Raw genomic sequence first — 133,700 nt, forward strand, 5'->3', positions numbered from 1 at the left:
AACTAGGTATTTGATAGCTATATTGTATCGAACAGTAACTCCAAGAATTTTCGCTCTTTCTTAATTTCTTTTACTGTAACCGTGGTCATGCATGAAATTTCATTTCCAACTGGAGAACTGAAATTTATAAGTAGCGCAGCTTAAATATTGAAGATGAAGGTAAATCTGTTAAAGGGTTGCAATTAAGAGATATAAACTATGCTACACCGAAACATTAGGTATTTTTTGTATTTTACTGAGTAAGTTTCCTCGGATGCTCCCAAACTTTTGATACTTGTTGTCTTAGAAATAAGGGTTCGATTTTAGATTGTTTACTTTTGGAAAATTTGTAATGGGCGTGACAACTGGAAGTTTTCTCCGAAATTGTGCGCAGCGCTAGGTTTCCAAATAACATATCCGAAACAGTGTAGTTGTGTTTCTTGCTTGGTGGACGCATTTTTATCATTTGAAACATTTGTTGACATTATTGTAAGTTTAAATTTGTATAATACTATAACGATTAATACAGTGACAAATATTATGATCTTTAGTTTTTATCATGGGTGATAATAAAAAACAAGAAAAGAAAGCAACCAGAAAAAGCATTTCACTGGAAACTCAAATGCAAGTGATTAGAAGATTAGATTCTGGTGAACGTCAATCTCAAATTAGTGCTGCATTGATTTTGGCAACTTCAACAATAAGGACAATTCTTAAGAATAAAGAAAAAATACTGTCATCGGCAACTGCAACTACGTCAAGCTCTGCAACTAGAATTACCCGTTCTAGAAATAACATTATAGAGGAAATGGAAAAACGACTGTCTATATGGATTGACGACGAAATTGAACGCAATATGCCATTAAGCCAATCTATCATAATGCCTTCTTAACAAAACAGAAAATTGGAAACTAAGAATAGACTGAATGAACTGACTGAGAATTTTATTTGTTTTTAAAAGTATATGCGTTTATATTGTTTTTATTTTTGTAAGAAATAAATGTTTGATTTTATTTTTATTAAAAAAACATTATTAAATTTAATGCCTAACCATTTTTTATCCGTCTTCCCCTAACCCCTTAACTTTACATGTTAAGATAGCCTCGCTTAGCGCTGTTTCGCATTACGTTCTACTTCGATGGAACGTATTCCCCGCGTTAAGCGGGGTCTTACTGAATTTTAAAACTTGGAAATAAATAAATAAATAAAATTCTATCAATTACACTGCTTTAAATAATATCCGAAATCTCAAAAGATTGATTTATTCAAAGAATTGTTTTCTCGAGCAGAGAGCTTGACAAATCCGTATATTAAGGTGTAAGGATCTTAAGTTTTACTAACGTTTATTTTATTTTAAATCTTTACTATCACTTCTTATTTTCTACTTCCGGCCAGAATTAAAAGCTTTAACTTATTTATGCAAATTTGTCTGGCGAACGCCGAGTACTTAAGTTGTGGCTTTTTGCCAAGCGAGAGAGAGGAAGGAGTTAGTAGAAGCAGGTCGCTTGCCTTAGCAGTTTTTACTCGGTTGCTGGTTGCCTTCCAGGCCAGAGGTTTAATCCTCTTAATAATTTTAAGGTAAGCAAGTAAGGCGGAACACTGAACCTGATAGTGGCGCCCGACGAAGAAGAATAACCATGGCCGAGTTTCAAGAAGAACCTGTGCTGCCTGCAGAAGCGGCTCAGAATCCAGAAATGCCAGCTGCCGCCCTGGAAGGATTTGGTTACATCGTCCAGACCATGAGCGCAGCGATGAAACCAGAAGCAACATTTAATGGAAACTCACCGGTAAGCAGTTTTTTGGAAAAACTAGATGACCACTTCATGATGTATCCCGTACATGAGTTCCAAAAAGTCACCTTAGCTACCAGCGCTTTGAGGGGCCAAGCGCTTAATTGGTTCAAACGCATAGGCAGAAGTCTCTTGGGTCAAGCGGGAAATCCCACCTATACTTACGAAAATTTCAAGACTGCCTTAGTAAAAGCCTTCCCTGTCGTAAGGGATCGTGCGAAATTAGAAGCGGAACTTTTCAGCATATACCAGAAACCAATTGAAAACCTCTCAAGCTTTATTTTAAGAAAAATTCACGTCTTCAAACTCTTGTATGGAAACCGTCCGGATCCTGAGATAATTCAAGTGATTTTGCCGAGGTTACTTCCCCAAGTACAAGACTTTATTGAATTAAGGAATCCGACTACACTGAAAAAGTTATTTGAGCTAGCAATCCAGTTTGAAAGTCGAAGAACGGCGGACATTGAAAGAAGACGCCAATATCAACAACGAAACCAATTTGGTGAGCCAAGACCACAGCAAAGTCAAGCACACGGCTACGGAAGCAAAGCGAATCAGTGGGCAAGGAAACCCGAGCATCCAAAAACAGCCGGCGAACGTCGACAGTTCAATAGCAATCCAGGAAAAAAGTCTCAAGACCAGTGGAAAAAGAAGAAAAGCATGGAAATGAAAAATGATTTAAACTAAAACGGATTTCTGCTGACGGGAGGGTGCGGAAATCCGAAGGCCAAGAAAACCCCTCTTCCTTCAAGTTAAATACAGTAATGGTGAAAAATTTGACTCTTCCGAAGATTGAAGTGTTGGTGAATAACATCCCAGCCACCGCACTCCTGGATACAGGCGCGCAGTGTTCCTGTGTGGCAGGAGATTTTTTTAGGAAGTATTTTCGGAAATACCGCATATATAATTCGGATAATACGACAGTGTTAGCTGCGCAAGGAGAAAGATGTAAGTGCATAGGTAAATTACCGCTATACGGTCGTATCAAGGACGAACAAGTAAAGGTTATGTTTTTTATAGTAAAGAATCTGCAAGCACATATAATTTTAGGAATAGATTTTCTTTCAGAGGCAGAAGCAACGCTGGATTTTAATGAAGCGTCCCTTAAGCTGACGGTGAAACCACTTCGAGAAGAAAAAACGGAACCGCCAATGTTAAACCTTGACCATCTGCCTAAGGAAGAGCAACAAAGAATCCGACAAGTGGTAAGTGAATTTGCTTCGTTATTTAGTGATATTCCAGGATTTACTCAAGTTACTAACCATAGTATCGACACCGGAGATTCAATGCCAGTTCGCCACAAAGCATACCGGTATGATAAGAATAAAGAAAAAATTATAGAATGGCACATTAGCGATATGCTACGTAAAAAGATCATAACGCCCATCTCAAGTAGTTATGCTAGCCCGGTTGTTTTATGTAAGAAAAGCAATGACTATCCCTTAACACATCCAAAAAGGTGGCGTTTCGCGATTGACTACCGTAAATTAAACTCCATAACTAAATATCCGGTATATCCGTTACCTATTATTGAAGAAATTCTAAGGAACATAACGTCTACTAAATATATGACGACTTTAGACTTAACGACTGGTTATTTTCAAATAGGGGTTAGACCGGAGGACGTGCCTAAGACTGCTTTTATAACCAAGTCTGGCACTTATGCATTCCTGCGTATGCCGTTTGGCCTTTCAGGGGCACCGGCAACATTTCAGCGATGTAGGGACATTGTGCTAAGGCCTGTTCTTGGAAAGACCACATTTATCTTTTTAGACGATATCATTATTACTAGTGATAATCTGGACCAACATGTACAGGATTTAAGACAGGTGTTTTCATTATTAAATGAGGCCTGTCTAAAAGTTAATGTCGAAAAGTGCAAATTTGCAGCCACTGAATTAAAATACTTAGGTTACAAAATATCTCAGAAAGGAATCGAGACAGACGAATCAAAAATAATCGCTGTGCAAAAGTATCTGCCGCCAAATACGGCGAAGAAGCTCTCTTCTTTTCTAGGACTTTGTTCATATTATAGGTCCTTTATAAAAGAATTTGCAGCTATTGCTGAACCATTGTTAAAACTAAAAAGGAAAAAGGCAAGATTCTCGTGGACGGCCGAAGCCAATAGTGCTTTCGAAAAATTAAAGCAAGCATTAACGCAAGCCCCTGTTTTGAAATTTCCTGAAAATGATGAGAATTTAGAAATTTCAGCGGATGCTTCGGATTATGTGGTGGGAGCGGTACTTACGCAAAATCAGCAGCCCGTGGCATTTTTTAGTTGAACTTTAAATCGAACACAAAGAAATTATTCCGCGACTGAGAGAGAGGCACTTGCAGTTCTGTTAGCAGTGCAAAAGTTCCGAGTCTATTTTGGAAGAGCGCCAATAACAGTGTATTCTGATCATGCGGCGGTAACTAGATTGTACTCAGGGAAAAACTTATCCCCAAGGTTAATAAGATGGGCACTCAAGCTACAAGAATATAATCTGGTAATCAAGCATACCCCCCGTAAAGGAAAATATCGTAGCAGATGCCCTATCCAGAATAAAAATAGATGAAGAAGGTAATACTGTAAAGGTGGCAATGCTCACAGCATGTACAATAAATTCCCGAGAAACTGTAATAACCGAACTGGGTAAGGATCCTGAGTTTGGAAACATTTATGAGTATTTATAGGATCCTGAAAATTTTAGCCACCAAGATATTGTGGCGATAAGAAATAGGGCGGCCCATTACGAACTAATAGATGTGTATTGTTTTATACAAAAACTACAAATTCCAACAACAAATTTCGACCTGTTATCCCAGCTAGTCTTAGATTAAATATCCTGCAGGAGTTACATGACAGCCCTTTAGCTTCTCATGCTGGTATTGGAAAAACTATCCAACGCGTACGCGAGGCAGTCTATTTTCCTGAACTGCAGAACTGAAGTTAACAAGGGCGTATGTCCAGTCCTGCCCAACATGTCAAGCAGTTAATTATATTAATTTCCGCCCGGCCGGGTTTCTAAATAGTATTAAATCCGATTTTCCACATGAAATAATTGGCCCTTTCCCAAAAAGTCAGTTAAATAAAAGTCGGTATCTCCTTGTTATGGTTAATCATTTTAGTAAGTGGACCGAAATTGTTCCCTTAAAACGAGCCTCCGCGAAATTAGTTACTGATTCTATTTTAAATAAATATATTTTAAAATACGGGGCGCCCCTAAAAGTTATATAGGATAATGGTCCTCAATTTGTAAGTAATATATTTGAAGACATGTGCCAAAAACTGGGCATACGTCATTTAAAAATGGTCCCGTATCGGCCGCAATCAAATATAGCGGAACGGGTCAATAGAAATATAGTGAAAATTATCCGTAGTTATGTTAAAAATTTTCATAAAAGCTGGGATAACTATGTCAATGAATTTGCTTTCGGCCTTAGGACCGCAAAACATGATAAAACGGGCAAAACTCCTGCTGAGTTATTTTTAGGCAGAAAATTATAACGCCGTTAGATAAATTATTTTATGTTCAACAAAGAGCCCCAGAATTTAAAATGGGTGATATAGAAAAATTAATTAAAGAAGCAAAAAAGAACACTGAAGTAGCACAAGGTAAACAGAAGCTCTATTATGATATGAAATGATGGGGAGTAACTTATAAAGTAGGAGATGAAGTATTAAAAATTAAGCATTCACTTTCTTCAGCACCAGAAGATAAAACCGCCAAATCTTTTCCACGATTTGAAGGACCATATGTCATAGAAAAAATAACTCACGCTGTAGTGGTGTTAAAAGCCAGAAATGGTGAAACATGCTCCGCAAACATTGACCAAATAAAACCCTACTATGACCGTAATAAAATGCAAATATTTAAAGATCTTTTGCAGGATCCGGCACGGCAGGCACAAGCTCCAGAGGTGGAACAACGACAAGCACAAGGACAAGCCATTAGGAGGCAGGAGCAATCGAAAAGAAAGTTTCCCCGTTGGAAAATTGAAGGTAACAAGAAAAAGAAGCCGTTCCACCGACCACAAAAGAGAGCGCACGACAACCCCCAGAATGAAGAAGGGAGAGGTACGACGAATGCAAAGAGAGCCAGGAGAAATAACGGCAACTATAACCCGGCTCCCAAACGGAAGATCTACTCATCGGACAGGACTCTACGCAGCAAATGTCGCCGAACTGCGGAAGGACCACCAGCGGCGGAGGAAAAGATACAAGGAAAATTTGAACGGCCAGCAACGAGATCCAAGCAGGAACGAGAGAGAAGTGTCCCGGTTCCGCCAAGACCAGTGGCCATCAAACGGCCAAGACCACAGGCAGGGGCGAAAAAGAAGGTATTCAAGGGTGACCGAACTGGAGGGAAAAGAAAGCTCCTAGAGGTAGGCACTGAAGGGCGAGCCCGCACAAGAAGGAGGATAAATCAAACACGAATCTTTGCTACCTTCCAGGACTGGGCAGAGAAAAGAATGTCCGAATATCACAAAGATAAGTAAAATTTTATGTTACTTTGCAAACTTAAGTTAATCTTTCATTCTTACTGCAAGTGGCAGATTTCGAGACGTTTTACCTCATGTGAGGTCTACCTTTATCGCCAAAAAGGCGAGAAATGAGTTGTTACCTATTTTGGTATTATGTTTTTCAATTACTCGCGAGTAAAACTAAAGTTGATGTATAATAGGAATGTGTAAATACTTGAATATTGTAAAAGTTATTGTATAAATTTTATTTAAAACATTCTGGCAAGAAAGAAGTTTTAGTCTGAAAGACTTTTGAAATGTAGTATTTCAATGTAGAAGAATTGGCACTTGCTTGGAAAAGAATAGAAGTTAACAATGTAGTACTAATGTATGTTTTAAATTGCGTAAAATTAACGGCATGTTAATATATCCTTATATACAATGTGAACTGTTATTTTAAATGTTAAGAAATACTGTGATATGGTAAAAGTGAAAGTAATGCCAAAAATTTTAAACTTATTCGTGTGACTGAAAAAAAAAAAAAAGAAAAAAAAAAAAAAAAAAAAAAAAAAAGAGATAAGTATTGTGAATATGTGTTAAAGGTTGAATAAATGCAGTTAGGCTCTCTGACGCTACACTTCAGAGTTAGCCACTTTCAGAATAGTACATCAGGATTTAGAGATGAAGATAGGGTGTGTTACGAGGTCTTGTTATGTTGAATTTTAACACGTTAGTGTTTTGATTGTAGGCGGCAGTGTTGAACACTGGTACAGAAACACATTCGTGTTCGGTGTTTTCTTTTACAACACATGTCAGAGAGCACGGGGAGAGATAATTAAATAAAAGTCATGAATGAAATAAGAATGTTAGGAGAAATATAAATATTCATGTTACTTGCCATTTAATTGTATAACATTTCATTAAACTAGTTTTCCTTCTAGATCTCTGGAACGAACCAGATTTCAACTAAGAAACTCCTGTTTATAGATGCAGTACAGATGAAAAGTAATTGTCCATGGAGCTGATAATGTAAAAACAAATTTTGTTTTTAAATTTCTAGTTTCTAGTGAGAAATGTTTGTAAAAGAATGGCCTCGCGTTAGATTCTAGAGCTAAAAGTTTTCAACAAGGTCGTTTTAGACCTCAGTTTCAAACTAATTAACTCTGGCGGGAAGTATGTAAGGATCTTAAGTTTTACTAACGTTTATTTTATTTTAAATCTTTACTGTCACTTCTTATTTTCTACTTCCGGCCAGAATTAAAAGCTTTAACTTATTTATGCAAATTTGTCTGGCGAACGCCGAGTACTTAAGTTGTGGCTTTTTGCCAAGCGAGAGAGAGGAAGGAGTTAGTAGAAGCAGGCCGCTTGCCTTAGCAGTTCTTATTCGGTTGCTGGTTGCCTTCCAGGCCAGAGGTTTAATCCTCTTAATAATTTTAAACGTATTGTAGTGTTAACAGTTCTCTGTACTACATACGGCTTCCTGTTAATATACGGCCAATCTTCCACGTAGGCCCTTGTTTATTATTCCAAAGTTAAGTTAGAGTTTAGTTAATATTTTTATATTCTTACGTTCATACCACAAGTGGTTGGTCTCTGTATTCCGAAGTCCGGAAACCATTGTAAAGAGTGAAAAATAAAGGGTTTCGTATAGCCTTCCTGTGTATCTTGTCTACTTCCCACATTTATTGAACATAGTTTTAGTAAGCTCCCTGTTTCCGAGTCAGGTTCTTGAATGTTCCCAAAGCAAGTAAGGCGGAACACTGAACCTGATAAAGGTACTTGTTTCTTGAGAATGCTCATTTGATGCCACTTGGATTTCCTTACTAATTTCTAAGTCAAACAACAAAAATCAGCGTTCTATTTGCAAATTTTTAAAGTTTACTGTAGAAAGGGCTCTTAATTTCGTCAATGGGCTGTTAATTTCGTCAGAAGGGCTGTTAATTTCGTTTTGGCATTTTGCCTTGATTCACTTTTCAAACTGTTGCCACCAAATATTATTTTTAAAGAAAGTAAATAATGAAAAATCTGCATAAATGTGTGTATGTTTCCCATATTGTGATAAAACAACGGTACCTAGAGCCATTCATATTTGAATCCACGAATAAGGACATCGAATGAGGACGAATGGAACCACGAATGAGGGCATCTGAAAGCCCAAATTTGAAATTTGGAATTCGTTTTATTATCAATTTTATATTTTGTAAAACTTTAACGAATTTTTTGGTAAGAAACTCAACGATTTCAAAGCGAGTAATGGCAAACACTTTTCAAATCGTTGCCACAACAGCGAGCAATGGTATCACTTTTTAAATTGTTGCCAGCAAATACTATCGTCCTGTATTATATTTAAAAAAAATTAAATAATGAAGAATCTGCATAAAGGTATGTATGTTTCTCGCATTGTGATAAAATAACGGTACTTAGGGCCATCAAATTTTGAATAACGTAATCCTCTAAAGAATATGGGCATCTGGAAGTCCTAATTTGGAAGTTGGAATTTATTTTATTATATATTTCATATTTTGAAAGATATGAATTTTTGATTAACAAACTCAACGATTTCAAAGCGAGGAATGGCAACACTGTACAGAAAAAAAAATATTTATCTCCAGTGCGCGAGTCTGTATATCGGAAATTATAAAAATATGCTCATTTTAAAATTATATTGCGATATTGCTGTTGAATTGAATTTTATGATTTAAGTGCGGAGAACATGATATTTAGTAAATAAAGTTAACACACAAAACGTTAAAAAAAACGGCCCTTTGATCGTAATATTTTGACTTCTAAATTAGTATTTGTTTGACGTGTTATTTTACTTTAATTATCGGATTTTTCTTGTTTGACGATTTTAAGTCGCAGGATTTCAATCAGCATTGAAAAAAAGAACACATCTATACATAAGCAATTTACAGTACACCAGTTCTTATTGTTCTTATCGAGGTTCACTAGAGCATTTATAAGCGTTCAAAACCTCATCCAGATATCCTCAATTCCAAACAAAAACAGTGCTGGCTATTAAAACTGCAACACCATGAAAGGAAGCAAATACAGAAATAGATATTTATTGTGCGTAAACAGTATGGCAGGAAGACAAAATGGTCAAATTTGTAAGCAATCTGCGGGTTTACAGGGGTGCGAAATTAGTAGAAACAACTACCAGAGCTGGCAGCTAAAACGGCCCTTACCTGGTTAGGCATGGCTGCCCAAACCATCACTCCATTTGCAGGTTTCCTATGCTGATATCGAATGGAGTCGAACTGGGCTTGGATAACAGAAACGGGCAACTCATTCCATACTGTTTCAGGTCTATACCAAACTTCATCAACAGTATTAGCTGGTGAGAGGTGGCGGACCAGTCTCTCAGTAACCCATGACCAGATGTGTTCAAAGGGTTCCAGATCTGGAGACCGTGAAAGCCAGGGTAGCAATCGAATACCCTTTGTATTCCTCATACAGACTTATATGTTTAATCCCAGAATTGCAGAAGTTGCTGGTACGTATAATTTTTGGACGCTTGCAATTTTATTTATCTTCTCATAATATCTTAAATGTCACAATTTGAATTCCGTAGAGGAAAATCAACAGAGCATGCCATGTGTCGCATACAAACAATCTTGCAGAATAACAGAAACAATCAACAGCACTCTTTAATCATTAGCATAAACATTCAAGGAGCTTTTGACTCCCTATGGTGGCCGGACGTAATAAATGCTCTGGTCATTATGGGATGTCCATCTGATCTTATTGATATAATCAGGAGCTATCTACAGGACAGAACAGTACAGATTACAATACAGTCAGAGACTGTAAAAAAGCTTCAAAGAGAATGCCCTCAGGGCTCTCACTTAGGACCGATACTTTGGACCATCGTCTCCAATTCGATTTTTGAAGAATTCAAACACTTTCAAGAATGTGAAATAATTGCCTACGCAGATGACTTCCTAATGGGAAGTCAAAACACAACACATGGAAAGTCAAAACTACAACTGATAGCTCAGTTTCTTTTGGATATATTTAGTAATTAGGCCCGTAATCACAAAATCACAATATCTCCTTCAAAAACTTCGGCTATGATAATAGGTGCAGCAAGACCCTTAAAAAGAAACCCATCTCTGAAATTATAGAGGACAATCAATTAAATTCAGTAACCAAATTAAGTATCTAGGTCTTGTTTTAGATTCACAACTATCTTGGATTGCATACCTAAAACAAATAAAAAGTAGAATTATTATCATAAATAATCATATGAAAAGAACCGCGGGGAAGTCTTGCGGAGCCTCATCTCACCTATTAAAATTGTGGTATAAAACGGTCATTGAAAAAATTGTTCTCTACTGTGCTGGAATATGAGCAGTTAAACTAACTAAACTTGCTCGTCGGCTATTAAATTCTATACAGAGGATGTCTCGTCTTCACATAAGCAGAAGATATCGCATATCACCAACAGCGGCATTGGAAGTACTTACAGGTTTACCTCCAATTGACCTAGTAGCAGAATGAGAGGCCACTCTCTCTCTCTCTCGAGTCCTTCATTTAAAAGTAAACAGTATATTATGGAATCACTCTTACTATCCTACTGATTATGAATCAAAGTGTTAGAATTCCTTTCTCATCCAGCTCTGAGTGACTTACAGGCAAGCATCAATATTAAGTTCATTAGTTATCTTCCTAAAGATCTTAAAATTTACACGGATGGTTCTAGACTAGATGCTGGATGGTTCTAGACTAGATGCTGGATGGTTCTAGACTAGATGCTAGGATGCGAATTATACATTTTACACGATAATGAGTCTCTCCACACATGGAGAAGAAGACTCAATTCAAATAATTCAATTTTCCAGGCAGAGTTAACCGCAATTATAAAAGCAGTCCTAATTTCGAATCGATTTTCAACTAGAGTTAATTTGTACCGACTCACAATCAAGTCTTCAAGCCATTGCTGGAACACAATCAAGGAGCTCTTTAGTATTTGAAATTCAAAAACTCCTGCTCAGATCTCCATTAGAACTAAGACCGACCTTTTGTTGGGTACCAGCACACACAGGAATAGTAGGGAAAGAGGAAGCAGACAAATTAGCCAAAAATGCGGCTATGGCCATACATCTACCAGAATATGCATTACCATTTCCAGGATCTTTCCTTCAAAAAGTGACATTCGTTAGTATGTTACAAGAATGGCAGTTTCGCTGGAATAACGGTACAACGGGTCGCAGAACATATAAGATCATCCCCAAAGTATCTACTGATTTATCTACGTTATCTAATACAATCATGAATTATACAACTGGTCATGGATCTTTTATGACTTACTTGAATAGATTTGGCCTATCAGAGAAAGACTTATGCAGTTGCGGTCATCAGGGATCGCCTAATCACTATGCCTTTAATTGCGTACATACCAAAACGTTTCATCTACGACAACCTTCAAAACAATACTGAGAAAATTGGCTTAGCCAATTATTGAAATCAAAAGGAACATTAAATAAACTTATTAACTGTATAAAAATTTGTTACAACTTAAATACATTTTCTTCCCCTGAATCGAATTTAAATTAGTAAGTTTTGTTGATTTTCTCTTTCTTGTTGTTTATAACATAATTTTATTTTTCATCATTATACTTTTTATAAACTATCTTGTATATATTTAAACTGCACTGACGATTTTTGTAGCTAATTAATATAAGTTTATATGAAAAACTCATAGTTTAGCCCTTTAATGATATCAAAACGTGTACTTCTTTAATTAGAAGCAATGTTAACTCTTCTTCTTACTCAGTTTTTTTCCCCCAGTTTGCAGTTTCTTTGTTTATACTTTCATGTATGCTTCTTCTTTTCTTTTTTTCAAAATTAAATGCGCATCCCTTTCGCCCCTTTTTTTTACTACTTTGCAATACTTGGAATAGAGGAAGTATTAATGTATTCTTGAATGAATTCAAACTACCTTATTAGCGTATTTAGACCAGTGCACCACTGAGAAATGAAAATTTAGACGTGCTTCCTATGTATTTGTATTGTTTAGTTATTTTATGTAACGCTTTATTTGCTGTAATGTTTTTAAGGTATGTGTAAATTAAGTGGGGCACTGTTTTAAAACAACTAATGTAATCACCCAACTCAATGTATTATCGTATTTTGGTTCACTCATATATCACCTATATACATCATAAATCATGTGTTATAAAATGCTTTGCATTACTACAGTTATTATGTCAAATAACATAAATTTAATGTGTCACTTGTAGTACTGCATTAAGGCAACATTTCAAAAACAATATTTCACATTTAGTCATATTTAACTTATAGTATTATTCATACTCATCATAGCTCTATCTCATAATATTAAAGCATTATACTATGGAATACCATTAAATTATGTATTCATGTATCTTATTACTAAATGCACTATATTATTGTACTATAATATTATTCACTAACGTTTTGCTTATTGTCATATGTAGCAACTTATGCAAGATGTCCTGTAATCATTTTTGTAAAGTACTTTTCTGTGACATTCCTGAAACCCTTCGAACGTTACGAGTTTAGCCCTGGAATTTCAAAGTTCCTCAAAGTAGTATTTTCTTGATTTTAATTAAAAATTGAATCTCTCATTTTGTACCTTGATTCCTATTCTTCCAAAATACATCCAAATCGAAATCAAATACATTAAAAGCTAGCAGAAATTTTCATTTGTAATGAATATAGAAGGCAGCCTACTATGCGGAATTTTCCGGCCGTAACGCTGAGAGAGTAAGAGCAATTAATGGCACTTGATCTTTCAGCCATTGCCTTGTTGTGGTGGCTGCTTGTTGTTTTTTTCCACTGATCAGACATCATTTCGTTCGGTTTTACCTTAGGTCGGAAGCCTGGTCAGTGGCGCATAACCATAACCCTTTGTATCGAGGAATGTCAGAACACGACGTGCAACATGTGGTGTTGCACTATCTTGTTGGAAGATGGCGTTTGGCAAGCCTTTAAGAAAGGGCACGATTACTGGACGTAAAATCTCAGATATGTACCGATGCGTTCAAATTACCGTTGATCCGAATTAGAGATATGCGTGTCGTGTACCCAATGGCTGCCCAAACTATCGCTGCAGGTCCAGGGCCCTTATGCTGATATCGAATGCAAGCAGCGACGTGCGGTCTCCTCGGAGACTCCAGACACGTATACGGACATCAGAATACTGCACGCAAATCTGGGAGTCGTATGACCCTCAGAAACACATTGATTCCATATTCGCATGACAGTGTTTGCATGTCAACCAGTGCGAAGGGCGATATCATGGAACTATAATCCACACTCTCGATAGGCAACGATTCTGCCTCTATCGAATTCTGACACTTGCAAGTAACCACTTCTTCATCTTATTCGAGGCATAGCACGATGTTCTGAACTAACCTCCGACCTTATACAGCGCTTTCGGAATGAGACCACTACACAATAAATCTACTTCGCAACTTTTCTTTTATGCAGTATTTCACACGTCGCCTCTCCCTCCTGCGTCGTCTAAATGCGTTAAACTTCTAACCATTTGCATATCCCAACCTCTTCTTCCTTTTCATGTGATTTTGATGTTCGACAGATAATTCCTTCCTGGTGTTGCAATTTTTATGGCTATCAGCGTTAACACATATACATATATAAAATAAAAATAATGCGAAAATATTCGGATAATGTAAAATACGCATAGTTAGAATGGTTTTATTTTTAAATTTATCCACGGTAGTTGTTATATTTGTGAAGTAAATGAATACAAACAAATACGAGTATAATTTGGACTTTTCTATAAAGTTTTCGTAAAAGAAGAAAGTGTGAGATTTTTGTGGAATTTATTGAAAATATTTCTTGGATAATTTTTAGGAAATAATACAGTATATAACAGATATAGCAGTTCTAAAATTTATAGCATAAAAAATAAACTGTTGTCCATATTCCATGGACCTGTGCAATTTTTTTTTTTTTCTGTGTTCTTTTCCATACCGAAAACAGCGCAATCATGATAAAACGTTTAGCGAAAGATATATTTTAGTGATCGTGAAACACCTCTATTATTTGGCTCGAAGCCCCTCTGCATTCAACACTTCCCCACTCCTTAAAGCCACAACTGCAGGTTAATAAGCAAGAAGATATGCCGAAAATTCGAATTTAGCGTTTTCTTAGTCATAGACTCTAAAATTCCTATGAAATTAGATGCTGTGGTGCCATCTACCGGAAAGAAGTGAAAGCAACATATATAAACCCTTGATAGAAGTCCCATCATTTTTAAATTAATCTCGCTCTGGATAACCATTAAGATACAATTTGATATGACTGCAGACTAACCCAAAAGTCATTTATTCACTTTCTCTTTTAGAGTAACAAGAAATAATTCATTTATTTATTTATGTTTCATAATTTATACTGGCGAATCTAGGGAGGAAGTGCTATGAGCCTTCTGTCCCACCCAGAGCTAAATCGGAATTCTTGATTTCTTTTTAAATCACTCCACCTGTTTGTTCTTAATCTCCTTTATTAAGAAACAAAAACCTGGTAATGTTCCTTTCTGTCTTGGCAGACTCGAAAATATCCCTGCTTTTGCAATCATTCCACTCGTAGCGTTGAAGCGGTCCCAAACATTTTTTTAGTAGTTATTTTATTAAATTATCGAAAGTATTGTAGAGTCCTTTGTGATTCTTGTCAGGTTAGTAAAGTCTACTAAGCCATAAAGTCATGAAGTTTGATGTTCGATAACTTGGTCATTGGTTATGAACGCTTTGCCAAATTTCTTATTTACATTGCAGAATATTACTGAAAATAACAGTTACTGTGAATACGATATTATGAGAATTTGAGTATGTTACTATGATTAAATTATTACGGTTACTTAAAGACCGTAATTATTAAATTTTTCGTTTTCTGATAATATTATTTCCTATATGAGTAATTTTTCCTGTTATTATTATTATTATTATTGTTATTATTCCAGATTAAAAAAAGTTAATTCCTATAGGTATTCCCATAGGTCCCATAGGTAAGAACCCATATTTAGGAAGTTTTCGGAATTAATTCAACTTTAAAACAATTTTCGGAATTAATTCAAGTTACTTTAAAAGAATTTTTGGAATTACTTAAGTATATATATATATATATATGTCATAATAAGAGCAAATCAAAAGACGGAACACTGTAGATGCGTGGTTTGATCCATATTGAAGAAGATTTTGATTGCGTAGTATGCTAATAATGCTAACTTGGTAATATCTAAAGAACTTGGCAGTTGAGGCAGTTTTAATTCCATTTTTATTTGCAACTGATATTTGTGGCCACAATCACTTGCCACTCTAGTCGTGCCTTTCCACAGAAGATTTACATTTTTGATATTGTTGAGATAGAAAGCAAGCCAGCAAAATTACGTCTTAGCACAGTAGAGAGCAAAGGCTGAAGTAGTAGTTATGAAGGATGGAAGCACGGCGAAGAGAAAAGTTTTGGTTTATAATGACAGTTTCAGTTCTTAATTATTACGACAATTAAGCCGGTAGGATAGTTTCTTGCAGCGTGAAACCTCAATGGAAAATTTAGTTCAGCTCTTCAACTCATCGTTTTGTGATCCAAGATAATGTGAAAGGAGAGAATCATCAAATTTGTTTTTTCTGTGTTTAAAAAATAACAGATCATTCTTCTGCTGTGGTGTTTTGCAAGTGCTTTAAAAAATAATTACGCGTGATGTTTACAGATTGAAAGTAATCTCTCGATAAATTGAGAAGTTCGAATGCCTAGTGAAAAGGAAATCATCAGTGAATTACCGTTTAGGAATTAAGCATTACAGCGGGTTCAAGGTCGATCTGAGTTAGTGTTTGCAAGTATGTGCGACAGAAAATTATTTGCACTTCCGCTTTTTCAACAGCTCAAAAATTATTACATTCGTGTTAATCTAGCTCAGGAACTAAATTATTTAATGTGCTGCGGATTCTATAGTTTTCATTTCAACTTTGGTTAAAATTTCTGCAATTTGTTTTGAGAAAATCTGAAATTCTTGTTCATTAATTTTTCTAATTTTTCATAATTATGTGTGAGCAAATTAAGTAACGAATTTTAAGCTATTTAAATTATTCATAGGGAAGGATATTAAGATAAGTTTTTATGTTTTTGAAATTTTGTTAAGAATTTTGAATACGAATTTTATAATTATTCTAAAAATGAAGTAGGTGCAAAAAATAAGTGAAATTATTACAGATACATAATATGAAATTATGGTAAATGCATGTTAAATTTATGGGTGATTGTATGTTAAGTATAGTGTATGTCGAGGGAGTACTGGGTTCCTAAGCAGAGGCCTGTAATTATCTCTGTACGATTGTTCCCTTCACCCTCTTCAAGTAAGATAATGTTGGAGGCTCTCATTTTATGAGTGTGTGTACTTTTTTATATTATTTTGTTATGGAATGTATTAGTGCAGTTCTCAAAGGCCAGTTACCTTTATGCAAGGAACGGAGGCCTTTTCAAGTAACTGCCTATGCACCCTGGGCCACAAGTGCAGAGAACACACTGGTTAACTCAAGAGGACAGCCCTATTGATGGATATGTTTGTTTAGAAGTATTGCGAGGCTTCCAGTTTGGTAAAATCAGAAATTGTAAATGAAAGATGATAACGGTGAAACCATAAATTCTGAAAATCTTAATCCTATTATTTATGATGTTAAATTATAATTTATCAGTATGGAAATAAGTATCATAAATATTTATATGCATTACATTTAATTATAAGTAATGATTATGTAAAAGTTTATTTTGTGATATTCTGTAATAACAAGAACCTTCCCTGAAGAACTATGTTTATGTGAACTCTCAAACAAAAAGACTTTTGGACTGAAATGCTGAAAAATAGGACTCTAAAAATTTATTTTTAAAAATTGATATTTATAAATTATACTTTAGAGAACAAAATTTTTATTATTTATGTTTTTTTTTTTTTTTTTCCCTTTTTTTACATTTGCTAGTGCTTTAGCTCTTTCTCTTTAAAAAGGTTTCTCTGTCGCTACGCCTTTTTCTTTTTGAAGGGGGGAATATGTAAGATAAAATTATATGAATCAGAATTATAATATAATTATAAACATTAATTCTTCCTCTCTATTCTAAAGTCGTAATAACTTCTCTGCATTGCGTCATTTCTAGATCACTCTATGGCCCGCGCAACTCTGATGACGTAATAATTAAGAACTGAAACTGCTATTGTAAACCAAAACTTTTCTCTTCGCCGTGCTGCCATCCTTCATAACTACGCACTTCAGCCTTTGCTCTCTACTGTGTTAAGATGTAATTTCGCTGGCTTGCTTCCTATCTCAACAATATCAAAAATGTAAATCTTCTGTGGAAAGGCACGACTAGAGTGCCAAGTGATTGTGGCCACAAATATCAGTTGCAAATAAAAATGGAATTAAAACTGCCTCAACTGCTAAGTTCTTTAGATATTACTAAGTTAGCATTATTAGCATACTACGCTTTAAAAGCGTAGATGAAAGCAGTGGGACTCTCAACAGCTTACGATACTGCGTAGATGACCGAGAAGACCGTAGTGGCTTGAAGTTGGAAGAGTGGAAAGCATGATGACGCAATTTAGCACAACATATCTTGAAAAATCACAATCTTTAATTTTTCCATGCATATCAAATAATCCTTTTTCAGACAAGATATTTCTTAATATTTGAATAGAATAACTCCAAAGTACAATCATTTTGAGTAGTACCCATTTTGAAGTATCTTAAGCAAGTAAGCGGCAGCAGCATGGATGAAAAGCGTCTTACCAGCAGGACAGCTAACGCGGAAAAAGGCAGAGTATCATAGAACTTCAGAGGAAGAAGGGTGGGAGGCGGAAAAGTTTCAGTTCACAGTTCTGGTTTACAATTAATTTGATTGGACAAGAGGTATCTGCATTAAAACGTTACGTAAGATAGAAAAGTCTGGAACCTGTGAGAAGAGATGAATTTAGGGGCAGATCATTAATTTTAGAATGTTAATTTTGAGGTCATCAATTATATTTTGAAACAGCTATCATATTTTGCTATATCTTACATATCCCCCCTTCAAAAGAAAGGTTGTGTGAGCAGAGTGGAAGAAAAAGCATTAGAGCAGCAAAATGTTACAGTTATAATTGTGAAAATACAAAACATATTTACTTTTAAACAAAAAATTGTCATAAAATTTTGACCGATATTTTGAATCAATTTTAACATTTCACTGAATGTCATAAAATTTTGAATTCAATAATAATTTTATACACTGTACTCTTTTAAAACAATTGCACATTTTAGTGTTCTGAGATAAGAATGTCCAATGAAATTTTGTAAAGTTCTTGATAGTTCCACACGGTAAAAGTTCAAATATTTTCACAAACTAAATGTTCAAATAAAATTCTTTCAAATTTTTGTTGATGAAAATATTTCTATTATATTACAAATCAAGATGCCAATTTTCATATTATTTAATTATGATTTTCAAGGAAGGCATTTTAAAATATAAAAATTTTGTAAAACATCATTCATAAACACAATTTCAAATTTTTCACTATTATTAAGACATTTAAAATTTACTTATTCTTTACAAAACTTGAAGACTCCACAACTTTATCTAAATACTAGCATTTCCATTATATTGGTTTTAAATACTAGCATTTCCATTATATTGGTTTATCAGTTGAGCAAAGTGGTGTTTAATATTCCTCACCAGTGGCCAAAAGATTTGCAAAATTAGCAGTTACTGTAGAAAAGGCCCCCGTTCCTTCTGTAGAGGCAACTGGCCTTTTTCTAACTGCTGTCATTCCATATGAATATTAAAAACACACTCCATTTTATGAAAAAATAAAAATACTTAGATTTAAAAAAATTATTTTTTCATAAGGTGAGAGCCTTCAACGTTTATCATAAAAACATTAAAGAAATTCCTACAACTCAAAAACAATACTTTCATTCTTAACATACAGTAAAAATTAAAAAATATAAATTCATAGAAATTTAAACAATAGTACAAAAATTTTATTCACATTAGGAACCTTCCCTAAGTCAAACCTTCAAATTCTTTACCTAATTTTTATCAAATTCAATAATTTTTATTTTCCAATTCAGAAATGCAAAACTACATTTTAAATAAATGATAAAATTTTTAAATTATTATCTTTGATCTCAAAATGATTTAAGCAAAATATTACCATTAATAAATCATAAAACAACGCAGTTACTTATAAATGCAAAATTACTTATAATGCAAAGTCATTCAAAATCAAAATTTCCTCCATTTGCAACTTAATACCCACTTCACTACCATATTTGATGACGTATGATAATATAGCATTCTTAGAATATGAAGAATTTTCCGAATAAAGCACTGAACATGCAAGAGAGCACAAAATATTATTTAGCATTTCACATTTCGCTGTTGATATTGCTGTGGATGTTTTAATTTTCTTTTTACGCGATGATCGGAACAGCATTACGAATATTCGAAGCAAAAAGCGAGAACCAATAACATATTTCACTACGTTGGCGTCACTGACCTTGATTCGAAACAGTTTCGATTTTGAACTTGCAGATATTCGATGATTTCAAAGCACTTTTAGAATATGCCGTTAAATCACACACCGGAAACGAATTTGATGATTCACTGGTAGTTTGAGGCAGCACAGTTCGAAATCCATTGGGGTCTACCCGCACAGGTTCGAATCCTGTCGACTTTTTATAAATATGTAATGATTTTAAAAGCGTAGATGAAAGCAGTGGAACTCTCACCAGCTTACGATACTGCGTAGATGACCGAGAAGACCGTAGTGGCTTGAAGGTGGCAGACTGGAAAGCATGATGACGCAATTTAGCACAACATATCTTGAAAAATCACAATCTTTATTTTTTCCATGCATATCAAATCATCCTTTTTCAGAGAAGATATTTCTTCATAATATTTGAATAGAATAACTCCCATTTTGAAGTACGACGTCATCTTAAGCAAGTAAGCGGCAGTAGCATGGATGAAAAGCGTCTTACCAGCAGGAGAGCTAACGCGGAAAAAGGCAGAGTATCATAGAACTTCAGAGGAAGAAGGGTGGGAGGCGGAAAAGTTTCAGTTCACAGTTCTGGTTTACAATAAATTTGATTGGACAAGAGGTATCTGCATTAAAACGTTACGTAAAATAGAAAAGTCTGGAACCTGTGAGAAGAGATGAATTTAGGGGCAGGTCATCAAATTTAGAATGTTAATTTTGAGGTCATCAATTACATTTTGAAACAGCTATCATATTTTGCTATATCTTACATATATATAATTTAAAGTAAAATAAAAAGAACAAACGATAAAAGACCTATGTGGTCAAAAACTTTGCCCATTGTGCTGCAAAATTTAGAAAAATGTTAAAAGAAAAATCCTAGTTCGTACGCTAAAACGCTGCTGAAATACTGTTCCGTTAAAACATTAACATAAGCAAAATAAGTTGCAATGAAATGTGTTACAAGAGAAAAAATACAACATTTGAATATTTACAGGTAAAAAATCAATACTACTAGTAAGCAATATGCTATTCTAATTAAGGTAAATATATATATATTGAATGATCTAAAATTCATTGAATTCGAAAATAAGTTTTTCTAATACTTGCGCAATAGCTGCAAAGTAAGATAATAATAATTTATTTACTGAAGAAATATTGATTATATTATCTCCTAATATAAATTTACTAGAATGTATCAAAAAGAGGGAACCCATATGTAGGAAGTTTAATTCAGAAAATTCTGTTTTAAAGAAACTTGAATGTAAATCATGAAAAAAAAACTTTTTAAGGGGACTTGAATTTAAATCATTAATAACAAAATTTTAAATTTTGAAAAAGAAATTTAAAAAATTAAAAAACAAGTAATTATCGCTATTGATCGGAAATTAGTTGACTTTTCATAGGGAACAAACCAACTCCCGTTCAATGAACAATAATTAATATATGCGAAGGTGTTTCGTCCTTTACTCAAGTAAGAATGATGATGCCAAACTGGCAAATTAAGTTAGGTCAAATTGTAGTTCCGTGAAGTGATGGGATTCATAGCCAAAGTAGAGGATCAAAGAACTCATTCTGAATGAAGCATTTTCGCTAGTACAAGATTCTTTAGAAATTTTGAGTGAAAAGTCAATTTATGTAGTAAAAATTACAAGATACTTGAGTAAATGTCCCCCGACACCTTCGTTTTTATGCATATTAATACAATTAATATGCATAAAAACTGTATAAGACTATTTTTTATAAAAATAAACATAATAAATAGTAGTAATCTTAACATGGAATTATGAAATAGAACTCAAAGTAATTGAAATAAACATGAGAAAAATAAGAAACATAACTATGCTATCTTTGCAAAAACAAATCAAATAAAAGTTAAAAAATTGAAATATATGTAATAAGAAATAATGAAATGTACATGAAAATGTAAAAGGCCAGAAAATGCGTTAACTTACGTTCTTTTTAGTGGGAAACGCCGGTAGCAAGATCGGAAAACCAAATAATTACAGGTGACAGGAAACTAACCACGTGTCTTCATAAACACTGTCTGTCTCAAATGAGGAGGCGAAATTCAGTTTAAAGATTTACCACTAATTTCCATTCTAGTGAGGACTATGGAAAGGAGAAATTATAGTAAAGGCTGAAATCAAATTAACTGGTTAACCTAGCATAAGATTCCCTACATTTTTCCCACCAGAAATTAAATAATCGCAATGAAGGTCTTCAACGACTTCGCTAAGATTTTAAATTCTAAAAAACTACAACATGGACCAACTTTTACAATTATGAAGTTAAGCATTTAAAACAAAATTAAAACTTTATAAGGTATTTCTCCCACTTTCCTAGCGTCCTTCGTGGTGTAGTGGTTCTGCTCGCTGGGCCGGTATTCCAGAAGTCCGTGGCTCAATTCCCGGGGAAGGCGGCTGCTATTTTTCATCTTGCCTGCTTCCAAAAATATCCTAATGTCTCTACAACTTTTACAGATGTCTAGATTTAATCGGACAAAACTTCGAGACATCACTAATTTAGTTCAATCTCAACACTTTCCTGTCGTCTCGAAAGAAAAATAGTTTATCAAGAAAACGTTTATACATTTCAACTTGCTATTTATAACCATTAAAATCTTTTAAACTTTTGTTTCCTCTTTAACTCAATTTCTCACCTCCTGCTTTCCAGCATTGTAATATATGCAAGTACATGTGAAAATGTGCAAAGTTTGCAACAAACTACCTGCTAACCGAAATCTTGCACTGTGAATTGCGTAGACATACTAGACCTCAACAAAACCATATTTCAAGACTGTATACCTAACCTTAATTTTCACTAAATTCAACTACTTGAATTTACTAAGCCAACTTTTACGTTACTTCAAATCATTGTCGATTGCTAGCTTGTACTTTAAATTTATACAAACAATTAACAAACAAACTTTATGAAAAACATTAATACAGAATTACAGAATACTTTATATTCAAAAGCTTATTCAGTTTGCACTTTACATCACAATAATATAATTTGCTAATATCTATTCTGAAATTTTGCCAAACTTTCCTGAATACAGTCTCTTGGACTAAGATCACAGTTTCATGTTTACACTAAAAATAAGTCTTTCAAGATAGATACATAATTAAATTGAAAATGCTTCTTGCCTTCCGAATATTTTTAACCGAAGGAAAATTTTTTATTTATAAAAGGTGCGTATTCCTCGATATTTGAAAATCGATGATGACAATGAAAAACATTCTTTAAATTTTTTATGTGACGCAAGCATGTATGCCTATGAGGCAGTAGCCTTTTTCCGAGTTGAAACTAGTGAATGTGTCAAAGTACAGATGTTAAGTGCTAAATCCAGAGTTTTCCCAAATGAAAATAAAAAACTACTATGGCTAGATTAGAGTTATTATCAGCCACAATCGCTTCTTGCCTTTCTTTTAACAGTTGTGTGTGAGATTCCATATGGAGAAGTTTACTTTTGGACGCATTCCACTACTGTATTTACTTGGATTAAAAGAGAAGAAGTGTGGGAAACCTTTGTTCAAAATCGAATATGTGAAATTAGAACTCATTCTAAGGAGAATGGAGATATGTGCCAGGAACATTAAACCCTGCTGATCTTCTACACAGAGGCTGTTTTGGAAGGAAAATGATACAGCCAAAATGGTGGGAGGGCCCGGATTGGTTATATTTATATGCTGAAAAATTGCCTTCTTCAGAATTTGTTCTGAATGAAGATGAAGTTTTTAAGGAACGGAAGAAAACTGTTGTTTCATTTTCAACTACCTTAGATAAAAGATAATAAATGTAGATATTGATAAAGATACAACTCAGATACCTACTCAGAAAAAAAAATGTAGATACTGATTGGTACTATCATTACATTTTCACAGTATGAAAAAATTGTACGCATGATTGGCTGGTTTTGAGATTTTTGGAAAATTGAAAAAAATCGAAAGAGTTGAGAAAACAAAGTCTGAAAGCAAGAAGCTGAGCAAAGAGTAATAAAGATCATTCAAAGAAAAGCATTCTTAGACGAGAAAGGAAGAAACTGAGAACACTAAAAGTTCATAAAGATGAAGATGATCTCATTAGATTAAGAACAAAAATTGTCTATCGAGAAGACAACCATTCTTTTACAAGGAAGTCTTTTACAATTATATTCTTTTAGAACAAGGTCCTTTAATTCTCCCTTCTTAACACCAGGTTATAAAACTTTAAATACTTTCTTTTCGTAAAAGGCATGGACATGAGAGGACTCAAATAGTACTTGATCTTCTAAGGGAAAATTTCTGGATTTTCTGGACATTATTTGAGTTTAGAAGAGTAGGAATATCGATTTATGACTGAGCTTTGAAATTGATATCTGACACATTGAGTCATTACATAGATGTGATATAAATTAATGTAAACTAGCTAATATGCAGTGAAATACTGGTATGGGATCGCCTGTTCATATAGGATGAAATATAACAGCATTCGGAGATACTTTGGTACAATTTACAGAAATTTTCGACGTAATTAATCTTACTCAAATTAGCGACTTTATTATGAAGAAAAACTAAGCTAAGTAAGCTGTATCAATATCATAAATTTGTTAATATCTTCAACGATTGTAGCTGCACGATTGCAACTTATATCTTCATTCATGGGCTATTGTGAGCACTGGATGAAATCCCTTTTCCCTCTTTGCAGCCTTACCTTCTCTCATTTTGAAACCGGACGCGTAATGGCAGGCAACACATTCGGTTAATGAATGTTGAAAATTTGGTGCAATTTTAAAAGAAGATCATACGGCATATGATTGATATTCTGTTATCTGGGCGGGCATAAACAGTTCGGTGTTTTAAAACTTGTTAGATTGTAAGTTATCAATAATTTCTTAAAAGTAATATTGTTTATCACATTGGAAAAATTAAGGAAGCTAAAACTACAGCAAAAAAATTAAAAGCAGGCTTTCAAGTAGAAATGATATTAATGCGATTCGCCGAAAGCGAGTAGTAGTTTATCACCACTCATAAACGACTTCTTTTTTTAAGTATTCGTAAAGGCAGAACTCGTAGCCCGATAGTACGGCGTACAGCAAGAGCGTGGGCTGACAGTTCGAGCCCCCATTTCACTCTTGCAAGGACTTTTTCCATCTTTTCCTGGACCAACTAATCAATTGAGTTCGGGCATGGCCTTTTTCTCGATGTCGGATGATTGGTGTACATCAATTTTTTGTTTGATGTTTCTCCTTACTACCGCAAATGGGCACGTGCATATTTTAATCAATTGGTAAAAACTCTTGGTAGTTGAGACCAAGTTACAAAGTCACGATCTACGATCTAATTTGCTTCATTAACCTGGAGTGTAATTATCGATTGTAAACTACGCAAATTTTCGTTTCAGAAGGATTACAAAACAGGAAACATTACAACATATATCAGCTGAATGTTTATTGTATATACTTCTTAGGAATAAAATCAATCGAGTATTTACTATATGTTCCATTTGTATGTACTTTAACAAATTAAGGAATAAATTCAGTTTAAATAACTGAATTAAAGTCAAAGAATTATTATAAATAATTGCTATTACATGTAATGTTTATGAACAAAATAAACCAAAATGAAATGAAACAAAAACAAGTGCAATAAGCACAAATTTCCGTAGTATTTCAATTGTAAACAGTAGATAGACGTAAATTACGAACATGTTTGTGTCGCTTGTATTTCCTCCGACGACAACGGAACACCACAGAGCATGCGCAGTAAGCGAAACTCGTTTCGCCATTACGCTAAGCGGGATATGAGCCAAAGTGAGACTCGGAGATCTAGACGTTTGTGTAGAAGATGTTCTGTTGTGTATTTTAATAACTTGGCAACATTGCAGCCTGTAAAGCTGCGATTGGTCGCGCGAAAGTTTAATGGTGTTTTCTTCGATTTTCTTTCGAGTTGACCATTAGATTTCATTTCGTTTGGAAACTCATGTAGGTACTTTATTTTTCGAAATTTTGGTAATATTATGGAGTGTGAATATTAATTTTTAATTATTTGCATGTAAAAAAATTATTTTCCACTGCTATATACATATTTTATATTTCATTATGTGTTTAATAATTTTAATGTAATTTATATACGTTTATTAGCTGCTTTATTTTTTAGTTTTTTCTGCATGTTGAATTTATTATTTTGACGATTCTTCCGTGTCTAAAATATTAGTAATTTCGCTCAGTACTTTGGGGAGTAACTCTAAATTACAAATCGAAAGTAAATGTACCATGTTCGATAGATGATATCCGAAAAGAAAAATAAATATACCTTCTTGCTGACTTTTTAATGCTTCTGATATTTTACTGAACCAAACGCATAGCCTTTGGATTTAAAGCTGCCATGCTCTTCATGTAGAATCATAATCCATTATGACTTTGACGTTTCATATTACTACATTTTAGTTCTTTTATCAGTTCATTAACTACTTATGTTCTAGTGAACTTATAACATCGAAACTGCGATTTATTTTAAATGTAACTTTTTTAAAAACCACAATTTAATACTAAAATAGCAACTAATCGTGTTAATATTTCACATATTCTAAGGTATTTAGGGTACATTACAAAAATGGATACTTTTTGTAAAATTTGAATTTTCGTTTTCTTCAGTATTTTTGTACATTCGTAGCAATTCTGAAATGCATATGGTTTATAGATTCCTGAAGAAATATTTGTATTAACATCTGTTGATAACAATGTTCTTTAAATATATCTAACAAATGGCAATTGCATTTATACTTGTTTAGTGTAAGAAATTATTATACTTTAATTTTATCTTATATAAATTTTATGCAACTTCCTGCCTCATGCAGATAGTTCTGTTGCTCGGCATGTTTCTTCAAGAGATATGTATGTCAGAACTTTTGGCAAAATTTTAGTATTAAGTCGCAGTAGGATGCCAATTATCTGAACCTATGGAGGTCTATTGTACAGTGCAATTGAAAAGTTCCTGAATTCTAATCTTCAATAGTACACCTTTATATTAGTGCTGAAAGAATATTCTTTTTGGGAAAATGTTTCAAATGACCCCTATCTTCAGTACACAAATCTGCATGACAACATATATTTCTGATTATTTTCTTCTAAATACTATACTGTAATTCTATTTTTCACTGTAATGGACATGAACTGTTCAGTGATGATCAAAACACTTACCTAATTAGTAACGCCTTACTTTAGAGAGTAATTTTCATGAATGTTTACCATCATTAGTGTAAATAATAATTATAAGCAGAATGTCAGGACTTCTGAATTACATTTTATTTTGGTTATTAAAGGATAACGTAAAATTTTTTTGAACCAGTGTAGTCAAACTTGCTATTTTGTACAGCAGTAGTAATTATTTTCTTCTTTGAATTACGTTAATTTTTTAACCTTAAAATCTTAGTGTTTTTTAATTTCGATGAAAAACTTTATTTATTGAATTTATTGAATTATTTACAATCAAATCCAACTCAAATTACAGAAACTTTACAGTCAAATCCAAAGTCACAATGGCTTTGGATTTGACTGTAAAGTTTCTGTAATTTGAGTTGAGATAATCATCGTTTTATGCATGGTATCAACATTTTTATTTTGTGTTGTGGTTTCAAACAATTATGCTTAGATTTCAAGACTAGAATGTTTTTTATCTTGATCATCCACTGAACAAAGCTGGCATTTAGAAAACTGAAATAAAATTTCTAGTTTGTTGAATTATAGTGATTAAGATGTCTAGCTTCAGTACTTGCCATAAACTGCTTGAAAACGAGTTGTAAAATAATTAATTGAATTAGATTAAATAATTTTTTCTTTTTTTTTTTAATCAAAAGAAAACTCCTCCCCCCTTCCTCTTCAGAGAATATGATGGTTAAAATAGGATTTTCTTTAGCGGTAATGTGAATGCAAACCACTTTCTTTCAGAAGATCCTCTACAAAGGCATTCGTTCTCCTAGGACGATATCTTGATGTGTTATAGTTCAATGGGATAGCCAGTTATCAAAATTAGAAAGCCTTAAAACAGAATTTGTTAAACTGTGTGATGCATTTTATAGAACAAGCGAAATTTCTTCATTCAGTGATAATCAAGCAATATATGAAATTACTGGTCTATTAAAACATAATTAAAAGTGAAAACGGTTAAAAGTTGTTTTGATATCAGTCTTTGAACTAAATGTTGGATCATATTTCTATTACAAAACTAGCATGTCATATTACTTGTCATGGTTGTAGTTTTAGTTATCTGTACTGCAAATTAATGCAAGTTTTTTTTTTTTTTTTTTTTTTTTTTTTTTTTTTTTTTTTTTTACATTTGTTTCTTTGTGTGCATATGTGTGTTTTGTGCAATGATTTCTACATCTTTATATGAAAAAGGAATATGTATTTTATAGAAAAATATGTAACACACACTGCGTACTATATAAATAAATTGTGGCTAAGTAAGATTAATTAAATTCAATGTATATCGTCGAAAACATTTTTAATCGATTGAAGGCTTGCATCGGAGCAATACAAGGCATTCTAATTTTGTGTTGGGAAGCATAATGTAAAAATATTTCTAAAGCGTAAAACACATTCCTTTAAGAACGTGCTCAATTTAGAAGGAAGAAAGCCCCACTTCTTTGGCATTCAGAAGCAGCCCTCCCTTTTTTTTGCGGGGACAGGAACAATCAATTTCATTTAAGAACACAAAAATAAAAGAAATGGTAGAACTATAATTCTTACCAGATATAGGAATGTTTGATAAAGAAGTCTATGACCTGCAAAGAACCAGGATGAAGTTTTGTGAAAAATGAAATTAAACGTTTTTTTAACCCCCTGCAGTAGCTATAAAAAGGCTCATTCATGCTGTGTATGAAATATATTCGTGTGTGCTTAGCATTTCAAGCCTGCCAATGACTGAGTGGTTAGAGTTACTGAACACTTTTAATTCATTCTGGGTTCTGTTTCAGTCAACTCTCCAGAGAAGAAAGAGCAGCAAATAAATTTATGTAAATGCAGATCATCATTCACATACAGAAAAATAAATAAGGTTTAAGACTACATTGCATTCTTTTCGTTATAAGTTACTCATATATACTATATTATACACTTCTTTGTAGTAGCATAAAGAGAAGTAAAAGTTAATATCATTTTTACGAAAAGAAAACATTTCTCGGAAATGCTGCTCTATTAGATTCAATTCCACTGTGAAATTTTATTGTGTAGTCATTGGTCAAACATACATTTCCAGTTTCAAAAATATTTTAAATGATGAAAAAATTCATATTTTGGCACTGAAAAAAAATCAGTCTTTTAAAACGTATGAAATCTTAACTTTGTTTCAACTGTTACACAGTTTTATTTAGGAAAATTTTACGGATTATAAAAAATAAAACACAGAAAGCTTCCCTCTATTAAAAAGAATCTGATGGGCACACCATATGACGTCTTTGTACAGAATATTAAATTATACGCAATTTTTCTGCATTCCATTTAAACTTATTTCCGCGAATTTCATTAGATATATTTCTCATTCAATTAATTCTGTTCTCAGTTCGCGGCAAGGCAAAAATACATAAAACCTGAAAATATCTTCATTAAAAATTGAAATATATATAAATTGTTTTTACTATTAAAATTAGAGTTTCTACCCAAAAAATGCAATTTGGCTGGCAGGCAACAAGGCAGATTTTTCAGCGCACAAAAATGAAAGTTTATTTATGATCCCACTCGGCAAAAAGATGTTGAAAGTGCAAAAACTGAATTCTTTGTTCTGGTGGTAAGTTTCAAGCAAAAACAAATATGGCTACTATGGTAAACCAAAAAAATCTTATGTGTACACCACATGACTTCCTTTTCGGAATATTAAATTATACGCAATTTTCCTGCATTTCATTTAATTTTGAATTAAATCTACTTCGTCAAGAGCACATAAAACACACTAGAATAAATGCACTCTTTAAAGTTCATTATATTTATTTATCATAGCGACACTTCGGCGCTAGATTCACTTAACAGCGTTACATCTCGTTCATTTTATAACTCAGAGAATACAAAAATTATATCACGTATATAACAAGAATTACCACATGTTCTATTCAAATACTATCATAAATCTTTAACGATGTCTAAAAGAAATTAAACAAATAAAAAATAAACAGTTTTTAACACGATTCAGCACCGCTCACCTAATGCGCATGCGCTACTAATTAATTCAATTCTCACTTCGCGGCAAAGCAAAAAAATGCATAAAATTTCAAAATATTTTTATTAAAGATTGAAAGATATAGAAAAACATAAAACACCGAGTACAGTTAAAACTATTTAAAAATTTTACGATAAAAATTACAGTTTCTACTCAAAAACGAGGTAATAACTTAAATGATAATTCCAGAATGAATTAACAAACATATAAGAATTAGTTTACAAACATATAAGAATAAAGAAATTGAGCTCATTAAGCCAAATAACAGAGTGGATATATATATATATATTCCACTCTGTTACTGTATATAAATATATGTATATATATATGTGTGTGTGTGTGTGTGTAAGAAAAAGAATATGTAAAAAATTAAATTAGCAGCGTAAATTAGTTTCCGTTCTCTCTTCTAAAAATAGCAACATCTATTCGCATTTCGTCATTTCGAGAAAACTCTATGCCATATGACTCTTAAGTAATTATGATAATGTAAGCGGTACTAAAACTCTTAACAGCCAATAATAATTTTACAGCAATATTAACCATCCAATCAAAATGCTTTGAAAACCAAAACTAACTCAGTCTGACTTAAAATTTCATCCTGTCGACTTTTTATAAATATGTGGGGGGGGGGATATGTAAGAAAAAGAATATGTAAAAAATTAATTTACGCTGCTAATTTAATTTTTTGCATATTCTTTTTCTTACACATATATATATACACTTTTGGTGGAGCCGATTACAATTAAAATGGGAGGTGCACATCTACATGTTATAGCAATCCTATATGCCAAATTTCAACGTTCTGAGGCTACTCGTTTTTGATTTATGCGAGATACATACGTGTACGTACAGACGCCACGAAAAAATCTCTTCAGAATTCTTTTTAAATCAGTTTTATCATTTTTTTTGGGGGGTGAAAGAGACCATTATTCTGTCTCACTTCTCGACAAGGCAAAAATACATGAAACCTCAAGATATCTTTATTAAAAATTGAAAAATATAGAAAATTATAAAACATAAATGTAGTTAAAACAATTTAAAGAACAATGTTTATAGTTAAAATTTTTAAAGTTAAATTTTTATAGTTAAAAAGTTTCTTCGAAAAAAAAATTCGGCCAGCGCGCAAGAAGACAGATTTTCGGTTCCCAAAACTGAAAGTTTACTTTTGGTCTCACTCAGCAAAAAGACATTGAAGGCTTAGAAGCTGACTTAATTTATTGTGTACGCTATGCTGAGTCAATATATGAGATAATTTAATAACTTAAATGAGAATTCTAGAATGGATTAAGCATGATTTAATTCGTAGTAATAAAAGAAGACGTTATCTTTGTTGATGCGAAGCTTAGTTTCTCTAGATTGCCAACAAATCCACTGTTCTGCTAAGTTTCAAATGTAAACAAATATGGCTGCTCTGGTTTAAAAAAAATAGGCTTAGTCGCACGTAAACAACTTTTAAATTGTTGGATAATTCTACAACTATATTGTGGAAATTAACTAAAGACATAAAAACCTTAACCGGAAGATAAGAACAACATTGTTCAATCATTTTTTAAAGCAAAAAATAGACAATTTACCAACATATAAGAATAAAAACTGAGCTCAATGAGCCAGGTAACAGAGTGAGTATGTATATATATATACCCACTCTCTCTATATATATATATACATAAAAACCTTTAAATGCAATAATGAATTTAAAAATATTAAAACCGAAACTTTTCAAAAAAAAGAGAATTCTATTTAAAGAATTGAAAGCGAAAGTAAAATAATAAAACACTTCAGTGAAAAATTGTATCAAAGTTTTACCTTTAAACAAAAGCATATAATCCAAAGAATTTAAAACGTAAGTGAAATTATAAAACTTTAGTGAATAGACTTAATTAAACTAAACTAAACTCAATGGCGCAACAGCCCTAGTGGGCCAAGACCAGTAGTGCCCCGAAATCTGCTTTCTTGAACGTTGGTAACGTAAGCATATTCAAATCTAGAATCATGACAATTCATAATAGTGAATAGACTTAATTAAACTAAACTAAACTCAATGGCGCAACAGCCCTAGTGGGCCAAGACCAGCAATGCCCCGAAATCTGCTTTCTTGAACGTTGGTAACGTAAGCATATTCAAATCTAGAATCATGACAATTCATAAACCTTGACAAAATCTTACTAAGCAACTTTCTGTTAAAATAAATGGCGAAAAAATCAAGCATACTAAATCAATCAAATACCTAGGAATTATAATAGATCAAAAACAAAATTTTATCGAACATCTCAAAGAACTTAAAATTCGTAAACATTCTATAAGTCAAAATCTTGGACGCATGCATGGCACAAACTGGGGTTTAAATCCCCATATCACCAAATTACTATACCGTACAGTAATAACCAAAATGATTACCTAACGGCTCTGCCATCTGGACATTCCCTATGACCACAAGAAAGAAAAAATTCTTACCTCAATACAACGACAATTTACACCTTGTATTACCAGAGGTTTTTCGAACAACCTCCAGTACTGCTTTTAATATCTTAGCTGGAATTAATTCCACTCCAACTCGAATCCATTCAAGAAGGAATTTATTCTACAGTATATCAACCTCGCCAGAATATTACTTATAATAACACCACATACATAACAGAGAATTACGAAATTAGCCCTCCTCCTTACAATAGACATCCTGCTGTATTACACACAAAAAGAAAAACAGCATTAAACTCTAAAACTAAAAGCAATTCAATTGAAGTATTTGCAGACGGCTCAAAAATTAATAATAAAGTCGGCTGCGCAGTCTTTATTCCCAAGCAAAAATTTCTACAATCAGATATTATATGGACAGGATTCTTAAGAGATGCAAACAGTGTTCATCAAGCTGAACTTTCTGCGATAAAAATGGCTATCAAATTAGCAAAAGAAAATAATATAGAATTAAATATTAATACTGACAGTCAATCTGCCCTCTATGCTATCTCTAACCCAGAAAATCAATCTTCTATTGCTTATGACATCAATAACCTCTCTAAAATAACAGATAATTTAAAAATTCATATATCATTGATAAGAGGCCATAGTGGAAATGCTGGTAACGAAACAGTCGACAAACTTGCCAAAGAAGCTGCTCTTAATCAAGAAAGCAATTTTTTATGTATAAAATTTCCCAAATCTTATCTTTGGCTCTCCATAAAAGAACAAATTATTCAAATATGGCAAGGATAATGGAATAACGCATCTACAGGACGACGTACTTACCAGTTCTACCCCAGCTGCAATACTGACACCAAGAGTACAAAATCCTTTTTAACATTATTGGTATTACTGGCCATGGACTATATCCTGTTTATTTTCATCAAAGGAACTTAATAGATACTGACTTCTGTATATGCGGTCAGAAAGGAGATTCGTACACCCAGAAATATTGATATATTCTTCAAAAGAGTGATCATCAAACTTCAACATCTTCATTCTAATTTGAAACAAATTCACCAAAAACTTAACACAATTGAGTTAAATCTATGCAGAGTAGCCCCATGTACAACAAACGAAATATAACAAAATGTTTAATTTTCAACCTTGTAGAATTTTAAAGATCAGTTTTCGATCTTTGTAACAAATACTTACTGGTACCGATTGTAACAACAAAATCCATAATAAACAAAATGAAATATAAAAATTGAGTCATGACAGTAAACTAGAACTGAAAGGTGAGTCATGATATTGATTTACTATGTCATGATAAAAATGAGCTATGAATATTGTGTGAGTCATGTAAAATATATGAACTTAAACCATGAACTTTTTATGAACTCTACAATCATGAACACTTTAATGACTCATCAACTCTGTCTAATGAATACTGAAAACTATTTGTGATCATGAACTCTAAAATACAATTTTATTCTCTTCTACATTTTATACTTCTATTTTATTAATTTTTTTATATGATACATCATGTATTATCCTATATTTTAGCACTTTATTAAAAATTCTAATTTTATTATATGATATATTATGTTCTATTCTATACTTTATGTATTATGCTATATTTTATTTTCTATATTTCAAGTATTATTCTGTATTTGTCATGATATATTCTATGTTTTAGCATTTTATTCCAAATTTGGAAAATTCAAAATTTTGTTATAATGACACATTATGTGTTATTGTATACTTGATGTATTATTCGCTATTACAAGTTAGCTTTACATTTTCTTTTTCAATTATATATATATATATTAAGATTTAAACAAATTTAAATTTAAATTTTAACAAACACGTATAAAAGTAAAAAAGCAAATTTAAAGCCTAAAAAAGAAAAAAAGCCAAAATAATTTTTTTAAAAATTTTAAAAAAATGTGCAAACATATAAAAGATTTACCCACTACACAGTAACCCTTCTAATGACCCTTTTTCTAGTTTTCTTCTTTTTCTTCTAAAAATCGTTCTCCCTTTCTTAATAATAAACTCCTCTCTTAATAATAATTAATTCTCCTCTCTTAATAATAAACTTCTAAATCTCCCTCTAAAGATCATCAGCTTTATTCTTCTTCTGTCATCTTCTTCTAACTATCATCAGCTTTTATTCTTCTTCTGTCCCTCCCCCTTGCTCTATTGTTAGTGATTGGGAGCTACACCTGTGCAATCTTTAATGAAGTTCTGGTGCTCCCAACACTTTTACCTGTACCTGTCACAGGACCCCCAATGTTAAGTCCCCAAGCGAACTTGGTACTCATTTTATCGAGCCAAGAGATGGAAATCAAGGGATGAAAGGCTGAGTCGACCTTGCCCAGCCCAGGAATCGAATCCCGGACCTGTGGTGCTGCTATGACCTGTGGTACGGACTTGTAGTGCAGTATACGCTAGCCGCTGCGTCGCCGGGCTGGTGCGGCGATTGCCACAAAAAAGGGAGGTGCACAACTACATGCTATAGCAGTCCTATATACAAAATTTCAACGTTCTGAGGCTACTTGTTAAGTTATGCGAGATACGTATATGTATCTATCTCGCATAACTCAAAAACGTACATACGCCACGAAAAAATGTCTTCTGAATCCATTTTAAATTGGTTTTATAATTCGTTTTGGGAAAAAGAGTCCTTTATTCTGTCCTTACGTACACATGTCGCGCAAAAACATCGTTAAATTGCATTCGATAGCGGTCAAAATGGATATTTTCACTGAATATTATACCAGGATTTTTCGTGGACAATACTTCTTTTATTTCGTACGAGGAAGTAAAAATTGATCTAAGGTATTTAGTTTAAGTACTTGAAATTTTTTACAACAATTTTGATTTAACTTGAAAGGTTGGTTAATTATAAATTAGAATAATTTTAGGTTGACATATATAGATATTTTCTTAAATGCCAGTCAATGATATTGTTTGGTGATTTACTGGCATGTAACATTCTTTAGCTTGTAATTTTGTTACAATTGGTACACCAAAAGAAGTTAAAAAAGAAATAAAATAGTCTAAACTGACATGCTAAAATTATGTTTAAACATAAATAAATTAGGAGTTAACAGAGTCAGTCCATCTGCTTCATCAGCTCAAGCTGCAATGAATGGCTCAATCGAGTTCCCTTTAATTCCTGCAAGGTTGCAGTACCGATGAAGCAAACAGCATGTCTGCAAAAATTTTTATTTTACTAATGTTTAAACATGGTTTTAGTATGTCAACCTAGAATATTTTATTCTGTTTTCAGCTTCATTTTAACCACATATGCCTTTTATTCATACTGAAAAAATGTTCACGCTAGTAAGTTGTAAGTTTTCAAACTCAAAAAAATTCATTGTTAATATTCTTATAAAGTTTTATCACTTTAGAATTATAATCTAATGGTCGCACAAAAAAGTAAATTAAAATATTTTTAATTTATGCAAATAATGTTGTGAGTTGCCTATGTACCAGTTTTGAAGCTTGGCATTGTTTTCTGAAACATAAAATAGGATTCTCTGAATAGGATCTCTTTTTGGAAAAGAATTATATTGAGGAATATTTTTCATGAAGATCTGCATACAAATGCTTTTTCATTTAATATAAGAAATATTTTTCTAAATTGATATTTAATTTTTAGATACATAATAAATTCAAACCTTTTGCTTTTCTGTTTGTATAGAGCCTGAATATGATTTCAGGCTTTAAATATCTTGCTCAATTTTCGTCATTTGGGACTGAAAATATTTCTGCTTTATTTTTTGGAATGAATATAACTGTAGGGACTGAACCTTTGCGAAAAGATATAGTATTTAATTTTTACAAAATTGATTTTTAAAATTAAAAAATGTCAAAATATGAATATTTGCATAATTTAAAACATTTTTGTAATAGAAAGTATATGTCTATCACCAATAGTTGCGAAAATGAAGGCTGCATACGAATTTGTGGGTATGGTCTATACGTAAATGAAGTGTGCAAATGAATTATGCATAAACTTTTTAATATCTTCATAGGTTTTATGAAGAAGATAAATTAGGATTACTGTCTGAAACAATCAGACTGCTGGTCTGATTTCTAATCTGTCTTAATGTATAATTATTTTATCAGAGGAATAATTTGCCTAAAATCATTGTACTTTCAAAATTAATCACACTTTTGGAACAAAAGTAATTCAAGAGTTGAAGCTATCATTAAAATAAATTTTTAAAATATAACTAATAGCACGAACTTTAATTTTAATGAAATTTAACGTGTAATTGTGAACATGATGTATTTATGATTTCACTTACTTTCTAAATTGACGTTACTCGTTCTCTGATAGCCTAAATTTTTTACTCTTAATTGATTAAATGATAATTAGTTATTTATATATTTTAGTTAAAATATGTTTAGTTGTCGTTAATGTGACCTATTTCCATTAAAAACTTGCTCTTTAGGTTGATATTTAGTAAAACAATATTTTTTTACACCTTCAAGTAGTTGTGAAAGTAGAAGATACATTCAAATTCTGAAAAGTATTATTTCATTAATTTAATATGTCCCGTATTAGTATCACTTAGACAAAACTGTTTGATCAATTAATGAATATCTGTAGAAATAATGACCATGTAAATATGAACTTCAGTAAAAATGAAGTTGACAGTTCCTGTAGAAATAATTTGCTTTGTACTCTTTATTTGAACTTTATATCATTTTACTAATCGTTTTGAAATGTTTTGCTTGCTTTGTATATGAATTGAACGCCAATTATAAGATAATGCAGTTACTGAAATTAGTTATGCATTAATGTATATGTATATATTATGGTTTTAACATTTTATATCCCATTCCCTGTTTCACACCATACTTCAGATTACGGTTCTCCCTCAAGGATTCTTTTATTCAAATACTGCACTCTGAATAATATGTAAAATTGAAAGTATTTTATTTAAGTGTACTATAAAGGTATAAACTTCAGATTTATTTATTTTTATTTTATTTATTATTTTTTATTAATACGTATTATTTATTTATTAAATAAAAAAATCTAAATTTTATTAGCTTACTTGGCTTACCTGAAACATGTGTTTAAATCTTTTAAGCTATTTTGTTCATGTGATTTCAGTTCTGTGTTATAGAAGTTTTTGCCATGAGCTTTTGGTTATATAATAAATAAATAAATCTGACGTTATTCAAATTCTTCGTTAATTGAGAATCCCTACTATATGTGTATCTCATAGCTGCCAAATCTCTCAGTAAAACTAGGATACTCCTGGTTTTTCAATCGCATGTCCCGGTCTCCTGGTTTTCTAAAGGGTCCACCAGCGGCGGAGCGGTAAAGCCACTGAACATTGGTAATTCGGTCCCGAGGCTCGAATCCCACGAACGGACTGGCTCGCTTTTGTGATTTTTCGCATGTGTATGAGCCACTTCCCTTAGTAAGTCCTCCACGAAGGTATCCATCCGCGTAGGCAGGTAGCCGTCAAGGGTAATTACATTAACCTAACTCTTTTTTTTTTTTTTTTTTTTTTTTTTTTTTTTTTTTTAAGTATTTACTAGGGAAAGCTAGTAAGGAAATATTTTCCAACAGCTGAATTAATAAAACTTAAGTTGTGCATATTATGCTCCCTCACACCTAGTAATTCTCAGCATAATTTTTCTCATTAAATTTTATTTTATCTGAATTTTCTTAATCTTTCATAGACAGTTCTAAGACTTTTATAACTAAACTAAGACTTTCATAGACAGTTCTAAGATTCAACCAACTTTGAATCTGTTAATAGTTATATTTAACTTATAATTTATCCTCTCTTTAGTATGTACGTTAATTACTAATTTTATTTTCTTCGTAATAAAAAGTACTTTAATAAATAAAAAATTTTTTCTACTCAGGATTTTCTCGGTATAAAAGAGTGTGAAAATGACAAAATGACATTAGCTAAAGAATATCTAACTTAGAATATTTAATTAAATATATTTTACTCCAGAATCACATTATAAATATTACATTTGCTTGAATTTTGTAAAATGTATTTCAGTCAATTTACAATTCTTTTGAAATGCCATTTCTGTGCAGTGTAAAGATCTCCTGTTTTTCTTAAAAAAACTTTCCAGTTTTTCATATTTCAATGTTGAAACCTATAATACCTTCTGCCAACAAATATGGTTATAATTTTTAGTCATATTTGAGTAGAAAAATAACTGAAAATTTCAGAATTACTAGTGTAAGTACAATTTTTCTTTTTATTGAACTTTTTAGTGTGGAAAATTTTTATTATTTGAAATTTTATTGATGATAAATAAATTTAATATGATTAAGCTTCAGTACCTTAATTTTAAGGGAATTACATTATTGTAAAATTGCATTCTTTTATGTTTTATAGTTAGATTCTTAGAGCAAGTAATTGTGCCTGCCTTGGATTAATCTATACAACCTGGAGCTGAGTTTGTGTCATGGACGAAATAAATAAAAGACTAGCAGGATGGAAGCTTGCCTTAGATAGGTAGATTATTTCATGCTATTTACTTCTGCAGTTTTAGTTACAGCTTGTCATATGTTTGAATTTTTGATAAATGGAAAATAAGATTACAGAAGATTAGCTAAACACAGATCAGTTTGTTGGTACACTAGTAGCTACTATTTATTCAACACTATGAAGTTACATATTCTATATTACAATTGCAACTACAACAACAAATACTGCACTCTGAATAATATGTAAAATTGAAAGTATTTTATTTAAGTGTACTATAAAGGTATAAACTTCAGATTTATTTATTTTTATTTTATTTTATTTATTATTTTTTATTAATACGTATTATTTATTTATTAAATAAAAAAATCTAAATTTTATTAGCTTACTTGGCTTACCTGAAACATGTGTTTAAATCTTATAAGCCATTTTGTTCATGTGATTTCAGTATATGTAAATTCAGAGTATGTAATATTCTATAACACAGAATTATGGGATATATGACATCTATATATATACAATGATGGGATATATGAAATCTCCCTTTTTAATAAAGCCCATCAGCAACTGAGTGGTAAGTTCTCTGAACCCTGCTATTTTGACCCGGATTCTAATCCAGGCAGATGGGCTAGTTGCATGGACATTTTTGTATTTTTCCCAATGTATATTTCGGATGCGAACCAGTTTCACTTCGAAAATCTTTCGCTAAGGTCCACTAAGGTAACACTTTCCTTAGCCAGAGAACCCATCTGGACGGCTGAATTTCGAATTTGTTTAAATCTATTTCATATTTTCTAAAACTTTAACGAATTTTTGATTAACAAACTCAACGAGTTCAGAGAGAGCACTGTACGGGAAATAAGATTTATCTCCAGTGCGGAAATTCTAAAGATATGCTGTTGTATGTGGTTTACGGGCGAAGAACATGATATTCAGTAAATATAGGTAACACGTTAAAAAAGGTTACTTTTGGGCGTAATATAAAATCTGAGTGCTTCTAGATTTTATTTTACCTCCATCCCCCCTTCATTACCCTCAGAAAATTTTTATGCTCCGAATTTTATAAATTACTAAAATAAATATTCCACTTTAATGTTAATAAGTAAATGATGATATAATCAAATAAATTATTCTTTTGTAATGTTATGATAGTTTTGAAAATCACTGTCTGAAAATGGTCATTAAATTTAAAAAAAAGTTATCAGATCGTGTTTAATTTTACCCTATTTATTTCAAAACATCACGTACTATCAATCTTACTTAATTTTACGTTATTTGTACGCAAAATTAAGTTCATAAATTTTGTGCCTAGAGTTTTTACCGTTTCACCAAAGTAAAGATGTTTGTACAAGAATTACGCGTGAAAAAAATGCGCGAAATGCAGTAAAAAGTGCTTTAATGAGATATATTAAATCCTATTTGGAAAAAAACTGTGGCTTTCATAATCTCATCACTATACAACGTATCACATTTAATAATTAAAAAGAGTTGTGTGATACAAACGCCATAGGTTTTAGTGTTAAAATAAACCAGATCGCCCCTACTCTTTCTTGCGAACACGTCGGTGACACGCGCCCCGCCCATGTCCATGGTTTTATGGCATTAACACTACGCGTACTTTTCTATTTTCTCTTAAAAATAACAATAATGAATTGTTTATTATTGTAAATTAATATGAAATTCTTTACTTTACTTTATTTACATTTATAACAGCTTAGGCTTTACTGAAAATAAGTATGTAATTTAATTATAAATTACATACTTATTTTTAATACATACTTTAAAAATGGATTTTCGTATCTTTATTTTTATGTTATTCATGCCATTTAATGTTGCTTCTTCCCTCTAAATTTATTTATCATTAGTAAATAATATTCCCAAATTTCAAGAAATTTTCTCTGGCATAATCCTGAAATTAATTCTAGCAGTATGATAACATCACGAAATTTAATGCACATATTTTTTCCTAATGTATGCTGCGAAATAAATATAAAATACCTCAATTTAGTAAAAAAATATCATTAAATAGATTTCTTTCTTTCATTTAGCTGCAGAATGTCTGCAAAAAAAAGCCTTATTTTATTCCAGATTGGGAAGATTCTAATCTCAATCTTCAGTGGAGAAAACAACTCCTATTATAACTATATTTGTGTTTTCAAGTGTTAAGGTGCCTTTTAAGAAGACACCTCACACAAATTAAATTTACCTAAAATCTAACCTAACTTTTAGCATTGCGTTGTGATTTATAAGAACCGGATTAGCCTCATGTTGAACTGGTGATGATCATGAGTAATAATTAAATAAAACGTAAAATTGTTATCCAATGTATATATCTTAAATTTTATTAAGTTTCTTAAATGGAAAAGTAAACAAAATTATCAAATAAAGTGTACCAAGAATAATTAAGAATAAATGTCCTCTGAGATTTATTGAATAATTAAGTGAATTTGCTACACAGTACAAGTAATACCATAATTAATTTACCTCTTAGCACAGCCAACGTACATTACGCGGATAGACTGTTATTTTCTCGAAAAATACCTGGAAAAGTCAGGGAATTTCATTCTCCTGTTTGAGTGGCAACCCTGTACGTACTGTAATTTAATTATAAATCATTTATAATTAAAATTACCATGATACAGTGAGCGAATTCTACCAATTATTAAAATGATAAACAACGCAGTCTTTCATACTTGTGTTTCATACAGCTTCAATATTTTCAAAGAGTTTTAAAAGCTTTAGCATTTATACAAATAAAAAAAAAAAGTTTTTTTAAAATTTAAATCCATATTGTGGAACATTTTAATTTTATCATTTTTACAAATTACCTTATTGCTACGAAACGACATAATTCCTTACGTACCAGTAATTAGGCAATTTTCATTATTTTCTAAAAATTTTAAACTTTACAATAATAAAAAAGAATTTATCAAAACCGAACAATTAAAAATACAATTAACACAACAATACAAATTAAAAATACGCGAACGATATGTTAAACGTTGCACATAAAAAAAGTTACATTACTCCTCGTCATCACACACAACTTCGTTTTCCTTTGTGCACAACGATTCGTATTCGCTCGAAAAACATCAAAGAATTGCACAAACTCGCTGTCCATGTGCACATCCATCTATTTTCACTTAAAAAAAATCAGAGAATTGCACAAACTCGGCATCGCGCACATCCAAATAGGATACTTATAGGTAACTCGGCATTGCGCACTACATTGGCTTTCCCCATGTACACATCGATCTATTTTCACTTAAAAAGCATCAGAGAATTGCACAAACTCGGCATTGCGCAATACATTGGCTTTGGCCATGTCCACAGCGATCTATTTTCACTTAAAAAACCATCAGAGAATTGCACAAACTCGGCATTGCACCCCACATTGGCTTTGCCCATGTACACATCGATCTATTTTCACTTAAAAAAACCTCATAGAATTGAATATACTCGGCATTACGCACTACATTGGCTTTGGCCATGAACACATCGATCTATTATCACTTAAAAAATTCAGAGAATTGCACGAACTAGACATCGGTCACTACTTTGGCTTTGCCCATGTACATAGCGATCTCTTTTCACTTAGAAAATCAGACATTGAATAAACTCTGCATTGCTCATATACTCAGAAATCTGCTTTCACTTAAAAGAAATCGGGAAATTGCAGAAATTCGCAAATAACCAACTCCATTGATTCGAGTGATAAAAAAAAAGTTTCCAGAAAAATTACACAAAACGAAAATAAAGCCACCAGAATAAAGTAACTACCGAATATCCAAATTGCCATATTTTGACAAGCACCCGATATTTTATTTAAGTCAATAATAATAATAATTGAAACTTACCTTCAGTCCTCTCCTTTTACACCTAATCACATTCTCCTTCAAGCACCCTACCCAACACCACATTCTTCTTCAAGCATAACTCTATGCACACTTCCCTACAAAAACTTTTCCAATTGATCACCGTATTTTTAGCAAGCAATTCCGATTGTATAAAATCATTCCCGCACTTATAGGTAACTCGCAAGACACCACACATGCTCAATTTACTCTTCGCAAACCACGAGTGCTTTCGAACAGACCTTGTAATTCGATGTTACATTCGCCTCCAGTAACTCTACACATCCGCTCAAAACCATCTATATAGTTCTTTCGCTCTACTAGTTTCATATCAGTTTCACAAATTGGGCATTTATACGATCTTGCAGTCAAACGTTTCTCCATAAACCACTCAATCACGCTTGTTTTAAACTCTTCGCTCCAACTGATAAAAAAAAAATTAAGATTCAGATAATCATCCATTCTGCAGTAAGCACCGAATCAGACACAGTCATCAAAAACATTCTTTCTTTTTCTGTATTTTGAGAAGTTACGGTTATAATGTTCGTTTTTAATCGTTTGGTATCTTAATTTGGTTCATTTGTGAGAGAGAACTCGTTGCGTTAAATGCTAACACTACCACACAACACACAAAAGTAGATTTATAATTAAAAAAATCTCACGGAGAACATTATAAACTTAACATTTTAATTCAGTTAAAATATAATTTTACTTCAAATAAGAAGCTATAGCATACTTATAACTTGTTTTTAAGAAGAGGCGTAAAAAATATTACGTCATAAAAAGGCGTGTCCAAGCATAAGACAAGTAAACACCGCATCGACTTATGCAGCCTATTCTGCTATTTATCCGTAATGTGTACCAGTTTTCAATATTCATTAATGTTCAGCAATATGTACCAAGGAATGAACTATTCGTAATTAAACATCCTATGAACAGGTTCACCAAAATATGTATAAAACATTATCATAAATTAGCAATTATCATAAATTAAATTACCTTCAAATCTTCAATCTCCAGCTATGAGTACCAAGTACTCTGTAATGTGTACCAAGGAATGAACTATGCTTGCATAAACATCCACCGAACAGGTTCACAAGAAGCGTGTGTAGCACTTACATAGTTAAGTACATCTTCAACCTCCAGCAATAAGCGCCAAGTACTCAAAAATATGTTCTGCAATACAGCAAGAGTACCAAGCAACTAATACCAGGTGCTTAATATATACTCTAATGTATGTTCTGTAATGCATACCAAGAGATGCAACAATGCGTATAATACACTAATATAATGTGCCAACAGGTGCAGCAATTGCATTAATACTATACAGGGATTGTTTTTTTTATAATCTCTAGTAATATGTACCAAATATTCAATAATGTGCTCAACAATGTGTACCAAAGAATGCACAAATTACCAAGCGCGCATTTTAAAATCTCCAGCGATGTGTACCTAGTATTCAATCCAGTAACGTGTACTGAGGAATGTACTATGCTTCCGTAGGCATCCAATAACCATGTGTACAACAAAGTATTTACAGGACTTTACTAAAAGCCTCGCCAAGTGTATAAATTTAAATCCACAGATAGGTGTACGCATAAAATAAGTCTCCAAACGAATAGGTGCACATATCTGCGTAAATAGCATAATTATAATTAAGGAAGTGTTCAATTTCATATCCTCAGCAAAGTGCACCAAACATTCAGCAATGCGTTCAGTAATATATAACAATTATAATAAAGCAAGTGTTTACTTTCAGTTCTAAGTAATGCGTACTAAGCATTCAATAATATTTTCAGTAATGTATAGTAATTATAATTATGCAAGTGTTTATTTTCAAATCCTCAGTAATGTGTACTAAGCATTCAGTAATGTGTGCCAAGTCATGGAGCTCATAAATAATAATGTGTATCTTAAATTATGAGTAACTAAATGTAAATGTGTACCACTGTTCTATAAATGTAAATGTGTACCAATGTTTCAATCCCAAGTAATGTGTACTAAGCATTCAGCAATGTATTCAGTAATATATAGTAATTATAATTAAACACGTTCTTACTTTCAAATCCTCAGTAATGTGTACTAAGCATTCAGCAATGTGTACCTAAATGTACCAAGGTTGCTTTAGATAAGGGTGGACGTGGCACTATACCAATTACCCAATATGGTAGAGGGGTGGTGCCCTCGTCCTCCGTCACTCACTCACTCACTCGACCTTAGTATGATTTCGGCAGCTTTCTGAGCAGGGTCTTTCAGACAAGACATCGTCTTTTCCAGGTGAGGAGCTCTTCTGAGGATGGATAGTCATGTCATAAGATGCTGAAAGCAATTTGTTGTTTCTAAAGTCTAAGGAAAAATTGTATTTCCTTAAAAAGTCCAATCCGAGTATGCATGGATCTGTAAGATCCGCCACATAAGCCGTGTGATGGTAGGCGGCACTTCCAAACGTGATGCTCACGTTTAACTTCCCAGCTATGTCGATCTTATCACCAGACGCAGTCTGAAGGGTAACACAGGATGGTGTCCAAATGAGTTTATCTTTAAATTGTTGAGCTAAATCTTTCCGAATGATGGTAACATTAGCTACTGCGTCAATGATCATATTGCAAGGAATTCCATCGATATGCCCATTGATGGAGAGTCTGTTACTGTTGCCACTCAATGTAGAAATCTTCAGCGCTTTAAAACCGGGTTTTTCATTATCTGGCAGCCTCCACTCATCGATATGGTCATTAATTTGTTTCTTGCGTTGTCGCTGAAACAAATTAATTCCCGTGTCCTGGGGTATTCTGCAGTTCTTTCGCGTGTGTCCTTGAGCACTCGAGTTCCAGCAGTATGGTTTCTTGTCGCTCCTCCTCCACCGCATAGCATTTAATTGTCTGTTTATGTCGTCTGTCTTATTTTCCGTGCTTCTGGGCATTCTGCAGTTCCTTCAAATGTAGCCTTCAACACCGCAAATCTAGCACTTTAAAATTGTTTTCTTTTCACTCCTGTTCCGTCTCAAGGCACTGACTGCTCTTGTCAAACCATCCATTTCATTTTCCGTGCCCTGGGTTGTTCTGAAATGCCGTCGTATGTGGCCTTCAATACCACATTTCCAGCACTTCACAACTAGTTTTTTCTCACTCCTACTCCGTATCAAAGGTTCCACTTGTCTGGATTAAATCATTCAGATCAACTGATCCACAGTGATCAGCCATCAACTGATCCACTGGCTCGTGAACTCGCAGAGCTCTAACTGGGTATGATCTATACTAGTTGTTTGCTGGCCTGCCTCTAATTTCAAGGCGTACCCTAGAGAGCTTTTCAGATCTTTAACATCCGCCATTCGCAGAGCTTTCTGTATTTCAGGATCCCGGATGCCGTCGATTAAGTATTGCAGGGAGAGGATTTCTCTTGCTTCTGTTAGGCACTCAAAAAGGCAAGATGAGACAGCCTTTCAACATCTTTGGCAAGCTTCTTTGGCGATTGTTTCAGTGGGCTTCTGTTGACGAGAACTGAAGTCTGTAGTCGTTTAAACATTTCTCGCCGAAGCGCAGCTCCAGTGCGCCGAAGCTTATTTCCAAACCCTACCCCACTTTTCAAATTTTTGACGTCACGGAAATATCGACTAGTTTCACCTGGCAAGACGCCTACCCCACTTTTGACTACTACGGCGCGCTTTCGAAAGAATTGTGCTGTTGAATAGTGTGTTTAGGTGCTAATTGTGAGATTTTCGCAATTTAAATTATTATGAGTGGGAATTTACGCAAAATCTTTAGTGAATGGTTATTGTTTAACGCCGTAGTGTATTTGAGGAAAGAGGAGAATAATTCACTGCTGAATGTATACATTAACAGTATGAAAAATCTGGAAGGTGATACTCGGCAATAAATGTGTTGCATTTCATCGCAAAATTCAGCGACGCCAGTAAAATAAACGAAAGTGTTCGAAAAACTTATCCACATCTGAAGCCACTATACAAAAATTGTATGTGTGCCAATATAGCAATTTAAATTTAAAAAAAAAAAAAAAAAAAAAAAATTTGCAGAAAACTTCAGATCAAGGAATAAGAATTGCAGTGCCTCTATGTGCTTAAAAACTACGAAGCATTCTGCAGACTTTCGTGCCAAAGTCAAGTTTGACAAATAGATTAATACATTTTGTTTCTTTTAGTGTATATATTTCAAAATTATTAAAATAACTTGGAACAGTTGTTTAATTGCTTAAAACAGCAAGTTCATTTATAAAGATATACAAGGAACTTCATAATTCATTGCTTTGTTGAACAACTAAAATTTACTAAATTACCTAACTTTATAATATTAAATATCTTTGTAACTGTGTTATTATGCTCTGTTTTATAAAAGCTTAACTACTTCTAAAAGCTAACTACTAACTAAAAGCTTAGCTATTTACTATTCATTTGTTATACATTAAAATATTTTCTGATTTATTTACTAAATGCGTAATCAATTATCAGGATTACTAAATGTATCCATACATGCTTGTGCAGTGTGAATGCATGTTTGTGTAATGAACTTTGATTTTCATGAACGAAAAAGAAATACAATCTCCGAATAAGTACTTTTTTGTTTTCCAGTTCCTGTGTTTAGCTGTAAAAGTAAATTCACTTCAAGTATGTGTCTGTGCAATTGTCACGATGTAAATACTGAAATGTATGTATAGTAAAAACTCAACAAAAAAAATATTTGGAAAGCTCTTGAAATTTTGGATAGCCGAGCATATAAAAAATGAAATATTGTAATAAGTGAATGGAAGAATAAACTACTAGTCTAAAATCATAAAAACAGTTCATCTTATTTGTATCAACTTGACTATATTTAATATTATGGACGATTTTGAAAAAAAATGTATGCTGCTGATCTTTGGAATATAATAATGAGTGATTTTTACAATGGTTGTTATGTGGATTAAGACTGCAAGTTGAGACTTTAAATATGAACAATAGTAATCTGAAAATTTGAAGTAGTAATTTTATATCCAACAATCTCTGCCAAATAACTTCCATGTTTTAAGTAATTAAAAAATATATTTTTAATCACTTATTATTAATTTCATAAAGTACATTCTATAAATTTTATTTACTTTCATCTATTTTTAATGTTTGCCATTATAAATTTCATACTATGTACTTTTTTAAGATTTCATAGTTGCTAATTAAACTTCCTTTACAATTTATTTAGTTATTCTATACATACATTTATATTTTATGTAAGAAAGGGATTTAATATACAGTGAAAATCATTTAACACAAAACTGAGGGGACTGAAATATTTTTTCGTGTTAAAGAATATTGAAAAGAAAAAAAAAAGCATATATTCAACAAAATTAAGCTTATTAGAGTACATTTTATTTACATAGATATGTATATATGCATGTATTTAATAAAAACCAATGAAACAAAAACATCCACAAGAACTTAATGGAATTTAATACAAAATTTTCAAGTTTTTGAAAAACAAAACATTTATTGAGTTTTGGGAAAATAATCTGATATTTTTCTTTGCATTGTCTTTTTTAGCATCAAAATGTTCAATGTCAAACATTTTGTTATTCATTTTACCATTGGAATGTGCATCTAAATAACTGTCCATACTTTTTATGATATTCCTCATTTCGGATGACATGGGAACAGGAACTGCATTCATTTTATTTTTGTCTATGCATCAATGATCTTTTTAGCTTTGAACAAACTCCAAAATAACTTTGTCTGCCATAATTGGGGCTGTACACACATTATCATAAACTAATGTAACGAATTCTTCCAATAGTACAGTAGGACAGTTCATTAATACAGAAACTTTCTCAAACATTTCATTAAGTGTCAGCTCAGTTTCAATATCCTACTTCTCCATTTCTTTCGGAGCCAAAGAATCTGATACTTTTGAGAATCGTGTGTAATGAAAATAATTTTCATTCAACCTTGGAGTCGCTGAATTCTATGCAGTGCAACATATGAGCCAAACTCACTAATTTTTACTCACACTGCCATGATCACTGAATTCCAAAGCTAACTGATGAGAGGTTTGTGTGGCGTTTGTAGACGTGGAAGGCGAAAGTCTGTAGATAAACAAAACTGGCTCGTGTCACAGGCTATTCCGAGGGTATTTCAAAGTCAAATTAGCCTCTTTTCTATGAAACATGTGAAACCACCTCACTTTCATTTCATACCCCGCTTAAATCTCGCCAGCAATGCCAGTGTTTTCTGTATTTTGTTCATTTCCAGAAAGGATATCTTTTCGTGTTAAGCGATTTTTGTTTCGTGTTAAGAGAAACAAAATGCATGAAATTACATAGTACAGTCAAAAGTCGTTAATTCGGACACCCATAATCCGTGTTAACCGATATTTCGCGTTAAACGTATTCCACTGTATACAGATGTGTTTGGACTATGTATATGAAAATAATTTTTTAAAAGGAAAATTTATAATCCTTCCAAAAATTTTTGTGCATTATGCTGCTAAAAATTGATCAGTAAATATATAAAGAAAGAAATTTAGAACCAATTTTTCAGAAAGAATAAAAATTGAAATTCAAATTAACTTGATAAAATCCTGTTTAGACTAGTAAAATCTTTTTAAATTGGAAGATATTTTTAATGATTTTACTTCCCTCCCCCCCCCCCTATTTTCCTTTGCTACTGCTGTTTGATAAGAGGTTCTAGTAAAGTTTTGTATTAAAATTATTTTGAACTTTCAAAGATTTTCCACTGCAGGATTTTAATTTTTTCTACATTTTTAAGGGCATGTTTTCTTTCTTTCTTTCTTTTTTTTAGATTAGAAAAATATTTTTAAATCGGAAGATATTTTCAATGATTTTCCTTCGCTTTGAGGAGGACTAGAATTTTTTGGTGAACTACTAAGATAAAAAATATATTGAAATGGTTCATCAGCTGATTCTGGATACAGAGAAGCAAGGATTTTGTTTTAGAAGGGGAAATGTAATTAAATTCGACATATCTCCTCTTGACGATATTATGTTAAAGTTGGTTGGATTCCTCACCTTTCTTGTTCTTTTATACTACTTTTTTGGTTTTTCTTGTGATGGTTAATTTTAACATGTTGACTGCCGTGGGGGTCACCGGTGACCTGCACTCGACTTGGCTACAGCGCCGTGGGTGCCACTGGCAATGCGACCAATAGTAAAATACATAATTATAATAAATATTGATACTGATAAATTTTTAAATAGTACCATTGTTACTATAATGGTTTGAAGAAGAATAAATCGTATGAATTTAAATTATAAATCACAAAAATGGTCTACAGATGTTTGGAGGTCGCTGGTGACCCCCAGCATGAAGCACGATTATATAACATTATGTTCTGTAGATAATATTTCGACATAATATATATCGCATAATAAAAATTTCAAGTTGGCGTCATGCGCAAATCACGTAAAATGCACGCGGCAGTCAACGTGTTAATTTTTACATTTTAAATTTTCCTTGTTCCACATTTATAGGATTTTATGAAGATCATTTGAACTTCAATTTTTTAGTCTTTGTGAAAAGTTGTTTCTAAATTTCTTTATATACTATGTATAAGAACTCCTACACTCCTAGAAAAAACTAATTTATTTATTTATTTATCCCAAATTTTCATTTTGAAACATTTTAGTACATGCTTTTCCTCAATATTTTTAAATTTGACCATCTTTACTTGAACGGTTTTCATCAATTCTTTAACGGATTCTTGGCCAGTTTCCATAACCTCTTTAACAGTTTTACCTCTTCTTTAACGGAATCTTGGATGCTTTTATCTCCTTTTTAACGGAAACTTGGCCAGCTTTCATCTCTTTAAATGCATCAAAGCTGCAATCAGCTGTTTTAACTGTTCTTCCATAGCTCTTATGATTGGCATTCAAACCTTACTCCTGACACCAAAAAGTATTGCGTGCGTACGGGTTCGTGAATGCACTCCGATGAAAAGTGAATAAAATGTATTGTTCTCACAACAAGTAGAACAAAATGCTGAAATTTCCTCAGAGATATTCGTACAATATCGCAATATCTCACAGTAATATTTTAAACTAGTAAAACGCTTTAACGAACACAATTCAGAGCGGAGAAAGCTCATCCGATCTCACCGCGAATTCACTACAGTCAAAAACAGCACTAAGTAAACAACTGAACTGAGATGTTTTGATTCGATTTTTATAAGCTTTTTAATCATGCAAGAGAACATTCCAGTATTTTCTCGATTTGTCTGGATAGCCAAAGAGTACAATTACGAGATATCTATTTATTAAATGTTAAATGTCCGTGTTCCTGTATTTTAACTTTTCGGGCGTAACTTTCTCTTCAAATAAATCATAGCTGCACTGCACAGGAATATAAAAGAATTTTAATTACAAATTCTACTAAAAGTAGCTAAATAAATACAAAATCCATAACAATATGTAATCAGTTCTAAGAAAAATTCTAATTCTTTAACCTCTCTCGCTCTCTCTCTCTTTTTTTCTTTTGTGTGTGTGCTTTTATATGTAGAATAGCTATAATTTTGTTTTCATCTGGTTTTAAACAATCTTTAGAAAATTAACCTCCCACATGTTTGACTTCATTCGGTCAATTTTACGTTGATTTAAATTAAATTTAACATTTTTTTAAATTATTAAAATTAAAAAGTTGTCTGTATATATTTTAACTCTTTCTGTATCACCAAAATTTTCAGAAAAACTTCAATGGAAATTTCTGATGTTGAACATAGTCCATACAGCAACCTTAAAAAGTAATATCTACCAAATCAAATAACCTCATAACTTAAATTTGACAGTTTTAACTTGCCAAAATGGTTTGCTTGCATCTAAAGTACTTTTGCTTTTGAAATTTGAGATGAAATTTCTTCAACCGTTGGTATGTAATAATATTCTTTTAGTTTATTTTTATTAAGGTGCTGAGGATCTAAACGCATTCATAAATTACCATCCTTTTTTCTTACAGATTAATTCATAAACTGTGTAGTCTGATTAACTGTATAATACCATCTTTATCCATTCTTGCCAAACTTTCGTTAATTCAATATCATAGGTATAAAGAGTTAAATTTCCAGTTCCCTTAAATAAGCCTTAAAGATTCTGGTAACTTTCACTGGTGTAAACTAAATTCAGGATTTACTTTACATGCCCTCTGCATTAAATTATTCTAATAAAAACAAATCTAAAATAACTGGAACATTTTTATAATATGCTACTACTTGAAATTTTGCTTCATCATCATCTTTAGATGTCTCGTATACTTTCCAACTACATAACTTTTTTAGACTTTATGTTTGTTTAAAGTGAATTCTAGTTTAATCAGATATTTATCTCTTGAATTCTTAAATCTAGGCAATGCCAATACTTTACATTGAACATAAATATCCAACTTTACATATATGTATTTAAATATGTTTACTTTTAGTTTTTTAAATCATACTGTTCCTGTTTTAGATAATGTCTTCTTATTTTGTACAGATTCTAAAAATATATTCATTACTTTTAGTAACCCATGTCAAAATTATTCTGCCCAATGTTAATGTTTTTGTTAGTGTACATTTCAGCAGAATGATTTTTCCTTTGATCTACAAATAATTTTATAAGCAGGGCAGGTATACAGCTTGTGACAAGTTCTACATTTTCTACATGGTTTTGCATTGCTGAACCTTTATGATTTGAAGGCTATTATGAGGCTTTTGTAGAATATGGTATTTTTTGTTACATGACTGCCCTTTTTCTTCTGAAAGTGAAATTTCATTCCACTGTATCACTTCTATTTTATATCCTAGAGTTAAAATTTTTCAGCTAAAATTCTGCTAATTCAACAGCTACACTTATTTTAATACATTTCCCCAATGTTAACTGAACTTCTCTTTTTAGGCCAACTTTTTTATTTAAAATGCCACTTATTATCTACTTATTGTAGTGTCTTGGATTAAACTATCTTTTAATTATGCAAATCCATAATGACTACCGAATTTCTTTAAATCTATTAGAAAACCATTGAATTTCTTTAAATCTATTGGAAAATTATTAAATGATTCATGTGTTTATTGTGCTTTTAATAAAGAAATATATGCCTGTCAACAGTTTAATTTGATTTCAAATAATTTTAGAAAGCTTCCTTTTCTTCATTTACTGTCTTTTTTATCTTCTTCGTTTAAATCAAAACTATTAAATTTGTCAAGGCTTCTCTACCTATAAAGTGCAATAAAATAACTACTTTTGTTTCTGCCAATTTAGTATTACTGCTTAAATCTACTACATAAAGCTGGAAATTCTATTTCAGTTTTTCACATTTTCACTTATATTTCCTTCAAAACTTAAAATGCTCTGTGGCTTTAATCCATCCATACTTCATTTAAGACTTTAAATAGTCTAAACATTACATATTTATTAGCCACTCTAATTAAATGCACTTAAAAGGAGGGAGAGTTTGGGTTTCATTGGACATGTTGTAAAGAACTTCCATTCATATATAATGGATTAACAACATCTTCAAGCTTAAGCAACTGTTGATTGGTTGATCCTGAAACTTTTTCACTGACTGCATCATGTCATTTATTTCAGTTATTAATAATAGGAATATAAGATCATACCAGATAAATTAAGCATAATTTATTCTATAACTGCATATCTATGTTTTTTACATCTACATATAGCACAACTGATATTTGTTGTGAAATTATATCAAATTTTCTTTACAGTGTATTATTTCCCGGCAAATTTTTTGAAATTTATAAAGTTAGTGCTTACATATTTACCACTGACTATTTTCAACAAACAAAATCTGTCACCAAATATTGTGATTTAGCTCCAATAATAACCTGCTTATAAAGTGATGTCACAACACACTCAGAAGCTTTTTTCCATACTTTCTATGCAATCCCAACCATTTTTTATATGCCACATTCATAATTTACATCTGTTGATTATCTGAATAAATAAAGTTTAGTATCTATTGGTTATCCAAATAAATCTGTTCCTTCCGGACTTCCCCTGGAATGACTGGCTCATGCTTGATTGCATATTTATTTAGTTTATTGTGTGGTATATCTGTAACCTGTATCTCTTGATCATTTAACTAAAAAAAGAGCAATCTGTTCCTTCAAACTTCCGGCTGAATGACTGGAATAATTTTGTAGAAATCTCTGCCACTCACTGTCAATAAAGTAATGCATAAGTATTATACATTTTTATGCTTTTTATTCCAATGAAAGTTAACTTATGTGTCTAAAATTAATAACTTGATTTATTGTACACATACATTTTCTAATTTATAAACATTTGATTTGTATGTATGTCCAGTACATTTCATTCTTTTTTATAAGAACTGTAGAAGAATTAGTTGCTGTAGAAGAAGAAAGAGAACAACTTGAATCTGAAGAAAAATCTGAACCTGGAGAAAAGCCTGAACCTGGAAAAAGGACTGAACCTAAAAAAAAGCTTGAAGCTGAAAAAAAACCCAGGAAAAAACCTGAACCTGAAAAAAAGTCTAGAAAAAAAACTACAGCTGAAAGAAAATCTGGGAAAGAATTAGAAGATGAAAAAAAACCTGGAAAGAAAACTGAACCTAAAAAAAAGACTGAACTTGAAAATGTGTCTGAATCCGAACTTGAAATTGAAGAACCTGAAAAAATAAAAGAAGGATCTAGTTCTTCGGATGAAACTTCCTCGGAAGAATCTTCCTTAGAAGATGTAGATAAAGATGAAAATGAATATAAAATTATTATAGGTGAAGAAGAGGAAGATGAGAATGAAAATGGATATGAAATATATCCTTTTATAGAAGGTCTTATAGAAGATGACGAATATACTGCATACTCTTATGTAGGAGATGGAGCTGTCGAAGAAGAAGCAGAGGAGGAAGAGGAAGAAAAATCTATTCCAAGATTTACACGAAATATTATTATGATTCGTCATGGCCATCATAATAATAATGCCACTTCAGAAAGTGAGAGAGTTTTAACTGCTTTAGGCAAGTATTTAACTTTTTCTCTACATAATATATATGACATGATGATCTATGATATAATGAAAATACTGCTTTTGTTATGTAAATTTCAGTTATATAATTTTTCATTTGGAGAGTTTAATGTAATTGGTAAATGTGAAACCATGCTCTAATATGTTACATTAAAATTTGTGGTTCAGCATCATAAGCCACATGAAAATCTAATACTACAGACGCTGGCTGATAGCAGCCGATTTCGAGTAGTGTCATGAATTCCAAATTTTGAATTTTAGTAGATGGTAAATAATATAGACTCAGAAGTATAAATGCACACAACAGCCTCATTTGGGCAAGAGAGAAACAAAATGCATTTGTGGAAACCCCTTGCCAGCAGTCGAAATAGGTAGTGGGATTCATGGTGTCATTCATTATAGGCCTTTTTCTTTGAGGAAGTCCACAGTGGTACATTTTGAAGTGTTTCTATCGCAGTCTTTTAAAAGCACAGCATTATGCAATGCTTTTAAGAGAGAGTGTGATTGCCTTCTTGCAGGACAGGTAAGTAACATTTATGCAAGATGGAGTGCGTTGAAGTCATGTGTGCAAGGGTTGACTGGCATTTTTGGCCATACTGAAAAAAGTTATTATTCATGATGTTTTCAAGAATTACATCTGAACCCTCATAATGATTTGCAGAATGTAGTAACAGGCCTAATGGTTTTTGCCCTGAATGATGGCCAGTACACTGAATATTTGTAATCCTAGCTGCATTGCAAAATGTGTTGCTGTACAAACTTCCGCTACAGTTGGAGCATCACCCATTGGTGAAAAATATAGCTTTATTGATAGTAAAATCTTTCGAAATTCCACTTTTCTTTACTTTAAAATTGTTAACGGAGGCAAAAGAATTATTCTCTGAGATGTAAGAAAAACATGCAAAATTAAAACTTTAAAATGTGTAAATATTATAAATAAAATAAGTTTTGAATAATATATACACTGAGGAGTCTTTAAGTCAGTGTCAATTCAAAAAAAATTCAGTCCCTATTATATTAATTAATTGAATGAAATTTGCAATTATATACTAACACATTAACAGTTTGGCAAAAGAAAATATATGCATATAGATACACTTTGGATGAATGAATTGTCGACAGTTGAAATAGGATTCATATTCACAAGGATAATTATATAGAGAGATAGAGTCATAAATTAAAATATGGTTCCCATACATAAAAAAACTGTTTAAGCATGTTAAATGATACAATATATTATAAGTTGCTAAATGATAGGAGATTAGGAAAACAAATGCAAACAAATTGTCGACAGTTGAAATAGGATTCATATTCACAAGGATAATTATATAGAGAGATAGAGTCATAAATTAAAATATGGTTCCCATACATAAAAAAACTGTTTAAGCATGTTAAATGATACAATATATTATAAGTTGCTAAATGATAGGAGATTAGGAAAACAAATGCAGTTATTCTCATTTTAATCCAAATTGTTGCATAACTTACAAACTAGTTATTGGTATATCTGGAAGATCTTGGTATATCTTTGATATCTGGAAGATCTAACAAGGGCTCACCTACGACTATCGCACATATGAGTCAATAACTGAGAAGGATGCTTCTGGTCAAGCTCAGTATTTTGCAACAGAATATGATTTTTGATGCTTTCAGAATGTATTACAATCAAACTTTGGTTTAACACGTCATATTTTCCAGTATTAGGAGGTTTTAAAATGATATCGCTAACAGAATTAAATCTATCAAAATCCACAGCAGCAACAACATGGTTAAATTTTGTTTGAATTTTCACTAGGTAGTTTTTAACATCTTGTTTATTCATGTGGATCATCATTGACTGGAAATGTTTCCTGTGGGCTTTTGCTGTGTGTACTTTTTGGTCATCCATTGACACTTTAGAAACAAATACAAAAGAGACACTCTGACAACATATTAATTAAATTTAATTATGAAACTGCTGTTCGCAGTGGTAGAAATCTGACAACAATAATATGAATATGGAATTGATTCATCTGGAAGAGACTTGACATGACTTGACGGACGGTGACATGAAGGATCAGAACAGCCCCAATGTGCGAAATCCCAAGACAACAGAGATGGTGTAAATTGTATAATCATATCACACTGGGAAGAACTGTCTGAAATATTTTACTTGTAACAACTAGCGACACCTATGGTGAGAAGTATTTTGGCAGTTTACAATGTAGCATTTCTTAACTTTAACTACATAGCAGAGGCATCTGCGGCTACAATGATGCGTTAAACAGAAGACAGCAATGGTGAATGGCATCATGTCATCTTTTCAAATGAAGTTTACTTTTGCATTCAGCACTATGGTGGTCATTTGTCACTATTTTATACATTATCGTACCAGCAGACTTGTAGTTATGGTACACAGTGCCATTGGGTAACAGTTTTGCTTGCACTTTGTATACATACTAGGTACTCTGACTTCCCTACTGAGCTGTTGGAGTCTGTGGTTCTTTTCTAATGCTATGGCTTATAGAATTTTTAGAATCTGTGGTTCTTTGGTAATGTTATGGCTTCCATCTGCTAGAAGAAAATGCATGAGTGCACATTACATCTAATGTCTAGATTTCTTCCTTACCCCCCCCCCATCCAAAAAGAAAGAAAAATATCTTCCTTTTATGCATCAGCCTGAATGTTTTGGTACTGGATTTATGTAAGGTAAGGTAATATGTAATAATACTGAATTGGATATATTTCCTGAGAAACTTTTATTAGATGTAGAATTGCATATGTTAACCCTGTTAGTGGCATGATCGCCTTTAGCTAGTCATAAGATTTCTTGTCATTTGGCATGCATTACCTTATTAATTTAGAAGTCAAACAACAAAAATCAGCGTTATTATTTTCAATTTCTCGCAGGATCGAACCATCAGCCTCAGCTGCAAAAGCGCAAATGGAGTCTTGTGAAAATTTGAAAATATAACTCTTATTTTTGTTGTTTGACTTCTAAATTAATACATCTTCGGCGTGTTATTTTATCTTATTATTTAAAATATTTTCTTTTTTTTTTCTCTAAAGCCTTAAATATTATTTTAATGAATGAAAGCTAAGATTTAAATATTATTTTACTGAAGGAGAAACTAAAATAAATAATTGTACAAATTTAACCATTAAATGCTGTATAGATAGTTCTTCATTAGCAGATTCAAAAAGCCATTCCATTGAGAGGGTAAATTGGTAACTTTAAGGTCAATTATATTAAAATAGATTTTAAGCTTGCAATTTTTAAGTTAAAGGTACTTTCAAATTTTCTGCATTGTTTATAATTCGAAGTAATAAATATGACTGTATGGCATTTCAAAGTTAAAGCACTTTTTTTAAATTTATTTTCTTAATTTTATTAGCATAGTATTGAGTATTTGAATTGAAGGTAAGTAAGTAAACGTTTTTAGAGAACTTTTTGTTTTGAAGCAGATGGCAGATTTTCTTTTGTGGGGGGTGGGGGGACTGAATGAGGTAAGTATTGCTAAACATCTTAATGTATTGTAAATTTTTTCTCTGTCTTTATAAAGAGCGTTCTGAAATTAAATTAGTTTTGATAAATTAGGCATTAAATTGTAAAATATTTCTATCAGCTGCAAAAATGAACATGTTCATAGTGTTTTTCTTATGTAAAACTTTTTCTTTGCAGAAGAGTGAATATTGTATATAATTTTCTTCATTCCAACAGATTTCACATTTAATCACTATAATTGTTGAAGTTGAACGTTTGTCATTTTAGGAGAACAGCAGGTTGCTATGACAGGTCTTTATTTGAAGAAACTACTATCTGGTGATGGTTTCAGCATACACAAACTTCCTATGATTTTACAGGATGAACTGGTTAAGAAGGGAATAATTCGGTATGAAGATCTGAAGAGGAATGTGGAAGATATAGAGGGTGCAGAAGATAGAGAAGGAGCAGAAGATTTAGAAGGGGCAGAAGGTACAGAAAAGGCTTCAGAAGATATGAAAAAGGTTTCAGAAGGTACAGAAGATATAAAAAAGGCTTTAGTAGGTACAGAAAAGGCTTCAGAAGATAAGAAAAGGTTTTTTGAAGATGCGGTAGATATGAAAAAGGCTTCAGAAGATATGAAAAACGTTTCAAGTGATACAAAAGCATCTTCAGAGGGTATGAAAGATGTGAAGAGAGCTTCAGAAGATACAAAATACAAGAAAAGGGCTTCAGAATATATGGAAGACCTGAATGAATTTTCAGAAGATATGAAAAAGACTTCAGAAAATACAAAATATGTGAAAAAGACTACAGAAGATATTGAAAGTGTTTCAGAGGATATTAAAGATATGAGCAAGGCTTCACAGTTTCTGAAAAATTTGAAAAGTGATTTAAAGAACATGAAAATGGATTCCAAAGATACGAAAGATATGAAAAAGGCTTCAGAAGATACAAAAAATATAAAAAGTGCTTCTGAAGATACGAAAAATGATTCGGAAGATACGAAAGCTATGAAAAAGGCTGCAGAATATACAAAAGAAATGAAAAATGATTCAGAATATACGCAGAAGGATTCAGAAGCTACGAAAAAGACTTTTCAAGATCTGGAAGATCTGAGCAAGGCTCCAGAAAATATGAAAATTTTAGATGAGCCTGTAGTCTTCTCAAGAATCTATCATTCTACTTCAAATGTAGCAGTACAGACTGCCATGCTTTTGAAATCATCTATAGAAGATATACCTGTTCTAGTCTTTGAATTGCTTGAAATGCATAGAGAGCCCATACCTGATGATACCTCTGAATTTTTAGAAGAAGGAATATTATCTATACCTCTTGAAGCCTGTGAATTGTTAGATGAAGGAGTACCCATTCTACCAGACCCTCCTTTACCATCATTTGAACTTGATCCAGAGGTAATATTTCTTTTTCAAAAATAGTTTGTTTTATAGCATACGGTCTAAAACTTCCATCTTGTGAACAATTCCTTGCACTTGGAGTTAATTGCCTTAGTTGTTTCCTACAGTAATTTTAATAATTTCAGAATTTTTAGCTAAAGGTTGCAAATGTGTTTAATTCAAATAATCTCATATCTTACTCTCAGAATATAACGGTTATAAGAGATTTTTGGTGTTTACTCACAACTAATAAGCCATTTCCATTAAATTTTTTAACCCCTTGCCTTGCAATTTGAATTGCGAGACTGCGTGACATAAACACTAACAAGATCAGTCATACATCGAGCTATTTTAGGGTTTGGCTGAATGAAGTGGAACAATTCCAGACACAGTTATGTCCAAATACTTCACACTTTTTTGAGAGATTTATGTAACCGGCTGTGTTATAATAAAACTGCCAAATGTTAAAGTTGTATTACTGAATTGCCAAACTGAAAGAATTGACTGCTGTTTCACTCAAAGTCATCAAATATATAGTTCTATTATTGATACTTCATCTTTCTGTTCATTTCTGAGCTAAAACATGCTAGGGAGTGTCATTGATCAAGTAAAGTTAACCTTAAAAATTGGCAGTTTTAAATTGTACTTTGAAAGTTTGAAAACTGCCTGTGAAAGACCAGACAAATTGTGCTCTTATCTTTTGGTATGTAAATGCATGTGTAAGGTAAAGCTAATTTTATGTAGCGAAATATTTGATAAATAATTACTATCATTTCACTGCCCTCATCAAAGATTAATATTCTTTTTGGAGACATTTTCAACGATATCTAATGTTCAAGGAAATGCATCTGTGCATCTGAATGTGGCCAGGAGAATAAATAAGTCTTTATCTCGTACACCCAAAGGACGTATCAAGTCTTTTACATATTGTTTTTATTTTGGGCCAAATCGATTTACCGTGTCTCTCACACAACATTGTAAGGCGAGGGGTTAAAGAAACATTAACACAACTTTTTGCTAAAACCTCCCCTATTTTTTAAGGCCCACCAGCGGCTGAGTGTTAAAGTCGCTAAACAGTGGAAGTTCAGTCCGTGTTTCGAATCGCAGCGAACGGGCTGGCTGCATGGGTGTTTTCGTTGTTTTCCCTATGTGTGACGTATGCGAACCAGTTTCTCTTAGAAAGTCCTGTACGCAGGCATCCCTTCCCTTAAGTAAACAGCTCTCATGTGTTTTGCCATAATTAAATACACCCAACACTCTTATAAGTATACACTCTAATAAAATATTTAATTGTATTACACAAAAAGTTTGAAACTATTGTTTATACGTATGATTTGTCAGTCACTAATCCTAGTACCTGCATGGGTTGGCTGTGTAAGGTTTTCATGGCTTTCGCCAAAATGCAGCATAAATATGAAAAGCTTTCCGTTATAGTGTTTCATATGTACATACTTCATTTTAGGCAGGCTCGCCAGTGGCTGAGTAAATAAAACTATACGTTAGTTCGCAAGCAGCAATAGTTGCATGTAATCCCAGATAGCCGACGTGCAAAGCTTGGGCCAAAAACATCATTTTCCCGATGAAATGCATTGGAGGAATGTTGGGATGTTGCAAACCGGTGTAAGACAATCTGCTGTTGTCAGAGAACTGAATGTGCATAATAATGTTATCAATAGGCTGTGGCATTGTTACCAAAGGGATCAAAAACTCTGTAGAAGACGTGGCTCTGGACATCGGAGGATTACCACAATGGCAGATGATTGCTTCATGTTGCTATGTGCAAGATGCCGTAGATAACTAACAACATGACAGCTGACATCACAAATCTCTGCTGCTGCATGACAGCTCATTTCCTACTAAATTGTATCGCATCGACTGCATAAAGGTAGACTGTATGCCCGACGATCTGTGGTTTGTGTTAATTTGTCCCCATCGCATGTAAGGCTTAGCTGGGCCCATGAACATCGCAGTTGGGCGCTGAAACAGTGGGGTAAAGTTTCATCTTTTAATTTTCTCAGTTAATTTTAAGTTGTTATCTTTAGTTAATTTGTTCGTATTCATTTTTAGGTTCTTCCTCACCTTAGGATTCTTAATGTTATTGAACTAATTCTTCTGAGTTGGCTGTTTATTTTTTTCTAGTTCATTATTTCTTTACTTTAGTTGTTAATAATTAACAGTTACTTTTTTAGTTCCGATTGTTGAAATTATTTAATTTCATCAAATTCTGATTACGAATAAGAAATACAATCTTTCACTGTTAAATTTGTTCATGTTTTTTTAGAAATCGAGTGTTACGTCTAAATCAATTCCAAATTAGTTTCAACGGATCTTAATTTATTCAACGGATTCAACGGATCTTAATTCAACGGATCTTAATTTCAACGGATCTTAATTAGTTTCAACGGATTTTCTTTATCATTATAATATTGTACACATAAGTATAGATACTTGCAACAAGAAGCATTTGTAGACTAATACGGTATTAGAGAAAATGATGATTTATTAATTTCAGTTTTGAGCAATTCAGATGAAATAACCAACATCATAAATGCCGTGCATTTTGCTCTATGGTAAACGTTATGATGTTGGCATATGATGAATTTGATCACCTTTTTTTTCATAAAAATTTCTTTCAAATAGTCTTGAGTCCAGTATATGAACTTTTGTCTGAAACCGGAATAGCAGGAAACTATACAAAAGAAGAGTTAAAGTACCCTTTAATTAACTCTAAAATTTACAGTGCGTCAACTCGACGCTATAAAACTTAAGCATCTGCTTGGACGGCAACTGAAAATCAAGTAACTAAACTAAAAATCTGAATATATTAGTAAACGATAGAACTAGATTACAGGGCTTAGCGAGATATCGTAACTTAAACCACCTTCGAAGCTAGTGGCCACAAATAAATGCAATTAAGCCACTTGAACCAGCAACAAGCAAACGTACCTATGGGTATTGGTTGGTAGTTGAGAATAAACTGATATCTTATTGCAATATTAAAAAGTTTTTGAAGTAATTTCATTCCATGGATATTGTGCTACTGTTTCGATATATCTTGTGTTTACATTTCTTTCTATTTATCCCTTCTTCCCTCTAACACTATATTCCTAACACTCTTTCTTCAAGACATTCTTTGGGCGTAAGGGGCTTCGCCGTAAAAATTGATGCTAAAAACGGCTTTCTGAGCTAAAAGGTTTGAGAATTGCTGCAGTATGCATTTGTTTTGGATTTTTCCCTCTGCTTGTTATGCTTTTCATGATATGATTGCTAACTTTCAAAATTTAGCTTTCGGGACACTGCGATCGGTCTCATGTGATAAAGTATACTTATGTGGTAAATAGACAAGGGTATCTAAAATACATTGGTTTCTTGATTATTTTTTATTTTTTATAACAAATTAATTTTTTTTAAAAGTTTGATTTAAAAAAAAAAGTTTAATTTAATGCTTGACTTTACTTCTTGTTTCTCAAAAGACTTCATTAGTATTTTCCTTTTAGAACTTTAATTCTTAAATGCTAATTTCTAAGGGTACCACTTTATTGGTATTTCTTTTTGGACATTCTTCACTTTTTACTTTTGGTTTTGACTTTTACCCTTGCCTGCATGAATGACGAAACACGAATTGAATGATTGGAGAGTTAGGTTTGAAGGCAACCTCCCCTTGATAAGTCTGTCTCCTGTCTACTCAACAGCCATTCACTTATGCATTTTTAAAAAAATTGTTTGGATTAATTTTAATTTGCTAAATTAGTGAATTTATTTTCATGGATAGGTTTTGCACTTGATTTGCTTATGCTTCTGAATTTAAATGATATTGTAGATTAGTTCGAGAATTAAATCTTTTATATGTTTGCACATTTTTTAAAATTTTTTTAAAAATTATTTTGGCTTTCTTTTTTTAAAAATTATTTTGGCTTTCTTTTTTTAAATTTTGGCTTTCTTTTTTTAAATTTTGGCTTTCAATTTGCTTTTTTACTTTTATACGTGTTTGTTAAAATTTAAATTTAAATTTGTTTAAATTTAAATTTCATTCCTTGCAGCAATGGCGCAAAGAATATTTAATTAAATTTGTATTTAAATTAATTTAATTAAATTTAATTTATTCTTTTGAAACAAACTCATTTTACTATAGATAGATAAAACTGTCATAGTTCTAGCTCTCGGTATTCAAAAATTCTTTCAGTATATAGGAATTTTACTATATGCAATATATTATGTGTGCTTGTATAATCCTTATTTACTTCCACATTTTACTCTTTTTTACTTCCTTGTACGACGTAAAGTAAGCGAAAATTTTAGAGTATCATATTTCAACTGAAATACACTGTTTGGCCGCTATCGAATGCAATTTAGCGATGTTTTTGCGTGACATCTGTACGTAAGGACAGAATAAAGGATTCTTTTTCCCAGACCACGTTGAAAAGGGATTTAAAATGGATTCAGGAGAGAATTTTTTCGTGACGTCTGTGCATACGTATGCACAACTCAAAAAAGAGTAGTCTCAGAACGTTGGAATTTTGTATATAGGATTGCTGTAACATGTAGTTGTGCGCCTCCCTTTTTGGTTGCAATCCGCCGGCCAAATATATATATATATATATATATATACCCACTCTGTTACTCGGCTCCGTGAGCTCAGTTCTTTTTATTCTTATATATTGGTAAATTATGATATTTTTTTTTTTGCTTTAAAAATGATTGCATATTTTGTTCTCATTTTCCAGTTAAGGATTTTATGCCTTTAATTAATCTGCATGCAATAGCTGTAAAATTATGAACAATTTAAAAGGTGTTTAAGTGCGGCTAGGTTTAATTTTTTTCCACGGAAGCCATATTTGTTTACATTTGAAACTTAGCAGACTAGTGAATTAGGTCAGTTTCTGCACCTTCAGTTTCTTTTTGCCGAGTGGGACCAAAAGTAAACTTTCAGTTTTGTGCACCGAAAAATTTACCTTTTCGCGCTCTGGCCGAATTGCTTGTTTTTGCATAGAAACTCTAATTGTAATTTTTGCATAAAAACTAAATTGTAATTTTAATTTGTAAAAATTGTTTTTAATTGTTTTAACTGTATTTGGTGTTTCAGATTTTTCAAATTTAATGAAACTATTTTGAGGTTTTATTCATTTTTGCCTTGTCGTGAAGTGAGAACTTAATTAATTTAATGAAAAATATCTCTAATGAAATTCGAGGAAATAAGTTTAAATGAAATGCAGGAAAAAGTGCGTATAATTTAATATTTCGTACTAGGAAGTCATATGAAGTACACATCAGATTTTTCCTACTAGTTTTACTGTTTGAAAATAGTGAGGGGGGAATAAACGGTGGCTTAAATGATAAATATAGCAGATTAAAATACACTGTGGCGAATTCACAAGGCAAGAGGTAGCGTAAATAAATTTATTAGGATTTTGTTCTAGGCTATATGCAAAAAATAAAACTTTTAAAACATTGTTCTCATCGAACAGTAGGGAAAAATATATGAAACACAAAACAAGTAATGAGCGAAAACTTTTTAAAGATCTATTTATAATATTTAGTTCTAGTGTTCTATTCTATTATTTTCTTTATTTCTCCTGGGGGTTTTGCTCATACGATTGCAGGGCACAAAATTCTGATGTGCTGCAGAAAACCTTGCGATTGCCTCTCTTGGCCGATGGTGGCCGTTCCGAGCAGGTTGCTCTCCAGTAAGGTAACGGCGAATCCGGCTACCATCCACTGAATCTCTTCGCAGAAAGATATGCTTGCTCTTGGCAGAGCGAACTAAAATTTACTTTTGAGAGTGCTGAAAAACACGAGGGAAGGTTTCTGCCTATATATACTGTGTAGAGTCATTAGGTTATTTCTGAAACAGGAAGAAGTGAAAAATGAGCAACGCCTTTTCCGGGAATGGAACCACGGACCTCTGGAATACGCGTCCAGCGTACAGACCGCTACACTATGAAGGCATCCTAAGAAAGCGGGAGAAATACCTTATAACTTCAACTAACTCTCACACTCTAACTAACTAAATTTGGGGGGGGAAAGGCGTGTCGGAATGATTTCCTGAATCCTCGTTTGTCTGTAATTTTTAAGAAAGTCTCTTGATTGGCGAGAGCACCTTGATTGAAAGATGGGTATAATGGTGAAAGGCCTGGGAAAACTCCGTGCGAATTTTTCGGCTCCGACTTGGGACTCAAACCGGGTGGTCTGAGACAATGCGCCTATAAACGGATGTAAGGGAACGAAACGATCCCTCTCCTTCGGACAACTAACTATAAACGGAACAAAAATTTGAGCTTGGTATGTGCCGCGGGTCACATTGAACATTCCTGAGAATTCCTAAGTGGTCGTTAAGAAATATTCTTTCTCTGAGAACTTTCGAGGTGGTCGTCAGGAAATATTCCTTTTTTTTCTTAGAACTTTTGAGATGATTGTTAGAAATATTCTTTTTCTCCGAACTTTCCAGGTGTGGTCAAATTCTATCTGAAACCATAGCAATCTTAACCCGGGAGTGCGCGCGCTCTTTTGAGTTACACGAGCGCGCTCCCTGGGTCCAAAAGACCCGGCTCCGGTTTTTTGAAGAAAAAACTGATACTTTTCAAGTAAAAGTGTTACATTTATGCCAAAATTTTATGATCAAACTTCAAAATTATGCTAACTATAAAAATTAAAATTTTAATTTCAATTTCTATAATATTCTTTATGAAATAAAATATTTTAAAGGAATAGAAAAACGTATTATATTAATATAGAATTTATTAGGAATTCATTATATTATTATTCAGGTTAGTCAGGAATATACTGCTTGAAAGAACATCTTCCTCTTAAGGCTTCAAGTTTTTCATTATTTGTTATGAACTCACCGACAGTGTAATATTTCTGGGAGTCATTCACAAAATCTTCAAAAAAACTCTCTTATAGGTGCAAGTTTATCTGATTCGTTCTTGACGACGCGAGTTCCTATGTCATCAAAATGCAAACATCTTTATAAAAAATCTGATGTCTACACCACATGACTTCCTTGTACGGAATATTAAATTATACGCATTTTGTTCTTGAATTTCATTTAAATTGATTGGATTGAATAAAATCTATTTCGTCGACAGCGCATAAACCACAATAGAATAAATGCACTCTTTAAAATTCACTATATTTGTTTATTATAACGACACTCTGAATGCACAAAATTTATATCATTTGAAGAATTATCTTATCGTTGCCAATGTTCCATTCAAATACTATAATAAAGCTAGAACGATGTATGAAAGAAATTAAGCAAACAAAACAGAAAAGAAACAGTTTTTCACAGACGATTTAGTATTTCTCATTCAATTAATTCAGTTCACACTTCGCGACAAGGCAAAAATACATAAAAAGTCAAAATATCTGTATTAAAAATTACGAAGTAAATCTTAAACACTTATTTCCTCCAAAAAATTCCAGAAAGGATTAAGCATGATTTAATTCCAATAATAAATGAAGGCGTTATTTTTGTTGTTGCGAAGCTTAGTCTCCCCAGATTGGCAACAAATCTACAATTCTGCTGTTTCAAATGTAAATAAATATGTCCGCCATGTTATTTAAAACTTAACCGCATTTAAACAGCTTTTAAATTGTTGATAAAAGTACAAATATTGCTTCCAGAATTACGAAAGGCATAAAAACCTTAACCGGCAGATAAGAACAACATAATTCAATCATTTTTAAAGCAAAAAATGTACAATTTACAAACATATAAGAGTAAAGAAACTGAGATCACTGTGCCGAGTAACAGAGTAGATATATATATAAATATATTTATATACGTTTGGTGCGGCCGATTGCAACCAAAATACGAGGTGCACATCTACATGTTATAGCAGTTCTATGTACAAAATTTCAACGTTCTGAGGCTACTCGTTTTTGAGTTATGCGAGATACGTACGTACGTACATAAGTTCGTACAGACGCCACGAAAAATTCTCTTCAGAATTCATTTTAAAGCAGTTTTATAATTTTTTTTGGAGGAAAAGAGTCTTTTATTCTGTCCTTACATACAGATATCACGCAAAAACATCGTTAAATTGCATTCGATAGCAGTCAAAATGGATATTTTAGTTGAAATATGCTGCCTGAAACTTTTCGCGATTACAATACTTCCTTTTTACTTCGTACAAGGAAGTAAAAAAGAAAATATTTGTAGAACATGGTTTTGGGGAAAATTTCCAAGCCGGTTCCGTCTCTTGCCAGCAGATATCGTACATTTACATGAAATGACTTGTGTCACAATAAAAAAGACCTATAAAAGTGCGAATTTCAGTTAGAGTTGTGCTATGAGCATCTCTCTCTCTTCGAAAGAATAGAATTCGAAAGAAATCTTCAGAAATAGATGCAATATAAATATTTGTATAACTGGACGACTTTCAGCAACATTTGTTCACTTAGTAAAAGTTACCATGGTTCATTTGGAGTCTACACATTTTTCGCTTTACCGATGTTTCCAGGCAATTTTGTAAAAATATTATGAGCAGGAGTTCTTTCTTTAGACTTTCTTTTTACTTTAGACCTAGAAAACTTTAGATTTTCTTCTTACTATTGGGTTTTTGTCTTTTCCAATAAAGCAATAAATGTCATTCTCATTTTTGTTTTCAGAATGCATCTCGATTTCTGAATCAGTGTCATGAGAACTAAAAATTTTATTATAACTTTCATCAGTTTCTTCAATGGAGTCTTTAACAGTTGATACATCAAATAATTTTTGCAAACGTAACATTTCTTCCTTATAGGATAAATTACGCGACATGTTTGCTGTTTTCTTCGCTACCACAAATGAATTACCGTACAGCAGTGCGAATAGACGCGCTGGGTCTGAAAGACCCGATCCGATTAAAACAAAACTTCAAATAAAATTTCCGGCAAAAAACTTCGGAAACATAAAGAGGATGTCCTTGGAGGAGAGACTACACTGAATTACGACCACTTGGGGAAAATAGGGGCGTTTTCAGAAAGGTTTCTTTAATCGGCCGGGTCCATTGGACCCAGCGCTCGCGCTCACGGTTTAAGAAATTCTGTTAAAAATCACAAGAAAAGTTTTCAAATTTTCATACATTGATTTCATTTTGCGTGTAAATTCAATTAACAAAGATTTTTATCTAAAGTTTAACTGCTTTGCTATTAGTGGTAAACCCACAGAATATTAAGTAGTATACTGGTGTCACACATGCACTTACTTTCCATTTTATCTTAGAAAACATGAGTAAAACCCAAAATGAGAATTAAGAGCAGTTAGTGAACTTTCCCTATACTGCAGGAAAATTTGATCTTGGAGAAAAGGGAAGAGCATTTATTTTGATTCCATAATCTTCAGTTTCATAAAAACTGTAGTCATTTTTATATTCTTTGTGTATTATTCCAGTATCTTTTCAATTTTGCGGTCTTGGAAAACAAAATTAGCATTAAGAGCCTTAGTTTGATCACTTTCCAGTTATAAAAATATTTTAGAAGGTTTAGCTCAGTTTGGTTTAATCGAAACACTAATTTTAGACTGCCAGATGAATTTTCAACCTGTCTTTATAAGATTTGTGTTTAATTAGACAGTCATGATGGTTTGACCCTTAATAGTAGCTTCTTCTTTCCGCAGTCCTCACCAGAATGCAAATTAGTCATTGTGTTTTTAAGTTGAGGGTTTGAATGTTTAGAGCTTCTGGCAGCCTTGTCATGCTATTACTTACTATCGCCAACCCTGCATTAAGTATATTTCCAGCTTCAGCCATCTTGCAAGTTGATGTTTAAAAATATACGCCAGTAATTATCTTGAGCTAACATAAGTAGTGTATTTTAAGTGTACTTTCCGACTACATTACATCGTTTGAATTTAGCATTAATTTAAATACGCACATATAGCCTACCTGACGCCCAAACAGTGCTTTATGTTCATTAAGAGTTTAATGAAAAAAAAGTTAATTTACTTTTCATAAGACTTAACTGTTTGTTTTTAACTAAATCTATAAGTTGCTTCCGGTGTCTAGTAGGGTCTTGCATGACATTAATACATGCTTCTAGATACAGGTACAGGTTGAAATGCAATATGGCGCCCAATGTTTCCTATAAGTAAATGGGTTTAGCCCTATTACACTTTCATTTTTATTAATTTAGAATGGTAATAGATATATAATAGTTTACAGTCGGTGTCTTTGCACTTACAAACTTTGGAGCCATTTCCAGAATTTTGGTAGAACAAATTACGTTTTTTTTTTTTTTTTTTTTTTTTTTTTTTTTTTTTTTTTTTTTTTGAGTGTGCGAAATTTTGTCATAGTATATAATTAGTGATATTAAGATCAGGCTTATAATAGATCATTCTTTTAATAGTTGGTCATTTGTAGCTTATGTTTGTATTATAAGGTATTTCTCCCACCTTCTTAGCGAGCTTTCGTGGTATAGTGGTCGGCACGCTTAGCGCGTAATTGAGAGGTCTGCGGTTCGATTCCCGGTGAAGGCGTTGCATATTTTTCATCTTACCTGCTTCCAAAAAATACTTATGTCTCTACAGTGGCGCCCGAACTAAAAAGGGATGTTGGATGATGATTCTCTTCACCCAAGATTCGGCGATTGGGTCCCCTAAAAAACCCTAGTCGTTCTTCAAAAGGGGGAGTATATAAGGTATTTCTCCCATCTTCTTAGCGAGCCTTCGTGATGTAGTGGTCTGCACGCTCAGCGCGTAATTGAAAGGTCCGCGGTTCTATTCCCGGCGAAGGCGTTGCATATTTTTCCTCTTGCCTGCTTCCGCTACAGTATATTCATGATTCGTAATAGTAAAATTTATTTGTAGTTCGTAATAGGAGTATTAATAGTTAATCTGTGAGGTTATAATAATTGGAGTTATTACAGCAGAACTTTACATCTTTACCTTTCCAATACCAGTACTTGCAGAAGACTAAAGTTAAGAATTCATTTGAACCTTAGCTTGAAGTTTCAGCTAAAAGCAGCTAACAAAATTAATTTCCGCTACTTGAGAGACAGTCAGATAAAAACAATCCAAATTATTTATTGGACAAAGTATATATTTAAAGCTTTTCCATTATTCCATGAATACTTAATTTCAGCACTTACTAACTTGTAGCAATAGTGCTCAAGGCAGGCAGTAACAAAAGAGTTTCCACATGACGGAAATTCTCAAGCCTTTCTCCTAAACTTATATTTAAAACTCATTTCATTTAGATATTCTAGTGAAGTATCAGTACTGCAGGCAACATTTAACATAGGAAATAGTGTCTTTATTAAAATTAAATGCAAGAGGCTTCATGTTTTGCTAAATATCTGGTCAATTAAAATTTGTAGCACTATCTCCTCCATATCTTGCTACGGTGCTTCATCATGTTGAGGGCACTGCTGGGAGAAATGAGCAAATACATCGGCAGCCTAGCTTTTGGTTGGGCCTCCCTTAGCATGAAGGCTATTTTAATATGCAGAGCTAAATCATGGGTGTCACAATTCCGGATTTCTAATGATATTTACTCTTTTGCTTTTCCCCTCACTGCAGCTATTACTTTTTTTTTTCTTTTATTTCTCCACTGGTCTCCTTTTCGGAGAATGGGGTTCAGTTTGAGATGCATTTGCAAAACTTTGTCTCTGGCTTACCATGGTTTGCGTAAATTCTGGTCTACTACATAGAGACCCGTGTGGCTGGGAAGGGGGATCCTGGTAGATGAGGGGTGAGGTTCCGTCCCTAGCACCCTACTCTGACCTCAGCTAAGAATTATCCTGTTCCAAACAGGTGGCACTTAACCTAGTTCTAGTGTCAATCAGCTGTTCTCTTGTCCTAGGATATGCTCTTCGGAAAAGGGGCTTCTATTTGCAAATAAGTATCGTAAGTGGTTTGGTATAGTAGATTAAGTATTTACAATTAACAATATTTATTCCTTCAAAAGAATGCTATTTTTCCTCTAATGTGAAATCCTTGCATGCATGAACTACTTCAACGATGTTAACTTTATAAAATGTAATAAGTGATAAATCTTTAGGTATGTTCTATGCAGAAAAAACAGCTTCGAGAAGCCTTTGAGAAATTTTTCTATGAACCTTCCTCAGAAGCTACAACTAATACCTATGAAATATTGGTTTCACATGCTACTGCCATACGATACTTCATTTGCAGGCAAGTCTAAGATAATATTCTTTCATTTTATGTCATTTATAACTATGTAACTTAAAACTCAAGTACGAGGATTGCTATTTATATTTCTGCCTTAATAATGAAAAAACAAATGTTTATGTTCGAAATGTGTTTTATTGTTTTTCGAAGTATTTTCCATGAAGATCAGTCCACTTTATCATGCGTGTGAATCAATTTTCGAAGCACGTTTTCCACTCCGATTGAGGTAACTGCAAAATATGTGTTTTGAATGCATCAACCGCTTCTTCGGGTGTCACAAATCGCTGACCACGTAATTCATTTTTGATGTGAGGGAATAAAAAAAAGTCATGAGTGCCAAATCAAGGCTGTACGACGGATGAACCACCAATTCGATGTTTTGGCCCGTCAAAAATACCTTTGTTTGAGCCGATGTGTGAGAGCTCGCATTGCTTTTTTCGAATTCCTCCGATGACGTCTGGTAAAAAAATGGTCGTGTACTGCCGAAGAAACAGGCAACCATTTGCTTCAATGGGTTTCTTCCGCGAACACACGGGTCAACTTTTGTTGGATTTGCTCGTCTTGGAAGACCCATACTGTCGGCTGCTGTTTTGTTTCGAGCTTATATGCATAGATCCATGATACATCACAGTCTAGATGTTATACACAGCCTTTGATGCAGTTTTAATGTATTTTTCCAACATTTCTTTGCACCAATCGACACGAGCCTTCTTTTGAGCGTTTGTCAGAATATGTGGGATCCAATGCGAACAAATCTTTCTTACGGACAAATTTTCATGTAATATCTTATTGATGCTTGTCATATTAATGCGCAAAGATGCCTCAGTCTCACGATATATCACATGGCGATCTTGCTTTCTCAGTTCACGTACAGCATCGATATTTTCTGGCACAACAACCGATTTTGGATGATTTTCACGGAATTCTTTTTGGAGAGAATGTTGACTGCGATTGAATTAGTTATACCAGTTTTTTGCAGTGCTGTAAGATGGTGCTTTATCGCTGTATTAATTGATCTCTTGTCTTGATAAGTTCACTGAAGCACTCTTGTCTTGATAATCTTAATTGATCTCTTGTCTTGATAAGTTATGAAAAATAATCGCACGAATGTTCAAATGTTCACGAGTCGATTCCGTTTTGTGCCCGAGATTAATTTTTAAATTTACTGTAGAGTACACAAATCAAGCTAAAATGGCAAAATGTTCTGAAGGAGTTCTGATCAAACTTTCGACTGGAATCATCTGCAGACGCCTAGCAACACTTACTGTTGTTAGGGCTAGAAATATGAATAGCAACCTTCGTATTTAGATTTGCCTTTATGAAAAGTATACTAATTTTACAAAACACGAGTTTACTCTGGGAATTCTCTCACGATATTTGGTATCTTGAGACATAACTGTTATGCTTGAAATTTAATGAGATATATTCCGCAAGAGAAGAAGAGGAAAAATGTGGTCACGTGTTTAAGAACAACAACATCCGCATGGGCTATGTTTACAATGGAGTCGATAACAGACATTCCGCTGAAATTAATTGATTTTTCGAATTTATGAATTTATGGCTATTGCGAGAAATTAAAAGATATACTTGGAAATGATTTCTCTTTTCTTGGTGTCAACAAGTAGGGTCTTTTGTTGTTATTCAAGGAAAAACACGTGATTAATATTTGTTTCAAAGTAATGCCTGATATCACGGTACTTATAACAAGTAGTGTTAAGGCCAAAATGAAGAAATCAATTAATTATGAAACAATTGTGCAAATTTCTGCAGAAAACAAGGTAAGATTTATAAATTTTTCTTATGCGGGATGCTTACCAGTATTAATAATGTTTTTATTAAGAATATTAAGTGTATATCAGTTAATTGAAAACTATTCCCAAGACCTTGAATAACGTTTTCCAAACTTTTAAATTTAAGTGTAATAATAGTATACTATTATTATAGTTCATGAATAGTTGTTCTAAATTACTGAAATAGCAGAATTCGGGAAAGATCTGTGTATCTGCAAGAATATAAATACAAAGCCAATTTTCTCTCATTAATATTACTTCGTGTCATAGAACATTTTATGCTGCTAAAATTTTATTAATTTCATCAGGCTATGTTTTAATATTTTAGCTGTTGTAATTGATTTTTAATAAATATCGGGATGTTGATTTTTTTAATACCTTTCACTGTAGATATTAAGGATACTAACAGCTGTAATATTAGAAACATCAGTAATACTGAAACATTGTAATATAAAAGGATGCTTTTATAAGAATTTATATTTAATTATAAATTTTCATGGGAGATTTCTGAGTTTTTATTTTAAATATTAAATGAGCATGTATATTTAGTCCTTGAAAATCAGTGATTGTGTCAGTCCATAACATGTGCCTTAAGTATATGCCTTAGAATATTCTATAATATTACACTAGTCTATTTCCTATGGTAGATCTTTTCAATAAATACATTTAAAAATCTTTTTAAGCTACATGATTTTATAATAAAAAATTCTGCACATAAATTATGTAACTTACAAGATTAAAAATAACTTCAAATTTATTTTTTGAATATTTAAAATGTATACAGATAGTACTTTTTTATTTTTTATTATTATAAAATGATATAAAAAATTATTAGTTTCACAGCTAGTACTGCAGTGACCTAAGTTGCGCAAATCTCTATATTTTTCTGTGTGACATTCATAGTATACAAAATGTGTTAATTTGCAGTTTATACTATCAATAGGATAATAGTCAGCTGCTAAAAATTAAATTTTAAGTTGTATAAAATCATATATTAATTTTGAACTGCGCAGAACATTGGCATCGTTATTCTTACATGATTTTAAGGGCCAACTGCATTTATAGTGCTCCGGAAATTTAACTATTACGATTTTTAGAAACCAACTATTTACACTGTTCTTAAGCTCATAAAATTATGACTTAAAGACCACTCTATGTAAACATGATTTAATGCATTAATTTTTACATTTTTTATAAATGAATTAGTTATCAGAGCAGGGAATGAATTCATAAATAAATATTAACAATCAAAACATGGTAAAGCAGCGAGCAAACGAGTATCATGAAGATAACAATAACATATGAGTAAACGTAATTATACCAACCAAAAGAATGAACAGTTAATTAATGGATGAAAGAACAATTAAAGATGAAATGGAAATTTCATAACTAATTAAAAATAAGCAAAGTTTCCGAATTTTCAACACATCTACTACAGCGCAAGCTTCTTTGTTCACATTAGAAGTTCTTATATCACGTGACCTCCGACGTCACCGGAATGTATCTCATTAAAGCTTAGTGAAAATGTATTGACAATGCTAAATGTTGTATTTTTGTTTTAACTCTTAATTTAAAATGAAATGTAAGAAATTAAAATTTCAGCAAATTTAAACTGACCATTCTGTGCATTGCTGGACCTGCTTTCAGTAAAATGATATTTTTATGTTTGTAATTTTGTACTTATTGAGTACTTTATTAAGCATTGCTAATAAGCAGTTTGTTGTGTCAATGAACCCGATAGTCTCTGGAATTTTTGTTTCATAAATATAGCATTTATATTAAACTAAGAATGCCCTGTATGTTGTTTTGAATTATGTAAGTAATGTAAATATTTGATGTGTTTTCTGTAAATATATTTGTTATTTCTATGTAATTTTGTATAATAACAGTAAAAACAGATACTGATAAAGGTGGCTGCAGGCATTTGTTTTAGGTTCCACACTCTGTAGTTGCTTTTCATATGTTACGCTAAACTATGCTTGACAATTTCAATCAGCTAAATATTAATCCCAAGTGTGTAGTTCTACATAGCTTCTCAGAATAAAATGCGGAATTCTACATTTGGTTCATTGACTGCAATAAAGCATGTGAGCCTTATCTGTCCCGCCTTTGTGAAGGTGGTTTTAAGGGTAATTATATAATATTTATATTATTTATAGAGAATATCACAGGCAGCTAATGTGTTCTTTGCAAAACAACACCCTGATAAATCATCGTTGCTTATTCACTCAGCTATCAGTAGACACAAAATTTTGTGAAAAAACTTTTGATACTGTAAGTTGGAGGGTATTCCATAAACATAAAACTAACTTTCTACCTGAACCTTGTAAAACAAAAGAATCCCAGTGTAGAGACATTAGGTTTTTTGGGGAACTGTAAAAATGAAAAATTAACAACGCCTTCGCCGGGAATCGAACCGCGAACCTCTGAAATACCGGCCCAGTGTGCAGAACCACTACACCACGAAGGCCTCTAAGAAGGCGGGAGAAATACCTTACCAGTATGTGAATATTCATAATGTTTCATGAAAGCTACATATCTTTTAGCTAATGCTACTTTACCCAGTAAATTCCTAGAACAAAACAACTTTAGAGTTTATGTTTACTCATTTTTCATAGGAGTGAAAATGTTTTTATAAAATCTCTGGCTTAGTTAAAGAAACTTTGTAATTGGAAATACGTGTCAAGATCAATATTTAAAAGAAAAAGGTGTGTAATTACTTTTTCCAAGCATCCTTAATTTGATGCTGCTGTTATTCCTATTTCTAGGAGAATGAAAGTGATTGTTTGTTGGTAAGTTCAATAATTAATAATTATTAAATAGCTTACCTTGAATTTTCATCGACTTATAGTTACCTGGAAATACTTGAATTTGACACAGTAAAGAAACTCAAAAGAATTGAATAAGATTTTGACTTTATCAGCTATTCGAATTGTTTACATGAGCTCATTCTTTCTTAGCATCAAATACTAGTCGTTTGTTTTTATTTTATCTATTGCCACAAACACACGGGGGGGGGGAGATTACGAATTAAACATTTGGCGCGAGGGCAGCGCCATCTACAGAAAAAGATAAAATGAGGCATAAATATTTTTAAAACTGAACATTTCTGCCATCCTCCGTGCTGAACACTCAAGTTCAGGAATGTCTACTTAGGAAGAGGACAGCATTTGGAAATGGGGCGTCGATAAAGTCCAGTTGACGTTTTCACTTCAACAACTCGAACGACTCCGTCTTTTCCAGAAAAAACTCCTGTAATTCTTTTATGATTCTACTTGAAAGGAGGAAGAGAATCCTCTTTGAGATAAACCAAGTCATTCACTTGAATATTGTTTGCCCGCAAAGTCTACTTTTTTTGTTATTGTAGTTGATTCAGATATTCCTTCTGCCATATTGACCAAAACTGATTACGAAGCTGTTGAATCAGATGCCATCTTGACTTTAAACAAAGAGACTTCGTTGGAGTTTTCTCGGGAAAGGAAGTTACAGGAGCACCTTTTGTTTTTTGAAGTAATCAATGAAACGTTGAATGTTCCATTTTCGAATATTGTTTTTAGATAAAACACTGCAGCATAGGCATGTTCAGACGCATCGCAAAAGCCGATTAACTTAATATTTTTAAAAACACTGTTTTTCATCCTGAATCATGAAATCTTGATTTCATCTGAAAGTTCTATTTGAGATTTAAATAGATTCCATGCTTGGGAAATATCATTAGATAATAAATCATCTCATTCAATATTTTTCTTCTATGAATGCTGCATTAAGATTTTAAATTGAACCGTTGTAGGTGATAAAAACCTAAGAGGATCTTAAATTTTCGCGATAGTTGACAGAAGTTGACGTTTTGTTAAAACACCATCCATAGGTGGGTTTATTCTAATTCTGAATACATCTTCTTTAGCATCTCAAATGATTCCTAGAATTGTATGGATTTGACTTTCTTCACTCTGCCAAAGGTCCGTTTGGCTTCTTAGTTCTTAGGTTAAATATTCGATGACTAACGGTTCATTAGATACCGTTTTTCTTATTGGAAATCCGCCTTTCTTTATTAATTCGATAATTTGTGAAACTTACTGTTTTGCTTCCTCAATATTCTTCGTCCCTGTGAGAACATCATCTACATCTTCCAGTATGACTCTCGAAGCTTCTGGAAAACTCGGAATCAGATGCTGGTTTTACAAATTTTAAATTAAATAATTTTCTACACTGAGAAAATCCTAATTCTCTTTGGTTACCATATCTGTCAAGTAAAGTATTCCAAGCATTTTTATAATTTCCAGAGGTTATTGCGAATCCCTTAATAAGTCTTGCAGCATCAGACGAGAAGATATTGCAATTTTTGAATGTCAGTTAAAGATACATTAGAATCAACAGAATTTAAAAATATGGATTTAGAAACTCAACTTGGATTCAAACTGGCCAGAAAACGTTGGAAGATCATATTTCGGAAACTTTACATTCACATAGGATGTGACAAATTTTGCCGTCTTATCATCATTGAACTGTGATTCTTTATTAAATGAATTTAGAATTTAGATATTTTAACTAATGATTCGTGTGCCAAATCAGGAGACTCAGACAAATTTTAAACTCAAATTCTTCATCAAAATCTTCAAGAATAGAACATCCATAATAATATTTCTCAAGCTTGTCACGACATCTTTGCAGATTTGATTTTAATGTCAGAATTTTCTCTAAATTTTCTGATGTTAAAACATCGTTAACAGTTCCAGCATATCATTAAATTCGCTTGATTTCAGTTCGATACATTAATGGAACTGATGATTTCCTTTTTGACATATTCTTTTTTTTTTACTTTAAAGAATAAAATTACGTACAGAATAGTTATGTACAGATATCGTGCAAACTCTAAACATATATTTAAAAAATCTGATGTGTACACCACATGACTTCCTTGTACGGAATATTAAATTATACTCATTTTTTTCTTGCATTTCGTTTAAAATTATTGGATTGAATTAAATCTACTTCGTCGACAGCGCATAAACCACAATAGAATAAATGCATTCTTTAAAATTCACTTTATTTACCATAGCGACACTCTGGCGCTAGGTTTACTTAACAGTATTATATTTCGTTCATATTATAACTCAGAATGCACAAAATTTATATCATTTAAAGAATTATCTAATCGTTGCCACATGTTCTGTTCAATAACTTTATTCTGTTAATTATAATAAAGCTAGAATGATGTAGAAGATTATGAAGAATGATGTAAAAGAAATTAAGCAAACAAAACAAAAAAGAAACAGTTTTTCACAGACGATTGAGTATTTCGCATTCAATTAATTCAGTTCTCACTTAGCGACAAGGTAAAATATCTGTATTAAAAATTACGAAGTAAATCTTAAACACTTATTTCCTCAAAAGTTCCAGAAAGGATTAAGCATGATTTAATTCGCAATGATAAATAAAGGTGTTATCTTTGTTGTTGCGAAGCTACGTTTCTCTAGATTGGCAACAAATCCATTAGTCTGCTGTTTCAAATGTAAACAAGCAATGGTCACCATCAAAAAAAAAAAAAAAAAAAAAAGCTTAGCAGCACTTAAACAACTTTAAAATTGTTGATAATTCTAAAAATATTGCATATAGATTTATAAAGGCATAAAAACCTTAACCGGAAGATAAGAACAACATAAATCAATCATTTTTAAAGCAAAAAATGTACAATTTACAAACATATAAGAGTAAACAACCTGAGATCACTGAGCCGGGTAACAGAGTGGATATATATATAAATATATTTGTATACGTTTGGCGCGGCCGATTGCAACCAAAATACGAGGTGCACATCTACATGTTATAGTAGTCCTATATACAAAATTTAAACGTTCTGAGGCTACTCGTTTTTGAGTTATGCGAGATACGTACGGACATACGTTCGTACAGACGCCACGAAAAATTCTCTTCAGAATTAATTTTAAAGCAGTTTTAGAATTTTTTTGGAGGAAAAGAGTCTTTTATTCTGTTTTACGTACAGATATCACGCAAAAACATCGTTAAATTGCATTCGATAGCGGTGAAAATGGATATTTTCGTTGAAATATGCTGCCTGAAACTTTTCGCGATTACAATACTTCCTTTTTACTTCGTACAAGGAAGTAAAAATGTATAATAGACACTAGAGTTTAAGACTGAATTTTACATGAAAATAATCGGAATACAGCTAAAACTTCCTTATAGTTTTTCATTTACAACATAAAAATGCATACTTCAATTTTTTTTTTTTTTTTTTTTTTTTTTTTGTAAACCTAACTTTATGGGAATACTAGAATTGGATTTTCGGCTTTTAATAATTATTCCTCACTGATGGCTCCAATGTTTGTTGGTAAGTTCAATAATTAATAAAAAAAACACGGCAAAATTAAAAAATACTTTACGACTTAAACATCTGGCGCGAGGGCAGCGCCATCTATAGAAAAAGATAAAATAAGGCATAAACATTTTTAAAACTGAACAGTGATCATGCAGTCTATAATTCTTTCATTCCTGTATTCATTCTGAGATTGTTTTAACCGAAACAAGTTTTATTTTAAATGCTCGTTTAAACTGTCATACAGAGTATCAAGCAAAGTCGAGGCATAATATTATTCTTTCATGGTTCCACAGTCAAGATGAGCAGTTTCACATTTCTAACTTATATCTTATATGCTACCTTACATCAGTCATTCAGGTGATTGCTCTACTTCGATAATACAGTTTGAACTAAAGGCAGTGAAAAATATTTGCAATCAAAATTTCATACATGGTTTTCTTGTTAAGTTTCATCATTAATTTTTGAATGTTAAATATTTATTTAGATTGACTGCCATATGCGCATGTCTCCATTATGTGTGTATATGTATGTATGCATGTATATGTGTACAGATTTACATGTATATTATTCATTCACATAAATTATTATTCATATATATTCACGTAAATTATTATTTCTTAAATAAAAAAGTATACTTAACTTTTTTTATTAAACATTATATTTATTATTTATTATATAGTTATTTTTCTTTTAGGCTACTGAAGATTAATCCAGCTGCATGGGTTAGATTTTCCTTGGCCCATTGCAGTATTACCTGGGTGAAAATTTTTGACAATGGCACTGTCAAGATAAGATGCATAGGAGACACTGGCCACCTTCTGCCAGATAAAATTTCTGAATGAATGAGAGATAAGCTAAAATTCTGTATTCAATAAAGTGTTTGCTTAGTTGTTTCATGATACGTCATCAGAATTTTCATAATATGTTTGTATTGCACGTTTTGTACTTATTAAACAATTATAAATTTATATTTTATTTTACTTCAAGTGCAAACCAGCATGGAAAAGGATATGTCAATTCAGAAATTTACTTATTCTTTTATACAAGAGTAATCTTTTATGCAAATTACTCTTTTATTCAAATTACTCTTTTATACAAGATGTCTTCGAAAGTGTGCAACAGTGTCACATAGCATATATGAGAGACAAAAAAAGGAACAAAATGTTGGAATAATTTCAATGCACTGCCTCATTCAAGGTATCTGAATTCAAAGTCTTGTGAGTCGCTTCTATATACGAGTAAGAAAGTGAAGGGCATACACGATATATCTTATTGACTGAACCAGTAGTGTGCTGGTAAATGTTTACACATGAGAAAAATGAAAGCAAATAGGAAAAGATAAGCAGCATCCAGGAAATGCGTTTCCTTCCGTTACTAAATATGGCAGAAATTTGGAAGCATAACCAGGTGGTGAGCAAAAAAAAGAATTCTTGTAAGTGTAAAATTTATCAGTGGTACACACGTTATTAGATCACGATACATTCTTTGTCAGTGAACAATGAAAGATACATTACACATTATTTTAAATTATTGGTTGATGCATCAAACAATACTTGAACACAGATGTTTTGTTTTCTACTTTATATTACATAACTAACTTTATAGTAAGTTTTCAAACTGTCCATCATTGACATCAATGCGAATAACGTAGCATAGCTACATTATTTACTGTCTGACTCGTGCGGATATGCCTAGTACAGGGGTTCTCAAAAGGTGGTACGCAAGAGAAAAATAGGTGGTACGCAAAGAAGCAATGTAATTTTAACTATTAAATCAAAAAATTAAAACCCCAACATCTTGATTGAGTTTTTTCCCTAACACTCGTAAATTTATGCTATCTGAGCTTTGTTCAAGAGTGGTGGTGGTAGTAGTACTTTGTAGTGGTGGTACTAAAAGTTTTCAGTTTTTCTTTAGATGGTACGCGTTAGTCAAAAGGGTAAGAACCACTGGCCTAGTGTCATATTAAGGCTGTCAAATGCTGACTGAATGTATGCAATAAGCTCCTTGGTAGCCCAAAGGCTCTTTGTACACAGCAAATTTCATATGGATCATAAGAAGAAATCACTTGGTCTTACAGTCTTACTTGGTCTTGGTCACTGCAGATGAAAATATAGTTAGTATCACTAAAAATAATTCATATGTATTCCTTCATTTGCTTCGCCTGAAGTGAGGTCACCATTTATCTCCTGAAAGAAGCATTACTATAAAACCATTTCAGCAACTTCCTGGAGGCAACATCTAACACTTTCAAGTATTTTTAAGGCATCATGTAAACCTGTCCAATTTCATCATTGTTTTTTAAAATTCTGCTTTTTAATCCCCGTGAGAAAGTATAAAAATATTTATTGAGAGTTTCATGTTTTTTATGCAAGAATACTTGCAAATTTAAAACTACACTGGTTATCATAAATTAAGGAAAAATCACGATTACTGAAAAAGTTACGTGTAGAATTTTATAAAACTAACCCACAATATACAACACATAGTAGTAAGGTGTCAAATAACATAAAATGAAATTACCATACAATTATGGTAGTACAGAAATTAGCACATGTATAAAATGAAAAAATTGAAGATGTCCGTTTGTTATAGGAAAAGTACCTTCAATATGGAATGTGATCGCCTCTAGAAGCAATACAGCTATGTGTAATGCTTTCAATTATGTGGTCTATCAGTTCCATATTGCTCTTGCAAAGCAGTTGCAAGCAAGTAATGCCACTGTCAACTTATTTATAATTTTCTTTTAAATACAGCTTCTTGACATTTCACAAGTGGAAGAAATTATAATTTTGTTTGCCTTAATAAAATTTTAAAATGATATCAAATTATTTTGGGTGAATGCTGCTAACTTTTATCCTATCAGTTTGAGCCTGTAAGTTACATTGTCAAACTTTGTACATTGGATCTCAAAGATTTCTCATAGTTTTAATCAATTTGCTTGCTGTATAATATTTTTTGGAATAATCTGATAATTTTAAGAAATTAAAATATTCCTACTACTTACTGCTCATGCAACTTTCTGTTTGGAAATAATTAAATACAAAAACATTTAAAATGATGTTACCTAGAGAAGCTAAACATTCCTTGCGTTTAGAATATTTTTGAATAGATAGATTGCAGAAAAATAAATTTGCATTTTTGCAGGATTAGAATATTGAAAATACTATCAAAAATTAGTTGAACATTTTTTGTATTCACTAACTCTAATGCTTCAAACAATGAATTTATTGACAAAACCTCCAACAAAGCGTTCACTTTCTTTCTTTGTGCATTCTGTTGTATGTCTGTAAATGATCAGAAACCAATTTAGGAAAGCTGTACGAAAACATTAATGCTTAAGAAAAAATGAGATTAAACAGTAAAAGCAATGCACCTATTTTCATATTTTTTTCCTATTACAGTTCCAAATACATTAAGAGTATAAACAGAAAGCTAAAAAATTTTGAAATGCTACAGTTTTTGTGAGAAAAATAGATATTTCAACAGTCAGAAAATAAGAATTATCTGTGGAAGACAAATGCTAAAGCAATGTCTTTCACAATTATGGCATGAGAATAATACTTAACATTTTGTATATTGTGGTGTTGCGTGGCCCCGAACAGTAGTAGTGACTGCTATGAACTGGAAATTACACAAACTCTTAAGAAGGGTTTAACTCCCTTTTTACTCCACTTTAGAAGTTACAGATGCGTTCACTTGACGCTCACAAACTACGCCGACCCGGCGGTAAAATAAAAATAAGAAACTAAAAAAAAGAATAGTAACAAGTGACTAACTACGACGCTCTCTAAACGTAACTAACCTCACCGCGTTCTAAGATACCGCTGATAATTCAGCAAACTTCTGAATATTACGTTGAAAAATTTAACTATCTGCCGAGGCAAGCACACAGGCCGAAACGCGTGATTCTTCAATTTCTAACTAGCCACCTCCACGCTCGTAAAGCAAGAAAGCCCACTTTCGAACTCGCTTCCCTTCTATTTAACTCGGATTACTTCCACTGACAATTTGAATCCTTGCGCGTTCTACTAAAATTTACATACTCTGGCATTGGCAATTCCAGGGGAAAGTAAGGCTTGACAGGAAAGATAGTTTAAACTTAAAATAAATGTTAGTTAAAATAAATATAAACCCTACAACCTTATAATCTTTAGAATTTTCGATAGACAGCCTTACGCGCTGGAAAAGTACAACTAAAAATAAATAATCAGGATGAATAAATAACAAGGTCACTACCTACGAGGCTCTATAAACGTGACTAACTTAACCGCGTTCTGAGATACAGCTGAGATTTCAGCAACTTTCTGAATAAGAAGTTGAAAGATTCAACTAACTGCCGAAGTAGGCTCACAGGCCGAAACGCGCGATTCTTAAATTTCTACCTAGCAACCTTCACGCTCGTGAATCAAGAAAAGCACACCTACAAACTCGTTTCCCTTCTATTTAACTCAAAAATACTTCCGCTGAAAATTTGAATACTTTGCGCGTTCTACTAAAATTTACATGCTCTGGCATTGGCAATTCCAGGGGAAAGTAAAGGCTTGACAGGAAAGATAGCTTAAAATAAATATAAACCCTACAATATAACCAGCAACATTTAACTACATATTTTTGTCTGACAATAGCTTCATCTTCACACGCAGATATTCTTGAGCAATTTCTATTCATGTTATCATTTAATAAATATATACATTCTTTACAAAATAATTAAATTATTTTTAGAAGGGATCTTTTGCAGATTTCCTTTATTTCTTTTTTATGTTCATCAAAATATGCCCATGTTCGTATTTTATACTCAAATTTCCAAGTTTACCATTTTCTGCATTCCACATATTCTTTTAACTGTTTCGGTAGAAACAACGTTTCTTATTTTTTCTAACATAAGGAACTCTTTGGACAGGGCTTTTCTTGGAAAGAATGATAAAAAATATAGGAGTGGAAAGAGGTAATAAAATTCATAAAAACGGAATGTTTAATGAAATTCGCTGATTACATTAGCTTTAAAAATGTATAGAATAATAAGAATATCTAGTATTTAAATTACGTAAAAAATAATACATAAGTGGAATTGCCGAAATAAGTCTAGTCCTTTGAGAAAAAAGGCGAATTACTGGCAGAGCGGTAAATTCGCTGAACCCAGGTAATTCAATCCGGGTTTGAATCCCGGAAACAGGCTGAATGCAAGGGCGTGTTCGAGGTTTTCTCATGTGTAACGAAGATGTGATCCACTTTCCCTTACAAAGTCCTTCACGAAGGCATTCCTCTTTAGTGTGCTTTGCCACAGTGAAAAAAAATACGAGAGAACCTTTAAGGAAAAATTTGTTTGTTAACGTGTAGGGATCATCTTAAAGAATAAACACCTTTGAGATGATTTTCAAAAAAAGTATGGGAAAATAGAAGGAATTAACTTTTTTATTAATATCAGAATAGGTAAACATATTTTCACATACTTTAGATTTAAATAAAAGTGTTTATTTCCTTTCTTCATCGCGTTTGCTAAAGTTATTATAAACTTACCATTGTCTTTAAATCGGTGGCAATTGAAGTTTTTCGCAGTTTAGTGTTTGGACTATTTATTCATGATATTTTAATCTCATGAATGAACTCAACCCTGGCCAGGAATATGTTTTTATAAAGGATAGTAACAGCATCATCCATGTAATGTTAATAATGTATAAATATATTTTAGTATGAAAAGACTTTCCTGTACTGTTATCTATTTTTTAAATACCTGGAAGAAATTTTATTATTTTCATCTAGAGAGAAATTCCTTCCACTTTCCATCAAAAAAGAAAAAAAAAATTCCGAAGCATTTCATTACTACTCTGCAACGCATAAGATGTTTTATTTATCTTTGATATTTTTAAAAAATCGTTGCTCAATACAGCAAAATTTAAAAAGCCTTTTTATCTGGATTTCACAACAATTTTCACTATTACCATTAGTTTCTTCGTACCATTAGTGTCATAAATAAAATAGGTTTCTAACTTCTTATGATAACGGTCAGTTGCAAAATCCCATCCTTTAATTTTTATGTGCGCTAACATCTTATGGCTCCCAAAAAAAACCAGAAAATTATTACTTTATAATAATATGCATACTGAGAAACCATCAGAACTATTCCTTTTTTTAAAATTTTAATTAAATTGTAGTATACGTTTTTAATAGTTTGACATTTTTTCATGAAGAAGTACAGATACAATCGATCGATCTCATTAAAATTCAAATTCTGTTTGTTTTCAGTTTTAATTTTATTTATTTGTACTTTATTTGGTCTTATGAGTAACTAGAAATTATTTAAGTTTACGAATTGGCAAGAGTAGATTGCTATATTATTTAAAAGAAAAGAAGAAAGTAAAAACTTAAATTTTATTAGTATTATTTTTTAATTTTCCGTAGTAAACTTTTATTTGAAGAATCGGGCGGCAGTCTGATGTTTTCAAACTATAAATGCTATATATCTGTTCTTTGTAAAATAAGTCATATTTAAAACCTATCCTTTTTGAAACCAGAAATTCACATATAGTTTTAAAAATTCTTCCTTTCACCCTGAATTTTAAGACTTTCATTCACAAAGTTTTATGTTAGAGAATATTTAAATTTTTTAAAAATGCTTGTCTCTATTTTTTCAAGCATATATTGTTGATTAAAAAAGGCAAAATTTTTCTAGAAAGCACATTTCCTTTGTAAAAAGACGTAAATTTGAGCATAAAAGAAGCCTAAAAATTTTATGCTTTGAAATCTACTTTATTTCTTAACTATGAGTTTAAAGCAATTTTAAAAGTCATATCGTATCGAGTTGATTAAATTTGGAATTAAATCATAAAACACTATTTTTATAATAATTATTCGAATATTATGCTAAACATCTTAAAAGTAAAAAAAGATTAAACAAAATTATAGCGCTGTTTAAAAAATTATTATTTGTATGCAAATAAAAAATTTACAAAGTGATGAAAGTTTTAAAGATTTTTAATTTACTGCAAAAAAAGTTTGGAAAGTAATAAAAAATGTAAGCTAACTATAAATACTGTTATTTATATGTCGTTAAGTGTCACAGAAGGAATGAAATTTACACCAGTTAATACAAATTTTATAAATAAATTAATAGTATAGATTATAAGGCAATTTAACTTAGAAATCATCTATCAGTGACTTCGAAATTTAGGTAACTTAGTTATAAAGTGCATAGTAATTAAAAATTGAACCGGGTAAATTTTAAAAGCAATTTATTTGAAAATAACTTATTTCTGTAAAAGAAAACGCTTAGTTTTCAAACCTTCTAGTCATGAAATGTAAATGAGCTGAACACTTGCTTGACATTTACCTTAGGGCACTCCCACGATACGTCAGAGAGAAGCTATTCATTTCTGTTCATTTGCAGCGTTCTTGACAACTCGCATCTACTAACGTGTACAGCGGAACTATTTATCTATTAGAACTCTTTTAAGTGGAACTATTGATGTAAAATTCTGGGAGGGAAGAGATATAGCAAAAGAACTAGCTGGCATTTTTCAAATGTCTAGGCTTAAATTCCCGACAATATAGGGTAAGTTGGGTGAAAAATTAGCGACAGTTCTGAAGTTATTTTGCAGAAAATAGCCGGGTTTTGAGTCTCTCAAGTATCGCTGCTGCTTTCTTTTTCAATTCAAGCTCTTTAGCTAATTATTCGTTCCGGATAGAATTTAGAAAATCATCTCTGGTCGGGGAAAGGTGGAATATCTGAACGTCAAGGTTATTTGCAAACATCTTTATTTTAAAGAAAAAAGTTTTACCAGCATGGTTAAGTTGCTCGAAGCCGGCGGCGTCCAGTGGCGTTGAAGCTTGCGCTTTATCCATCACTTTTTGTTGTTTGTATCTCCTCATATTGTTGTTTCAGCTCGTAGAAAGTCACAATTAATCCAGACCTGTCGTCACATTCCACAGGAGGAAGCTTCATCCTGTTTTTGATCATTAATAACATTATTTTTGACGGAAATATCCATTAAATTTTCTTTCAAATCACAAACCTCCGTCGAATTAGGCTGAGTCGGCGGGAGCGTGTCTGCTACAAATCCGACCTCGTTGGCGTCCATCTTCGGAATCTCTTTAAAACAAGAAATCAAATTGCACTTTTCTGTTTTTGCCCATGGTAACGCTCTCTGTTTGATTAATACCAGCTACAACTCAACTCCATTAATAAACTATAATAAGTTATTTTTGTTTTGAAAATAAGCTCTATTATTTTTGTAAAAGATACTGATTTGTATCGTCATCGTGAATTTTTTTTAATTGTCCTCAGAATCCTAGCCAGTTTTTAATATTACCGTCAAAAGGTTTCAGTTCTAACTTAGGAAGACTGAAATTTAGCTTGGTTTCATTTACTACACCGCCATTTCTTTCGGTGGTTGTGCGGTTTTCCCCATGTGTAACGTGTATACAAGCCAGTTTCCCTTAGAATGTCCTCCACGAAGGCATCTCTACCCTTAGGCAGATAGCCCTAGTGTGCTTTGCCATAATTAAATACACCAACACCTTTCGGTGGTTGATAACGTCAAATCAACTTTCTTTTCATTGCAATCCACTGATTCCAATAGCTTTCCGTTAAATCCATATACTCAGAAAATTCATCTGCATTTGTAGAGACATTATAACTTTTTGGAAGCAAGAGTCATGAAAAATGAGCAACTCCTTCACCGGGAATCGAGCCGCGGACCTCTGGAATATCAACCCAGCGTGCAGAACCACTACACCACGAAGGTACGCTAGGAAGGCGGGAGAAATACCTTATATAATTCCCCTTTTAAAGGATGACTGGGTTTTTAGGAGACCCAACCGCCATCATCCACCACCCTTGTAGCTCGGGCACCACTGTAGAGACTTTAGGAATTTTTGGAAGCAATATTCATGAAAAATGAGAACACCTTCGCCAGGAATCGTACCGCAGACATTTGGAACCAGAGTCCTGTTGCACGGACGCCAGAATGCTAAAAGATTCGAAAAATAAATATGGGTTTAATACGAAAGGCACTTTAATTTCTGATATTTACAAAATTTAGAAATAGTATATTTGCAAAACAAAACCTTAAACGTTTTAAAAACAGAGTTGAGTTGTAGCTAGTATTACTCAAACACTCTCATTGCAGATTTGCCGTTGCCATCTTATATCTTCGCTTCTTTCGTGACAAAAGGTCACCCCTCTTCATTATCATCAGTCTTCCAGCTTCTGTCATACATTTCACCTTTGCATCGCCGTTAGCGGCAACCACTTCATGAGAAACGGCACCCAGTTTGCATAAATGCAAGCTAGGCTCAGTATACAGCGGAACCAGGAACTAAGATCCATGTATGTAGAGTACTCCCATGCCGCTATGTATGTAGAGCCCCACTATACATTTAGAAATATTCACGCTTTCTCCGAGGTTTGAAACCGGACATTTTGGTATCGCAGTAGTCTTCCTTAAAGATATTTCTGATTGTAATCCGAATTGATTTTGATATTTTTTCTACTTTCCTTATTTTAAGTTTCCCCTTATAAAAGAATTCAGTAAGAACAATAAAACCTTTAGTAATCCAGCAAGAATCCATTAAGAATAATAAAACCAATATATTAAGTCTTTTGCTCCTCTATTTCGACAGTAAATTCATGTTTATCTCTTGCAATCGTTACACGTATGCGCAAGCTTCATGAGATGTAACTACACTGAAGTGCCACTAAATTAGGGATAGACATGGCTATGCAAATTGAATAGCGCTGCGCCGCATCTAGGCTTACGTGAGGGAGTTGTGGTAAATGCACATACAGCTAGCACTATGCTTGTCGATAATCAGTTGTTTCATATACCAGTATAGGTAAAATTTCAATATCGGGCAGATAGTAATCTCTCGTCGGATGGGCCATACAATTTCTAAAATCCTCAGTGGGAAAGGATTTTAACGGTCGACAGTGTCAAGAGCATACCCAGAATACACGGATGGTGGGAAAAAGAAGTAGCGACTCTGCAAAGTGCAAAGCACATTTAACTTAGAACAATCGTGCTGTGAGACGTCTCAGCCGTATTGTACATGGTCAATGAAGCCAAATATTAGCTCAAATTACCACCTAGCTAAAGCAGGCGACAGTCGTACAGTCAGTAAAAAGATCGTGTATTGCTCCCTTCACCATATGGGCTTCGGAAGCCGTAGACACACGAGGGTACCTTTCCTGAATGCATGCCATCGAGTTGCCATTCTTACCTGGGCAAGAGAATACAGAGAATAGACACTAGTTGACATGAAATGTGTAGGAGTGATGAGTCTCGATCCCTCTAATTAATCCCGATTGGAGGCTCAGAATACGGCGAGAGAATCATAAATGTATGAATTCGGTGTGACAGATTGGAAATGTACAAGGCCGTGGAGGCTTAATCATGGTCTGGGATGCTTTCTTCTGGTTGTGTTTGGGATCTTTAGTACTTGTTCTTACCTGCCTCAATATGATTCTGTACGTGGAGTTGATGAGCTATCATCTCCATCCATTTATGTCCCTGTCATTCACACGGAAAGAGAGTATCTCAGAAAGATAACTGCGCCTCTCACAGGTTACGGTTGGCTACTGGTTGGTTGGATGGAAGAGCATTCCTCTGACTTCTCTCGTCATAAATTGGTTACTTAAAAGCCCTGACTTGAATTCTACTGATCATCTTTTCAAATTAGTATATCTTATTATTCAAGAATGTAGAGAATTGAATTGTTATGTTCTATTCACTGGTTTTCAATGTTCAGAATGTCTGTTGTGATGGTCGTATGAAATGTCGTCGCCTGTTATGATGTCAAAATGTCGTCTGTTGTGTTGGTTTCGTATGTAAGCATATGATTGAGCTTATTATTTAGAAGCCTTCCTAGCGCTAAATACATTCCCTCTAATAACATATAGGTCATAGTTCATAGGTCTTCGCTTATTTAAGAGGAACAATATCCTGAAATCATTACCTATCTATATCTGTCCTTAGTGGGTATCATATAAAAGTCAAAAATAAATCCCAATGTTGGAACAAACCTTTTCATTTGAAGTTCGGAATCACATCTAATGTGGCAATATGTAACAGTGGGATAACTTGTGTAATATAGCGATTTAAAATATCTGAAGCATAACTTTCACATCGTAAAAGCAAATTAGCACATCTGTAGCATAAACACGTTGGCTTAACTTTATCCTCGTTAGTGCTACGGCTGTTGCGTCCACCTTGTGCGTGTCTTGAAGCTAACGGCATATCGTGGCCGTAGTGTTTGAGGCATGTAACATAAGTGAGCGGAGCATAGTTGCACAGACCAGTTGTTGAAATTTTTAACGCATAATACACATCAATGTGCTGCCCCAAGGTTTCGCAAAGTCCATATCGACTTATCAGCAATAATTAAGTAAATGTAATAAAGAGTAAATAATGAAAAGTAGAAAAAACACTATGTACACTAAGTACATCGATCACCAAAACTCATTTTGGTGTATCGTTCTCGCTAATTATATAACGTAAGTTCATGTTACGCTAACCAGTTGATTTTATCTTAAAGAGGTGACTATTAAAGAATTAAAAATAGTTTTATATATTTTTTATTGTGTATATATTTAGCTTCATTTTTACCCAGTCAAAGGTAGATCAAACCCTTTCCATCAGAGTGGCAGGTAAACATGATTCTCTGTGCTTTGCACTAATAAATCCAAGACAAATTCATGTTTTGAAAGTACTTTTTGTATAAAAATATTTTCCCAGAGTATTCAAGTATTTTCGTTTTAATAATAATAATCTCTTGTTATATATATATATATGTACATATAAGTATTACGTTTATGCTTTGTATTGCAAGAAACCCCCAAAAAAGAAACATTTATTTGAATATGTATGGCAGCGGCAGTTTAGTGTTGGTCGTTTTCCAATTTTCCGCTTCCACTTTTATCCCAAAAAAATAGCAAAAATCATAGATATTAATTAAAAGTTATTAAAACGCTAAGTTTCGCCCTAATTTTTCCGAATGGCAACAGTGCTGATATCATCAACAATGGCGACAGGGATACAACAGCAATAATGGTTGCGTGCCATTATTGCTGATTTAATGAGAGAGAGTTACCGATTTTATGCGATTTTATCAAAAAAATGAATAAAACTAAAATAAAAATTAAAATGTCATTCGAATTTTGGAAACCTCGTTTCGAGGTGCAATGGCTCTTTTCTAGATGCACCTATGTAGCAAATTCGTAGGCCTGGGTCTATCAGCTTACACGCAGACCGAACGAAAGACAGACTCATAGAATCTTCCCTCTATTGTGAGTAGAGTTATATATCAGAATACCTTTCATTGTTACATATTCAAAGAATCCTTTTAATAACGTTCGGAGCAATGAATTTATCAATAATTGTTTTAGGCTTTGTTGAATTAAAACAAAGTTAATGTATACATTTTTAACAATGCTTATAAACCATAATCATTAGAGATATCAAATCTAGTGGTGCTAAAATCTTACGTGTGGAGCTTATTTGCTTGTTAATTTTAATGCTGAAATCGCATGCGAACCATTTTTAGAAATGGAGTTCTTTTTTTTGACTGTATTGTGTTACGTTTTTATACCAACACCCTTTATCGACAGCCTATTGGGCATACTTATTTGTTTTGCGACTGCCTTCCTTTTGTTTTCTCGAAGAGAAGAGAGAATTCGGGAAAATAATGATGAAAACTCTATTAACCGTAATGAACACAAGTTTAATGCCGGAAACAAGGTACGTAATTTAGATTTACTTGATTCATATGCTGATATTAATGAATTTAATGATGATTCCTTTGATGTGGGTATAGACAGTGACACCGATCTCCTCGAAGTTAATAACGAAGCTTTTGATAATAACCTTCTTAAGTTGCATATTGATAGTGACACTGACCACATCGGCCATTTTGCCAAAGATTTCGATAATAATTCTTATGATGTTCACAATATCAGCGATGAAAAGCAATTTAATTACCTCCAACATGAAACAGAAAAGGAATTTGATTTTCCAAAACCTGATAACTCTAATCAAATAGGCACGAATAGCAGTATAACCACCTTGAACCAGGAAGAATTCAGTTTGAATGGCTCTATTGAATCATTGGATGCTGAATGCATTGTATCGCATAACGATCTTGGAGCACAAAGAGACGTCGATTCTGGTAATCTCCTTAACGCAAATAATGAACCAAAAGTGAATGGCAAACTGGATCAAGTAGACAGAAAAGAACTGAAACCAACTGAAGATTCTGAAGAACAGCTCGTTGATCTCGTCGTTGGTACCGTCCCTGTTATCTGCTTTGATGACGAGTACACTCAACATCCTTCTTCGAATCATAGCAAGCGTTTCAAAATTTCAAACATAAGAAAAATATTACTCAAATATTTCTGCTTTAAAAAATTAAAAATAAACAAAGGACTTAAAACATATTATATAGATCTGAGATAAGTTTACACATTTTCCGTTTGTATTCGTGATAAATTTGTTTGCCATGACACCAATCTCGACTGACCAGAACTTGTCTAAAAATTGGACATGGACTGACCAGTGACTGACTAAATGACAATCTCATTGACTAAAAGTAGGACATTGTCTGACCAGTGACTGACTAAAAATTAGACATTTTCTGACCAGTCACTAACTGACGATCACATTGACTGACCAGGGCCTGCCTAAAAATTGGACATTGACTGACTATGTGACGGTCTCATTGATTGCCCGTTGACTGACTAAAAATTGGACATTGACTGACTATGTGACGGTCTCATTGATTGCCCGTTGACTGACTAAAAATTGGACATTCTCTGACCAGTGTCTTATTAAATGACAATCTCATTGAGTGACTAAAAGTAGGACATTGTCTGACCAGTGACTGACTAACTGATTATCTCATTGACAGACTGGAGACTGACTAAATTTGGACATTGACTGAGCAGTGACTGAGTGACGATCTCATTGACTGAGCACTGACAGACTAAAATTTGGACATTCACTGAACAGGAACTGAGAAAGTGAAGATCTCCTTGCCTTACCAGTGACTGAATAAAAATTGGACATTGACTGACTAAGTGATGATCTCATTGACAGCCTAGTGACTGAGTGACGATCTGATTAACTGACCAGTGACAGAATAAAAATTGGACATTCACTGAAAATCGACTGAGAAAGTGAAGATCTCTTTGCCTGACCAGGGACTGAATAAAAATTGAACATTGACTGACCAATGACTGACTAAGTGACGTCCTTATTGACTGAGCATTGGATTTGAACGGCAGAAATTGCCTTTCTCGATAAGAGAGAGGAAAGATGTTTTCAGTCCAATCGATTGCGCTACAGCTGAAATGGAATCAGAAAATCAATTTTAAATTCTTTTCTAGAGCTACATTTCAGAACTGAAAAATTTAAATGAAATTATATGGTAACCTGAAATTAAAATATTATTTACAGTTAAATGCCGTTGCTAAATTTGTTTTTCCTGTGCTCTTAAATTAATTTACTAATTTACACACCATATTCAGTTATGATTTACCAATATGCTCTATTTTTTCGGATTTGGTTTATGCTATCGACAGGCATTTTCGAGGTAATTCTATATTTTTTCGGTTTACCACGTGCACGATTTTGACTTTCGTTGCTTCTTTCCACGTGGCTATTGGTTTTCAGTATTGGATGTTTCTCTCCTTTTGGAATGTTTTTGTCATTTGTTGATGAAAATTGTCTTCATTATTTATTGGTGTTTTTTTTTCATGTTATAAGTAATTACTTGTTTGGACTTTCGGAATTACATTTCTTTTGTTCACTTGTTTCTTGCTTGTGCCCTTTTCACAATATGTCCACTGACAGGAACCGATTTTGTAAGTTACGCCTTAAGCGTACGAAATTCTTGAATCATCTACAGTTTCTACTTAAATGCAAACATCAAATTTTCATTCCCAAATTTATACATGTGAAATGTAGCCTTAAAGCTTCCGTTCACGTTTCAAAATTTTTGCATAAATTCAAATTGGCACTTCTTCGTCACATTATAAGGGACACACGCAAACGTTTATCTAAAATTCAATTTGAATTATATTACCTCCATTTAAAAATTGCTAATTCCACTGAAACTTTTTCATCATTTGAACATACATCCTGGTCTAGAACCGATACCGTTTGTCAACGGCATAAAAATGTGCTCATTTGTAAATTCCAAAACCTCACACACCAGTCGGATAGTCCCAATTATCTAGCTGATCTTCCCACTGTAAACGTTAACTCCTTCGTTAATATCTCCAATAGGAATCTTTCGGAGGATCAGTTAAAAGTATTAAAATATAATTTCAACTTTTCAAAGACATCTAAACCTTCAATTCCTCAAATCATCGCCCCTATAGAGAAAGCCTTTAAATTCTCCAAAATTTCGGAAACGCAGAAGGATACAATCCGCCACCTAATTACTCATAACGTTAATTTTAACAATAAATCTTTGGTTTTTAATCTTAGCAAAAAGGAAAATGAGATCTTACGTGAAATTCATTCTGATACTAATATCATTATCTCTAAAGCTGATAAGGGCGGACAGATCGTTGTTATGGACAAACACACATATATTACTGGAGTCTCTATATTGATAAATGAAGGCCCATACTGCTCGATCCCTAAAGATCCTTCAACTTCGGACCTCATGAAAGTAAAAAGTGCTATTAAATCTTCCCACATTCTGCCAACTCAGTTGAAGAAATCACTTATTCCGCCTATTACTAATTGCGCTACACTTTATGCTCTTCCAAAAGTCCACAAAACCGGTATTCCTTTTCGACCAATTGTTTCCAACATAGGTACTGATTCATATCCTTTGGCCAAATATTTAGTTTCCAGATTTTCTCCTCTACTTGATAACAATATTCACACTGTAAAAAATTCTGTTGAAGTCATTGATGAACTTATATTTCCCCACTTCGTTCCATTATGGTTTCATTTGATGTCAAATCATTGTTTACTAATGTTCCGGTCGAAGGAGCACTAAATTGTCTTGAAACTAGGCTTCGGGAATTTCACTTCACTTACTGAAATTAATGAGTTGGTTTCGCTTACTAAAGTTTCTCTAAGTCAAACCCACTTTGTTTTCCAAAATGCATATTTTCGTCAAGTTGAAGGATTGGCTATGGGTAATCCTCTCAGTCCGGTACTTGCTGACATTTATATGCATTATTTTGAGATGAAATTATTTGATAAATTATCTTTTCGTCTTTGGACTCGGTATGTTGACGACACTTTCGCACTTTTTGACGGTTATAAAGAGGATTTATCCGAGATTCTATCTATTATGAATTCAATTGATCCAGCCATCCAATTCACTCTTGAAATTGAATCCAACAATTCCCTCTCCTTCCTCGATATTCTTATAATCCGCAATGAAACCGATTTTAGCACCACTGTGTACCGTAAACCCTTTGCAGTTTGTTTACCACCCCATGCCAAGTCATAACACCCTGTTAAGCAAAAAATGGCTTCTTTTTACTATTATGTTTTCCGCGCGCTAAAAGTTTGTTCCTCTGAATCTTTGCTTACCAATGAACTTAATTATTTGAGAGCAGTTGCGATTGACCGTGGATTTTCTCCCGTGATTATTGATAAAGCCGTCAAAAAATTTTCAGATTCCCATCAAAGAAGACATTCCACTGTTAGAAATAATATCAATGACCTTGTCGTGCTTCCATTTTATCCTTCTGTTAGCTATAAAATTGCACGGATTCTCCAGAAATTCAATTTTCAAGTCGGTTTCTCCCCTATTAATAAAATTCACCCTTCGATTCTAAAAGATTGCGTTTCTGTCTTGAATTCTTGGGGAATTTATAGTATATCATGTCAGTGTGGTTTAAGATATATTGGCCAAACAAAAAGAGCGTTGAAGTTTCGTATCAAGGAACATGAAAACTTATGTCAAAAAAGGGGAAATTAACAAGTCTTCAATAGCGAATCATAGCTGGACTTTTAACCATAATTTTGATTTTGGGTCTGCAAAAATCATCCAAAAGGCTTCTTCCATAGGCGAATTGGATTTTCTTGAGGCTTTTCACATTCACAAAGATTTAGAAAGTTTAGTTAATGATTTGGAGTCCAATCCAGTCCTTCCTAATGCCTTTAAAATTCTACTGTCTTAATTCAATTATTTTTGCCGATAGATGGCGTTACCTCCTCGCACTTGGTACTACCAGAGGGTATAAAAATCCGTTCAGTGGTTGCTTTCCATTATTCGAAGTTCAGATTTTGAGCGTGAAGGTGCAGTTGCCCCTCGCTCCCTATTTTAACTTCGCTAATATTTCTTTATGCTTGATCAGACAGCCTGGCTCAGTAAAAGTAGGCGGCCAGTGCTACTCTGATTAAAAATCTAGTTATATCCACGTGCAGTGCTGATAAGCACCACGTGTTTCTGTGATTCCTATTTTCTTCTTTCTATGTATTTCTTTCTCCTGATGAGGAGGGACCTTTAGCTGCCCTCGAAATCGATTGAGTGTTTCATTATACCTACGCTAAATATAAGGTTGTTTTTTACAATTTTGATTGTCACATTAGCGTGTTTCTCTTCTAGTCTAGTTTGTGCTATCAACCGACATTTTCGAGAATATTTTACTGTTTATTCTTTTACCACGTGCACCATTTTATTTACTTCTTTCCACGTGGCCATCATTTTTTCGGATTTGGTTTATGCTATCAACAGGCATTTTCGAGGTAATTCTATATTTTTTCGGTTTACCACATGCACGATTTTGACTTTCGTTGCTTCTTTCCACGTGGCTATTGGTTTTCAGTATTGGATGTTTCTCTCCTTTTGGAATGTTTTTGTCATTTGTTGATGAAAATTGTCTTCATTATTTATTGGTGTTTTTTTCATGTTATAAGTAATTACTTGTTTGGACTTTCGGAATTACATTTCTTTTGTTCACTTGTTTCTTGCTTGTGCCCTTTTCACAATATGTCCACTGACAGGAACCGATTTTGTAAGTTACGCCTTAAGCGTACGAAATTCTTGAATCATCTACAGTTTCTACTTAAATGCAAACATCAAATTTTCATTCCCAAATTTATACATGTGAAATGTAGCCTTAAAGCTTCCGCTCACGTTTCAAAAATTTTGCATAAATTCAAATTGGCACTTCTGCGTCACATTATAAGGGACACACGCAAACGTTTATCTAAAATTGAATTTGAATTATATTACCTCCATTTAAAAATTGCTAATTCCACTGAAACTTTTTCATCATTTGAACATACATCCTGGTCTAGAACCGATACCGTTTGTCAACGGCATAAAAATGTGCTCATTTGTAAATTCCAAAACCTCACACACCAGTCGGATAGTCCCAATTATCTAGCTGATCTTCCCACTGTAAACGTTAACTCCTTCGTTAATATCTCCAATAGGAATCTTTCGGAGGATCAGTTAAAAGTATTAAAATATAATTTCAACTTTTCAAAGACATCTAAACCTTCAATTCCTCAAATCATCGCCCCTATAGAGAAAGCCTTTAAATTCTCCAAAATTTCGGAAACGCAGAAGGATACAATCCGCCACCTAATTACTCATAACGTTAATTTTAACAATAAATCTTTGGGTTCTAATCTTAGCAAAAAGGAAAATGAGATCTTACGTGAAATTCATTCTGATACTAATATCATTATCTTTAAAGCTGATAAGGGCGGACAGATCGTTGTTATGGACAAACACACATATATTACTGGAGTCTCTAAATTGATAAATGAAGGCCCATACTGCTCGATCCCTAAAGATCCTTCAACTTCGGACCTCATGAAAGTAAAAAGTGCTATTAAATCTTCCCACATTCTGCCAACTCAGTTGAAGAAATCACTTATTCCGCCTATTACTAATTGCGCTAGACTTTATGCTCTTCCAGAAGTCCACAAAACCGGTATTCCTTTTCGACCAATTGTTTCCAACATAGGTACTGCTTCATATCCTTTGGCCAAATATTTAGTTTCCAGATTTTCTCCTCTACTTGATAACAATATTCACACTGTAAAAAATTCTGTTGAAGTCATTGATAAACTTAAAAATATTTCCCCACTTCGTTCCATTATGGTTTCATTTGATGTCAAATCATTGTTTACTAATGTTCCGGTCGAAGGAGCACTAAATTGTCTTGAAACTAGGCTTCGGGAATTTCACTTCACACATACTGAAATTAATGAGTTGGTTTCGCTTACTAAAGTTTCTCTAAGTCAAACCCACTTTGTTTTCCAAAATGCATATTTTCGTCAAGTTGAAGGATTGGCTATGGGTAATCCTCTCGGTACTTGCTGACATTTATATGCACTATTTTGAGATGAAATTATTTGATAAATTATCTTTTCGTCTTTGGATTCGGTATGTTGACGACACTTTCGCACTTTTTGACGGTTATAAAGAGGATTTATCCGAGATTCTATCTATTATGAATTCAATTGATCCAGCCATCCAATTCACTCTTGAAATTGAATCCAACAATTCCCTCCCCTTCCTCGATATTCTAATAATCCGCAATGAAACCGATTTTAGCACCACTGTGTACCGTAAACCCTTTGCAGTTTGTTTACCACCCCATGCCAACTCATGCCAACCTGTTAAGCAAAAAATGGCTTCTTTTTACTATTATGTTTTCCGCGCGCTAAAAGTTTGTTCCTCTGAATCTTTGCTTACCAATGAACTTAATTATTTGAGAGCAGTTGCGATTGACCGTGGATTTTCTCCCGTCATTATTGATAAAGCCGTCAAAAAATTTTCAGATTCCCATCAAAGAAGACATTCCACTGTTAGAAATAATATCAATGACCTTGTCGTGCTTCCATTTTATCCTTCTGTTAGCTATAAAATTGCACGGATTCTCCAGAAATTCAATTTTCAAGTCTGTTTCTGCCCTATTAATAAAATTCACCCTTTGATTCTAAAAGATTGCGTTTCTGTCTTGAATTCTTGGGGAATTTATAGTATATCATGTCAGTGTGGTTTAAGATATATTGGCCAAACAAAAAGAGCGTTGAAGTTTCGTATCAAGGAACATGAATCTTATGTCAAAAAAGGGGAAATTAACAAGTCTTCAATAGCGTATCATAGCTGGACTTTTAACCATAATTTTGATTTTGGGTCTGCAAAAATCATCCAAAAGGCTTCTTCCATAGGCGAATTGGATTTTCTTGAGGCTTTTCACATTCACAAAGATTTAGAAAGTTTAGTTAATGATTTGAAGTCCAATCCAGTCCTTCCTAATGCCTTTAAAATTCTACTGTCTTAATTCAATTATTTTTGCCGATAGATGGCGTTACCTCCTCGCACTTGGTACTACCAGAGGGTATAAAAATCCGTTCAGTGGTTGCTTTCCATTATTTGAAGTTCAGATTTTGAGCGTAATGTGCATTTGCCCCTCGCTCCCTATTTTAACTTCGCTAATATTTCTTTATGCTCGATCAGACAGCCTGGCTCAGTAAAAGTAGGCGGCCAGTGCTACTCTGATTAAAAATCTAGTTATATCCACGTTCAGTGCTGATAAGCACCACGTGTTTCTGTGATTCCTATTTTCTTCTTTCTATGTATTTCTTTCTCCTGATGAGGAGGGACCTTTAGCTGCCCTCGAAATCGATTGAGTGTTTCATTATACCTACGCTAAATATAAGGTTGTTTTTTACGATTTTGATTGTCACATTAGCGTGTTTCTCTTCTAGTCTACGTTGGCTTAACTTTATCCTCGTTAGTGGTACGGCTGTAGCGTCCTCCTTGTTCGTGTCTTGAAGCTAACGGCATATCGTTGACGTAGTGTTTGAGGCATGTAACATAAGTGAGCGGAGCATAGTTGCACAGACCAGTTGTTGAAATTTTTAACGCATAATACACATCAATTTGCTGCCCCAAGGTTTCGCAAAGTCCATATCGATTTATCAGCAATAATTAAGTAAATGTAATAAAGAGAAAATAATGAAACACTATGTACACTAAGTACATCGATCACCAAAACTCATTTTGGTGTATCGTTCTCGCTAATTATATAACGTAAGTTCATGTTACGCTAACCAGATGATTTTATCTTAAAGAGGTGACTATTAAAGAATTAAAAATAATTTTATATATTTTTGTATTGTGTATATATTTAGCTTCATTTTTACCCAGTCTAAAGTAGATGAAACCCTTTCCATCAAAGTGGCAGGTAAACATGATTCTCTGTGCTTTGCACTAATATATCCAAGACAAATTCATGTTTTGAAAGTACATTTTGTATATAAAATATTTTCCCAGAGTATTCAAGTATTTTCGTTTTAATAATAATAATCTCTGGTTATATATATATATGTTCTTATAAGTATTACGTTTATGCTTTGTATTGCAAGGAAACCCCAAAAAGAAACATTTATTTGAATATGTATGGCAGCGGCAGTTTAGTGTTGGTTCGTTTTCCAATTTTCCGCTTCCACTTTTATCCCAAAAAAATGGCAAAAATCAGAGATATTAATTAAAAGTTATTAAAACGCTAATTTTCGCCCTCATTTTCCGAATGGCAACAGTGCTGATATCATCAACAATGGCGACAGGGATACAACAGCAATAATGGTTGCTTGCCATTATTGCTGATGTAATGAGAGAGAATTACCGGTTTTATGCGATTTTATCAAAAAAATGAATAAAACAAAAATAAAAATTAAAACGTCATTCGAATTTCGGAAACCTAGTTTCGAGGTGCAATGGCTCTTTTCTAGATGCACCTATGTAGCAAATTCGTAGGCCTGGGTCTATCAGCTTACACGCAGACCGAACGAAAGACAGACTCATAGAATCTTCCCTCTATTGTGAGTAGAGTTATATATCAGAATACCTTTCATTGTTACATATTCAAAGAATCCTTTTAATAACGTTCGGAACAATGAATTTATCAATAATTGTTTTAGGCTTTGTTGAATTAAAACAAAGTTAATGTATACATTTTTAACAATGCTTATAAACCATAATCATTACAGATATCAAATCTAGTGGTGCTAAAATCTTACGTGTGGAGCTTATTTGCTTGTTAATTTTAATGCTGAAATCGCATTCGAACCATTTTTAGAAATGGAGTTCTTTTTTTTTGACTGTATTGGGTATACTTATTTGTTTTGCGACTGCCTTCCTTTTGTTTTCTCGAAGAGAAGAGAGAATTCGGGAAAATAATGATGAAAACTCTATTAACCGTAATGAACACAAGTTTAATGCCGGAAACAAGGTACGTAATTTAGATTTACTTGATTCATATGCTGATATTAATGAATTTAATAATGATTCCTTTGATGTGGACATAGACAGTGACACCGATCTCCTCGAAGTTAATAACGAAGCTTTTGATAATAACCTTCTTAAGTTGCATATTGATAGTGATACTGACCACATCGGCAATTTTGCCAAAGATTTCGATAATAATTCTTATAATGTTCACAATATCAGGGATGAAAAGCAATTTAATTACCTCCAACATGAAACAGAAAAGGAATTTGATTTTCCAAAACCTGATAACTCAGGTAATCAAATAGGCACGAATAGCAGTATAACCATCTTGAACCAGGAAGAATTCAGTTTGAATGGCTCTATTGAATCATTGGATGCTGAATGCATTGTATCGCATAACGATCTTGGAGCACAAAGAGACGTCGATTCTGGTAATCTCCTTAACACAAATAATGAACCAAAAATGAATGGCAAACTGGATCAAGTATACAGAAAAGAACTGAAACCAACTGAAGATTCTGAAGAACAGCTCGTTGATCTCGTCGTTGGTACCGTCCCTGTTATCTGCTTTGATGGCGAGTACACTCAACATCCTTCTTCGAATCATAGCAAGCGTTTCAAAATTTCAAACATAAGAAAAGCATTACTCAAATATTTCTGCTTTAAAAAATTAAAAATAAACAAAGGACTTAAAACATATTATACAGATCTGAGATAAGTTTACACAATTTCCGTTTGTATTCGTGATAAATTTGTTTGCCATGACACCAACCTCGACTGACCAGAACTTGTCTAAAAATTGGACATGGACTGACCAGTGACTGACTAAATGACAATCTCATTGACTAAAAGTAGGACATTGTCTGACCAGTGACTTACTAAAAATTAGACATTTTCTGACCAGTCACTAACTGACGATCACATTGACTGACCAGGGCCTGCCTAAAAATTGGACATTGACTGACTATGTGACGGTCTCATTGATTGCTCGTTGACTGACTAAAAATTGGACATTGTCTGACCAGTGACTTACTAAATGACAATCTCATTGAGTGACTAAAAGTACGACATTGTCTGACCAGTGACTAACTAACTGACTATCTCATTGACAGACCGGAGACTGACTGAATTTGGACATTGACTGAGCAGTGACTGAGTGACGATCTCATTGACTGAGCACTGACAGACTAAAATTTGGACATTCACTGAACAGGAACTGAGAAAGTGAAAATCTCCTTGCCTGACCAGTGACTGAATAAAAATTGGACATTGACTGACTAAGTGATGATCTCATTGACAGCCTAGTGACTGAGTGACGATCTGATTAACTGACCAGTGACAGAATAAAAATTGGACATTCACTGAAAATCGACTGAGAAAGTGAAGATCTCTTTGCCTGACCAGGGACTGAATAAAAATTGAACATTGACTGACCAATGACTGACTAAGTGACGTCCTTATTGACTGAGCATTGGATTTGGACGGAAGAAATTGCCTTTTTCGATAAGAGACAGGAAAGATGTTTTCAGTCCAATCGATTGCGCTACAGCTGAAATGGAATCAGAAAATCATTTTTAAATTCTTTTCTAGAGCTACATTTCAGAACTGCAAAATTTAAATGAAATTATATGGTAACCTGAAATTAAAATATTATTTGCAGTTAAATGCCGTTGCTAAATTTGTTTTTCTTGTGCTCTTAAATTAATTTACTAATTTACACACCATATTCAGTTATGATTTACCAATATGCTCTATTTTAACTATAACTTCTCACTGAATTATGTTAAGCTGTAGCTATTATTGAAATTTTTCTTAGGTATATTTTCCCTTGTTGTCTGAGCTCCCAATTCGAAGTGACCGTCAGCTGCTTCCTTTTTGTTTTTCCTATGTGATTTGTCGGCATTTCGTATAAAAAACCTCCAGATTATCATTAAAACACGAATAAGGATGTTATTTTGTATTTTGGATTTTTTTTCTCTCTGTGGCCTTCATGTCAAAACTTACTAGAAATAATAAATAAGAATATATTGCTTTCTTTTCAAACAAAGTATTTTCAATATGTGTCCCATAGACATATGCCCTGTGTTTAAGAATGCTAAGAGTTTTACCTTGTTTGATTCCCCGCCAACGTGTTGGGTGCATGGTTGGCTTCTGCAGTTTTCATTATCTCGATGTATATTAGGCGATTTTCCATAGAACGTTCTCCGCTAAGCCATCCCTCGCGCCAGGCAGGTAACCATCCTTTTCTTTCCCTTTTCAAATAACCTAACTTTTACTCAAACAAATCAGTCATGACATGAAATTTGGAAGAAATTAATTTAAATAACTTTTATAAAAATGTATCGATCGGATATATACTGGAAGTTAAAGAATTTACACCTTTGCAGATACACCCAAAACAAATATTAAACTGAAAGCTTTCAGACTTTGTATTGCGCCCAAAGGGATCATGTTTTCATTTGCGGACATAAACGTTTGAACAGAATTCGGGCTAATGTCCCTCTGGGTTAAAAATAGTTAAAAACAGCGTATTTTATAAATTAGAATATGAACCTTTCATATACTTTCATATATTTGAATAAATATTTATGAGGCATTATTAATAAAAATGAGAATAAAGGAAACCCTATGAATAATCCTGAAACGTTTAGTCTGAAATTTTAAATTCAACGTAACTATGGGAAATGACTGAGTGCAGGGGGTTTTCAGGTATCCTTTTAAGGATTTTGCAAAGAATTATATATATAAACAAACGTTATAATTTCATTTTCTAATATATTCCGTCTGAGAGCCCTTTTGTTGAATCATCATATTACATCTTGATTTGTAAGAGAAAAGCCTTTTCCTGAAAACATCAAGGTTGATTTTATGCCACTTCTCCTTCAAAATGTTCCACAGTCCGTCCAATGTTTGGGGATGCCACGTATAAAGAGCTTGATTTTAAAATACAAATGCACATTAATCCATAGGAGACACATCAGGGGTTTGTGAGTGAGTGAGTGAGTGATTATGGCGCAAAAACCAGAGATGGTTATGACGCGCCAAACACAAGATGGGATGATTACAATTGATGACATTAAAATTCAATCAATAAAAACAAGTAGATAAATGTACCAAATCCAGAGGATGAAGTCATATAAACACAAGTTAAAAAGCACATATTAAAATTCAAGACACAGTCTTCAAAACAAATTACGTTTGGTAATAAAAGCCAATCTCTTTTAAATAATAAAATAAATTACAATTCACCTCTCTTCCGATTAAACGGTCGAGAGCTAAGTCACAGCTATTAAAATATTTCTGGCGAAGACTATTAAAACATGGACACTCAATTAAAATATGACGAACAGATAAACAAACATTACAATTAAGACAAACAGGCTCATTTTCAGCTTTGAGAAGATAGTTATGTGTGACTCGAGTGTGACCAATTCTGAGGCGAGTCAAAAGAACGTCCTCCTTACGATTTCCAACAATATCCCAATGCTCAATTCTAGGCTTGACGTTTCTCAACTTGTTGTGATGCTGAACATCCCAAAATTGCTGCCATTTTTTTCGGACCTTTCCCTTGATGACATTGCAGATATCTCTAAAAGGGATAAGGCGACTGGACAGTTCAACAGCAGATTTGGCTGCGATATCTGCAAGCTCATTTCCTTTTATTCCAGCATGTCCAGGAACCCAGCAGTACAGGACTTCATAACCTCGAATCGTTAAATTTATATGAATTTTGAGAACATCCACTACCACAGGATTCTGAGTGTTGGGAGAAGCTTCCAAGGATTTAAGAGCACTATACGAGTCTGTGTAAACTATGAACTTTTTGTGGCAGAGCTTTGAGATATACAAAAGACCATAATATATAGCAGTCAGTTCAGATGTTAGGACTGAGAAAGCATGGTGCAGGCATCTGCCCTCTATGTAATTTTCAAATACAAAAGCCATCCCAACATGATCATTTGTCTTTGATCCATCTGTGTATATCGGATAATAACTGCTATATTTGTGCCTGTGCTCAGCAAAGAGTTGTCTATAAGCGATCTCGTTAGTGCTTGCCTTCACGTGATGTTTGAAAACATCAAGAAGCTGAATCCGTGAATTTTCCCAAGGTGGGATTTCAAAGTTCTGTACTGCTTGGGGGCGCATATCAGAGAGGGAAAGTTCCTCAATGATAGGGCGAAGTCTTAAAGGAAAGGTAGGAACGCAGGATGGACGTGTTTCAAATAAAGTGTTACACTCATTATCAAGTAAGCACAGCTTATTGGGATGTTCAGGTTGGGATAAGATATTAAAATATTGTAAAAGGGACAATTGCTCACGCCTCAGATAAAGTGATGGTTCGTTAGAGTCAACATATAGGCTGTGTACAGGAGAAGTCCTGAAAGCTCCTGAACAAATCCGCAAACCCTGATGGTGAACAGGATCCAGTTTTAACAAAACAGATGAGCGAGCGGATCCATAAACAGCTGAGCCATAGTCCAGTCTAGAGCGGATCAGCGTTCTGTAAATGCGAAGCATGGAGCAACGCTCTGCACCCCAAGAGGTGTTCGCCAACACTTTTAAAATATTTAGTGTTTTGAGACACTTCTTTCTCAGGTTTAAAACATGAGAAAGGAAAGTCAATTTTTGGTCGAACGTCACTCCTAAAAATTTTACTTCGGGCGCAACTGGAATAATTGTACCATTTAGATATAACTCAGGTTCAGGATGGAGACCTCGCTTCCTACAAAAGTGCACGCACACAGTTTTCTGTTTCGAAAAAGTAAATCCCTGTTTGTCTGACCATTCTTGGATCTTATTCAGAGCCATCTGCAATTGCCTCTCTATGTATCTCATGTCTGCTCCTCGACAGCTAATCTGTAAATCATCTACATATAGTGATCCCAAGATGGTATGAGGAAGTTCTTTTAATACAGAATTTATTTTTAAACTGAACAGCGTTACACTAAGCACACAGCCTTGAGGCACACCCTCTTCCTGTTGAAAAACATCCGAAAAAACAGAGCCAATCCTTACTTGAAAAGTTCTAGCGTTCAAGAAATTCTGTATGAAAATTGGTAGGTTGCCGCGCAAGCCACTCTCGTGAAGATCCCGGAGTATACCGTATCTCCATGCCTTATCATAAGCTTTCTCAATGTCGAAGAATATTGAAACAAGGTGACTTCTTCTGACAAAGGCTTTTCGAATAGATGTCTCTAATAGAAGCATATTGTCTACGGTCGTTCTCCCCTTTCGAAAACCGCTCTGATAAGGCGATATAATATTATTCTTTTCCAAGAAGTAGACTAGGCGGCTGTTTACCATCTTTTCAAACAGTTTGCAAACAGAGCTGGTAAGGGCAATTGGCCGATAGTTCGAGGGATTCCTCGGGTCTTTCCCTGGCTTCGCAATAGGAATGACAACAGCTCTCCTCCATGCACTGGGAAATGTACGCTCCTTCCACACTCTATTTTAAAGTGTGAGAAGGGCACTCAGTGACTTATAGGACAGATGCTTTAGCATTTCATAATACACGCCATCCAGACCCGGACAAGACCTATGTGTCTGCAAAAAAGCTCTCCTTAATTCAACCATAGTAAAGTCGCTATTGTACGGCTCAAAGTTGGAAGAGTTGAAAGCGATGGGATTTTTCTCAGAGCGTTGCTTGATAGAAAGAAATGCAGGTGAGTAATTTCGGCTGGAAGAAACGGCAGCAAATGTCTCACCAATTGTATTTGCAATTTCTTCTATGGAGCTAATCACTCGGCCATCTTTTTCCAGAAAGGAAAGTGAGTGGTCTTTATACATTCCACATGCTTTTCGAACTCTTTCCCAAACCCGCTTACTAGGCGTAGAGGATGTTATTGAGGACACATATGAAATCCAGGAATCCCTCTGGCTCTGCCTTCTTACTTTCCGTGCATTTGCTTTGGCTCTTTTAAAGGCTATGAGGTTTCGCAGAGTAGGATATCTACGAAAAATACCCCATGCTTTTTTCTGTTTTTTCAGTGCTTCATGACAGTCGCGATTCCACCACGGTTTCGAATATTTTAATGTTTTTCCTGATGTTTTAGGAATCGAAAGCATAGCTGCCTGAATAATAGTATTAGTAACAGCTTCCACAGCGTCATCGATATGCACATCTTCTACCATTTGCTCTGTGAGCTCTGCGGAGGAAGAGAAGAGTTCCCAGTCTGCCCTGTCCAGGATAAAACGAGGGACTCTCGACACGGGGTTTGCTCCTCTTCGTGCAAGAGACACAAAAATAGGATAATGATCGCTGTTGTACAGGTCATTTCCGACACTAAAAGTGCAAAATGGCAACAGAGATGGTGAACAGATGGCAAGATCGAGAGCGTGGAATGTCCTTGAAGCCTCATGGAAGTACGTATCTTGCCCATTATTTAGGAGACAAAGGCTGTGATCTTCGATCATCTGCTCAATTTGTCTTCCTCGGCAATTTGTATCTTTACTTCCCCAGAGTGGACTATGGCCGTTAAAATCTCCTATTATGATAAAAGGCTCAGGCAGCTGCTCTATTAGATTATTTAAATCTTGCTGATAAATGTGCTCATTTGGAGGCAAATACAAAGAAACAAATGAAACAACAATATCAAAATTTACTTGAGTAGCGACAACTTGGAGGGATGTCGTCAAAGGAAGTACATTTGAGGGATAATCCAGTGAGGAGAGGAGACCTACTCCTCCACTGGCACGCTCACCTGCAAGGTTATCCTTCCTGACGAAAGAAAACCTCCGAAGTTTTACATGGTGTTCTGGTTTCAGATTTGTTTCCTGTATTGCTAAGCACACAGGATGGTACACATTTATTATAGATTTGATGTCAAGCAAATTTCGGTGGAAACCGCGACAGTTCCATGACACGAGGGTGGCCATTATGAATGGTTTTTGTTTTTCCTGTGCTGTTCTTTTGTTTTTCGTGGAAGTAGATGCCTGGGAAATTCCAGACCCTCTTCCACTTCCATAAAGTCTGAATCCGCAGATTCAGAAATCATGTCATCAAGAGAGCTATTGCTGCGACTTCTATTTTTATTTGATATTTTTTGTGTGGCAGTTTTCGGCTTACTTTGAATAACTGTTTCTTTCTTTTGTACTATATGGGTTGCATTTTCTTTTTTCTTGTTGGATGTAGACGGTTGGGTTTTATTTGGTAGGGTCTGTGTGCCTATTGATGTTTGGGTGGCAACTGTACGATATGATTTAACAGCACTGGCGTATGATGAATTTGGTCGAAGCTGTGTGCTCTGGACTAGTCTTCTGGCTTCGGCGTAAGAGATGTTCCTAGTAACTTTTGTAGTCTGGATTTCTTTTTCCGATTTCCATTTTGGGCACAAGCGAGAAAATGCTGGGTGGTCACCCTTGCAATTTATACACAAAGGCGCAGCGGTGGCCAATCGTGGCCAATCTGTGAGCATCGGGCGCATGTGAGGCTGCCACGACAAGACGTCTTAGAATGGCCGAAACGCTGGCATTGGAAACATCGCATAGGGTTTGGAATATAAGGTCTTACAGGAATATTTAGATATCCGGCCTTAATATTCTTAGGCAGATCAGGCGTGTTGAAGGTAAGGATCACGTGTTTCGTGTCTATCAACTTACCTTCCTTACGCATCTTGATCCGCCTTACACCGCAGACATTTTGTTCGGATAACTCAGAAGCGATCTCTTCTTCAGAAACATACAGAAGGTCGAATTCTGAGATTACACCACGACAATAATTCAGTGACTTATGGGGTGTTACAGTGACATTGGCTTGCCCAAGTTGAGTAATCTGAAGTAAAGAAGCAGACTGGGTGGCTGAGTTTGTATCAATAAGCAAGTCTCCGGAGCGGAGACGCTTTATGTTTCTCGGCTCACCAATACAAGACTGGATGTATTTGTTTATTACGAAAGGAGACATCTTATGCATTTCGCCAGAAGGACTAGAGATTACTAGGAAACGGGGACTATTGTTATGATTTTTTTTATTTGCATCTGTCCGTAATTTTTTTGCAGAATTTTCAGAACTAGGTTGAGCGACAGGTTGAGTGACTGGTTTAGTAGGAGACGTTTCAGAACTAGGTTGAATGATTGGTTTACTAGTAGATGTTTCAGAACTAGGTTGAGTGACTGGTTTAGTAGGAGATGTTTCAGAACTAGGTTGAATGATTGGTTTAGTAGTAGATGTTTCAGAACTAGGTTGAGAGACTGGAGTGACTTCAAAGTTTTTTAATAAAAAAATATGTGTATTTGCCATATTGAAAATAGAAAAGATTCGGGTCCGACGGCCCCGCCCACCACGGAGCCCAACAAGGGAACACAGATTCCTGTGTTAGGGCTAGCCGGACCTATACGCAAACTGAAGCCCCACAGTCGGCTTTCCCGAAAGCAGGTACTCCCGAGAGCTTGACCCCAAGCCACTGACACAAGGACTAGTGACCAGCCGATTGACACCCGTGAGGACGACTAAGGTGCCTCCCGTTTAGCTGAAGCAGAGGCCAAAGTAGTGTGTTGGGGACAGTACCTCGCCCCTCAACTACCAGGACCCTCCTTTCCAGCGACACGGGTCTCCACGCACGGCAAACACGTGGGCAGTTTTATCGCCACTCGAGAACTAGAGACAAGGTCTGTTCCAGTCTCTCGTGACGAGCCCCAAACTCCGTAGAGAGAAACCACGAGGGAGAAGGGAAGGGAAAAAGTACCAGCCAAGAGGAGAGGAGACGGAAAATAGGATAGATCACTGGGGCTCCAGGATCGTGACAACCGTCTCACCAAGAAGATGATCCCCTGAAGGGCTAGGGTACCTCGGGATTGCCACACCCGTACTCACAAAAGTGAGCCCCCTGAGGGCGACACATCAGGAGATTTGGTGGATATGCATCTAGAGGGAATAGCTTCAATTGCGGTTTCATATCTCACTTTTTTCAAAACATAAAGCAGTAGATTTAGAGGTATGGTTTGTAGCCTTATCCTGATGGAACTTAATACAGTCAAGATTGTTTGGACAAAGAGATGAAATTTCGTCTTTTAATATAGGTGTTTAAAGTTATTTCTGATTGTAATCCGAATTGATTTTGATATTTTTTTCTACTTTCCTTATTTTAAGTTTCCCATTATAAAAGAATTCAGTAAGAACAATAAAACCTTTAGTAATCCAGCAAGAATACATTAAGAACAATAAAACCAATATATTAAGTCTTTTGCTCCTCTATTTCGGCAGTAAATTCATGTTTATCTCTTGCAATAGTTACACGTATGCGCAAGCTTCATGAGATGTAACTACACTGAAGTGCCACTAAATTAGGGATAGACATGGCTATGCAACTTGAATAGCGCTGCGCCGCATCTAGGCTTACGTGAGGGAGTTGTGGTAAATGCACATACAGCTAGCACTATGCTTGTCGATAATCAGTTGTTTCATATACCAGTATAGGTAAAATTTCAATATCGGGCAGATAGTAATCTCTCGTCGGATGGGCCATACAATTTCTAAAATCCTCAGTGGGATAGGATTTTAACGGTCGACAGTGTCAAGAGCATACCGAGAATACACGGATGGTGGGAAAAAGAAGTAGCGACTCTGCAAAGCACATTTAACTTAGAACAATCGTGCTGTGAGACGTCTCAGCCGTATTGTACATGGTCAATGAAGCCAAACATTAGCTCAAATTACCACCTAGCTAAAGCAGGCGACAGTCGTACAGTCAGTAAAAAGATCCTGTATCGCTCCCTTCACCATATGGGCTTCGGAAGCCGTAGACCCACGAGGGTACCTTTCCTGAATGCATGCCATCTAGTTGCCATTCTTACCTGGGCAAGAGATTATAGAGAATAGACACTAGTCGACATGAAATGTGTAGGAGTGATGAGTCTCGAACCCTCTAATTAATACCGATGGGAGGCTCAGAATATGGCGAGAGAATCATGAATGTATGAATTCGGTGTGACAGATTGGAACTGTACAAGGCCGTGGAGGCTTAATCATGGTCTGGGATGCTTTCTTCTGGTTGTGTTTGGGATCTTTAGTACTTGTTCTTACCTCCCTCAATATGATTCTGTACGTGGAGTTGATGAGCTATCATCTCCATCCATTTATGTCACTGTCATTCACACGGAAAGAGAGTATCTCAGAAAGATAACTGCGCCTCTCACAGGTTACGGTTGGCTACTGGTTGGTTGGATGGAAGAGCATTCCTCTGACTTCTCTCGTCATAAATTGGTTACTTAAAAGCCCTGACTTGAATTCTACTGATCATCTTTTCAAATTAGTATATCTTATTATTCAAGAATGTAGAGAATTGAATTGTTATGTTCTATTCACTGGTTTTCAATGTTCAGAATGTCTGTTGTGATGGTCGTATGAAATGTCGTCGCCTGTTATGATGTCAAAATGTCGTCTGTTGTGATGGTTTCGTATGTAAGCATATGATTGAGCTTATTATTTATAAGCCTTCCTAGCGCTAAATACATGCCCTCTAATAACATATAGGTCATAGTTCATAGGTCTTCGCTTATTTAAGAGGAACAATACCCTGAAATCGTTACCGATCTATATCTGTCCTTAGTGGGTATCATATAAAAGTCAAAAATAAATCCCAATGTTGGAACAAACCTTTTCATTTGAAGTTCGGATTCACATCTAATGTGGCAATATGTAACAGTGGGATAACTTGTGTAATATAGCGATTTAAAATATCTGAAGCATAACTTTCACATCGTAAAAGCAAATTAGCATCTCTGTAGCATAAACATCTTGGCTTAACTTTATCCTCGTTAGTGCTACGGCTGTAGCGTCCTCCTGGTGCGTGTCTTGAAGCTAACGGCATATCGTGGCCGTAGTGTTTGAGGCATGTAACATAAGTGAGCGGAGCATAGTTGCACAGACCAGTTGTTGAAATTTTTAACGCATAATACACATCAATGTGCTGCCCCAAGGTTTCGCGAAGTCCATATCGATTTATCAGCAATAATTAAGTAAATGTAATAAAGAGTAAATAATGAAAAGTAGAAAAAACACTATGTACACTAAGTACATCGATCACCAAAACTCATTTTGGTGTATCGTTCTCGCTAATTATATAACGTAAGTTCATGTTACGCTAACCAGTTGATTTTATCTTAAAGAGGTGACTATTAAAGAATTAAAAATAGTTTTATATATTTTTGTATTGTGTATATATTTAGCTTCATTTTTACCCAGTCAAAAGTAGATGAAACCCTTTCCATCAAAGTGGCAGGTAAACATGATTCTCTGTGCTTTGCACTAATAAATCCAAGACAAATTCATGTTTTGAAAGTACTTTTTGTATAAAAAATATTTTCCCAGAGTATTCAAGTATTTCCGTTTTAATAATAATAATCTCTGGTTATATATATATATGTACATATAAGTATTACGTTTATGCTTTGTATTGCAAGGAATCCCCAAAAAAGAAACATTTATTTGAATATGTATGGCAGCGGCAGTTTAGTGTTGGTTCGTTTTCCACTTTTCCGCTTCCACTTTTATCCCAAAAAATAGCAAAAATCAGAGGTATTAATTAAAAGTTATTAAAAGGCTAATTTTCGCCCTCATTTTCCGAATGGCAACAGTGCTGATATCATCAACAATGGCGACAGGGATACAACAGCAATAATGGTTGCTTGCCATTATTGCTGATGTAATGAGAGAGAGTTACCGATTTTATGCGATTTTATCAAAAAAATGAATAAAACAAAAATAAAAATTAAAAAGTCATTCGAATTTTGGAAACCTCGTTTCGAGGTGCAATGGCTCTTGTCTAGATGCACCTATGTAGCAAATTCGCAGGCCTGGTTCTATCAGCTTACACGCAGACCGAACGAAAGACAGACTCATAGAATCTTCCCTCTATTGTGAGTAGAGTTATATATCAGAATACCTTTCATTGTTACATATTCAAAGAATCCTTTTAATAACGTTCGGAACAATGAATTTATCAATAATTGTTTTAGGCTTTGTTGAATTAAAACAAAGTTAATGTATACATTTTTAAGAATGCTTATAAACCATAATCATTAGAGATATCAAATCTAGTGGTGCTAAAAATCTTACGCGTGGAGCTTATTTGCTTGTTAATTTTAATGCTGAAATCGCATTCGAACCATTTTTAGAAATGGAGTTCTTTTTTTTGACTGTATTGTGTTACGTTTTTATACCAACACCCTTTATCGACAGCCTATTGGGCATACTTATTTGTTTTGCGACTGCCTTCCTTTTGTTTTCTCGAAGAGAAGAGAGAATTCGAGAAAATAATGATGAAAACTCTATTAACCGTAATGAACACAAGTTTAATGCCGGAAACAAGGTACGTAATTTAGATTTACTTGATTCATATGCTGATATTAATGAATTTAATGATGATTCCTTTGATGTGAACATAGACAGTGACACCGATCTCCTCGAAGTTAATAACGAAGCTTTTGATAATAACCTTCTTAAGTTGCATATTGATAGTGATACTGACCACATCGGCCATTTTGCCAAAGATTTCGATAATAATTCTTATGATGTTCACAATATCAGCGATGAAAAGCAATTTAATTACCTCCAACATGAAACAGAAAAGGAATTTGATTTTCCAAAACCTGATAACTCAGGTAATCAAATAGGCACGAATAGCAGTATAACCATCTTGAACCAAGAAAAATTCAGTTTGAATGGCTCTATTGAATCATTGGATGCTGAATGCATTGTATCGCATAACGATCTTGGAGCACAAAGAGACGTCGATTCTGGTAATCTCCTTAACACAAATAATGAACAAAAAATGAATGGCAAACTGGATCAAGTAGACCGAAAAGAACTGAAACCAACTGAAGATTCTGAAGAACAGCTCGTTGATCTCGTCGTTGGTACCGTCCCTGTTATCTGCTTTGATGGCGAGTACACTCAACATCCTTCTTCGAATCATAGCATGCGTTTCAAAATTTCAAACATAAGAAAAACATTACTCAAATATTTCTGCTTTAAAAAACTAAAAATAAACAAAGGACTTAAAACATATTATATAGATCTGAGATAAGTTTACACAATTTCCGTTTGTATTCGTGATAAATTTGTTTGCCATGACACCAACCTCGACTGACCAGAACTTGTCTAAAAATTGGACATGGACTGACCAGTGACTGACTAAATGACAATCTCATTGACTAAAAGTAGGACATTGTCTGACCAGTGACTGACTAAAAATTAGACATTTTCTGACCAGTCACTAACTGACGATCACATTGACTGACCAGGGCCTGCCTAAAAATTGGACATTGACTGACTATGTGACGGTCTCATTGATTGCCCGTTGACTGACTAAAAATTGGACATTGTCTGACCAGTGACTTACTAAATGACAATCTCATTGAGTGACTAAAAGTAGGACATAGTCTGACCAGTGACTGACTAACTGACTATCTCATTGACAGACCGGAGACTGACTAAATTTGGACATTGACTGAGCAGTGACTGAGTGACCATCTCATTGACTGAGCACTGAGAGACTAAAATTTGGACATTCACTGAACAGGAACTGAGAAAGTGAAGATCTCCTTGCCTGACCAGTGACTGAATAAAAATTGGACATTGACTGACTAAGTGATGATCTCATTGACAGCCTAGTGACTGAGTGACGATCTGATTAACTGACCAGTGACAGAATAAAAATTGGACATTCACTGAAAATCGACTGAGAAAGTGAAGATCTCTTTGCCTGACCAGGGACTGAATAAAAATTGAACATTGACTGACCAATGACTGACTAAGTGACGTCCTTATTGACTGAGCATTGGATTTGGACGGAAGAAATTGCCTTTTTCGATAAGAGAGAAGAAAGATGTTTTCAGTCCAATCGATTGCGCTACAGCTGAAATGGAATCAGAAAATCATTTTTAAATTCTTTTCTAGAGCTACATTTCAGAACTGCAAAATTTAAATGAAATTATATGGTAACCTGAAATTAAAATATAATTTGCAGTTAAATGCCGTTGCTAAATTTGTTTTTCTTGTGCTCTTAAATTAATTTACTAATTTACACACCATATTCAGTTATGATTTACCAATATGCTCTATTTTAACTATAACTTCTCACTGAATTAATTTAAGCTGTAGCTATTATTGAAATTTTTCTTAGGTATATTTTCCCTTGTTGTCTGTGCTCCCAATTCGAAGTGACCGTCAGCTGCTTCCTTTTTGTTTTTCCTATGTGATTTGTCGGCATTTCGTATAAAAAACCTCCAGATTATCATTAAAACACAAATAAGAATGTTATTTTGTATTTTAGATTTTTTTTCTCTCTGTGGCCTTCATGTCAATACTTACTAGAAATAATAAATAAGAATATATTGCTTTCTTTTCAAACAAAGTATTTTCAATATGTGTCCCATAGACATATGCCCTGTGTTTAAGAATGCTAAGAGTTTTACCTTGTTTGATTCCCCGCCAACGTGTTGGGTGCATGGTTGGCTTCTGCAGTTTTCCTTATCTCGATGTATATTAGGCGATTTCCCATAGAACGTTCTCCGCTAAGCCATCCCTCGCGCCAGCCAGGTAACCATCCTTTTCTTTGCCCTTTTCAAATAACCTAACTTTTACTCAAACAAATCAGTCATGACATGAAATTTGCAAGAAATTAATTTAAATAACGTTTATAAAAATGTATCGATCGGATATATACTGGAAGTTAAAGAATTTACACCTCGCAGATACACCCAAAACAAATACTAAACTGAAAGCTTTTAGACTTTGTATTGCGCCCAAAGGGATCATGTTCTCATTTGCGGACATAAACGTTTGAACAGAATTCGGGCTAATGTCCCTCTGGGTTAAAAATATTTAAAAACAGCGTATTTTATAAATTAGAAAATGAACCTTTCATATTCTTTCATATATTTGAATAAATATTTATGAGGCATTATTAATAAAAATGAGAATAAAGGAAACCCTATGAATAATCCTGAAACGTTTAGTCTGAAATTTAAAATTCAACGTAACTATCGCAAATGACTGAGTGCAAGGGGTGTTCAGATATCCTTTTAAGGATTTTGCAAAGAATTGTACATATAAACAAACGGTATAATTTCATTTTCTAATATATTCCGTCTGAGAGCCCTTTTGTTGAAGCATCATATTACATCTTGATTTGTAAGAGAAAAGCCTTTTCCTGAATACATCAAGGTTGATTTTATGCCACTTCTCCTTCACAATGTTCCACAGTCCGTCTAATTTTTGGGGATGCCACGTATAAAGAGCTTGATTTAAAAGTACCAATGCACATTAATCCATAGGAGACACATCAGGAGATTTGGTGGATATGCATCTAGAGGGAATAGCTTCAATTGCGGTTTCATATCTCACTTTTTTCAAAACATAAAGCAGTAGATTTAGAGGTATGGTTTGTAGCCTTATCCTGATGGAACTTAATACAGTCAAGATTGTTTGGATAAAGAGATGAAATTTCGTCTTTTAATATAGGTGTTTAAAGTTATTTCTGATTGTAATCCGAATCGATTTTGATATTTTTTCTACTTTCCTTATTTTAAGTTTCCCATTATAAAAGAATCCAGTAAGAACAATAAAACCTTTAGTAATCGAGCAAGAATACATTAAGAACAATAAAACCAATATATTAAGTCTTTTGCTCCTCTATTTCGACAGTAAATTCATGTTTATCTCTTGCAATCGTTACACGTATGCGCAAGCTTCATGAGATGTAACTACACTGAAGTGCCACTAAATTAGGGATAGACATGGCTATGCAAATTGAATAGCGCTGCGCCGCATCTAGGCTTACGTGAGGGAGTTGTGGTAAATGCACATACAGCTAGCGCTATGCTTGTCGATAATCAGTTGTTTCATATACCAGTATAGGTAAAATTTCAATATCGGGCAGATAGTAATCTCTCGTCGGATGGGCCATACAATTTCTAAAATCCTCAGTGGGATAGGATTTCAACGGTCGACAGTGTCAAGTGCATACCGAGAATACACGGATGGTGGGAAAAAGAAGTAGCGACTCTGCAAAGTGCAAAGCACATTTAAATTAGAACAATCGGGCTGTGAGACGTCTCAGCCGTATTGTACATGGTCAATGAAGCCAAATATTAGCTCAAATTACCGCCTAGCTAAAGCAGGCGACCGTCGTACAGTCAGTAAAAAGATCGTGTATCGCTCCCTTCACCATGTGGGCTTCGGAAGCCGTAGACACACGAGGGTACCTTTCCTGAATGCATGCCATCGTGTTGCCATTCTTACCTGGGCAAGAGAATATAGAGAATAGACACTAGTGGACATGAAATGTGTAGGAGTGATGAGTCTCGATCCCTCTAATTAATACCGATGGGAGGCTCAGAATATGGCAAGAGAATCATGAATGTATGAATTCGGTGTGACAGATTGGAACTGTACAAGGCCGTGGAGGCTTAATCATGGTCTGGGATGCTTTCTTCTGGTTGTGTTTGGGATCTTTAGTACTTGTTCTTACCTCCCTCAATATGATTCTGTACGTGGAGTAGATGAGCTATCATCTCCATCCATTTATGTCCCTGTCATTCACACAGAAAGAGAGTATCTCAGAAAGATAACTGCGCCTCTCGCAGGTTACGGTTGGCTACTGGTTGGTTGGATGGAAGAGCATTCCTCTGACTTCTCTCGTCATAAATTGGTTACTTAAAAGCCCTGACTTGAATTCTACTGAGCATCTTTCCAAATTAGTATATCTTATTATTGAAGAATGTAGAGAATTGAAGTGTTATGTTCTATTCACTGGTTTTCAATGTTCAGAATGTCTGTTGTGATGGTCGTATGAAATGTCGTCGCCTGTTATGATGTCAAAATGTCGTCTGTTGTGATGGTTTCGTATGTAAGCATATGATTGAGCTTATTATTTATAAGCCTTCCTAGCGCTAAATACATGCCCTCTAATAACATATAGGTCATAGTTCATAGGTCTTCGCTTATTTAAGAGGAACAATACCCTGAAATCGTTACCGATCTATATCTGTCCTTAGTGGGTATCATATAAAAGTCAAAAATAAATCCCAATGTTGGAACAAACCTTTTCATTTGAAGTTCGGAATCACATCTAATGTGGCAATATGTAACAGTGGGATAACTTGTGTAATATAGCGATTTAAAATATCTGAAGCATAACTTTCACATCGTAAAAGCAAATTAGCACATCTGTAGCATAAACATCTTGGCTTAACTTTATCCTCGTTAGTGCTACGGCTGTAGCGTCCTCCTGGTGCGTGTCTTGAAGCTAACGGCATATCGTGGCCGTAGTGTTTGAGGCATGTAACATAAGTGAGCGGAGCATAGTTGCACAGACCAGTTGTTGAAATTTTTAACGCATAATACACATCAATGTGCTGCCCCAAGGTTTCGCGAAGTCCATATCGATTTATCAGCAATAATTAAGTAAGTGTAATAAAGAGTAAATAATGAAAAGTAGAAAAAACACTATGTACACTAAGTACATCGATCACCAAAACTCATTTTGGTGTATAGTTCTCGCTAATTATATAACGTAAGTTCATGTTACGCTAACCAGTTGATTTTATCTTAAAGAGGTGACTATTAAAGAATTAAAAATAGTTTTATATATTTTTGTATTGTGTATATATTTAGCTTCATTTTTACCCAGTCAAAAGTAGATGAAACCCTTTCCATCAAAGTGGCAGGTAAACATGATTCTCTGTCCTTTGCACTAATAAATCCAAGACAAATTCATGTTTTGAAAGTACTTTTTGTATAAAAAATATTTTCCCAGAGTATTCAAGTATCAAGTATTTTCGTTTTAATAATAATAATCTCTGGTTTTATATATATATATATATATATATATATATATATATATATATATATATATATATATATATATATATATATATATATATATATATATATATATATATAACCGATCTATATATATATATATATATATAAAATAAAAAAAAAATACGATGGCTTTGCTCTTTGCGAACCAGCAACCTTTAATTACTTTTCTGCAATCCAGGATCGTCCCCTAACCCAGTACCTGCTAGAACATTCACGCCTATTACATAACCTCCTCATATAAATGCTGCGTCATAAGTTTTCTACATTTTTCTAGAAGCTACTCTGTTACATAACCATTCATATAAATGCTGAGTCATAAGTTCTCCTAGACAGATGCCTTCTCGCCTTCGTCCTGCTAACGCTTCCGCTATGCTCCTCTTTCTTTGTTAGAACGTTATGACGTATTAAAGTTTAAAGTCAGTCGTATCTAATAGTTCAATTACTGAATAAGTTATTTGATTAACTAATCTGGAAAAAGTCATCTGCTATAAATTAAAATAAAGATATGCTTGCTGTTAAAAGTGAAAAGTCCTGAGTCGTCATTTTTCTCCGTACTTCAATCATCCCAGCTTCGTCAACCATCTGCCAGAACGTATAATGGAATAGCCTCACCATTCGCCCACGATGTGATGGAATAACTGAAAACATTACAGTTATTAATTAGCATCAGGATTTATCCTTTACGTGGGAAAAAAGCTCCTGGATTTATTTATAACGCGCTTCTAAATTCAACAGTGGGTCAAGGACAGTGTGTGATCGTCTGATGCTTGTGCTTCTTTTCCGGTGATTCTTAAGTACTTTCCCTCGTCTCCAAAGTTATGCGTTTTATCAAGTGCTGCTAAAGTTATTGATTTTAGTGTTCAAATTGATGTGTATGCGAACTCTTAAATTCAAGATTTTGTGATTGGAATGTTAACACGCTCAAAAACGGCAAAAATGTCAACTGATAAGAAAGAATCCGTAGCTATTGTGGATACAATGAAATTCCAATTCCCTATTTTTGATGGCACAAGTACAAATTTTCCAATAGACAAATATCTTCTATTGTTTGAAGAGAAATGTGCCGCAAAGAACATTCCAGAAAAGGAAAAGAAATTTGTTTTCTCAGAGTGTATTAGAGGAGAGGCTTTAGCCCTTTATTTACGTGATTGTTTAGATAAAGACTGGGACAACATAAAGGCTATTTTCGAGACATTCTTCTCAACATCGGAATCTGTTACTTTTAGTGATTTTGTGTCTTTAAAATACGAGAAATTTAATAATATTGATGTTTATTTTCGTAATAAGTTGAAATTAGGAGCCAGCTTGAAACTAACAGATTCCACAATGGTGGAAGCACTTACGGAAGGACTTCCTGAGCCTCAAAGAATGCTGTTAACAGTGCAAAAAATAGACACACCGAAAGACTGGATTACTCTTGCTAGGAAAGTGTTTCCAGTTAAGATGCCGTTAGATGGTCTAGAAAATAGTAATTACCAATTTGTTTCTCCAAGGCAAACTGTTCCGAAGTGCTATTATCCCAGACCAGTGCAAGCCACTCCTTATCAAAGTTTTCGTAGTGTGAGACCTTTTAATTATCAACAAGTGCAATACCGACCTCTACAGTATGCGTATCGGCCAAATCGATATCCACAATTACCTGCTATTAATTATAACACGGTTCCTAAAAGAGAAGTTAAAAAATGATATTACTTTAAAGTGAATGTCCAAATTGGACAGGAAAAAATTCCCAGTATTATTGATACGGGATCGCAAATTAACGTTTTACCGTTAAAATATTTTAACAAAATTGGTGATAAATTTAGAGAAATTTCATTGAAATCTCATGATAAAATATTTTCAATATCTAATCAAGTTTATATAGAGAAAATAATCAAAGTAAAGTGTAAAGTAGGTAAAATAGAAAATAATGTGATATTTTATGTAGTAGATTCAAATTTGAATTATTTATTGCTTTCATCACCATGTGTTTCATTATTTAAATTACAATTGAATTTTCATAATTATGAAGTGTATCAGCTTGGAAAACAGGTAAGTAAAAATGTTAAAGTAGACAAGTTTTTCCAAAATAATTATGTATGTAAAAATGATATCGGTGCTGAACAATCTAGTAAATATTTTGATAATAGCAAAAATTTTGTATGTAAAAATGATCTTAGTTCTAAAAATTGTGGTAATTATTTTGAAAATAGTAAAAATTCTGATAGTAAATTACAGAAATTGTTGAATGATTATAACCATATATTTGCAAAAAGTAAATATGATGTTGGTTGTATAAGGGTTGAACCTCCCAGAGTTATATTAACTTCTAAATTACCAATAGCCTATAGACCATATAGAGCATCTCCTAAAGATAATAGTGAAATTAAAAAACAAATAGATGAATTGTTAAAAGCTGGAATTATTAAACCTTCTTATAGTCCTTATGCTGCTCCTGTAACTTTAGCTTATAAGCGAGACGAGCAGTCCAGAAGCAGATTGTGTATTGATTTCAGGAAGCTTAACCAAATTACTAAAACTGATTCTGAACCTATTCCTAGAATTGATGCTGTATTAGATCAATTAACAAATGCAAAAATCTTTTCTACATTGGATTTGGCATCAGGCTATTGGCATATAAAATTAAATGAAAAGGATACTGAAAAATTGGCATTCACTACAAATTTTGGACTGTATGAGTTTACTAGATTACCTTTTGGTTGGAAAAATTCCCCATCTGTTTTCCAACGAGCTCTTAGACAAATTTTAAACAAATATCAGATTCAATTTGCTTTAAATTATTTTGATGATATTATAGTATTCTCTCCAAATTTTGGTGAACATTTAAATCATCTTAAAATAATATTTGATATATGTGAGAAAGAGAATATAAAATGAAAACAATCTAAATGTAATTTTGCTAAAGAAAAAATAAATTTTCTAGGATATGAAATTCAAGCAGGTAAATACCAGCCCAGTAATGCAAATATAGAGGTTATTAAGAAATTGCAACCCCCTAAAAATATCAAAGAATTACAAAGATTTTTAGGAAGTATTAATGTTTATCATAAATTTATTCAAAATTATGCTAAAATTAGAGCCCCATTAACAAATTTACTTAAGAAAGATACTCCTTATAATTGGACTGATGAATGTCAAAAAGCTTTTCAAAAATTAAAAGGTGCATTGATTTCTATTTTAACTTTTGACCTATTTTAACTTTGTTTAATCCTAAATATCCCTGTCATGTATTTGTTGATGCGTCCAAAGAAGCTGTTGGTGCTGTTTTAAAACAAGAACATCCTGACGGTAGTTTACATCCAATTGCTTTTCATTCTAGAAAATTAAGATCTTATGAACAAAATTATGCCATTACTGAGCTGGAATGTTTATCTATTATTGATAAATTTTATTATTATTTACATGGTAACCATTTTACTGTACATACTGATCATGCTGCTTTAGTTTGGCTTAAAAATATAAAACACCCTACTGGTCGTCTATTTAGGTGGTCTTTAAAATTATCTATGTATGATTTTGATATAAAATATAAAAAAGGATCTACTAATGTTGAAGCTGACATGCTCTCTAGAAATCCTATGTGTCAACATTTAAGATTGCAAGTTAATTTATTATCATTAGAAGAAATAAAAGAATATCAAAATTTAGATAATGTTTGTAATACTAAGTATAGGAAAATGAATGATGTCTTAACTATTAAAAAACAGGGATTGTACAAAATTGTGATACCCGTGTCTCTACGTACGAAATTACTTGAAAAGGCCCATATACAATTTGGTCATATTGGTGTATCATCTATGCTAAATTTGTTATCTCCACAATATTATTGGCCAGGAATTGTTCAAGATGTTAGAAATTATTGTAAACATTGTGAAGTATGTCAGTTTAATAAGAAAAGTAAACAAAAGAAATTTGGTTTAATGCAAAATTTACCATCAGTTAGTGAACCTTTTGAAATATTATCTATTGATACTGTAGGTGGTTTAAATTATTATAATTCTACTAAAAGGTATATTCACATAATTATTGATCATGCAACTAGATATATCTGGACTTTTGCTTCCAAAAGTGTAACTACAGATACTTATATAAATTGCTTAAAACAAATTTTCCAAATTAAGGTCCCTAAAAAGATTTTAAGTGATAGGAACGCTGCTTTTGCATCTTCAAAATTTAAGCACTTTTTAAGGAATCATAATGTAAAACAATTGCTAACTACTGCAAATAGACCCCAAACTAATGGTAAAATTGAACGTGTTAATCAAACTATTATAACTAGATTAAAATGCAAACTAAATTCTTATCACTGTTATATAGCATGGACAAAATTATTACCCCAAGTAACTGAAGAGTATAATAATACCCCTCATTCTGTAACAAAATTTCCTCCATCCTATTTAATGTATGGAAAATTACCTTATGATTCCTTAATTCAAAATCAAGAATTGTATCCGTCAATAGAAGAAGCCAGAAAAATAGCTCAAAAGAGATCTGATGATTATCATAATGTAAATAAAGAAATATATGATATTCATTTTAAACCTAGTAATTTTAAAATTGGTGATTTAGTAATGTATGAAGAATTTCAATACCCTAATACACGTAAATTATCTCCTCCATTCTCAGGACCTTATAAAATTTTAAAACAATATTCTGAAGTTACTTATGAAATAGATAAACCTAATCCTTTAACTAAAAAGAAATCAGAAATTGTTCATTCAACTAGATTAAGACCTTTTAATCCAGCAAGTGAGTTTAAGTTAACTGTCAGAAATAGTAGAATTCCTATCTCTGTTCAAAATTAAAATTAACTTTTTTTTTTTAAAATTCTCTTTTAAACATTTTCCTGATTATGACCTTTAATACCTGATTTAGACTTAAACCCTAACTATGACAAGTTATTTTCCCGACTATGACAAATTATTCTCCCGATCTTGACCTTTTATATCTTTCACATAATTTGAATTATTTTGTAGCAAAAATTTTCTTCTTATTGTAAAATAATATTTGTTTCTATTTTACAACATTATAAAAAAGACTTTAACTTGATTATACAAGTTATCCGTCTTATAATTTTGATTTTATATGATCTTTTATTTTTCTAACACCACTTTGAGGTAATGTACAATGCCCAAAACCAGTTACCTTCTATTAGGCAACGGAGATTTTTCGATATTTGTACCTAGCACCCCCCAACCATCAGCAAGTAATCACGCTGATCTGTTGGCGAGGACATGCCATAGTTTTAAAGTCAAAGTGTTCATTTTCTAGTGTATAATTGTATTATTTATATTGAATTGTTTTTTGAATAAGTATAATATTTTGTATTGAAGTGTAAAACATGTCAATCTTTACGATGAGAGGAAAAAAAGCATCATATTTGTGAACTATCAACATGCATCATTTTTGTGGACTATCTGGCATTTAGAGATTTTACCAGATAGTTTCATTCTATTCGAACTCTTTTTATGAAATGGACATTTTTAACAAAATTGAGGACTTTTGTAATTATAACTTATTTATTTATCAGTATTCCATATTTATTATGTTATAGTCTTAAAATTAGTCATATATTGTATATTTATTTATAACTCATTGTTTTAATGTTCAAAATTTCATATGCTATAAAGTCAAAATTTTATATGAGAAAGTCATGAACTATGATAGGCCATAGTTAAAGCTTGTACGCTATGTTCTGGATGTTTTCATGTCTTTTCTCATACTTTTGCTTCACTCCTGTACTAATGCTTTTCTCACCCAGGCCTCTCTTTTTGACGGGGGGGAAGATGTAAAATAAAAAAAAAAATACGATGGCTTTGCTCTTTGCGAACCAGCAACCTTTAATTACTTTTCTGCAATCCAGGATCGTCCCCTAACCCAGTACCTGCTAGAACATTCGCGCCTATTACATAACCTCCTCATATAAATGCTGCGTCATAAGTTTTCTACATTTTTCTAGAAGCTACTCTGTTACATAACCATTCATATAAATGCTGAGTCATAAGTTCTCCTAGACAGATGCCTTCTCGCCTTCGTCCTGCTAACGCTTCCGCTATGCTCCTCTTTCTTTGTTAGAACGTTATGACGTATTAAAGTTTAAAGTCAGTCGTATCTAATAGTTCAATTACTGAATAAGTTATTTGATTAACTTCATCTAGAAAAAGTCATCTGCTATAAATTAAAATAAAGATATGCTTGCTGTTAAAAGTGAAAAGTCCTGAGTCGTCATTTTTCTCCGTACTTCAATCATCCCAGCTTCGTCAACCATCTGCCAGAACGCATAATGGAATAGCCTCACCATTCGCCCACGATGTGATGGAATAACTGAAAACATTACATATATATATATATATATATATATATATGTACATATAAGTATTACGTTTATGCTTTGTATTGCAAGGAACCCCCAAAAAAGAAACATTTATTTGAATATGTATGGCAGCGGCAGTTTAGTGTTGGTTCGTTTTCCACTTTTCCGCTTCCACTTTTATCCCAAAAAATAGCAAAAATCAGAGATATTAATTAAAAGTTATTAAAACGCTAATTTTCGCCCTCATTTTTCCGAATGGCAACAGTGCTTATATCATCAACAATGGCGACAGGGATACAACAGCAATAATGGTTGCGTGCCATTATTGCTGATGTAATGAGAGAGAATTACCTATTTTATGCGATTTTATCAAAAAAATGAATAAAACAAAAATAAAAATTAAAAAGTCATTCGAATTTTGGAAACCTCGTTTCGAGGTGCAATGGCTCTTGTCTAGATGCACCTGTATAGCAAATTCGTAGGCCTGGGTCTATCAGCTTACACGCAGACCGAACGAAAGACAGACTCATAGAATCTTCCCTCTATTGTGAGTAGAGTTATATATCAGAATACCTTTCATTGTTACATATTCAAAGAATCCTTTTAATAACGTTCGGAACAATGAATTTATCAATAATTGTTTTAGGCTTTGTTGAATTAAAACAAAGTTAATGTATACATTTTTAAGAATGCTTATAAACCATAATCATTAGAGATATCAAATCTAGTGGTGCTAAAATCTTACGTGTGGAGCTTATTTGCTTGTTAATTTTAATGCTGAAATCGCATTCGAACCATTTTTAGAAATGGAGTTCTTTTTTTTTTTTTTGACTGTATTGTGTTGCGTTTTTATACCAACACCCTTTATCGACAGCCTATTGGGCATACTTATTTGTTTTGCGACTGCCTTCCTTTTGTTTTCTCGAAGAGAAGAGAGAATTCGGGAAAATAATGATGAAAACTCTATTAACCGTAATGAACACAAGTTTAATGCCGGAAACAAGGTACGTAATTTAGATTTACTTGATTCATATGCTGATATTAATGAATTTAATGATGATTCCTTTGATGTGAACATAGACAGTGACACCGATCTCCTCGAAGTTAATAACGAAGCTTTTGATAATAACCTTCTTAAGTTGCATATTGATAGTGATACTGACCACATCGGCCATTTTGCCAAAGATTTCGTAATAATTCTTATGATGTTCACAATATCAGCGATGAAAAGCAATTTAATTACCTCCAACATGAAACAGAAAAGGAATTTGATTTTCCAAAACCTGATAACTCAGGTAATCAAATAGGCACGAATAGCAGTATAACCATCTTGAACCAGGAAGAATTCAGTTTGAATGGCTCTATTGAATCATTGGATGCTGAATGCATTGTATCGCATAACGATCTTGGAGCACAAAGAGACGTCGATTCTGGTAATCTCCTTAACACAAATAATGAACAAAAAATGAATGGCAAACTGGATCAAGTAGACAGAAAAGAACTGAAACCAACTGAAGATTCTGAAGAACAGCTCGTTGATCTCGTCGTTGGTACCGTCCCTGTTATCTGTTTTGATGACGAGTACACTCAACATCCTTCTTCGAATCATAGCAAGCGTTTCAAAATTTCAAACATAAGAAAAACATTACTCAAATATTTCTGCTTTAAAAAATTAAAAATAAACAAAGGACTTAAAACATATTATATAGATCTGAGATAAGTTTACACAATTTCCGTTTGTATTCGTGATAAATTTGTTTGCCATGACACCAACCTCGACTGACCAGAACTTGTCTAAAAATTGGACATGGACTGACCAGTGACTGACTAAATGACAATCTCATTGACTAAAAGTAGGACATTGTCTGACCAGTGACTTACTAAAAATTAGACATTTTCTGACCAGTCACTAACTGACGATCACATTGACTGACCAGGGCCTGCCTAAAAATTGGACATTGACTGACTATGTGACGGTCTCATTGATTGCCCGTTGACTGACTAAAAATTGGACATTGTCTGACCAGTGACTTACTAAATGACAATCTCATTGAGTGACTAAAAGTAGGACATTGTCTGACCAGTGACTGACTAACTGACTATCTCCTTGACAGACCGGAGACTGACTAAATTTGGACACTGACTGAGCAGTGACTGAGTGACGATCTCATTGACTGAGCACTGACAGACTAAAATTTGGACATTCACTGAACAGGAACTGAGAAAGTGAAGATCTCCTTGCCTGACCAGTGACTGAATAAAAATTGGACATTGACTGACTAAGTGATGAACTCATTGACAGCCTAGTGACTGAGTGACGATCTGATTAACTGACCAGTGACAGAATAAAAATTGGACATTCACTGAAAATCGACTGAGAAAGTGAAGATCTCTTTGCCTGACCAGGGACTGAATAAAAATTGAACATTGACTGACCAATGACTGACTAAGTGACGTCCTTATTGACTGAGCATTGGATTTGGACGGAAGAAATTGCCTTTTTTCGATAAGAGAGAGGAAAGATGTTTTCAGTCCAATCGATTGCGCTACAGCTGAAATGGAAACAGAAAATCATTTTTAAATTCTTTTCTAGAGCTACATTTCAGAACTGCAAAATTTAAATGAAATAATATGGTAACCTGAAATTAAAATTTATTTGCAGTTAAATGCCGTTGCTAAATTTGTTTTTCTTGTGCTCTGAAATTAATTTACTAATTTACACACCATATTCAGTTATGATTTACCAATATGCTTTTTTTTAACTATAACTTCTCACTGAATTAAGTTAAGCTGTAGCTGTCATTGAAATTTTTCTTAGGTATATTTTCCCTTGTTGTCTGTGCTCCCAATTCGAAGGGACCGTCAGCTACTTCCTTTTTGTTTTTCCTATGTGATTTGTCGGCATTTCGTATAAAAAACCTCTAGATTATCATTAAAACACGAATAAGGATGTTATTTTGTATTTTAGATTTTTTTTCTCTCTGTGGCCTTCATGTCAAAACTTACTAGAAATAATAAATGAGAATATATTGCTTTCTTTTCAAACGAAGTATTTTCAATATGTATCCCATAGCAATATGCCCTGTGTTTAAGAATGCGAAGAGTTTTACCCTGTTTGATTCCCCGCCAACGTGCTGGCTGCATGGTTGGCTTCTGCAGTTTTCCTTATCTCGATGCATATTAGGCGATTTCCCATAGAACGTTCTCCGCTAAGCCATCCCTCGCGCCAGGCAGGTAACCATCCTTTTCTTTGCCCATTTCAAATAACCTAACTTTTACTCAAATAAATCAGTCATGACATGAAATTTGCAAGAAATTAATTTAAATAACTTTTATAAAAATGTATCGATCGGATATATACTGGAAGTTAAATAATTTACACCTCGCAGATACACCCAAAACAAATATTAAACTGAAAGCTTTCAGACTTTGTATTGCGCCCAAAGGGATCATGTTTTCATTTGCGGACATAAACGTTTGAACAGAATTCAGGCTAATGTCCCTCTGGGTTAAAAATATTTAAAAACAGCGTATTTTATAAATTAGAAAATGAACCTTTCGTATACTTTCATATATTTGAATAAATATTTATGAGGCATTATTAATAAAAATGAGAATAAAGGAAACCCTATGAATAATCCTGAAACGTTTAGTCTGAAATTTAAAATTCAACGTAACTATCGCAAATGACTCACTGCAGGGGGTGTTCAGGTATCATTTTAAGGATTTTGCAAAGAATTATATATATAAACAAACGTTATAATTTCATTTTCTAATATATTCCGTCTGAGAGCCCTTTTGTTGAAGCATCATATTACATCTTGATTTGTAAGAGAAAAGCCTTTTCCTGAAAACATCAAGGTTGATTTTATGCCACTTCTCCTTCACAATGTTCCACAGTCCGTCCAATGTTTGGGGATGTCACGTATAAAGAGCTTGATTTAAAAGTACCAATGCACATTAATCCATAGGAGACACATCAGGAGATTTGGTGGATATGCATCTAGAGGGAATAGCTTCAATTGCGGTTTCATATCTCACTTTTTTCAAAACATAAAGCAGTAGATTTAGAGGTATGGTTTGTAGCCTTATCCTGATGGAACTTAATACAGTCAAGGATGTTTGGATAAAGAGACGAAATTTCGTCTTTTAATATATGTGTTTAAAGTTATTTCTGATTGTAATCCGAATTGATTTTGATATTTTTTTCTACTTTCCTTATTTTAAGTTTCCCATTATAAAAGAATCCAGTAAGAACAATAAAACCTTTAGTAATCCAGCAAGAATACATTAAACACTATACCGTCTTGCCTACATTATTGATGCATAAAGCTGTTGCATTATGTGTACCAACCATTATGATATTTAATAATATTTGTTATAGAAAAAAGATGATTTTTACAGACGCTTAAAAAATTATATTCTGCTTAAATCAATGGAGAAACTATGTTATTCTGAGGAGAAAACACTTCAGTGAAGTCATAGCCAATAGAGAGCTAGAACGCATTTTCGTGTGTTTATCATAGATAGAGTATTACTATATCTATAGTGTTTACCAAAGTGAGCTAACCTGTTCTTCTATAGACCTTGGAATTAGTCTAGCAAATTAAGGTACCGCTGTACTGAATATGAACTTTGAGATAAATTGAGCGATTTGAAATATTAAAAATTATTTTACTTCGAAAAATGTAGACTTTGAATATACGAGTATAATCTTCAGAACATAAATTTAAATTTAGATTAAATCACGCAAAAGTTTTTCCAGAAACAACCAGCTAAAGTCTGTTGCATATCCTGAAAGTATTCAAATAAACTTACATGACATTCGTACTTACCTCTTCCTTACATGATATCCAAAGCATATCAACTGAACTTTTATTTTCGAATATAGACATTTGTGTACTGTAGTGTTACCTTCCCCTCCCATCTTATGTTCAGCGCCTCGATTCCTGCTTCTCGCGTATGAGCGATAAGAATCTCATCTCTGCGCGACTGAAAAATAACTCTTCCCTTTTGTTTTTACAAGTTCATACACACACTTTATTCATCGCTGAAATTAATATTGTTCTAATGCTACGAACATATTTTGGTTTATTAAAAGAATTTATTTTTATAAATGGTTGTTTAGCAGTTATATAGACTCTAAATTTGTGACTACGGCATGTAGTTAAGAAACAGTAGAACATGTTTTTAATCGTTCAAATGTGTCTGTTAACGGCGATACTATCGTTTCAACGCAATCACTTGAAATCAACAGAATCTCAGTTAAAGTACCGCCGTTTTGGAAAGATAATCCAAGCATTTGGTTTCATCAGATTAAAAGCAAATTCTTTAACAGTGTAATAATTGCCGATATCACAAAATACCATATAGTGGTAGGTCACATTGAGACCAACATCTTAAGTCAGGTAAGTGATATAATTCATCCTCCTCCAGTTATTGATGCTTACAACTCTCTTAAAAAAGATTAATTGAAGTTTTTTTTTACTCTGAAGAACAAAAATTAAGAAAAGCTTTTGAGAGACATTAGGCGACAAATTCCCATCTGTTTTACTCCGTCAAATGCAAGAACTGGTGGGACCTCTTGTCGAAACTGAATTACTAAAATCTTTGTGGCTTGAGCGCCTTCCAGCCCAGATGCAAGTCATATTGGCCTCTTCTAATATCGAACTTTAAAAATTAGCAGGTATAGTTGACAAAATATCTGACATCACAAGTCCTACTCAGCTTTATGCAATGGACGTCAAATCGAGAGTAACTAATTCTACTAATACAAGTAATGCTTTAGGTAATTTACAGAGACAAATAACTGATTTAAATAAAAAAAAGTAGATAAACATTTCATATTGTATTTTCGTGTTCGATCTTACTCTCACAATCGTTCTAATTCTAGATCTAGATCCTTGCCCACGAATAAACAAACTGAAAACACATTCGTGTGTTGGTACCACACCACGTTTGGCGAAAAAGGTTGTTAAATGCAAAAACCTTGCACTTTTAAATAGGAAAGCTAGAAGGCTAAGCGTGTGTGGCGACGAACGCCATAGGCCAGAATAATTGTCACCTTCTTTTATATGAAAAATCTTTAAGAACACATTTTTTGATTGACACAGGAGTTGAATTGTCTGTTTTGCATCATACTCGACAAGACCGATGTACACCAACATCATTGCTCAATTTAATTGCAGCAAATGGTACCAAAATTTATGTATATGGAAAACGTTTAGTCAGTTTAGACATAGGTTTACGCCGAATTTTTTCATGTTTTTTACTATTACTAATGTTTCGCGACCAATTTTGGGCGCAGACCTTTTTAAGTAATTACGGCATTATTGTTAATTTGAAATCCAAAAATTTAATTGACAGCATGACTAACGTTGAGTCAGATGGCAATATATCCCGGGATACTACTGTAAAGTACAGTTTTACAACAATTACATGTATTTAATGATTTACTTAAAAACTACGATTCTCTGTTTCAAAATGTTTTAAAACAGCCTCTGAATAAGAATACGCTTGGTATTACATGCGTAATCGAAATTAAAGGTTCTCCAGTAGCAGCTAAGGCTAGGCGTCTAGCGCCTGAGAAATTGGCTGATACAAAAGCAGAATTCACTTATTTAGTGCACAAAGGTACTTGTAGCCCTTCTAAAAGCTGCTGGAGTAGTCCTCTGCACATGGTAAAAAAACGGGATGGACCTCGCTGGCCTTGCGGGGACTGCCGTAAAATAAATTCAATCACTATTCTAGATAATTATCCAATTATAAATCTACGTGATTTTACATCCGATTTGAGCAATAAAACTGTTTTCTCAACATCAGACCTCAAGAAGGCATATCATCAGGTATCAATGAATAAAGAAGACAAACCAAAAACGGCAATAGTTACTCCTTTCAGATTATTTGATTTTAATTACATGACGTTTGGTTTATGAAATGCTGCGCAAATCATGCAAAGATTACTGGTTTTGTCAGATTCAAATTTCTGTTTTATATATATAGATGATATTTTGATTACTTCATCATCCCACGTGAACATATACTTCATATCGAAGTTTTTAAGTCATTATAAAGTCATGATTTGACTGTCGACCTTCCTAAATGCACATTTGCTGCAGAACGCGTAAAATGTTTAGGTCACATTATCGACAAAAATGGAATCATTCCTTTGTAGGGTTTATATTTATTTTAACTAACATTTATTTTAAGTTTAAACTATCTTTCCTGTCAAGCCTTACTTTCCCTTGGAACTGCCAATGCCAGAGTATGTAAATTTTAGTAGAACGCGCAAGGATTCAAATTATCAGCGGAAGTATTCTGAGTTAAATAGAATGGAAACGAGTTCAAGGTGTGCTGTTCGTACTTCACGAGCGCGGAGGTAGTTCCAGAAATTGAAGAACCCCGCGTTTCGGCCTGTGTGCTTGCCTCGGAGAATTGTTAATCGTTCAACGTGATATTCAAAGTTTGCTGAATTAGCAGCGGTATTGTAAAACGCGGTGAGGTTAGTTACTTTTAGAGAGCCTCGTAGTTAGTCTTGTTATTATTTTCTTTTCAGGTTCTTATTTTTATTTTATCGCCGGGTCGGCGTAGTTTGTGAGCGTCAAGAGCACGCACTTGTAATTTAT

At 33.5% G+C, this 133,700-nt stretch overlaps 1 protein-coding gene across 1 annotated transcript; it reads left to right on the forward strand.

The window, feature by feature from the left end:
* The first annotated feature begins 25,514 nt into the window (after window positions 1-25,514).
* On the forward strand, window positions 25,515-80,619 carry LOC118184273 (uncharacterized). The gene is made up of 6 exons (XM_035353923.2): window positions 25,515-25,690; window positions 38,714-38,833; window positions 53,967-54,613; window positions 58,373-59,499; window positions 71,460-71,593; window positions 80,415-80,619. The coding sequence occupies exons 2-6, from the start codon at window positions 38,784-38,786 to the stop codon at window positions 80,560-80,562; spliced, it is 2,106 nt and encodes a 701-aa protein (XP_035209814.2). The 5' UTR covers window positions 25,515-25,690; window positions 38,714-38,783; the 3' UTR covers window positions 80,563-80,619.
* The last annotated feature ends 53,081 nt before the right edge of the window (window positions 80,620-133,700 follow it).

This window comes from Stegodyphus dumicola, chromosome 12, assembly GCF_044657685.1.
Source record: "Stegodyphus dumicola isolate Sdum_Otavi_A_Nest chromosome 12, ASM4465768v1".
Classification (NCBI taxonomy): Eukaryota; Metazoa; Arthropoda; class Arachnida; order Araneae; family Eresidae; genus Stegodyphus; species Stegodyphus dumicola.

Coding starts and splice junctions, on each gene's coding strand:
- LOC118184273 (XM_035353923.2), top strand. CDS start 38,784: ATGGACGAAATAAATAAAAGACTAGCAGGATGGAAGCTTGCCTTAGAT. Junction 38,834..53,966: donor TGGAAGCTTGCCTTAGATAG/GTAGATTATTTC, acceptor CTTTTTTATAAG/AACTGTAGAAGAATTAGTTG. Junction 71,594..80,414: donor ATACGATACTTCATTTGCAG/GCAAGTCTAAGA, acceptor TTTTTCTTTTAG/GCTACTGAAGATTAATCCAG.